At 38.3% G+C, this 144,179-nt stretch overlaps 4 protein-coding genes across 4 annotated transcripts in view; 1 reads left to right on the top strand and 3 right to left on the bottom strand.

Annotated features, from left to right (window-relative positions):
* The window catches only part of cxxc4 (CXXC finger 4), a 35,649-nt gene extending 5,734 nt beyond the window's left edge, over positions 1–29,915 (bottom strand). The window contains exons 1-2 of the mRNA XM_053502605.1: positions 29,608–29,915; positions 26,485–27,438 (exon numbers count right to left, since the gene is read on the bottom strand). Of these exons, the coding sequence (XP_053358580.1) occupies positions 26,485–27,303 (819 nt within the window). The 5' untranslated portion in view covers positions 27,304–27,438; positions 29,608–29,915. The remainder of the gene's footprint in view (positions 1–26,484; positions 27,439–29,607) is intronic.
* Positions 29,916–64,754: 34,839 nt separating this feature from the next.
* Positions 64,755–90,648, top strand: tet2 (tet methylcytosine dioxygenase 2). The gene is made up of 11 exons (XM_053501296.1): positions 64,755–65,841; position 68,239; positions 78,988–81,786; positions 81,948–82,038; positions 82,122–82,215; positions 82,320–82,528; positions 83,000–83,150; positions 83,249–83,338; positions 83,831–83,968; positions 84,608–84,965; positions 85,110–90,648. The coding sequence occupies exons 1-11, from the start codon at positions 65,716–65,718 to the stop codon at positions 86,510–86,512; spliced, it is 5,460 nt and encodes a 1,819-aa protein (XP_053357271.1). The 5' UTR covers positions 64,755–65,715; the 3' UTR covers positions 86,513–90,648.
* Positions 90,649–90,817: 169 nt separating this feature from the next.
* Positions 90,818–106,576, bottom strand: ppa2 (inorganic pyrophosphatase 2). Its single transcript, XM_053501295.1, has 12 exons — positions 106,350–106,576; positions 104,179–104,243; positions 100,416–100,460; positions 100,156–100,209; positions 99,852–99,971; positions 99,675–99,761; positions 98,313–98,439; positions 98,108–98,235; positions 93,598–93,683; positions 93,440–93,509; positions 91,917–91,956; positions 90,818–91,320 (listed from the first exon to the last, which is right to left on the bottom strand). Exons 1-12 carry the CDS (start codon positions 106,519–106,521, stop codon positions 91,292–91,294), a joined length of 1,023 nt encoding a protein of 340 aa, XP_053357270.1. The 5' UTR covers positions 106,522–106,576; the 3' UTR covers positions 90,818–91,291.
* Positions 106,577–114,688: 8,112 nt separating this feature from the next.
* On the bottom strand, positions 114,689–127,406 carry LOC128528826 (uncharacterized). Its single transcript, XM_053501977.1, has 4 exons — positions 127,169–127,406; positions 115,271–115,609; positions 115,067–115,158; positions 114,689–114,876 (listed from the first exon to the last, which is right to left on the bottom strand). The coding sequence occupies exons 1-4, from the start codon at positions 127,404–127,406 to the stop codon at positions 114,748–114,750; spliced, it is 798 nt and encodes a 265-aa protein (XP_053357952.1). The 3' UTR covers positions 114,689–114,747.
* Between the last annotated feature and the right edge of the window lie 16,773 nt (positions 127,407–144,179).

Below are 144,179 nucleotides of genomic sequence, written 5' to 3'. Positions count from 1 at the left end.
ATTGATCATTTTGATTCGTACATTTTTTTTTTACAGATTTCATACTAATTTTCCTAATTTTGCTTTGATTCTGTAACGCTGCTTCGCGAAAATGACCATTATTAAACACACTATACAAAATTGTGATTAATTGAATTGAATTCTAAATGATCACATTTATGAAATGTATGCACTCAGAATGCACTCAGCTGGACAGTTACCATTGACTAGTGTGTTATATAGTGTTTATAAATGATTTAGCTGTATTTCATATTGGCTGTCAATATTAAAGCTTTAATGCAAGTTGTGGGAGTGGTGGCTCAGGTGACCAAGATGCCTTGTTGGGTTTGCTACTGCCTAGCTACTGCATACAGTGCTGGCCTCATTCAGGAAATTTTAAATAATGTTTGTTAAATGTTAATGTTCGAAATATTAAAAAGATTGAAAAGGAACGATGTGGATTCTGTCCTGGTCGTGGTCAGAATCCACATTGTTCCTGCGTCAACAACAGACTAGCTTTTTACTCTTGTAGGAATCTTGAAGGGGGCTTGGTAATCCAGTCTACATGTGTTTTGTGGATTTGGAGAAGACATACTGTATGATCGGGTCCCCCAGGAATTTCTGTGGGAGGTACTGCGGGAGTATGGGGTGAGAGGGTCAGTGGAAAGTGGAAAGGAGTCAGTTCAGGTGGTTTGGGTATCTAGTAAAGATGCCACCAGGACGCCTCTCTAGGGAGGAATTCTTGGCACGTCCAGCTGGAAGGAGACCACAGGGCAGACCAAGAACTAGGTGGAGAGATTATATCTCCACACTGGCATGGAAACGCCACAGGGTCCCCTAGTCAGAGTTAGCTGAGGTGGCTGGAGAAACGGAACCTTGGGGTTCCCTGCTGGAACTGCTACCCCACTGATCCGATTTTGGATATGTGGTTAAAGATGGATGGATGGATATTATAAAGCTGCATAATCTATTTCCTTTAGGTTGTCATGTTTTTCTGTATTCAAACATTTAAAGTTTATAATGTAAGTAAATCTAATTATTTTTAATTATTTTGAAATTTTAAAACAGACTATGGCTGTGATTAATTAGATTAAAGTTTGAATCAATTGACAGCACTAAAATTACTATATTATGTCGCTTAATGTCGCCATGTTTTAATTTATTTCAAGGCCATGCCTTGATTATATACAAATAATATCCATAAACAAAATGCTTCACAATATTTAACACTAGTTCAATCATAAATTTAAACACACACTGAAGCAGCCTGTATTCTTAGACTCACTCCAGGCGATAAGGGCTGACCAGCGCTAAGAGAGCTGGGACTTGGCCAAAAAATCCAAGTAAAAAAAGTTCAGTGTGTGCTCTGAGCCCTAACTGATGTGTTACTGTATATATCGCCTGTCAGTCGATTCTGTTGGAATATTGGGGCGTCACTGAGTTCGATGCTGGACAGTGTAGTAATCCATCACAGGCACGCTGGGAGAGAAATCTCATCTCAGCACTGCAAGCCAAGGCCAAACCCCACACACACTCGCTCATCTATTGACTCCGCAGGTGATTACTTTAGCCTTGCAGCATCCTGAAACCACTGCAATCTAAAACATCCAGGGAACTGTAATGATTAGAAACGTTTATTTTCAATAAATTGACTTTCCCGTGTTGCTGAGGAGCATAGCAGGCGATGATGGAGCTGAGGTTTGAGCCTCATGCTTTAAAACACTGCATTGTTGCTGACAAAACCACACAGGAAATTCATCAAACTTGTCACCAATCCTTCTGCATGGCACTGCTCAAGCTTGAGCCCTAAAGCCTTTTCAGAGCACCAATTCAATCCATAGTCCTGCTTCCAGATTGATTTCCCTCCTCTAACACTCCTGGCTCCACTAATTATCTGCTCGTTAAGTCCCATTTAACAAGATGAGATGTTTGAAAGCAGGGGAAACTACAGCTACTGGGGTTTAGAGCAGCAGGTAACTTCAAATTTTCCCTAGTACCCTACTCAGTGCCATTATAATGCCCATTGAAGGCACCCTTGGGATCCCTGCTTACTGTCTTGTTAGATAATTCCTTGATTCCCTCTTTAATTCTCTTCCAGTTCCACTAAATGCCTTCTACATGCCTTCCCGCTTACTTGTCCAATGAATCCCCTTTTTGCCCTCTGAATCCTCCTCTAAAACCCCCTTAGTACCCAATGAATCCCCATTGTTGTCATATGAATCCCCCCTTTTGCTCTATGAATCTCTTTGTGTAATGCCCCTTAGTACCTTCTGAATGCCCCCTTTTGCTTTCTGAATCCCACGTAGTATCCTCTGAATCACACATTAGTGCCCTCGAAATCCTCATTAGTAATGTCTGAGTCCACCTTAGTGCCCTCTGACTCCCCTCTGAATCCCCCATTAGTGTCCTCTCAATACCACCCATTTTCTTCTGAATTCTCCCTTAGTGTCCTTCGTAGCCCCCCAGGTGCCCTTGGCATTCATGCCCTATTTTTCTACTCAGAAATTTTCAGCAGTTCTCCGACTGCCCTCTAAATTATTCCTTGATGGTTTCTAAGATTTCATGACGTCCTACCAATGACCTCCTTTTATCATTGGGACTCCTGACAACTGTCCTATTAAGTGCCCTTTCCATGCCTTCTTACTGTCCTTGGTATGTCTCAGTGGCCTCCCACTGAGGGATAATGGACTAGTGAACTAAAGAATTCAGTAGACAGAGCTGTGGGGGTGTCGTCTAGGGGCAGAAGGTAAAGCTAATTAACTTTATTATTTAGAAAATATTTCAGACTCCGTAGCATCAGTGGTGAGAAAAGCATGTTTAATCCCATCATTAATTGCTCCTGATGTGTACACACAATTTAAAGTCTCGTCTGAATGTCCAGAAATAATCGCAAAGTGGATTTTTACATAATAGTTATCCCTTACACAATACATAGAGAACATAATTAGTAAAATACTTTACTGCTTAACTATTAAACATCAAAATGCCTTCACCTGTCTGTATGTGGATTCTGAATGCCCTCTCATGCCCTGTTTTTTTCTCCTCTCCAAAAAATGTTTATTTTCACTAACAATTTGACCTTCTCTCAGAAAGTTGCGTCTAAACCTCCACTGAGACTCTCAGGACACGTTCTCACCCAGAACACGCCACATAACATACCAGACGCATCTCTGGAGGGGTTTTATTTCTTACCAGACCAGCTACCATCCTGGCACGTAATCCTGTACAGAAATACCATTAGCATAAATACATATGTAAATATATTATAATAAAGACTGTTGGCTGAACTTAACACTGATGGAAAAAAGCTTGCAGAAAAGTCTTCTACTTCAGTTTTACCTCTAGGAAGAAAAGTCCGGATACTAAAAAAAAAAAAGAAATGTGTTTCATGTCACCTAAAGCTTTTAATATATTTAAAAATATAAAAATTCCTGTTGTGATGAATTGATCACTAGGGGGAAGTAGAGCAGTCAGATGGATTCAAACAATACTTGCTAACAAAATACTGCTCTGAGCTAAACCTCACCTCTCACAGTATTAATGCTGCAGCGTTCCTATGTAAAGTTCGAGTCTAGGAAATTATGTCACATCACATACATAAGTCACATAATAGAAAATACCATACAAACCCCAAGGAATGTTTGTGTACATGTAAGAAGTTCACAGCAAATTAAAAAGAACTGAAACAAACAAAACTCTTCATTTTCATTAATATTTACCAGTGGAATAACAACATGCCTAGCTAGCAAATCAGCATCCTTGCTAATATATAAATAAAGGTGCATCTCTTAAAGCTTATATGCTACAATTAAAATCTGAAGAAGTGCCTAGATACATTGCTATCACTCTAACACTCACAGTTTTGACTCTTAACTGAGATTGGGCCTCTATAATGCCAGTAATGTCTTTTTGTCTATTTCATTCATTATGACATGGTTATCATGCTCCCCGCGACCCGACTTTGGATAAGCGGTTGAATATGGATGGATGGATTACCATGCTGTCCATCCAGTCCTGTTTAATGATGTCATCTCTTCAGAATCCTCATAAGGAATTCACATTTTCTCAGCTCTAAATTCACCCAACCCCTCACCGATACACACCCTCCCCCCCCTTTTTCCGCCATCCTCGGGGTATATGAGGTGGAAAAGGCTGACTACCTGCGGTGCGTTGGCGTAGCGTAGCACGCTAATCGAGCGCGGTGAGCAGATTGCCTGCTCTCTGAAATGTTAAATCAAAATGCAAAGCAACAGCAGCAGGCTCGCCTCGCTCCTCTCGACAGATTCCGCAGCATATGTGTGGGAGCTGGCGCTTTCTCGGGGGCCTAAATTGGAAGCGCTGATATTTTAAGGTAATAAGCAGCAGCACGAGCATTCAGCATGGTTCACGTCTGTCTGTGCGGAAACATGCATGCACATTCTGTTTAAACTGGATTTCTTCCTCTCTCTTGCCCGGGTGTGTCAATAAAGCTGGACGTGTTGTAATGTTGTGTTATTTCCACAGAGACTGGATTAAAGTTTGTATGAATGGAGTTAAAAATAAAAAAGAAGAACACTTTTTTCGCACTTTCCCTTTTACTTTACTGATAACCTAAACATCCAAAAGATTTTCTCTCCAGCGATTTTTATTTAAAAAAAAATTATATAAATACTCATGCTTATAGTTTCTTATTAGGTGCTGTAAGTGTAAGTATACTGTAAGTGCTAAATATCTAACATCCTTAAGTCTGGATGAAAACTTCAATCTTGTTGTAAGAGTTATGCATGGAAAGCAGGTCACATTTATTTTAGGTGGTTCTCCAAACACCCAGTGACACCAAAATCAGCAACAAATCAGAACCCATTCCTTCATCTGGAAAAGAAACATTTTTTCAACGGTTAGTTAAAAAAGACTAACCTAGCCAAAACATCATGCTAACTACAAGTATTTTACACATTATTGAATTTGAATCAGAACTTTGTGAGTGTTGGAAATCGTAGGGGGAACGTGAGTAAGGAATGCTTCGAAACTTGGTTTGTGTCGTGATATAGAACAAATCCTGGCCACCGAAAAAATTCCACCCTACTTTACTTTGTTCCATATGTGATATTTTTCTCCTGACTTTTCTGAATTTTCTCCACTAATTTAGTCCCAATTCCCACCCATCAATAGGACACTCCCTCATCACTACCCAAGCGGGCATAAGTGAAGGCTAGGGTAAAGACTAACCTCTTCAAACCACCGTTCCCTTCCATATTTCTCTGTAATGTCTGGTTGATCTGCTAAAAGATGGATGAAATATGATTGGGATTGATAATGCAGAGGTTTCTAGCAAATTGTTGCAGCATGATTTTCACAGAGACCTGGCTGGGTAGCACCATGCCCGATGCGGCTGTTGGGCTTACCAGCTTCACTGTGCACCGAGCTGACAGGATGGCAGACTCGGGTAGGAAGACCGGCGGGGGACATGGTAATGGACAGAGTCTGTTGTCCTGACATGGAATTTGTCCTCTACTGCTAATGAAGAACATTCTCGCAAATTTGAATCTGTGCTGTGTACATACCACCTGACGCTAATGCTAAACAAGCGCTAACAGTTACACAATGTTATAAACAATAGCCTGGCTGTGCATCTGGACAGTGTCTTTATAGCAGAGAGTGATTTTAATCATGCTGACTTGAAGATTGACCTTTACAAATTCCATTGCATCAAGAAATGCACAACCAGAGATAAGGTGTTGGATCTGGTATACATTAATGTACAGGTAAAGTACAGGTTTATCCCCACCTTGGCCTGTTTGACCATCTGTCACTTCTGCTTCATCCAAAGTATACCCCAAGGTATAAAACTGCTGGTCTCAATGTAAGGACTATAGGATCATGGCCTGATGATGCTATACCTAGGCTCCAGGACTGCTTCTCCTCCACAGACTGGGACATATTCAAGGACCACAAACCCATCGCACATGAGTTTTTAAATGGATACATCTCATCAGTCTTAGATTACGTTAATTACTGTGTGGACAATGTGACTTCCTGGAAGCAGGTGCGTGTGTCTTCCAGTAAGAAACCTTGGATGGCACACGAGGTCCAACTGTTGATTAGGGCTAGGCGTACAACACATTGTAGACATATACAGCATCAGGACTGCACTTAGGAGGGGCATAAAACAAAGGCCAAAATACAATATAAATTGCAGATTGAGGCCCATTTTTACAACTACACCAACTCCTGGCAGGTGATAACGTACTATAAGAAAACAACATCTTTCTCATTTAACAGAGAAGTTGAATAACTTTTATGCCTGCTTTGATAGGGGGCAACAGAGATCTACTATTGCCCCGCTCTCCCTCTAGTGATACTGCCCCAGTTCTGAGCAGTCACGTGGTAAGACAGTGTTTCCGTAACATGCATCTCAGGAAGGCTGCGGGACCTAATGGAATGCCGGGCTGAGTGGTCAAAGCTTGTGCAGATGAACTGGCGGAGGTCTTCAACACCATCTTTAATCTGTCGATGTCCACATCATGGGTGGCAGCAAGCTCCAAATAATCTACAATATCTCCCATTCCCCCCAAAAAATCAAACATTATATGTTTAAATGATTACAAACGGTTGCACTCACACCTATACCTGCAAAATGTTTGGAGAGGTTGGTGATTAGGCGCATCAAAAATGTCATACCACCCACACTGGACCAGTTTGCATACAGAGCAAACAGATTGACAAGGGATGCAGCACTTAGTCCCCGCCGGTCTTCCTACCTGAGTCTGCCGTCCTGTCAGCTTGGTGCACAGTGAAGCTGGTAAGCCCAACAGCCGCATCGGGGATGGTGCTACCCAACTGCAGTGATGCAGCACACACAATACACACACTCTACACTCTCCCACAGACACCTGTGACTGATGCGAGAGCACTAGAATGCTACCCATGTCTCCCTCTGTGAGAGCTCGGCCAATCAGCTCTCTGCAGGCCTTCTACAGCATAACCCAGGATTACAAGATGCGATCTCCAGATGTTAGGGCAAACTAGTTACCGCTGCACCTCTAAGGGCGCCGTCTTAATCCACAGGTTAAAGGTAGTTGTCTAATTAAAAACTATCGTATCGAGGGTGGACTGTATACGTTTCTTAGGGGATGTGTTCTCTGCGTAATGAATGGTAAATTCTAGAAATATTTAGTGTTTCTGGTTTGGTGTTAACATGGAGAGCTTTGAGCTGTCACTACTAAAACATCTCATAAAGGGTTAGGGTTGAGGGTGAAGTCTAGCTAAAATGGAAAAAATCAGATATCAATGCACTATACTAGTATGGTGAGGTTTATTAAGTGACATTAAATAAGATTATGTTAAAACTCAATTATACTTGCACGGAACCTCTCAAACACATACACCGTAAGAATACTCTGTATAATAGCGCATGGCTGTTGCTTTCGCCTTTGCATACTTTCCCATCTGCTCCAACACACTGCCCTTTCACCCCCACACCTGCACTATGTACGCCGTATTCTTTGCCGTAATAAACAACATCTCACTTAGACACTAATGAAGAAGAGATGTGCTCCTTAATAGGATGAAAAACTCCACAAACAACATGTGTCTTTAACCAGCATACAAACATCTTACAGATAATCAAGTAGGGTTACAGTTTAATCTCTGACTCTGCAAAGTGCTGACACTGGAGACTCCTTCCATAAATCACAAACAAATGTATCTTTACAGAAAATTTTGCACGTTATTCTCTTTACTCTGTTAGACAATGTGCTGTACACTTCACAGAACACACGGCTGTTACTATGGAAATAATCGAGCGAGCATATTAACATAAACCTGCACTACTGTTAATCTGCTGTAATAGGGAATTGATGAACACCTTTAGTATTTAGCTAGCTAAAGCGGAAATCACAGTCCAGTGGAAAACAGACTCTCAGAACAGTGCTTGGACTCTGTGCATCGCTGCAGATGGATCAGTTTAATAAAGATAAATCAGCACCACTTTATTATTATTAAGTTAGATTTTTACACAAACTTATACAGCAACAGCATGGGTCGATCATCACGAGGAGCATTTGTAAGCATTATCAAAAAACACAGCAATATTAAATTTAGCTAGTTTCTATGTTTGTCACAGTCTCTTCCATGGCCTCCAAGCTCGTGATGTGTTTTTTCCCAAACAGCATCTCTGTAACAACAAGATACCTTTTAACTTTCCAGCCGGAGCCGTTATCAATTATTTACACATGTCTGCTTAAAATTTAAAGTGCAGCACATTAGCGTTCCCCACACTGCACTTTCACACCTGAGACCAACCATAACACACGTTATTATTAATATTATTATAATAATAATACTTGTTAGTAGTAGTAGTATTAATAGTAGTTGTAATAATAATAATAATAATAATAAAAAACATTCATTAATCATGATCAAGATTAAATTATTCCTGATATTGATTTGTTGTCATATCACCAGCCCTAGCCCAAATGTTTTATTGGACTTGTGTTTTATTATTATTATTATTATTATTTATTTTTAAAAAAAGTATATAATTAATTATTATGTGATTTCAATACATTGAGGATGCGAAATTAAGAAGGAATTTTTGATCTCTCAAAAAGGTTAGCTGTGATGATGCCTTAAACTTATGCCGAAGAGTCGTTAGTAACCTTGCATGCGCCCACTGTCTTTCCAGTGCGCCGAGTATTGAAGACACAGGTCTTTGGGCCTGCTAATCGTTGCTTGCAACTACAGTGGATACAGTATTATTCAGAACCCCTTGAATTTTTCACCCTTTGTTATATTGCAGCCATTTGCTAATTTTTTTAACTAAATTTTTTTCCTCATTAATGCATACACATCACCCCATATTCACAGAAAAACACAGAATTGTTAAAAAAGAAAAACTGAAATATCACATGGGCCTAAGTATTCAGACCCTTTGCTGTGAAACTCATTTATTTAACTCAGGTGCTGCCCATTTCTTTTAATCATCCTTGACAGCGTTCTACACCTTCATTTAAGTCCAGCTGTGTTTGATTATACTGATTGGACTTGATTAGGAAAGCCACACACCTGTCTATATAAGACCTTACAGCTCACAATGCATGGCAGAGCAAATAAGAATCATGAGGTCAAAGGAACTGCCTGAAGAGCTCAGAGACAGAATTGTGGCAAGGCACAGATCTGGCCAAGATTACAAAAAAATTTCTGCTGAACTTAAGGCTCCTAAGAGCACAGTGACCTCCGTAATCCCTAAATGGAAGACGTTTGGGACGACCAGAACCCTTCCTAGTGCTGGCCATCTGGCCAAACTGAGCTATCAGGGGAGAAAAGCCTTGGTGAGAGATGTAAAGAAGAACCCAAAGACTCCAGAGATGCAGTCAGGAGATGGGAGAAAGCTGTAAAAAGTCAACCATCACTGCAGCCCTCCACCAGTCTGGGCTTTATGGCAGAGTGGCCCGACGGAAGACTCTCCTCAGTGCAAAACACATTAAAAAACACCTAAAGGACTCCAAGATGGTGAGAAATAAGATTCTCAGGACCTCAGACTGGGCCAAGGTTAACCTTCCAACAAGACAATGATCCTAAGCACACAGAGCTCCACAGCAACCTTTGTGACTGCTTTTGAATGGTCCCGCCAGAGCCCTGACTTAAAGCCAATTGAGCATTTCTTAAGAGACCTAAAAATTGCTGGCCACCAATGTTTACCATCCACCTGACTGAAGAGGACCTGCAAGGAGGAATTGCAGAGGATTTCCAAATCCAGGTGTAAAAAACTTTCCCAAAAAGACTCATGGCTGTATAAGATCAAAAGGGTGCTTCTACTAAATACTGAGCAAAGGGCTGAATACTTAGGCCCATGTGTTATTTTAGTTTTTCTTTTTTAATAAATCTGCAAAAATGTCAACAATTCTGTGTTTTCTGTCAATATGGGATGCTATGTGTACATTAATGAGGAAAATTAAAGAACAAATGATTTTAGCAGATGGCTGCAATATAACAAAGAGTGAACAATTTAAGGTGGTCTGAATACTTTTTTGTGGTTTTAGACCACAATAATTCATTAGTATGGCGTAGGCCCTACTTTTGTGGCCAAAACAGCAGAGATTTTCTTTAGAATGACAGATACAAGTCTTGCAACGTTTCCTTACTCGCTTTGCGAGCACCCCAAAGTGGCTCAAGAATATTTAGATCTGGTGACTGTGCAGGCCATGGGAAAACTTCATTTTCATGTTCATCAAACCATTCTGTCCCCGGTCTTGCTGTGTGTATTCGTGCATTATCATCCTGATACATGGCACCGCCTTCAGGATACAATGTTTGAACCACAGGATACAATGTTTGAACATGGTCCTCCAGAATGGTTTGGTAGTCCTTGGCAGTCACACCCATCTAGCACAAGTATTGAGCCTAAGGAATGCCATGATGTTACAGCGCAAACCATCACTGATTCATCCCCATGCCTCACTCTAGGCATGCAACAGTCTGGGTGGTACGCTTCTCTGGGGCTTCTCCACACCCGATGTGGAAAAGACATTGAAGGTGGACTCATCAACAATACATTTCACATTGTCCACAGCCCAAGATTTTCGCTGCTGGAACCATTGAATCTGACGTTTGGTATTGGCACGAGTGACCAAAGGTTTGGCTATAGCAGCGCAGCCATGTAAATTGACCCTGTGGCGCTCCTGACAAACAGTTTTGGTGGAAACATGAGCGTTAAGGTGCACATTTCATTCTGCAGTGAGTTGGGCAGCTGTGGTTTTATGTTTTTTAGATACATTCACATCCCTTTCAGACAGCTTCCTCTTGCATCGACAGTTACTCCTGTTGGATGTGGTTTGTTCTTCTTGGTAGTATGCTGACATTACCCTGGATACCGTGGCTCTTGATACATCACAAAGACTTGCTGTCTTGGTCACAGATGCGCCAGCGAGACGCGCACTAACAATTTGTCCTCTTTTGAACTCTGATATGTCACCCATAATGTGTGCATTACAGTACTTTAAGCAAAACTGTGCTATTACTCTGCTAATTAAACCTTCACACTCTGCCCTTACTGCTGGAATGTGCAATCAATGAATATTGATAACTTTTTTTTCAGCATCTAGGGCTTTTTGGGGGTCTTAACATGCTTGAAAATCTTAAAAATAAACACACAGGTTGGAATCTGCTACTATTAGGATGCTTGAGTGGCTGGGTCATGGGTGTGGCACGTATCTCATGCACACTAGCACGTATTGTATACATGCAAAACCTGGTGCACATTCATAGGTCATGGGCTCTACTCAACTCAAAATTGAGCATCACATTGAGTGACATCACCTTTAGTGAAATCATAGTGTGATGCTTTCTTTCTGGTGCGCCCTAGGGGTGGTGGTTCAAGGTGCTGGGGCCCGCTCATAGTTGCTTGCAACTATATTTTTATTTATCTGGGCTGTTTTGTAGGTATTCACATGCTCAAAGTCATGGAAGTTATCAGAACACAGGTTGGAATCTGCTGCCATTAGGATGTCTGAAAGGTATTGCACAGGGCCTTATCTTATAAATATTTTGCTGCATAGCTCATAAACACATGCACATATGCATGTGAAACTTGGTACACTACTAGATCTCATAGGGCTGAACAATTTTCACTGCATGCATGTCATGGATTCTGCTCAACTGGAAGTCAGTTATTTTGGGTGTTTTCAAAACACTCCCATGGAGTATGGAATTTGCCATACTCCTCCTAGGGAATTATATGATTACCACCAAACCAGGCTATATACCATATAGAGGCTATATAACCAGGCTAGATATTTTAAGTGGGTAATAACTGTCTTAGTTATATATAATTATCATTATATAGTTGTATGAGATATTATGTCATAATGGTAATTTTAACAAGCTCAATATGAGTGAGACCACGTTTTAGAAACATCACGAAAACTTATGCCTAAAATTGGCTAATTACTTTTTGAGTTATTAAGTGACATCATTTTATAGTGTAATGCTTTTTCCCAGCATCCGGGGCTTCCCAACATCCAATGTCTTAACAAGCTAAAAAAAAAAAACAGGTTTTAAACTTATGGCAAAAATTACTAATAAATTCCTTAGTTATATATAATACACATTGGGTGTGGTGGCTCAGTCGGTTAAGGCTGTGGGTTACTGGGTTACTGATCGGAAGGTCGGGGGTTCGAGCCCCAGCATTGCCAGGTTGACACTGTTGAGCCCTTGAGCAAGGCCCCTAACCCTATATGCCCCAGTAAAAATAACACAGTAAAAATAACATTCCTATCATTGTTTAATAGCATTTTTCTGATGCAGTAAGTAATTTAGTTTTCATACCCTAATAATTTTTTCTTTCACATCTCTCTCACACACACTCAAATAGCTTGGTTCCTGGCCGGGTTACGTGGCTGCTTCAGTGCACTACAGAAGTGTCCTGTGTGTAACTCACACCTCTGAGGTTAACAGATCTTTAACACAAAAACTCATCTCTAAACCTGAAAAAAGAATCAGGGATAGAAAATCCTAACTACTTGGCTAGTGAATGACGCAACATAAAAACATTCATGCTCTTAACTGAAGATGGCAAGTTTTACTCCAAATGATTCCTCTCAGGGGTAAGAGGTTACTCGCTCTCCCACATCAATCACAGCGACAATAGCTAATCATGGGTGTGGCTAAGTTCCCATTGGATAACATTTATCTCCAAGCATGTTAACGCCACCCCATGGCAGAGGTCCGTGAGCAGCAGCTTAAAAAAAAAATAATAAAAAGAATAAAGCATTGATATACCTGTGAGGATGATAAATTTGATAACGTTGTAAAGATCATCTGTCCAAGTACTGATCTGTAAAGCTAACATCTCATTTTATAATGTTAGCTATAATCTGCTGTTGTTCTTTATTTTTTGTTGAATTTAAAAGCACAATATAGTTTACTTAATGAACAATTTCATTTTTATGTTATTAATATTGGTCTTGAATCACGTTCCACATTGTGTGTGTGTGTATACAGTACATTTTAGAGTCATGTACTGTAGTTACATCAATCTGTCAGATGGTGGCGCTGCCTCTGTTTTTTGATAAACTCCGTCCCGGTGTGTAACTGACAGGCTCCTGTTTTAGATGTACTCCGCCCGTTTTATATAAAATCTGCCCCACGCCCATTTTGTGTGTGTGATTTCTGTAGTACATCCTCACTCCTCGTTTCTAAGTTACTGTTAAGAAAGTTTTTTTTGCTGTTTTTATATAATTTATATATGTTAGCTGTAATTAAAATAAAGGTGAAACAATATTTGTGCCTTTTTAATGCATTAAGAAACAAAAAGTTTATGCAACACTCTGGGGGGAAAAAACTAAACTAAAACAATTTTTTTTATTTGGGAAAGCTATATTATTTTTAAAGTTTTATTTGCAATTTATATTGCTTTGATTGAATCTGTGCGACTTTCAGTTTTTTTTCACACTCAGTCTCTGAGACGAGCGTTCTAGTCGTAGACTACAGCTTACAAGGGAGCAAGAGGGGAGAGGTGGTTTGTGTCTCGTCAGTGCCAGAGCCTGAGATTGGCATAATTAAGCAATCTCACGTGGCTCTGACAGGAGCTTAAGGTTGGCCTTTAGGTCTAAGACTCGTTATGCGACTCGGATATTTGTTTTTCTCTCCCTCTCCGTCTCAGATGTCGCTTAGATTAGCCTGCAAGTTTAGAGCGTGAATAAATCCACCAATCGGCACATCTGAGGCTGCCTGTCCCTCAGGCCTTTCTTTCGTTCCTTTTTTTTTTTTTATCGCCTTCACTCCCTCCTGTCTTTTTTCTCCTCGCTTTTCTCGTCTCCCCCGCTGAGATTGGCTGCTAGCATGCACCGTTATCTCCAGGGAAGCAAAGGTTGTGGTGGAAAAGGGAGGAGGAAGAGCGGGGCTGGAAGGCCACACATTCATCCTTATCTATTCTGAGCACACCTAAAACAAATTAGCGCTGCCCGTGGATGCTTATTCGGCTCCTCCGCTCTCATTAAAGCCACCGCTCTTGAAGGTCCTGCCACCAAGTATTTATTTATTTTAAAAAAAAGCTCATGGCTGTGAGAGCACTGTACAATGGCGGCGTGACCTTTTCATTACATCGTCCTCCCAGTGCGAACACAAAAGTGTCTAGCATCTCCCGCGTCACCCGTTCTCCCACCGCGCTTGCTAATTGTACACTGTTTTTCAGGGTCAGGAGATTTCTTATTCCCCCTTCCTCCCCTGTGCCTGGCAGCATCTCTCTGCCAATTGGATCACAAACAATTCCAATAGCGCTCTGTCAAGGCCACACTGTCATGTATTAGCAATGCAATTGTGCACACCATGAGCATTTTTTCTGGTTAATATGAATATCAGATTCAGCTCTGAGGATTTTATGTGAATTCAACATCTACCTCAAAATACATACTTTAATCCTCACTATGGTAGAGGTAGTGAGAATCAAATTAAGATGTAGAAAACTTGGGAACGTGGCTCAGATGTGCACAATTACAAGGGAGCAAACAAAGTCATCCAGAACATTTAAAAAAAAAACACCAACAGGACACAAACCTGAGATGCCAATGATTCAGACCCCCTTTGCCCTTCAAACCTGTAAGACTCATAATTGTGCCCCGCTTCTGGATCTTGTCGCATGGAGCCGCATGTGGCTTGAGTATGAAGATGGTATTGGTCTCAGCTGATGCAGGGAGCTGCTCTCTCATGAATTATGACTAGTCATTTAAGAGTTAGACACTCAAGATAATAATTTTTACCTGAGCCCCCAATAATAAAAGTGAACGCCAATTTAAACACCTCTCCTATTATACTGAACTTCCAGCCTCTTAACTCACACTCTGACTGCAGATCAATTGCTGCTATCTGATATCACCCAAATGAGCATGGGTTCCTTGTCTATCGCCCTAAAAGCTCATCAGGGACTGATTGACAATTATGATTAATAAATATTTTCTCACGCTTTACATAGTAACTTCTATAACAAACTTAACATAGTAATTTCCATAAAATTCCGTAATGCTGTTTTGGAAACAATGACCACTGTTAAAAGGGCTATATAAATAAAAACGGAAATTACAGAAACAGGGGCTAAGACCAAATAGAAACCAAAACAACATGAAGTGCCGTGTACTCGGACCATGCTTAGGTCTGCAGGATCAGTCAGAGGAGCTCAACTGGATGTCATGTTAATTACACCCGATGTAGTTCTGTACATACACTAAACCACTGGCCTCCACCTTTACTACGTACACACTTTACCTTTTTATACAGAGACACACACCTAATGAAAAGAACTGAATTTATATTCATGTCAAGATCTGACTGTCGGTTCTTTCTCTTCTCAAGGTCTAACAAACCAGTACACCTTTTAAACTATAGTACAGTTTTGCTTATTTTGTCTCTTTCCTCCAACTTTGTTTTCATACTGTGGAATATAATGCCAGCTTTACACTCCATGATGTGATGATAAATCATGACTAATCACTGTCAATGTGTGTATCAGGACAGGACATCTCTGATTAAAGATGTCTAAACCAGTTGTTGGTTAAGTTAGTTTGACTTAAAACTGTTACACAAGGCTTTACTTTTAAGATCTGTCATACAAAATACTGTCAATTATTCACAGGTGATCTCACAGCTGGAGCTACTCTGCGGTCGCTTCGTGACCCATTCTCACTCTCCTTGTATCATGAAGCAGTTTGTTATTCATTAACAATAAACATTATGCACAGTACTGACGCACAACGAGCTGCCATCATAGTCTTCGTTTTGAGCACTCGAGGATTTTTTTTGCAGTAATGTCCGTTGCCATGAAAACACTAAAGTGATAAATGTGTACTCTGTGTTAAGAAGCCATGCGGCTATCAGGATATTGTGAAACGTTCATGTTGGCTGTTTAAGTGTGTGTGCGTGTGTGTGCATGTGTGTGTTCCTGTGTGTGGGAGGTAAATGCAAATCAGGCCCTTGGAAAAAAAAAAGCACTGATTCTTTACCCTGACACACACACACACACACACACACAAATATAGAGATCATCTGTTTATTTGAGATGCTGCAAGTTTCAGTCTGGTTTCTCATATAATTAGTTTTTTTTATAAGTCACTGTACAGACCTATAAAAAAAGTTCTTTTAATCCTGATCATATTTCACCTTTAATAAATTAAGCCTTAATTAATTGCTGTATTTGCAACATAGTGTTTACACTTACTATAATATCTAAGGATTTATTAATGGATTATACTAAATTGAAACAACAAAAGAAATAAATCATTGTATTGCTGATTTAAAAAAAAAAGAGGTTTTATTCATTAGTTAGAAGATCACAGTTACAGCTTCACCTCTGACTGTTACACGGTGCTCACACTGGAGACTCTTTACACTCATGTTACTGAAACAAACATCTCCTTACTTTAAAATTTAAATTTTTTTTTTACTTTATAAATCTGACTGTACGTGTCCGTGTAAATGAGTCGTTACTAAGGAAACAATAACCAATTATAACACGGGACTCGGCAGCGGTGTGATAAGATAACAACAAAAAAGGAATTCCTATTCTAAGAAAAGTACTCTAAATTCTGATGCAGCTTTTAAACAATCCGTCAGCAAATAAGTAATGGTATTCATTATAGATGTTCTAATTGTTATTTAGGGCCACTAAAACCCAATAATGCCATCATTCATGTGTGTAATACAATTTGTAACTATTAGAAACCATTACAATACCAGACTATTACATATCATCAGAACCACATCAGACCTCATCAAAAACACACAAAAACCCAAGAGAAACAAATCAGAACCACATTGGAACTTAATATAAGCACACTGAAAATGAGAAACCACATAAGAACCCATCAAAAACTGATAGATCCACATTAGAACTAATGAGAAACACAACAGAACCATTTAGGACTGCTTCAGAACCGATAAGAACCAGATAAAAACTTTTCAAAAAAAAATATTATCAGAACTGAACTTCTGAAACCGAACTGAACACACTGGGAACCAGCAGAAATTGCTTTATATCTCATTATTAGGGTAGTGCCTTGGTAAACATTAACCAGCTGGCTAAGTACCAGTCATTAACGGGAAAGGAGTTTGTGGAAATAGTTAAAAGCTAAAAATAAGCTGATCAGTCTTAATTTTATCAGAAACAATTATTATTATTTTAGGTTGAAGCCCACAACACACTCTGCCTAACTTATTAATACAAAGAAATTACATTTTGTAAGGTTAAGTATCTTATGCGTTGTTTACACTCTCAGGTATCACTCTCAGGTTTACACTTTAGGTATTTTACATGCTCCTACCTCAGACTGCTGCAAATATGTTTTCTCTACTGACCTGTTTTATTTCATACTTTTCTGCGTGACAGTTTTGAAACATATAGGACAAACTAGTTTAAACCTTGTGCAGGAAGAATAAATATTAATTAATCTGGCCATTCATTTTTGCAGGTTTCATTTTCAGAACTCCTTTTTTGGGAGTAAGCCATGCTGTCGCACTTTAATGTGTGTTTCTTAAGGATTTTGATGGCTTGACGGCATTACAGTCGTTTCTGTGTCTTCCATGTGCTACTGTATGTACATAACTGCTCATAACTCCTACTAAACATTTTGGTTTCATTTATGGCAAAGGTCGAACTTCAGGCAAATAATCGGTTTATTAAATTCTGTCCAGCTATTTTTGTTTGATGCTATGACAAAAACTGGCAAAATCACTGATTCCAGGTCTTCCAATGCATAAAACATAAACATATAATTGAAATAACGAGTTCTGTTCAATGGATAGACAAAACCATTCTTTTTTTTATATAGATTTGTTTTTTTTAATGCTAGTATTATTTACTGAACATTAACTAGATATTAAAATAAAGCCATAAGAGCTCTTTTATGTGAAATAACCAGCTAGCTGTACATAATTGCTATTAACAAGCTAATTATTTATCTTTGGGTAAAACACACTGTGGATTGCCAGCTCTTTACGATGTAAGAGCTAGCTATCTATATTAAGTTAATAATGCATGGAAACAACAGCTGCTTGTTCTGAGTTCTTAGTTAGCTAGCAGGTAGATCACTAAGTTTATGTATTTCCTATTAAGTGACACAAGCTTATAATCATTTTTGTATCTCATATCCTCCCAATATCAAGTATAATGGCTAAGAATGCTAATGCTAACACTAGTCCGTGGATGTAAACATTAGCTGTTTGCTAATTCCGCCTAGAGGAGAGAGCGAGTCTGTGCGCATCACTCTAATTCAGCTCCCACTGTATTTTTTTTCTCACAACGGAATTAATTTCTCTTTAAAGAGCTGAGTGAAATGCAAATCAGAGTTTTACTCACAGCCTGAAATCGTAGAAGTGATTTACGCTAATACCCGCTTTAATTTAGCACGCTAATGCAGAACCCTGGAGGACTGACCTGTGTCTGTCCCTGATCTCTCTCTCACATACCACCCGTCTAACTCTCTGTCTGTCTACCTATCTGTCTTTCTTTCTGTTTCTTTATCTCTCTTTCTGTATTTCTTGCTCTCACTACCCGTCTCCCTCTCTCTGTCCCTCTCTGGCTGTCTCTCCCTGTCTTTCTCTTTGTCTGTTTCTATCTTTCTCTCTCTTTGGCTGTCTGTCTCTCCCTGTGACTCTGTCTCTCTGTCTGCCTCGCTGTCTGTCTGTGTTTTTGTCTTGTCTTGTCTTGTCTTTCCCTGTGTCTTTATCTGTCTGTCTTTCTGTCTGTCTTACTGACTATACCGAAATATTTAGCTCTATATTTAGATTTATAATATAATATTATATTATCTAATCGAATCTAATCTACAAAGATAAGTGTGTAAGGTGTAATTCACATCACCGATTTTTACACTGATAAGTGCGTTACTTAATCTTCGCTTAACTCAATAGCTTTAAAAAAAGTAAAACATAGCTATTACAGTTTATCATCAGTAAATGTTAGACAGGCCAGCCCACAACTACCTTGCTCAATGCGTAGCCACAGACTACAAGCGCCTCATCCCCTGTGAGCGAGACAGACTTTATCATGAAAATATTTGAGGTCCTATGTGTAAATGATAAGAGAGCTTCTGGATCAATCAAACAACTGGATCCATTTGTCCATGCTCCCTCGTTATCATAAAACCACTAATGCTAAATGACTAAACATAAACTGAGATCCATAAAATGCAGTGTAGTTAATTATTCCCAGATAGCACAAGTACGTCGCGGAGACATCTGCTAAAAAGCGTATCATCTGGTAAACGTCGCGTAAATTTTTTTATAGTCGTATTTTGATCATCTGTAGATCGCCTGTTTGAGCTGTTAAATGATACATCGTCTTTACATTTATACGACGTCTATACGACGTATCTTTATCATGCGAAATTTGCTGGTATGTGGACGGAAAATATATATATAACCAGAAGGTGGCGGTAGTGGCCGCCGTTAAACTCCAAGGAAGAAGAAGAAGAGTTTGTTGAGAAGAAAAACATTTGGCGGGCGTGTGGAAACGGTCAGCAGGAATTAATTTCCATCTTTCTAAATAGAAACAAAATACTGAACATAAATGTCACCTGCTGTTTAGCGATGTTTAGTCACGTTATTTTGTTTTAAGCTATTTCTTGTATTTTTAATCACACTTAAAATACAGACGGTTATATGCGCGTGCTTAATCTGCGGTTCGGTTCTGGTTTCGGTCTGTTCTCATGAGTAGTGAAGCGAGAGGAAAAAAGAATAAATATTGGTCATTTGCTAAATTAAGTATCATGAATTTTAATTGAATCTATCTCTATATTTTTTCACAGGAGTTTGTGACTGAAAAGTGTCCTGTCTGCATCTGACTTCAAGAGTTTCCTGACCAACCGTATCTAACGGTCATATTTAAAAGTCATAACGTACAGTTATAAAGTACAAAACGTTTCTGATAGTGTATAATGTTTTTTTCTATGATTAATATTTATTTGTGGTGTTTTATGTTTTGTACATCTTTTCAAATTGAGACCTCATTTGTAAGTTGCTGCTGGTGTAAAACAGTGTTTTTATTAAATATAAAATAAAAATCTTCGTTTTATCCCATTTGTCTTATGCTTCCTTCCTTCACAGAATTCTGTTGACCATGATTAATTATAATTAACCGAGGGTATTTAATTAAAATAATGGGGGGGGGTTAATAAAACGACGTCTATCCGACATGAATCAGACATTTGGCAGATGTATGAACATGTGACTAACATCGTCTAAAGAGCAGATCAGGGTTGTTTTAATTTATTTACGTCTTAAATACATAGGCTAAGCGTCGTTCTAACATCTGGCACAGCCGTCTCGGTGACATCTGCCAGATGAGCAAACGCCCTCTGCCAGACACCTGCTAGATGAAAAAGATGACGTCGCATAGATGTCCCCGCGACGTGTGTGTGCTATCTGGGATTATAACAGATAGTAGAGATGTGGTGAAAAACACAACACTGTCTCCAAAATTGCTATTTAAAATAATTTGCTCATTTTATAAATGTTTATTAAGCTGGTGAAATGTTGCAGTTTCTCTAAAATTCTGCAGGTGGCAAACTCCACACTGGTCACACATCTCAGCGACGTGTGATTGAAGAAAACTATTTGCTAAGTCTGTTTAGAACTGTATCAAAATCTAAAGATAAATGAACTATAATCGAGATATTTACAAAATTGTGGAACCTATAGAATCGCAATACAGAAAATCAACAATTGTACGGATATATACTATTGGGTCGCCGCTTGTGATTCCCATCTCTAACAGATAGTAAAAGATAAATAAAGGAGTGTTAAGTGATTATCTGAGCGTTTTTTATTTTTAATAATACTTTTTGTGTTCAGTTGCGTTTTCTCACTCATTTGAACATATGAGTGTTTTGTTCATTATTATCACAACGTGAAAACTATATATCAGTGTGCTTGTGTGTGTGTTTGAGTGTGTTGCTAATTCTCACTCCTCCTGTGTTGTTGCTCCTGCAGTGCATGGTGGGATATCGATCATCACAAGGCGGCGTCTGTAATTGGTTAAAATGGTCGAGTGCAGAGAGGGAAACCGCTTCCCAGCTCCGGCCTGGACACCGGCCAAAAACCTCAGCTTTTTTTCTCTAGCTGAATTCCAGTCTCAGCCTGACTTGCAGCAATTACTGCGTCTGAGCCAAAGTTACGCTCACACACACTCTCTCACACTCTCACACACACATGCAAACACACACACAGACACTCACACACACGCACCCTAATTACTGCCAATTAGACGAGGCGTGTAGGGAGAAAGGAGAAGCCGCAGGGACGTTCAGACTCGAGGGGGTGGGGAGGGCTAAAGGCGGGGGAATGGGCATGTATGAAAGGGGGGGTAACAGAGGGCGGATTCAAGGGCTTTAGATATGCTACTGGAGGGAAAAGGTTACTGAGGGAAATAATGAGAAATGATAAATGTCTCAGAAACACAATTAAGGTTCAGTGGCTGCAAATCTCCACCTGCTGCTGCTCATACTCACTTTATTAGTGGTGGGATAAGTAGTACTAGTAAAATAGCAGTATAATTAGGAGTTGTAGTAGTATTAGTAGTAGTTGTAGCTTTAATGGTTTATTCAGTATTCTGAGACATGATTGTACAACACAGTTTAGAACTAGCATTAGTATGTGTTGTTGACGGGAAGAATAATCATATAATGATTAATCAAAGAATTATCAATCGGCCTATGAAGATTGAAGATTCAGTTTTCCAAAAAAATTATAAAAAACTTCAGGGAAATATTGAAGGACTGGCAAAGTTTCATTAAATTTTAATGAATTAAATTTTTGTGTGATGGTGTAAAAAAAGCAGCTGCACATACATACAGAGATACAGACATTCGGATATACAGACATATGGACATACACAAAGAAATTTACACATACAGACTGGTTTCGTGTCCTCCAATTTATGAAATGTACCGACATCATTGAGCGAGTTCTGACCAATGTATAGACAAAAGTTTTTTTTTTATTTACACTCACCTAAAGGATTATTAGGAACACCTGTTCAATTTCTCATTAATGCAATTATCCAATCAACCAATCACATGGCAGTTGTTTCAATGCATTTAGGGGTGTGGTCCTGGTCAAGACAATCTCCTGAACTCCAAACTGAATGTCAGAATGGGAAAGAAAGGTGATTTAAGCAATTTTGAGCGTGGCATGATTGTTGGTGCCAGACGGGCCGGTCTGAGTATTTCACAATCTGCTCAGTTACTGGGATTTTCACGCACAACCATTTCTAAGGTTTACAAAGAATGGTGTGAAAAGGGAAAAACATCCAGTATGTGGCAGTCCTGTCCGCGGAAATGCCTTGTTGATGCTAGAGGTCTGAGGAGAATGGGCCGACTGATTCAAACTGATAGAAGAGCAACTTTGACTAAAATAACCACTCGTTACAACCGAGGTATACAGCAAAGCATTTGTGAAGCCACAACACGCACAACCTTGAGGCTACAACAGCAGAAGACCCCACCGGGTACCACTCATCTCCACTACAAATAGAAAAAAGAGGCTACAATTTGAAAATTTGACAGTTGAAAACTGGAAAAATGTTGCCTGGTCTGATGAGTCTCAATTTCTGTTGAGACATTCAAATGGTAGAGTCAGAATTAGGTGTAAACAGAATGAGAACATGGATCCATCATGCCTTGTTACCACTGTGCAGGCTGGTGGTGGTGGTGTAATTGTGTGGGGGATGTTTTCTTGACATACTTTAGGCCCCTTAGTGCCAATTGGGCATCAGTTAAATGCCATGGCCTACCTGAGCATTGTTTCTGACCATGTCCATCCCTTTATGACCACCATGATGGCTACTTCCAGCAGGATAATGCACCATGTCACAAAGCTCGAATCATTTTAAACATGACATGTTTTCTTGAACATGACAATGAGTTCACTGTACTGAAATGGCCCTCACAGTCACCAGATCTCAACCCAATAGAGCATCTTTGGGATGTGGTGGAACGGGAGCTTCGTGCCCTGGATGTGCATCCCACAAATCTCCATCAACTGCAAGATGCTATCCTATCAATATGGGCCAACATTTTTAAAGAATGCTTTCAGCACCTTGTTGAATCAATGCCACGTAGAATTAAGGCAGTTCTGAAGGCGAAAGGGGGTCAAACACTGTATTAGTACGGTGTTCCTAATAATCCTTTAGGTGAGTGTATATGCAAGATGGTAGAGTGAAAGCTTTTTTCCCAGTTAATGCGTGAATTTAAATATTTTAATGAATAATCACAAAGAAACGCACAATACAAGATGTGTCATCAAAAGTTAAATAAATAAATAAATGAGGGCTGTCAATATAACGTGTTAATGCATGTGAATAATATAGAAATTTACATGTGTTACTATTTTTTTATGCAAATTTTGACCCCAATGTCTTTCCATAATCATAGCGCAGTTACCCAACTGTATGGTATAATGGCATAGCTAATGCGAATAATAAGATGCCTTCAGGTGTGATGAACATTTTGGATAAAACCAAAGTTTTGTGCTCTAGCTACATTTAAAGGGGAACTATTTAAACAAGAATATATTAAATGTAAGACTCTGAAAAGACTTTAAGAGTGAGGGAGTTGGCAGAAACTAATATTATTGCACTTACTGGAGACCAACTGGACATGGATGTTTAAATGACAGCACTAAAATAAATATCATGTACAACCACAGACTGTGACCTTGGATCCTAACTTAGTGTTTATTGTAAACTCAGTGTTTATTATAAACTCTGTTTATTATTACACTATTTATCAAGGGTTTAAATCAAATTGTGCAGTTTTGAGTCCTTTTTTTCCCCCAAAAAAAGCATGATGTATTACAATCTGATAGTGAATATATTTCCGCATATGCTGGTTAAGTTTCAAAAAAAAAAATAGCAAACCCTTGCTTTGGTTGTGATTGTGCAGCAAGTCGAACAAAAAAGCAATGGCAGCTAAATAGATCAAGGAAAAATGTAGAGTCACAAAGATTGTTGAAGATCATGAGAAATGTGATAAACAATACAAACACTTCAGTTTACAGCATCATCAGCCTCGTCCTCTACCAGTTTCAACTTCACAACTCCATCAGTGTAGAGGAAACTGCAGCATTAACAGACTATAAACCTTCTGTTTCTGGGCCTCAACATTTTCTAAAACTGCACTGAACACATTTAGTTCACACACAGCAGCTGGTGATATACCCAGTCGATAAGTAGGCGTCACTGATCACATGACCACAAGAATTGATGCGACTGGCTCTTTATGGATATTTCACGCTTTGCAGTGCAATGCTGATGTTCATTGTGACATGTGGCTAAACACAAAGCATATATAAAAAGGATAAAAATAGAAATTCTTTCGTTGTAGACAACCATGTATCCGAGAAATATAATTAGCCAAAATGAGCAAAATCTAAACTTTTACTTACAACCTGAATTCCGTTAATCTTGGGATGTTTTTATTTTTTTATTTTAACTAAACTAAAAGACTCATTTAATGATGCCCCAAATGTTCTCTATTTTTAATTAAGCACCCAGACTCTTCTATTAGAAAGCCATGCTGTTGTAATAGCTGCAGTATGTGGTTTTGCATTGTGCTGCTGAAAGACACAAGGCCTTTTCTGAAATAGACGTCTAAAACCTTTATGGACCTTTCAGCATTGATAGTGCCTTTCAACACATGAAGGCTGTCTATACCGTATGCACTTATGCATCCCCATACCATCAGAGATGGTGGCTTTTCAACTGAATGTTGAAGACACGCCGAAAGGTCTCCCTCCTCTTTAGACCGGGGGACACAGCGTCCGTAATTTTCAACAAGAATGTCAAATTTGGACTCGTCTGACCATAGAACACTTTTCCACTTTAAAACAGTCCATTTTAACTGAGCTTTGGCCCACAGGACCGCGCTTCTGGACCATGTTCACATATGGATTCCTTTTTGCACGATAGAGGTTTAGTTGGCATCTGTAGATGACACAATTGTGTTTACCAACAGTGGTTTCTGGAAGTAATCCTGGGCTATTCAGTAATGTCAATAACAAATCATACCAATGAGTGACGCAGTGTTTTCTGAGAACGCGAAGACCACAGGCATTCAACAAAGGTCTTCGGTCATGTCCCTTATGCATATAGAGATTTCTCCAGTTTCTCTGAATCTTTTAATGATGTCATATACTGTAGATGATGGGATTTGCAAAGCCATTTCAATTTGACATTAAGGAATGTTGTTTTTAAAGTATTTCGCAATCTTTTCACGCACTCTCTAACAGATTGGAGACCCTCTGCCCATCTTTACTTCTGAGAGACTTTGCCTCCCTAAGACCTCCCTTTTATAAGCTAATCATGTTACAGACCTGATGCTAGATATTCTTCCAGCTGAATCTTTTCAAGAAAAAATATTCTTGCTTTTTCAGCCCTTGTTGCCCCTGTCCCAACTTTTTAGAGACCTGTAGCAGGCATTGAATTGAAATGAGACAAAATGGGTCATTTAGTTGATAAATGTGTAAACTTTCTTTATTTAAATATTTATTATGTTCTCTATGTTCTATTGTGAATAAAATAATGGCTCATTTGATTTGAAAGTCTTTTAGTTTTTATTTTATTCTAATTAAAAAAAAAACATCCCAACTTTTCTGGAATTAAAGTTGCAAAATATATAATTTTTGTAATTATGAAAGCCTAACTCCTAACTACATCAAAGTAAAGTAAAAGCATTACTGTTTTAACTAATAAATTATAAACATTTAAAGTTGCTATGTGGCATAAACCATAGTTAAAAGCTTTAAATACAATTTAATTTAATTCTTTTTTTATATTGATATTAATGCCCATACATACATTATTCCCTCTTTTTTTTCTTATCATAAATTAGGTGTAAAAACACTGAAACAGGTGGGAAATGTTTTATAAGGTCCAGAACCACGAGGAGAGAATGCACTTCCTCAAAGGTGGTTTATTCAAAACTACAGACACAGAAATGGTGCCTTTGGAAAAGGAGAAAAATAGAAAGAAATTCAAGGAGCCAGAATGCAGGATCTGAATGTGTTTCTGTTGGAACAGTCACACATGAGATTCATAATAACTTATTTTTTTAAATAATGTGACGTTTAATGTTCATTATTAGAGATGAGAACGTGTGAATTTTTAACCGTTATTTTAATTGCGTGGTGGAATAGATTTTGAGCTTTCAATTCAATTCAATTCACTTTAAATTGAATTTAAAGTGAATTGAATTTGTTTAGCGCTTTTAACAATGTTCACTGTCACAGTGCAGCTTTAAAGAATCAAAGGAAAATTATAAAATCAGAAATATAATGATTTCATAATTATATAAATAATGCACCGAAATACAAAGCCACGACATTTTTACTGAACAAAAGATATTATCAGTTCAAACTCTTACTTGTTCCAGTTATGATGGACAAAATGACTGAACTTTGCGTTTACATTAAACTCCTTAAAGCGTTTTGTAAGAATCCCACTCATTAAAATAATGATAATTTCGAGAGTTTTTGTCTCACCTCGAGTGACGAGCCTGGTTTCTTCTTCAGCTCCTCACATTTGCGGAATTTGCAGATCTGATGTCCGGTCTTACGGTTCCGGCAGCTGCTACAGACGCCACAGTTAATGAGCCGCCTGCAGGGGGTGCACACTCCACAGCGCTTCCTCTTTTTCTTTGCAGCATTTACGCCTGATGCAGAAGAGGAAATGTGATTACTGTGATTATTATTATGTTGCTGGCACTCTGCCAGATTGGCAATCTGAAATGCGCTGTCTGTGACAGCAGAGGCAGAGGCTGGAGAGTGCAACGCCGTCATGACTATGACCCCAGGGGGTAAAGAGATGCCCCCCAGAGCAGGCAGGGCAGAGAACGCCGGGTTCATTATATCTGCTTCAGAAGCACTGCTGCACTTCAGCTTGTTGATGCAGTCCCCTGCTAACGGCCTGCAATGCTCCGGCGATAATGTGGACAGAAAGTTACCGTTTGCCATCTGCAGCGTGTCAGGTTTCCCGGGCCGCTGGGACGAATCACTCCTGGTTCTGTTGGGGTGGATCGGTGCCGATTTGCGTCCCCAGAGCACAGCATTGTCACAGTTCCACGGCGAAACGCCGATTCGCGCACTAGGGAAAATGGGCGTAGTGATGCGAGCGATCTTGGCGCTCTGTGGAAACGCACCATTGGTTTTGTAAAAGTTTGCAAAAGAGCGGTAACGTTCAATTTCTGCGTTGTAATCCAAGAGCTGGTTTAATCCGGCTTCTTGAAGGGCGTCCTTTTGTAAAAGAGAGACATCTGTGTTAGCGCCGCTCTCGATGCACAGCGCACTGTTTATGTTCGACATGACCGCTTGCTCTGATTAGCGCTGTGGCAGAGATGTCAAGCGGGTATGGGGTCTGTCCTTGTTCAACCACAAACTCCTCCGAGACTATTGCGTCAGCATCCTGCGATTATTCCACTGCGATTATTCCCCTGCACACTGAAACAAGAACACAACATTACACATTTGCCAAAAAGCCTCGCACGATTTTAATCGCAGTAAAACAACTTCAATATTCTGATGGGTTTTAAAGGGACAGCTAGCAACTGCAGGCTACAATAACAACTACAACAACCACAACCGCCATGAAGGCTGAAAACAAAAACCACATTTTTTACACATTTGCTGAAAAGATTTAACCTTTAAACACAAGTTAAAACATGAAAAAATAAAAGTGACTTGGTTTATCCTCGACATTAGTGTTTATCTCGAGGTCATGTGATTATGATAGATTTTTTTAAAAGCTAAAAACACAGAAAGAGAAGTTAATTTAGCAAAACAACAATGTTTAGAGTTTTATCACTTAAATGTTTTCCTTGTTCATCACTAATAGGTGACCCGTCTTTCTGTTTGTGGAATAAGTTTTTGGTTTTCATGATAAAAACAGTAAAAACACGGCTTGGAAGTTATTGTGACAACATTTAACTTAGTGTCAGATTGAGATCTGTAAAGTGATCCTGTGATTATATTTCCGTTATTATATTATAATCACGTGATGCTAAATGTTATTATCAGGTACGTGAGCTGCTACTGCGCTAAATCTGCACAGGTCTTCATGTGTGATCTGTCTCAGCTTATCCATTTTTCATTCAGCCAAAGAGCCTCAGATCCTTCCATCATCTGTGTGTGTGTGTGTGTGTGTGTATGTGTGTGCGCGTGATGGAGATGGAGGAAGTGTGGATTTCATCCCACTCCCCTCCCCCTTCCCCTCTCCGGCTGCATCTCATTTCCACCGATAAAAGCGCATTAAACACATTTCCCCCCGCTTACGTTACCTTCCTCCGGCTGCTCGTGCTTTTTAATTAACCGAGCTACGGCGTCACGAATCGCTTCCGTGCTCAGGGCAACGAGCAATAAACACGCGCACACAGACACAGCATGTTGGGTGGGCTCAGAAGTCTGCTTTTTTTTAGTACTTCATAATAATAATAATAAATTCAGTGATTATCTACAACATTACTGCATTACACTCACACCACGAGAGAGACAGCACAAGAGAGAAACAACAGAGGTAAAAGAGAGAGAATGTAAGTGAGAAAGAGAGGGAGAAAACATAGGACAAGGAGAGAGCACCGAAGAGAGACAACATAGATGAGAAGACAGCATACAGTAAGTGATAGAGAGACAGCATAGAAGACGAAAACACAACACAGGACAGAGCACAGAAGAGAGACAGTGCAAAAGAGAGAACGGGAGAGAGAGAGAGAGAGAGCACAGGACAGAGACAACATAGATGAGACAGACAACATAAGTGATAAAGAGACACCAACACAAAAGAGAAAGAGACATGACAGAGTGAGGAAGAGAAGGACAAAAGTAACAAACAACGTAGACAGAGACACAGAAACGGAGAGAGACAGAAAAACAAGAGAGTGACAGGAAGGAGAGACAATAGGAATGAGAGAGACAGAGAGAGGGATGTATAGAACAAGACAACTCTAAAGAGAGAAGGAAAAAATGAAGGGAGATGCAGAGAGAGAGGCATAAAGGAGGGAAAGTAACAGAAATGTCAGAAGAACATTAGATAATAAGGAAATTGGAATATTTTCCAATTAGATAGAGGTGGAGAAAAGAGAGAGAATGTTAAAAAATCTATGAATGTAGTGTTAGAGAGGAAAAGTGAAGCTGTTCCTCAGTGAGAAGTGTAACAGATGTTTCAGGGTCCTGTGGAGAACTGCTTCATACAGCTGAGGGAGAACCTTCACCTGACCCAGGCCAAAGTCCTTTAGGAGGGGAAGTAGATAGATAGGAAGGTAGATAGACAGATAGATAGATAGATAGATAGATAGATAGATAGATAGATAGATAGAAAAGCGAGCCCAATCAGTGGTTTAAACACTTTCAGACCTCTCTCTCTCTCTCTCTCTCACACACACACACACACCACCACCATCAACAACAAAAACAACAATAAGTTTAATATAAACCTGAGTCATGTGACAAAGATCAAAGACAAACTCCAAGAAAAAGAGAGAGAGAAAGAGAGAGGGAGAGCAGGGTCATTGACAGTCAGATAAAGTAAATTCAACACAAGAGGGAGAAAGAAAAGAACCAGAAACAAGAAAAAAGAGGTGTTATACTAAATAAGAGAGCACGGGCATCACTTACCTACCGAGGTTTGTGTGTGCGTGTGTGTGTGTGTGTGTGTGTGTGAGAGAGAGAGAGAGAGAGTCCAGTCTCCTGTTAGCAGCTCATGATGGACAGATGATGGAGAAGAGCTCAGGACAGAAGCTCCATCCTCCCACTCTGAAACAGCGATTACACACAAAATGAGGGGGAAAAAAAAGAATAAACTGCGGGAAGCGAACCGGAAACGCACGGGAGAATAATAAAGAACTATGGCGGCGTGAGCTCGTGCCTGTCTGCCTGCCGCGCGCGCAGCCGTGAATAAAAAGCGGCACAACAGAGAGGAGGTGTGTGTGTGTGTGTGTGTGAGAGAGAGAGAGAGAGAGAGAGAGAGAGATCGAGATCGTTGCGCGTGGAGTCGGAGAAGCTGCGATGCGGACACCTACTGATCACCCGCCGTAACTCTCTCTCTCTCTCACACACGCGCGCGCGCTCTTAAAAAAAAACCGTCTCTTCTCTCTTGCTAGTTTATCACACGTAGTCCTTCAGAGATTATCCTCACAAGACTAAAGTTAATTTTAAACTTTAGCTAGTTGGGTCGTATTACTAGCAGTAGTTAATGTAGTTAAGACCACACCACTGCTCGGAGTTACAGATGGACACTAGTTACTCGGGCACTGGTCCGAGGACACATGACCCCAAGGTCAGCAAAAGGAACTGTGACAAAACACGGAGGTGGACTGTGTGACATTATCTGGCTTCTCTGATATTTGTGTGTTCAGCACAAGACAATCTTATCCTCTGAAGTACATGTCCAGAGATGTTACAGTAGAAGAGGCAAGCAACTTACCTGTACCTTTTTCTTATTTTAGTTTATTTGTGGACCACAAACCAACTGAGTGCATATTGCCACCTACTGTATTGGAGCGTGTAAAAATGCAATTATACTCAGGTACAGAACAACATTACTAATGTGAAGACTGAAAAAAAAGGGAATTTGCAAATCTGTGAAAACATGAATTAGACATGAAATAAACACATCAAAGCTTTTTATACTAAATACTATTTTATATAAATAAATAAATACTATGAAAACAAATATAATGGTTTTGTTTAAAATTTTTCAAAAGAATCCATGAGCATATTAAACTACAAGACCTTTTTTTCATGAACGCAGTAAAGCATTTTAAAAAAGTTTTCAATAATTGATCAGGACCTCCAGAAGCATTTCCAGGAACTTTTTTATGCATACAGAAATGTTTAAAGACCATTTGAAACAATTTTGAAAGATAAGTTTTTAGGAACCGACAAACATTTTCAAGATCCCAGCAGATATCTTTTTGGACCCTAGGCCTCTCTGACCATAGACAACCAGCATTCATAAAAATTATCTTGATTGGACTATGGAGTAACGGAAATCGTTAATGTGGTCCAAAATTGTGATTAGTCCAAATTCAGTGTATTTCAGAGCGATGGGCATATCAATGTATGTTGCATTTGCAGCTATGCAACTAGCAAGAACACCAGGGGGCCCAATCCCAAACACTTCTGTCCACAATGAGTAATGGAGCATGAATGGATCTATGATTAATAGTGAAAATAGGGCATTTCCACACATCATGATGAGAACAAAGTTCAAACTAAATAGATGTGTGACCATAAGAAACTACTAGTTAGTGAGACTCATCAAGAAAAAAAATCCACTTAAATTTGCCAGGGAGCATAAAGATTGTACTTTAGAGCAATGCAAAAACGTCATGTGGTTTAATGAGTCCAGATTGAGCCTATGCACTGTATAGTGCATAGTGGCCACTGTACAGTACAATCCTCTGGAGGCAGGGTTATGGACTAGGGTCGCTTCAGTTGCTCAGGTCCAGGGTTTACCAACATTATGTCACAATAAAATTAAGTCAGCTGTTACTGAATACTATACTATATATTTACTAAATGGCCAGGTTTTCACATTTGTGGAGTTTTTCTTAATCAGGCAGGCTTCATTTAGGCATTTGGTAGGCGCCCTTATTCAGAGCAACTTGCATTTGTATTTTATTACACATGTTAGCAGGTAAGGGCCTTGCTTAAGGGCCCAACTTTGGCAGTTGTGGCATTTAAACCTGGAACCTTCTGAACTGTAGTCCAGTACCTTTACCACAGACCCATTATCTTGCACAATGCTCTATAAACCAAAGCCAATGCTCTGTCATGTTTTTTTTTTATTGTTATGTTATTTATTTAAATATACCCATTTGCCTGGTTAATCTCATCTACTAAGCCGTCAACAGAGATAATAAAACTTATTGAGGAACCTTTTGATATTCCATTGAGCTTTTTTAAAAAAAGGCAGAAATGTTGATCAAGAATTTAAAAGCTCATTGGGACTCTAGGAACTTTTTCAAAAACCCAGAATCTACATGGATTTTTTTTTAATCTACATGGGTTGTTATTTCTTTCCTTATGTGTCCCTTAAGGGGCTTAATAAATCTTCTCTTATTATACACTGCATAAGAGAGAAAAAAAGAGAATGTAAAAGAGACAGACATATAGACTAGATGGTCAGATGAAATAAAGAGAGACCGTTTATGGTGAATCAATCCTGGGCTGTTTATTTAAAAGCATGCCTCATTTAATTTTTCTGTTCTACTCACACACTTTGCACATCAGCTGCTAGCCCATCCATGCTTTCTCTGTCTGGCCCTGTCGTGCTGTAATAATTAGTCAGTGTGTACACACTTTCTTCCAAAATCTCACTCTTTCTCTCTCTCTATCTCTCTTTTTCTCTGTTGATGCATTTCATTAGAAAATACAGAAATGTGGTGAAAACGTTTGGAGCCCGTTTTTCAGATTTGTTTTACATAGACCCTGGGAGCATAGGGCTCTGGAAACATACAGTCAAGTTAGTAGTTCATACCCAATCTTTTAAGTCTATGTTTTTGTGTAAAACATAATCAAAACATCTGATTGTGGCAGGTTTCAATATTAGGCAAATACAACTTCAGAACAACAACAACATATAACTTTTTTACCTTGCCATTATATGTAAAGCCAAAATGAAAAAAAAAAAAAACAATGATCAATGCTCAGATTTAATAATTAACAGACCTTACACTGTTAATGGGTATTTTATCTTTAGTGCCAGTGTTAATACCAAAGAAGACATACAAACAAACAATCAAACAATCCCAAACTTGTATTATACAAAAAATAAACACTACAGTGCATCAGATATTAATATTTTTATTATTTAGATGGATGTATGGAATGTCTTAATTCAGAATTATTGTATTTGTGTGCATGTGGGGGTGCAGGAGAAATTTATCTGCCTCACCAGTTCCAGTTAAACAGTCCCAGAGCGTGATAATTGAGAATGGCTTGTTCTGTAAAGTTGTCCCATGGTGAAAAATCCGAAAAATCCTTAGCAAGACAGATTTACAATAACTCAAAAAATGCTGTCTAAACCAGTGTGCTGGAACACCATTTAGTGTTGTCCTCTCCCTGGTATCCTGCTGCCTTTGGAGGCGCAGTCTTGCATTAGTTATCGGGGGACCATTAGCTGGTATTTCTGTGTATTAGGGCACTTTGTGATATAACACCCCCTGGTGGTATTCAAAGGAGATCTTCTGGTCTTGTGCCTTCCTATGGTGATCTCCAGTGAGCAAGTGAGCGATCATACTGTTGTTCTGTTGAGCTTGTGATATTTTGTATAAATCACAGGGTATGTGGGAGGAAAACATGGTGTTTGATATAACTGAACCGACAATTACAGGGTGCTACACCGACTTTCAGTGGTAGATGTTCTTGGGACAGGGCTGGGTTTTGAAGGGCTTGTTTTATGGAGTCCATGCTGCTCTGGCATTCACCATTCCATTCCTATTTTACTCTTTTCAGCAAAATTGGGAATAAACCTGTACCGGCTTGCAAGACCGTGGAAACGTTGCAGGGCATTAAAATCTTGAGGTGGAGAATATTCGGCCATTGCCTGGGTCTTTTCAGGGTCTAAGTAATTCCTCTCTGTGAGATGATGTGTACCAGAAACTTTAGCTGTCGTATGTAAAAATTACACTTTTTTATGTTCAAGTAAAGGTTGGCTGGGGTGAGTCTTTATAGCCTCGCATTTAGATATTTAGTGTGCTACTCCATGGTGTCTGAGTAAATGATAATGTCATCGATATAAATAAAGCAACATTTTCCCCTCAGGCCAGCCAGTTCCTTCTCCATGAGCCTCGGGAATGTGGCAGCTGCATTTCTAAGCACATATGGCATGGATGGGAACTAATAAAGGCCCTTATTGGTGATGAAGGCTGTTTTTTCATGGCTCTTCTCCTCCATTTCCACCTGCCAGTAATGAGATTGCAAATCCAATGTGCTAAACCAAGAGGCAATCTTCCAGAGATTATAAGATGTCATGTATCAGCAGCATTGGATATGCATCTGGTTTGGGTTTCAGGACGAGGAACACAGGGGATGACCATGGCAAGCAGGAGGGCTCAATGATATTGTCTTGGAGCACCTGGTCAACCTGATCCTCAATAATATTTTTTTTTAATGGCAAAACTCTGTAAGCTTTGAATTTGAATGATGTGTTATCTAATAATGATATTTTGTGTCTCTCCAGTGACGTTTTCCCCAAGAAGTTGAGGCCAGGGAGCCATTAACTTCTGTAACTCCTCCAGATTGTCTGTATCCCATTATGTCATGCTTTCAGTAGGCAAGTTGATTGGGTTGTGGTAGATCTAAGGTTGGTGGTAAGGCAAAATAAAGGTTTGATGTGGCAGGGGGGTGGGTGTTAAACGTGACCGCTTTTGTAGATGTGTAACCTTCTTTTGTTTTAGGCCATATCTTCCATCTCTGAAGTCTAAGACTGCCCCTGTGGCACTCAAGAAGTCAAGCCCAGTTACAAGTAGGAATGCCAGGTAATTGTCCTTCATAACATGGGTATCGACCTGCATTCTATGTTGTGCCACTTTTAGCTGCGCTACAATGTGGGCAATAATAAGTACCCCTATGATTCAATAGCTTGTATATCCACAAGCAATAACTTGATGTATTTTTCTTGTATGACTTTACTGTATCAGTCTCTCACATTGTTTTGGTCCATTCTAAAACATTGCTTCAGTTAATTCAGGTTTTTAAACATTTGCTTATGCACATCCCTCTTAAAGGTCCTGTCACAGCATTTCAACTGGGTTGAGGACTGGACCTTGACTAGGCCATTCTAAAACCTGATTGTTTTTTTTTATTATTATTCTAATTGTCCTGTTGGGAACCAGTGTTCCCTGGTGATTTAATAACAGAGAGCAGGGTTATTTTAGTCTGAAGAAGTGCTGGGACCAGTATATTAAAAGTCGGACTTAAGTCCACAAACAAAATCCTTACATAAGTCCCTGATTTGTCTAGATGTTGTAGGATAAAGTGCAGTCCCATGTTGACTGCATCATCCACAGGCCTGTTTGTTGGTCTGTGAATGATGCTCTATAAAAAACTGCAGGGGGTCCGGTAAGAGTCCACCAATGTCCTTTATGGCCATTAAGAACGCACGTTTCGAAAAAAGGGATCCTACGAAGCTGGGAAAATGCCCTTCATTACCTGTAGGGGCAGTCTTGTTTCAGTCTGAAGTATTGTGTGTCTACTGAAGCTGAAAATGTCTCTCTAAGAGAGATAGGCGCCTATTGACAGCAAGTGACAGAGCTTATAAAATTGTCATAATTGTTGATACTTCTTTAAATGCGCTTTCTCCATTCAGTATTATTATTATTATTATTAGTAGTAGTAGTAGTAGTGCTCTGAATTTATTATTATTATTCTTATTATTATTTTAACGCACCCGCGCGTTTGTGCAAAAACATGAAGTACAACAAAGAATACAAAATTGTATGATAGGTTAGCCTAAAACATTATTGTTTTATTGTGTTTATGCGCTTTAAATATACACTAAACAACAAACACTGCCTTGTACCTGGCCATTAATAAAAATTAATATTTAGGCATAAAAAAGATGCTATAAAATTCATCTAAAATTAATTCATCTGCTTGTATAAACCCGCTAATTGCATTTACACTTAACAAAACGCAGCAACAAAAGAATGATGAATGCATGCGATTTATCTCCAGAAAAACAACAAACACAAATATATAGGCTACTCGATGGATAAATTCTGGCTTTTCCAACCAGCCAGAATATATATAGAGAGAAATAATATAAATAAAGCATAATACAACATTCCATATAGTAAACAAAAAGAAAAGTATCAAATCCAATAATTAAGTCTGATTTAATTGCTATCATTAATCATTTTTTTAAATTTGTTTTAAGCAGAGGCATCCGCTCTGTCTTTTTAATTCATCTTGAACTCCCCTACAGTATTTGCCAACAGCGCACACAGTTTTATATATTCATACCTATCGTGAATAAAAGGTGAGAAGAGATTCCGCAGAAACTTCAGACACATATTTCTTATTCACTGCTGAAGGAGTTAAATATGCTTATACTGTTGATACGTAGGTTACATTTTAAAAGTACAATCGCAAGTAAATTACAAACTGCATGTAATGTTGTAACAGTATTAAACACAAATATATGATATGGTAGTATATGCAATAAAAAAGATATTTACACATGAGTGCTCAAATGTAAAGCGAACAAAATTATTGTGTTAATTTATTGTGTATATTTAACTTCATCCAGCCGTTTAAGTTATATGAAAAATAACGCGCCTACCAGCCCACTATTATTTTCTTTTCAAATTTAAAGATGCCCGCATGTGTGTGCAAAAAGACGAAGTACAACAAAAAATACAAAAGTGAATAATCTTCAATAAAGTTAGCCCAATACAATATTGTTTCTAATGCTGAAGCAAACATGATTTTGTTTTAGTCTATTCGCTGAATAAAACGCTCCGACACCCACAGAACCCCAGTTACTGTAATCCCCCTTCTCACCTTTCATTCACGATAGGTGTAAAGTTATCAAACCGGTTTCGCTGATGGGGGAATTCACGGAATTGAGGGGTTTAAAACGATTTAACAAGACCGAGCAGACCTACATCAAAGGTAAGAGGAATTACAATAACTGAGCGCGCTGTCGCGTTGTATAAACTGTACAACACAAGTTTATCAGCCTTTTGATAAAAACGCTGCATTTTGTAAAGTGAGAATACTTTACAAAAGAAGAACAGCTTTATTTCAGTCATGAATTCACAATCACATCACATTCCAGCTATTATTTTCAGCCGTGGTTAAATAATGAATGAAATAATTAATCAATGCTGGAAGCAAACAACAAAAAACATGACGATTATTATTATAAAAAGCTTGAAGCACTTCGTGTTCATAAAATAATATTTACTTAATATGATAATTTACATATATAATGTTTATTCATGTCTTCTAATAACTTCGACACATTTTTACATTTTAAATAAGATATGTTGGCATATTCACACATCAGGACATTGGCATAGTTAATACTATCAGATAGCCTACTATTAGGAAATTAAATTAACTTCAAGACAACTTAAAGGGATTGTCATGTCTTTCATCGTTTTGTCCCTGTTAAGACATTACAAAAACTATATAAGAAACTTATTAGGAATTTTAAAGCACGATTTTCGGCATGTTAGTTCATTATTATGAAAATAATATAAAGCACATATACACACATTCATCATGAAAGATCTGTTGTAATACAAAATAAAATTTATGTTTGCTTTAGCATTGGAAAAAATATTGTTTTAGGTTCACTTATTATACACAATTCTTCATTGAACTTGGACTGGCTTTTAGATAAAGTGCTACCACGCGCCATCTGGCGGATATTCAGTGAAGCGCAACACATTTATTTAAATTCCCAAATGTTGCTTGCGGCAGGTCACGACACGCCGCGCGCCAAATTGTGGCATCTCGCGGAAAAACGCGCATTCTTAATGGCCAAATCTGTAGGAAGGTCAGCACAGGATTTTAGACAGGCTGGTGTAACAGCATCTGGGCATGGAGCTTTCATTTTCTTCTGTTTCTGAAAGATCTGATAAATATCCTCTAACAAACCTCTAGTGTAGAAGAAGGTGGGGGTTGCCAGAGGTGTTAATGGTTCTGTAGAGAGATTTTCAGGCCAGACGTGTGTGTGTGTATGTGTGTGTGTGTGTGTGTGTGTGTGTGTGTGTGTGTGTGAAAACAGGAGTTTCTACTGTAGAACCCATGCAGTAGAACTCACGTAGGTCATCAACTAGTTGTTGATTCGCTACCAAGTTAGTGTTGACGTCTTGTAGTTAGTCATACCTTTCAGCCTTTCCACACTAAAGCACTGTTGATTGCAGAAAACTGGTTTTCCAGCTTTTCAGAGTGGCTTCTTTCAGCCACTCTGTTCTCCATGTCCTGAATTGTGCTTTGATTTGTCATTGTTCGAAAACACCTCAGCCGGTACAATTGAAACAGATCTGCTTTGCTTAACTAGTCAATCTAATTAGTCTTTACTACAGACTTAGTAGATTTAGGTTTTTGCCTGTAGTTCAGGAGAAGATGAACCAGGCAGTGGTAAGTCCTCAACCTTCTCTAGGGATTGAACAATATGAATCCTTCATTGTGGTGTAGCAGTAGTCCAAAATATTTTGTGTCTGGTTGGGCATGTCATGTTTGGGTAGTTCATGTGTAAGGTTTTATTTTATTTAAGTCACAGAGTTGTTGCTCTGTGTCTGTGATTTGATCAGCAAGCTGTTTACACACATGTGAAGGGATGTAAACACTTACCAGAATGAATGAGGTAAACTCCCGCAGCAAATAAAACGCCTTACAGTTGATAAAGAGCACTTCTAGATCGGGACAGCACATCTTCTTCATCGCTTTTGGATCTGTACACCACATCACCTTACATTAATGTAAAAGAATGTCTTGCCGCCTCGTGATTTTCCCAGTGATTCTGTGTCATGATCAGCTCTAAAAGGCTGGAAGCCCATCCAATGTAACATGAAGGTTTCCATGAAAAACAGAGCAGCAAAGAGTTCAAAAAGTCCCTATTTATCTGGGAGAGCATAAGTAGTTCATCAGTCTTATTGGGTAGAGAGCAGAAATACAATGTTTCATCTGCATAAATATACAGTACAAACTACATCCCAGATAGCACTAATTTGTTGGCCCAATGTCGGCAAAATTTTGGTAACCTTTCGCCAGTGCTCCGACATCGGCCCAACATTTGGCCAAAGACAGTGCATATGGTTAAGCCTGTGTTGACATCAGTGGTTGGCTAACTCCATTTTGTCCGTTAGCCCACTGTTGGCCTATTGGTGGGGCCAAATATAGGTTGTCCCAATGCTGGTTCAGAAAATAATGGCAAGATTGAAAATTGGAAATTAAATTATATTGATTTAGCTTTGTACAGTAGGCTGTCTCAGTGAAGCCATCACATCAGGAGCTCATATAAGGGTTGGTTACCTATCTAGTACATAAATATCATTGAAAGAACTATAAATCTAACTCAGTGGATGTTTTCTAAATGATACATGTTAAATTCATTGTGCTTTGTGCTCAACTGTGTACACTGTCAAAAAGGTCACTAGATGGTGCTAAATGCTCGAGAGGAACCTAAAACAGCCAGGTGCTGCTGATAAATTCCTAAAACCAAGCTAAACACAAGCTAAGGGATGTGTTAGTAATGATGCCTATGATGCTACATAAAGACTACACATACAATTTTAATCACATAGAGTTAGCGTCACCAAGTTGCTAGCTAGATAAAAATACTTTTGCATTGAATTCTTAGGCTGGATTTACCAAGATGTTTCCTATGCTGTCCTACGCCATCTCTCACAGCTAGCTAGACATTACTTTCTCTGCTTTTATGCAAGGTATTATTTCTCTCAGATGCAAACATGACCACGGTCTGAGATGGATCATTATCAAGTTTGAAGAGCGACAATTCTGTTCTTGCTGTTGTGGAACTGTGACATTCCCATCTGCAGGATGGAAGAGCTCTATCAGGTTGAAATGCTTTAATAATTAGGGAATGTTGCAAAACAGTTATAAAAATATCATTAATGAAAGCATGGCAAAAGGTTTGGTGATGATCATGATCATGATAAAAGTATGATATTACCAGACATGTGAGTTGGTGAAGAAGACCTAATGTTATTGAGAAGCCGTGTGTATGTTTGTGTGTGTGTCATCTAGTGGGCTGTACTTCAGTGATATAATGAGAATACTCTGCATCCTTTTTTTTTTTTCCAGTGGAGCAGCAATTAATTGCGAGGGCGATGATGGCGGGTCATTACCACTTGGTTCCTCCAGGAGCGCCGCAGGGCGCAGCGGACACACACACACACACACGCACACTCTCTCTTTGTGAGGCGAGGATGGCTTCGGCTTTTCAATTAGCAGATGGAAATTGCACTTCCGACTCCCCGCTTGGCCCTCCTCCTCTTTGCCTTGAATTTTCAGTGCATGTAAACCTTCTGACATCTAGGGATTATAGCAGCTCTGCTCCTTATTAATGTGACTTTAACCTCCACTGCCATCTTCACAGATTTATTGCAGCTCCTGTGGATGATAATGCATATCAACACTGCATGCAATATTGTAGACCAGATCCAGGGCTGATCTCTTAATGCTGAGGACGTTTAAACTGAATGACTTATATTTATAATGTTTAAAGGAAACTGTTTTATATGACAACAATAATACCATGTGTCACATAAGTATTAGAAATTAATATATGCTGTTATAATGCAATACAGGCTTAAATTTACAAAATGTTTGTATTTTAATTTGCATTTATTCTAATTTATTTGATCTCCAGTGTCTGGTTTTGCTTTATTTTTTAATAAATTAAGTGAGGAATATACCTTATCAGTCTCGTCTTTATTATAACTATCTAGAATCAGCCTATTTATGCTTTTTACTAGCTTTCATTCCTGTTTCGATCACATTATACAGCCCTGAGATCTGATCTGGCTTTCTTTGTGTTGAATTTCACCTCAGTTGCATCCCAATCCAGTAGACAGATTGCCCCCTTGTGGCCAAATATAAATTACAGTATAAATTAGGTGTGTGGCAGCGTATAAAATAAATGCAAAATAGTAAAAAAAAAATAGTGTAAGAAATAATATAAAGCGTGTATGAAATGATTAAAAAGGTTAACAGTGTGTTCATTAATATAAAATTAAAAATAGAGGAAAGACTGTGTAAATTAGCTTGAGTAGTGTGAAATAGTGTAAAATAAAACTTAAAAGTAATCTTGGCAACAGTATTAAACTAATATAAAATATAAATGATGTGTAATGTAATAAAAATAGAATTGTGATGTAAAGTAGTGGTGTATGAAAATACTTGGTATTTTTATGTATTGTGTAAAATAATGAAAACAGTACATGCAAAATGATATAAATAGTTTCGCCAAAACAATATAAAATAGTACACAAGGAAGTTTTAATACATTTACATTTACCTCTCTCTCTCTCTCTCTCTCTCTCTCTCTCTCTCTACTTCTTTCTTTCTCTCAATATATCTCACAATATATGAATAGAATTATGTTTATTGTTTGGTTCAAGAGATATCCCAGATAGCACACCGCTGAAGGGCCAACTTTGAGCCAACGGCAGTGCCTATGTTGGTCCAATGTCATTTTGTCTGGTGACCCAACCCATTGGTGGGTTTAGTAGATAATGACAAGGTTGTTCCAATATTGGTTCAGTAGATAATGGCAGAGTTGGCTCAATGTTGGCACAACATTGTTTCAATACTTTCGCCACCAGCTTGGTCACTGTAGCTCAGCTGTTATTTAACATCATCTTCATCATCAACATTACAGTATCTTTGGAGAATTGTGACTCTTATCTGTGTAAATACATAAAATAATTTGAGCATTGTAAACTAAAATGTTCTTTGAAATATTCCTCTCCAACCAGCAAAATGATAAAAAAAAAATCATTTTCCGCATTTGGTTAAACTCAGTTCAACAACAGTTTTACAGCACACATTTTCCCCAGATGAAACAAAGTAAATATAGCAATTTAAACAGTAAATAATCTAGCAAAATTGTCAAATATGTTTTCCATTTAGATATAATTTATGATAACCTAGTGGAACTTTGGATTGTGAGCATAATTCATTCCAGAAGCGTGCTTGAATATAACAACACTCGTTTATCAAGCGAATTTAGAAATAATGGAAGCTCTGACAATTAATTCTATAACCCAAAAATATTCGTATAAAATAGCACAAATTAACCTGCACTGGTGATTGGGTGATACATGCCTGCCTAACCATACTGCCTGTGATTTGCAAGTCAGGAAACTGGAACTCAAAACTTCAGAAAGTCTCTTTAATAATCTAATTAATATTGAATTATACAATACTAACTACATAGCCAGAACTGGTCTGAAGCTGGGAGAATAAGGAGGGTTTAAATATTAGAACCCCAAATCTAAAGCACCCATTGTTAATGAAACTATCACTGATGAAGAGTTTCATTTATCGTTAACAGAAATGTGGATTGAACAGAATAAGTAGGGAGCATTAAATACATCAGCCTCAGAGATGTAGAGGAGGCCTAACCTCCTAACTGGTAGAGGAGGAGGTGTCACAGTTATTTATAATAATAATCTGACTATCATACAAAAACTTGGACACAAATTTAATGCATTTAAATTCGATTTCTGTCATGGATGGCACTAGGAAGAACACATGGATCCTAGAGCAGAGAGAGAGCAAGATCAGGGAAGAGAGATGAACAGCCAGTAGAGGGCATCTCGGTCTGAAAGACACACAAAGTCTCGTTGTTGGAGGAGAGCACACAAAAACTTAACGTCAGTGAATCCAATAAAAGTGTGAATCCAGAAGCATACAATCTCGTCGTCAAAACCGTGAGCAGAGTTTAAAGCCAGTAAATCTAATTTTGAGTTAAATCCAGGAGCATACAGTCTCATGGTCAAAAAGTAAGCAAAGTTCAAAGCCAGCAAATCCGATAGAGTGCAAGATCTGTAGTGCAAAGACAAAGAAAAAAAAAAAAAAAATAAGTGAGATCATAACCAAAAGACAGTGGCAAAAATGTAAGAATAATTGCATAAGCGGCACAATATTCTGGCAACAGGTGTTTTGCAGCGCCTTAAGTTAGGAGAGGTGATTACCCCAAAGAGGCAACAGGTGAGTTCGAGCCATGTCTGAGGCATCAAAAAAACAAGAGGCGGCACAGAGCTGTAACAGGAGTGATCCAGATTACAGGGGTGTTAGTGTTGTGAGCGTGATCTGGCGTGCTGTGACAGTTCCCCTTCCCCATATGAATGTCACTGTTTATTCTAGATGGGGCATCGGGGTTAAGTCTGTGGTACTCTGTGATCAGGGACTTGTCAAGAATGAACCTGGCAGGTATCCAGCTTTTCTTCTCAGGTCCATCCCCCTCCAAGCCCCCTATTGTAGGTCGCATCCCTGGCAGCGGGATCCAAGGAGCTTGCAGACCATGAATGCTTTGCCCCCTCAATGAGATGAGGGGGGGCTGGGGTGAAGGGGACAATGGACAGAAGACCAGTCATTGGATCTGGCGCACATGAAAGGTGGACTTGATACGGCGCATGGAAAATGGAAAAAAAGCTTAACGGACCAAGGGTTGATGACATGGGAAATGGAGAAGGGGCCAATGTACCTGGGGGACAATTTTAACATGGTCTTGAGTGTTATGTTGCATTACTCCGTGACCTACATGGTATCTGGGAGCTGAAGAGTGGTGGCGGTTGGCCTAGTGTTGAAAGATATTCACGAGCGCAACATTTTGCAGCAACGGACAAATGCTTGGGCCGACAGTACCACTGTACCACTTCTTTTTTCTTGAGCGGGGAACAGAGGTGGTTGGTATCCCAAGCTGCATTGGAAGGGATTGGAATGGTGACATTCCGGTGGAAGATGTGGGAAGCGATGTGGCATATTCTACACATGGAATAAATTTGTTTTATGAGGCGGCCTCCCACAATGGCCTCTGTAGAGCTGTCACGAACCTGCACAACCAACCCAGCACGTCCAGGTCATAACTCCACCAAAGGTCTTCCACAATCCCTGAGTTAATTACCTGAGCGCACCTGCTACTAATCCGGCATTTCACCCTCGGCTTTAAAAGGACGCCGAAAGCTCCACTCATTGCCGATGTATCTTACTCGCGTGCCTATTGTCCCGTTTCCATAGTGATTTGTCTTAGTGCTTCAATTCTGTGTTTCGACCTTGCCCGTTTTCTGGATTCTGTCTTGTGTCTAGCCCTTTGGAATATCCTTCAGTGTTTTTTCGCCTACGTGTATGACCTCGCAAGCCTACTGGACCTCGGATAGAGTACTCACGTCTTGGATTTCTTCTCCCCCTCGCTGCTGGAACTCTGGATACCGAACCCTGCCTGGTAAAAACGACTCTTCTTGTCCCTCGCTTCACTTTCTCCGCGAACTCGGCTTTTCATCTGGCGACACGAGCACTTCCGTGTTCGCGGATCTCAGGAGAGCGCTCGCGCTGCGCGCCGGACCTCCGCGCTCATCAAGAGAATCACACTGCTGCTTTTCGCCTTGCATCCTCTGCTTGTTTAACGCTATTAAAAGCGAGACACGCTCGCAAAGAGTAGAGAAAGACCCGAGACAATTCAGCGATCTACTTCCGGGATTGTGGAGATTCCCCGCGTCATAGCCCCGCCTTCTCTCTCGTCATTAGGGGCTTCCCCAGGTCCTCAGTCACTAAGCACACACACACACACACACACGCACCTCCTCCCTTCTCCACTCTTAGTGCTCTGATATCCTAAACTTCTCTGGATTCTAATAAAATCTCATAAGAAAGAACTGTCTGCTATTGGGTTCACTCCTATTCATCCCCGCCTGTGACAGTATACATCGGCCATGACGAACCCAGCGGACTTAGAGCAGTTAAGGCAAGCACTCTCACAACAGGGGGCGCTGCTGGGCTCTCACCAACAAAGCATCCAGGAGGTGACACACACTCTCTCTTCCATCACCACTCAACTTCAGCAACTCTTAACTAACCCTCCTCCGGCCCCGACGCAAATCCCACGTCATGAACCCCGACTTCCAAACCCACAACCATATAACGGTGAGCCCGGAACGTGTCGTTCCTTTCTTTCCCAATGCTCATTGTTGTTGGAGCTCCAGACGTCCCTCTTCCCTACTGAACGCTCTAGAGTGGCTTATGTGATCACGCTCCTCACCGACCGAGCTCGCGAATGGGGGACTGCGGTTTGGGATGCTAACGATCCATGCTGCTCCTCTTTCAAATCATTCACGGAGGAGATGAGAAGGGTATTTGACCGCTCCCACTCGGGCAGAGAGGCAGCCAGACATCTGCTGGAGCTCCATCAAGGTTCTCGTTCTACATACGATTATGCCATTGAGTTCCGTACTCTGGCGGCTTCTGCTAACTGGGACACCCAAGCACTTTATGATGCCTTCCTTCATGGTCTATCCGAGGATGTTAAGGACCATCTGATCAGCCAGGAACTCCCCAGTGATCTAAATGGTCTCATGGACTTAGCAGGACGGGTAGACGCACGTCTAGCACAGAGACGCCGTCATCGAGCCCCTCGACCTACCTCTGAGTCCAGACTTTCAGCTTCACCCTTACGTCCCTCCAACTCTGTCTCATCGCCAAGCTTCAGGTCAGACCCAGAACCCATGCAAGTGGGCCGAGCCCAGATCTCTCCAGAGGAACGTCAGCGGAGAATCCAATCCGGTTCCTGTCTTTATTGTGGCCAGATTGGTCACTATCGTCTCCAGTGCCCGTTAAAAGCAAAGCCCCTCCGGTGAACCTAGGGGCTCTGGAGGGGCCCACCACTAACCATTTCCCTAGCCCACGTCCCCTCCTCCCAGCCATTATCGTAGTACAAGGCAGGTTTCACACGATCTCAGCTTTAATTGACTCTGGATCTGATCAGAACTTAATTTCCGCCTCAAAAGTTCAGGAACTTAATCTCCCAACACAAACTCTGGAGAACCCATTAGCTGTTCTGGCCCTCGATGGGACCCGTCTGCCAGTTATCACCCAGCGTACGGCCCCGATAACCCTACAGATTTCTGGTAACCACACTGAGGAGACCTCCTTCCTGGTCATGAGGAACGCCCACTCCTCTCTGGTTCTCGGACGCCCCTGGTTGACTCGTCATAACCCCCGCATCGACTGGGCCAAGAACATCATTCAAGAATGGAGCCCTTCGTGTCTTTCATCCTGTCTCAGGTCAGCTCACGTTTCCCCACTTACGTCCTCCAACAAAGAAGAGTTCCCTGACCTCTCAGCCATCCCTCCTGACTATGCCGACCTCAAGCAGGTCTTTAGCAAATCACGGGCTCTCTCTCTGCCACCTCACAGACCTTACGACTGTGCCATTGACCTCCTCCCGGGTTCTATGCCACCACGGGGAAGGTTGTATTCACTTTCATTACATGAGAGGGAGGCCATGGACAGGTATATAACAGAATCTTTGGCCGCAGGGATCATTCGACCGTCCTCATCCCCCGCCGGGGCGGGATTTTTCTTTGTGGCTAAAAAAGACAAGACGCTCCGTCCGTGCATTGATTACCGAGGACTAAACGAAGTAACCATCAAGAATCGCTATCCTCTTCCCCTAATGTCAACGGCCTTCGATCTCCTGCAGGGAGCTAATACTTTCACTAAACTTGATCTCCGTAATGCCTACCACCTTGTCAGGATTAAGGAGGGAGATGAGTGGAAAACAGCCTTTAACACCCCATCGGGCCATTATGAATATTTGGTCGTACCGTTTGGTCTAGCCAATGCCCCAGCCGTGTTTCAGTCCCTGGTCAACGATGTTCTTAGAGATTTTCTAAACATCTTTGTCTTTGTATATCTCGACGACATCTTGATTTTTTCTCGCTCCTTGGAAGAACACAAGAAACACGTACGCCAGGTATTACAGAGACTTCTAGAAAATCAGCTGTTTGTTAAAGCGGAGAAGTGTGAGTTTCACCGTCAGACAATCTCCTTTTTAGGGTTCATAATCACTCCGTCTAAGATCCAGATGGACCCAGCTAAGGTGAAAGCAGTGACTGACTGGCCGAAACCATCCACCCGAAAGGATCTCCAACGCTTTCTTGGCTTCGCCAACTTTTACCGCCGATTCATCAAGAACTACAGCACCATAGCAGGTCCACTCATCACTCTCACCTCCACTAAGACCCCTTTTCAGTGGTCCAAACAGACAGAGGAGTCATTCTCTAGATTAAAGAATCTGTTCACTTCAGCACCCATTCTCACACAGCCAGACCCTGCTCTCCAGTTTGTTTTAGAAGTAGATGCCTCAGATTCCGGGGTGGGAGCTGTCCTATCTCAGAGAGCTCGATCAGATGGCAAACTGCATCCTTGCTGTTTTTTCTCTCGTCGTCTCTCAGTCACAGAAAGGAACTATGGGATTGGTGATCGGGAGTTACTAGCAATAAAGCTGGCGCTAGAAGAATGGAGACACTGGCTCGAGGGTTCCGAGATCCCTTTTCTCATCTGGACGGATCATAAAAACCTTGAATATCTCAGATCAGCCAAGCGCCTTAACGCTCGTCAAGCCAGATGGTCCTTATTTTTCTCCCGCTTCGACTTCTCCCTATCCTTCCGGCCAGGAAGCAAGAACACCAAACCCGATGCTCTCTCCCGTCAGTTTGTCTCGATCACAGACGACACCCCTATCTGCACCATCCTGCCGCCACAATGTATTATTGGAGCTACCTCCCTCAACATTGAGGCCCAAGTTAAGCAGGCATTGGAACAGGTACCCGATTCCCCAAAGGCACCCCTGGGTAGACTCTTTGTACCACCAGTAGCTCGCCCCCAAGTCCTGGAATGGGGGCATAGCTCACGCCTAGCCTGCCATCCTGGCGCAGCTCGCACCCTCTCCCTGATCCAACAACGCTTCTGGTGGCCCTCTGTCAGAGACGACACCCGCCGGTTTGTGGCCGCCTGCGATATCTGTGTTCGCAACAAGACCAGCAACAAACCACCAGCAGGCCTCCTCAGACCACTTCCAGTGCCCCATAGACCTTGGTCCCACATCGCCTTAGATTTCGTCACGGGACTCCCAGAGTCTGAGGGTTATAATTGTATTTTGACCATTGTCGACCGCTTCTCCAAGGCTGTCCACTTTGTTCCCCTGGTTAAACTCCCCTCCGCCAAGGAAACAGCTGAATTACTCATCCAACACGTATTTCGCCTTCATGGCATCCCTGTAGATATCGTCTCAGATCGCGGACCCCAGTTCTCTGCCCAGTTCTGGACGGCATTCTGTAAATTACTGGGAGCCACTCCCAGCCTGTCATCTGGCTACCATCCTGAGACTAATGGCCAGACCGAAAGAGCCAATCAGGACCTTGAGACAGCAATTCGGTGCATGACGTCCAAAGACCCACGCTCCTGGAGCCGAATGTTACCATGGGTCGAGTATGCACACAATTCTCTACCCACAGCAGCTACAGGCCTCTCCCCTTTCCAGTGTTGTCTAGGCTACCAGCCTCCCTTATTTCCATCCCAAGAGGAGGAGGTGGCAGTTCCCTCTGCCCAGACTTTCATGCGTCGTTGCAAGAGGACCTGGCTACGAGCGAGAGCTAAGCTTCGAGATTCAATATCTCAGTTCAAGCATCAGGCTGATCGCCGCCGTTCCACAGCCCCTACCTACCGCGTTGGACAGAGAGTCATGCTCGCCACTCGCAACATCCCCATCAAGACACTCTCCCGCAAGATCGCTCCCAGGTTCATTGGGCCATTCACTATAGTCAAGATCATCAACCCCTGCGCAGTCAGACTGCTCCTACCGTCCACTATGCGACGCATCAACCCTTCATTTTATGTCTCCCAGATAAGACCCATAGTATCATGCCCACTAAGTCCGCCCGCCCGCCCTCCTCCTCCCCCACAGCTCATTGACGGTAGTGATGCATTCACGGTTCGCAGGCTCTTGAAAGCACGGCGCCGAGGTAAGGGGCTCCAATACCTCGTGGATTGGGAGGGTTATGGTCCTGAGGAAAGGAGTTGGATACCATCTAGGTTCATCTTAGACCCCTCACTCATCACTGACTTCCACCAACAACATCCGGGAGAGCCATCTCTGACGCCAGGTGGCGTCCGTAGGAGGGGGGGTACTGTCACGAACCTGCACAACCAACCCAGCACGTCCAGGTCATAACTCCACCAAAGGTCTTCCACAATCCCTGAGTTAATTACCTGAGCGCACCTGCTACTAATCCGGCATTTCACCCTCGGCTTTAAAAGGACGCCGAAAGCTCCACTCATTGCCGATGTATCTTACTCGCGTGCCTATTGTCCCGTTTCCATAGTGATTTGTCTTAGTGCTTCAATTCTGTGTTTCGACCTTGCCCGTTTTCTGGATTCTGTCTTGTGTCTAGCCCTTTGGAATATCCTTCAGTGTTTTTTCGCCTACGTGTATGACCTCGCAAGCCTACTGGACCTCGGATAGAGTACTCACGTCTTGGATTTCTTCTCCCCCTCGCTGCTGGAACTCTGGATACCGAACCCTGCCTGGTAAAAACGACTCTTCTTGTCCCTCGCTTCACTTTCTCCGCGAACTCGGCTTTTCATCTGGCGACACGAGCACTTCCGTGTTCGCGGATCTCAGGAGAGCGCTCGCGCTGCGCGCCGGACCTCCGCGCTCATCAAGAGAATCACACTGCTGCTTTTCGCCTTGCATCCTCTGCTTGTTTAACGCTATTAAAAGCGAGACACGCTCGCAAAGAGTAGAGAAAGACCCGAGACAATTCAGCGATCTACTTCCGGGATTGTGGAGATTCCCCGCGTCATAGCCCCGCCTTCTCTCTCGTCATTAGGGGCTTCCCCAGGTCCTCAGTCACTAAGCACACACACACACACACACACGCACCTCCTCCCTTCTCCACTCTTAGTGCTCTGATATCCTAAACTTCTCTGGATTCTAATAAAATCTCATAAGAAAGAACTGTCTGCTATTGGGTTCACTCCTATTCATCCCCGCCTGTGACAAGAGCACAACATCTGACACCAAGAGTTCAGCCATTTCTTTAGCAGATGGGAGTTTGGGAGTGGGATTAAATGAGCAGACTTGGAGAATCGATCAACCACTGTCATGATGCAAGTGTTATTGTCTAAGGTTGGTAGCCCCATGACAAAATCCAGGGAGATGTGCAACCAAGGGCGATGAGGAATAGGAAGGGGTCTGAAGAGGCCTTTGCATGAAGCTACAAAACCCTTAACGTCCTCCTTAATGGTTGGCCACCAGAAGTGTTGCTCAATGAGAATGCGGCGTATCTCTGGATGGCGTGCCAATCTAGAGCTGTGGGCCCAGTCTAATACAGATGAGCGGAGAGGAGTTGGGATGAAGAGTCATTTGGGGGGGATGTTACTTGGGCCCGGTTCCTGTTTAAGTGCCTGTAGCACCAGGTTCTCTATCTCTAGATGAGTAGGAGCCACGAGACAGTTCAGAGGATGAATACTTTCTTGAGGGGAGGGAGTCCAAAGGGGGAGAGAACTGATGAGAGAGGGCATCAGGCATGGTGTTCTTGGTCCAGGCGATAGGACAATGTGAAGTTAATTAAGTCTCCTGGCTGACCTTAGATATTCTAGGTTTCTGTGGTCTGTCCAGACCAATAAGGATTGTTCTGCCCCCTCCAGCTAGTGTCTCCACTTCTGAAGTGAAGCTTGGTTTACAGTCCCCAATGCCATAATTACATTCAGGCGGGAAGAGTCAGTGAGAGAGGAAAGAACAGGGGTGGAGTTGATTATCCTTGGAGAATTTTTGGGAGAGGACTGCGCCAATACCTGGGTCCTGGGGAAATACCTGCTCTAGCACCCATTATCCCAAATCCACCCGTTCACTTCATATTCACAGGGAAAGTAAATATGAAGGCAGAGGGCTTGTCAGCCAATGAATTCCACTAAAACAATAATTTTATGGATGTTGCTGCTGCAACAGAATTATAGTTCTGGATGAAGCATCCATAAAAGTTGGCGTTGACGTTCAATAGGTTTGAGGAATCCTCATGCAGAGAAGGCGGGGGCATAAAGACAGACAGGAAGCACATTACTCTCTTTTTGACCCCATCGATGTGAGGATTGTGCAATTGTAACCATGGAAGACAAGCGGGGCATCAAGCGAGAGCTCTTAACGATCAAGACGGAGATAAGTGGTTTCCTGAGTATTGCAGGGGTACTAAGCTGGAATGAGAGTGATCCAGATTACTTACGGATCAGTTCCTTTTGTGGCCGTGATCTGGCAAGTTTTGACAATTTCGGCTAATTATTGTTTACAGACTTTAGGGCCGTACTCTGAATTTCTTTGCATATCTGTGGATTTTGTCTTATACCTGGTCATTTCTGTAGACAAAACATCAATTGCTGGAGACTTTAACATTAATTTTCTGCCCCTCTGAGAACAGCATTTATGTCCATTCTGGACTCAGTTGTAGTAAATCAGTGTGTAGCAGGACTCTCTCATGGGGCTGGTCACACTTGCTTGTTGTCCGCTAAGAAGTCAGGAAGCGCAATAAGCGGACTGTTGTATTGGCACAGGAACCCTTTTATCAGATCATAATATCTTAAACCCTGTTAAAATAGCTCTTCACTCAGCAGTGTGAATGTACAAAAGTCTTTAAAATTAGCAGTTATTAAACTACTAATTAAGATACATTACTTAGATCCCTGTCAGCTGTCCAACTACAGGACGATATTAAAACTCCTCTTTATTTCCAAGATCTTAGAAAAAGTATTAGCACAGCAGCTTTGTTTATACCTACATAGACATAACATACACAAATTGTATCAGTCAAGTTTTAGGCCTCATCAAAGTATAGATACAGCATTAGTTAAAGTAGTAAATGACCTGTTATTGGCCTCTGATCAAGGTTGTGTCTCTTTGCTTGTGATACTTGACTTTAGTGCAGCTTTTGACATCACTGATTATAGTATTTTTCCTTACATATTAAAAAAGATTTTAGATTTAAATGGGGACTTTTCTGCATGCTTTAAAGTAAAGTTTGGTGTTCCACAGGGTTCAATGTTAGGGCAATTGCTATTTTCTCTATTTTCACATGCTCTCTCTGGGCAACATAATTTATAAGCATGGTATTAGTTACCACTGTAATGCTAATGACACGCAGTTATATGTGTCAGCAATGGCAGTTAAAAAAAAATGCGTAATACAGTTGAGCAACGTGTGAAGGACATTAGACACTGAATGCTAATTAACTTCCTTCCGCTTAATCCTAGCAAGACAAAAGTACTGGTACTAGGACCACAGGCAGCTAGAAGTAAGTTCCTGATCACACAGTAACTCTGGATGGCCATTCTATTTCATCAAGTGCATTAGTAAAAGATCTTGGTATGATTATAGATTCCAATCATTTGAAGCTCATGTAGGTAATATTAGCAGGATAGCATTTTTTTTCATCTTAGAAATATTGCCAAGATAAGAAATATATTCTCACAAAATGATGCAGAAAAATTAGTTCATGCTTTTATTACCTGTAGGTTGCAATATAGTAACACCTTACTGGCATAAACAAGCTTCAGTTCGTCCAGACTGCAGCCCCAAGAGTCTTTGCTAGAACCAGATGATATGAACATATCACCCCTATCTTATCCACACTGCATTGGCTCTTAGTAAAATTTTACATTGATTTTAAAATACCACTATTGACCTATAAAGGACGCAGGCTTGTCAATACTATGTTTTATGAAAACTACAGTATGGGGAAAGGTTTTTCTTAAAAAAAAACAAAATAGCCTTATGATGAAATAGCCTTAAAAATGTATGCTTGGGACTCAGACACAGTCTCAGTGTTTAGGTCTAGGCTAAAAACCTATTAATTTAACCAAGCTTCTTTGTGAATAGATTTGTTTTAGGTGAAAGTGCAGATCTGGAGAACTCATGGAGTATTATGGTGAACTGCTATGTTTGGATGCTGTCTTCCCCACTCTTAGAGTGTAGACTCTTGAGTCTGGTTCCTCTCAAGGTTTCTTCCTATTGCCATCTAAGGGAGTTTTTCCTTGCGACTGTTACCCTCAGCTTGCTCATTAGGGGTAATATGATCCTTTTGATTCAAACATATTTTCTCCCACATTTCATACTTATTTCACCACACCCCATTTCTCTTCACAATACCCCATAATCCTCTAGGGAAATTAAGTTGGGAATTAGGTTGCGAAAGTGTGCTAGTACAATCAAACACAGGGATACCATGGTCCTTTAACCTGGTATTAATACTTTTGGCAATGTGCGCATGTGCCAAGTCTTGATGGATCTGATTTAATGGAAGTAAAATTTATTTACAACATAGTTGTAGACCAACAGACCAAAGTGCTGTTCAATCATAAAATAGCTGTAATCAATACAAAAAAAAAAAAATAATCAATACAATTTTATTTATATAGTACTTTTAACAATCATCATTGTCTCAAAGCAGCTTCACAAAATTAAAATGAAATTATGGAAATGTGTATGAGTAAAAAAAATGTGTATAAATTATAATTTAAAGCATTAAAGCGTAATAAATTAAAATATCATGAAAAACTTGATTTATTTCAGTAATGTGGTGTAAAAAAAAATCTTCAGCTCTTCCGCATTGTTGGGTCTATTGTCCCACATCTTTCTCTTCACAATACCCCATAATCCCCTAGGGAAATTAGGTTGGGAATTAGGTTGGGAAAGTTTGCTAGTACAATCAAACACAAAGATACCATGGTCCTTTAACCTGGTATTAATACTTTTGGCAATGTGCGCATGTGCCAAGTCTTGTTGGATCTGATTTGATGGAAGTCAAATTTATTTTTAAAGCAAATTTAACACAACATAGTTGACCAAAGTGCTGTTCAATCCTAAAATAGCTGTAAACATAAAACATAAATAAATTCAATACAATTTTATTTATATAACACTTTTAACAATCACCATTGTCTCTAAGCAGCTTCACAAAATTAAAATGAAATTATGGAAATGTGTATAATTGAAAATTTTTTTTATAAATCATATTGATCTAATTGTTCCTGATGAGCAAGCCAAGGACAACAGTGGCAAGGAAAAACTTCTATTAAATTGGTAATAGACAAAAACCTTGAGGAGATCCAGACTTAACAGGGAACCCATCCTCAATTTGGTGATATCCGATAGCAGAAATACTGTGTGTTAGGCAGCTGGAAGTTCAATAGGTTGGAGGTTCAGCACCAGGAAGCAAAGGATAAGTCAGGCAGGTGCAGCGGTCAGAGGAAGTCTGGATCACTGGAAGCTCAGGAGCAGGATGTGTAGCACCAAGCAGAATCCAGTTAGAGGTAATCATTCTCAAGTCTCAGGATCCTTGCAGGGGATGGCCTCTGTCTACTGAAGCTGGCACAATCTCCAGATACCTCAGGATGAATAGAAAATGAAAGAACAGGTGGAAAAGAATTAACTGCCGTTCATGATATTAGTAGCATTAGATGAGAGTGTGCATTTAGATGTACTGGAGTACGAGGTTATGGGATGAATTATGTGTATGCCAGGCTAAAGAGATATGGCTTAGTCCTTTTACTTTGAGAATAACATTTTGTATGTCAAAGATAATGTTCATTGTAAATGGTTAGTGGTACCCTCCAGCTGCCGCTTCCTTGCACACACCATTCCATGGTCAGGACATCTAGCTCATCAAAGTCATTGTTCATTTAAAGTCAGTTCACGTTTCTTTTGGCCATCAGTGTACACTGACGTTAAGAAATATTGGACCACATGCCCAGTCTGCCAGAAAACTAGTGCTGTACTTCGGCCTAACCGAGCTTCTTTCCATCCCTTACCAGTTCTCTCAACTCTCTGTGGGTCTATTAGAGAAGAGCAGCTCTGGCTACCAATTTATACTAGTAGTTTGTGACTATGCAACCAGATTTCCTGAAGCATTCCCTCTGAGGTCCATCACCACCCTTAAAGTCATTACCGCACTGGTGCAGCTATTCTCCAGGGTAGGCATCCCAGATGAAATTAAAACAGACCAAGGCACCAATTTTACATCAGCACCAGCAGCTGGGGATCAGAGCAATCAAAACCAGCCCCCATATTTTACTGGCATTATACCGGACAGTTCTCCATACAGATCTACAAAATGGTATCAATCGGACAGGTAGGATCTAAAGCATTTCAATGCCTGTCCCTAAAAATTTTGTAAGTGATTTATAAGAATATTATGATCTATAGTGTTGAATGCAGCACTAAGATCAAGTAAGACGAGTATTGAGATGAAGCCTTGTTCTGAAGACTAAAAACAAGTCATTTGTGATTTTAACTAGTGCAGTTTCTGTACTATGATGGGGCTTGAAACCTGACTAAAATTATTTAAAGATATCTTTTTCTAGTAAGAATGCGCATATTTGAGTTGACACCACTTTTTCCAATATTTTTTATATAAACGGAAGCTCTGTAATTGGTTATTTAATTACGGTCTAGGTTAGGTTTGTTAAGAAGAGGCTTAATAACTGCCAACTTGAGAGATTTAGGGACCAATATTTAAAGTTAGTCTTCACTGTACTTCTGTACTGTGTCTTCACATAAACCGTAATGGAATACTCTGCAGATATCTTACGTTTTGTTAGTCTAGCCACTGTGAATAAGAACCTGGGATTCTTTTGGTTCATTGTTATCATCTTGATGCTCAACCCAGCAGCTTTTAAAGCATGTCCATAGCTGGACATACTGTCTTTATATGCAATTCTAAAAGCTTCTAATTTTGTTTTTCTCCACTTTTGCTAGAGGTTACAGGTTGCTTTCTTGGGGGGGGGGGGTGAGTATACCTGTTGAACCTTGGTACAGGTGTTTTTTTCTCTCACCTTTTTTTTAATCTAATGGGGCAACAGTGTCTAGTGTGCTTGTAAAATAAGTGCCTATGCTGTTAGTCATTTTCAATATTTCTACCACGTGGATAATGAGGGGAGAAACAGCTAATCTGTTCTATAGGTAGAGTGTACACTAAAAGGTGATGGTCTATAATGTCCTAATTTTGGAGTAAAACCTCTATATTATCTATTTTTATCAATCTAGTATATGATTAAAACAATGAGTTGGTCTATTTATGTTCTGTTTAACACCAAAGGAATTTAGTAAATCCAGTCCTAGGGTGTCATTTGCATCGTCTACATGAATGTTGAAGTCTCCTACAATCAACACTTTGTCAGAGTTAATCAACAGATCTAACAGATCTCATCCTTTAAGAAAATCAGCATAGAGCCCCGGGGGTCTATACACAGTGGCCAGAGCATGATTTAGTCGGAATTTATTATGTATGTCAGTGAGTGTAACATTAAGAATGAAAATTTCGAAGGATCCTGGCTCCTCTTTTTTGGGTAATAGTGAGTAAATCGTTATAGATAGTTGCAACACCACCTCCATGACCAGTTTGACGGGGCTCATGCTTATAAAAATATCCTGACGGTGAAGACTCATCTGGACCAATATGTTCATTTGTTTTAAGCCAGGTTTGAGTAAGGCAGAGTTTGTCAAGAGAATAATCTGAGATAATTTTATTAAAAATACTGTAAGTGCTTTAGGTGCAAAGAATCCAATATTGAGAAGTTCGAATTTAAAAAGTAGATTTTGGTTACATATTTGCCCTTTTTCTGGTTTTCTGGTCATTTCGATTATTTTGAGAGATTTTTTGTTCTTAATTGTTTTTAATTCTTTGTTCTAACTATTCGGGGAACAGACACAGTTTCTATAAGATAAGCTATGTGTGCACTTGTATCAGTGTGGTGAGTTTTAACATGGCTACTATAATTGAAGTTTAAGGTATGATCTTCAAAAAAGTAGCCCTGGACTTCCTGGCCCGCAGCAACCCACCAAATCCCACTTTAAAATACATTGGCTAATTAATGTGGAGATTATTTTTTAACACCACTTTATTTTATTTTTATTATTATATTTAAGCAAATTATTTGAAGTATCACTAAGATAACAGAGGAAAGAACATTAAGACAAACAACATATAAAACTATAAAAGACTATTTTAGCTAGTCAGGGGGTATCATCTGGATCCAGCCTTGTTGTCTCTGACCGTAATGTTAAAGCTGTCAGAGCCTGCAGAACTGTAACTTCCTCATGCCAAAGGTACTGTATAATCTGTTCATTAGAAGCATTTCACAGCATCTACCTCTACCTCTTTTTTCTTCTTTTCATAAAACTTCTCCACCCTTTTTATCCATGAAAATTATTATTTATTTTCTTAGAGAAATTCTCTATATCGCCAAAGGATCCATATTTCTCCCTCTTTAAATTAGAAGTGAAAAGGGGCGTGTTTCAGAACACGTATGGAATAGACCAAACTATGGAGGGAGGGCAATACATTCGCATGCACACAAATATGCTCTTTGTTGGTGGCGCCCGTGCGATCGACGAACTTATTCACCTGCGTAGAAAAGCGATGCAATATTATGGTTTCCGTAATTTTTTTTTTTTACATATTTGCATTCTTAGTGGGCCGGCCCACATTAGCCAGCGGCCCACCGGGAAAACTCCCGGTGCTCCAGATGGCCAGTCCGCCACTGGTGCGTAGTGTCCTAGAAATGTTGTCCGAGAGTACTGCTGCTGAAACTCTGCTAGAGCGCAGGCCATCAGTGTGGTAGAGCCTAGGACACTCCCAGAAAACATTCCAGTTATCAACAAAAGGTAATTTCTGAGGTTGACAAGGCGAATAGTCTACTAAACCTTTCAATTCCTCGCTGAAATGTGGGAAGCAGTCCTAATACGATGATCTTTGTTGAAGCCGAAGTGCCACATACCTTCTCAACCAGGCTCCTGAAGTCCTTCTGCCTCAGCCTGGTATCATTTGTGCCAGCATGGAGGACCACAGCTCCGATGTTCTCTTTCAGGGCTGTGGGCATCTGAGCAGTGACATCAAGAACATGAGCACCAGGTGAACAGCAAGTGCGCACCTTTCCTTTAGCCGTGGCAGCACGGACGTAGTAGTTGTAATAATAATAATGATAATAATAATAATAATAATAAAAATTATTATTATTATTATTATTATTATTATTATTATAATTCAATTATATTTGGAGTATTAAACTGTTATCTAGCAGTGAAAAGCAGAATAATGTAATCTTGCTAAATTATGTTGATTATTTTCCTATATAAAAGAGACCTTCAAGTTAATTTATTTGTTACTGAAGGGTACATTGTATGTTAAATCTTTCCATAGCTACATGTAATGTTCTCTAAATAAGTTAGTTCCAGTTCTTACGTATGTTATAGCAACTAAGAAGACTTAGCAAAACAATAAATACATCATTTTTTTTTTCTAAAAAATGCAGCATGTCATGTGACTAAGAAACCATAAAGTAGTGTAATCTCCTCTGTTTTAAAGATTACAATTACAGCTTTACCTTTGACTCTTACACAGCACTAAAACTGAAGACTCCTTCCTCTGATTTTACTCAAACACATTTTTGTAATCTGTTTATTATTAGTGTACTTACTGTATCTCATTAGTGTATGAGTTGTTACTATGGAAATAGTAATGTATTAAGAGAATTAATATAAACCTGTGTTACTGTCAGAGCTGCAGTTATAAAGAAATAATCAATACCTTCTGACCAATCAGGAGAAATAATTTAACAGTTGTGATAAATAAAATATAATAACAATATTATATATAGGTGGCCACTTTTTAATAATTAAATATGAGTACATTGTTATTTTTATATTCATACATTACTGTTATTTAAGCAAAGTTGTTAAAATAGGAGCTAAATATTTTATAAATAAAGTATTATTTAATTAATTAAAATTTTTTAAGTTGAACCTTTAAATACATCACTCATTCACTTACTCACTTTTTTTTTGTCTTTTTTGTACTCCAAAATGTTGACACACATGACCTTTGACTTTTCTGGTCATCTTGATTAACTCAGTTTCTGATTACTGACAGCTGACTGAATATTTTTTTCACTCCCTTCTTTTTTCCCCAAAACAAAGAGTTTATAGAACACAGAGGGTAGCGGGGTCATCACCCCTCAGCTTAGGTTAAACACTAACCCTCCTGCCTTTTATCTCTCTCTCTCTCTCTCTCTCTCTCTCTCTCGCTTTCTTTATCTCTCCCTGTTTCCTAGGGCTGAAATCTCCTGCAGCTGTGATGTAAAGGAGTTTAGAATGATCTCCACACCATGTGACATCATCATTTTTCTTGGCTTTAGACAATCAACAGAGTGTTATTATAATTAAATATTTTTAAAAAATCAGCTTTGTTCATCTTTATACAGAAATCTTTGTGTTTCGTGCTGGTATTCTTTCATCCTCCGAGCTGAGGATGCACAAAGAAAATGTTTAGTGTTTCTGTTCACATGTAGAAAATAGAATGAATCAGATTTACAGATTACATGTGCTGGATAATCTGACTGTTGATCTTAAATCCAAGTTTATATAATGACATTTGTGTAAACACACTCGCTTCAGTCTGATCAATTCTCAGGAACTGTTTCAGAACATCATACAGAAAACTTTTGACAAAGTTTAGACCTCAACCCAATTAAAATGCTGTGGTGGGAAAGCTGTATATAAGCGAATGCCCCAAAACCTTAATGAACTGAAACAATGTTGAAAAGAAGAATGGGCCTAAACAATTTAAAAGACTGATAAAATCATACAGGAAACCATTACTTCAAGTTGTTGCTGCTAAAGGTGGATCTACAAGCTATTAAATCATGGGGTTCTTAATATTGCCTGTAGTTTATTTTTTCTTTTTACCTTAATTTATATATGCCAGGGTAAATAATGGCACTATAAAAGAAGTTATATGTTGTCGTTCGTCTAACTTGTATTTGCATAATACTGAGATCTGCTATGATTCGATGATTTTTATTATGTTTTTGCACAAAATCATCTACCCATCGATCTGCCCATACATTCATACTTCAACCCACTCATTTATCTATAAATCAACCAAATCATACATCCATCACAGGAGCATTTAAATACATCCTGGGATTTTGTATATTACAATAGGTTTTTTCAAACTCTCCTATAATCAATGAATAAACCTATTCAATGATCAATAAATAAAACCATTTATATACACATATGAACACTTAAATGTAGATGTTAGAGATACATTCTATAGATTCGATCTCTAGGGGTCACAAATCTATAAAACCATACACAAAGAATTCTACACCTTTACTGAATTTATTAACCTTCTATGGGGATGTATTATTTAATTTAGTATTAATTATTATTAATGTTATTAATTACGTATTTATGTATTTGTATTTTACTGTAAAACCCGTGTCCAAAAAAGAAGGGGGGGCAAAACAAAAATGGAAATAAAAGAAGAAGAGGAGAGATATATACAGTATTTCTAAAAATGTATATATATATATATATATATATATATATATATATATATATATATATATATATACATTCCTAAAATAACAAAAAAAAGAAGAAAACAGAAAAAGATATTTATCCAACATTTGTATCCAGCCAATCAGATTGCATGATATAAAATCTTATTCAGCATGTTAGTTTAATTACCATGATCTTTTTCAGCATATATTTTTTATTTACAGTTTATAATAATAATAATAATAATAATAATAATAATATATTATTTAAATGCTAAATAAATTAAATAACTATGTTAAAAAAATTTTTTACGCAGTTCTCTCAGTTTTTTTTTTTAGTTATTTGCTAATAACATTCATTCTAGCACTTCTCCTGCTAACTGATCTTTACCATGCTAGTCACTCACACACTGACTGATCCTGTTCTGATATGGTTATTTGTTTATTTCTTTATTAACACAGTCCCTCTGTGATGCTAATTGCTTTTAAAAGGGTGGTTAGCAGTGTGTATTGGGTAAACTCAAGATCAGGGGAAGGAGAAGTTTATCTGATCTCACTCACTATCTGATGCTGTAACTGTTAGCTCTCTAATGAGCCTCAATCAGGCGGAGAGGGGGAGGTGTGTGTGTGTTTTGTTAAATGAAGGTGGAAGTGTGAGAAGCAACAGATTACATCATCACATCTCACCTCATGAGTGAAAGGATTTCACACCTTCACTGGCAGTCAGGAGGATTACAGCTAACGCTGTAAATAGGGGGTCCTTTTAACCCTTTATAGGTCATAAGTAGTTTTTTTTTAATTAATGTGAAATTTCAGGAGCAAATGTAGTGGGGGTAAAATATGGGTGATGTTCTCATATCTTCTGGTTAGAGATTAACTGAAGATGATAAAAGCATGAACTATTTTTTTCTGCATCATTCTTTATCTTGGCAATATTTCTGAGATGAAATAATGCTGTCCTGCTAATATTATTAACATGAGCTTCACATGAAAGATTTGCTTCTATTATCACACTAATATTTTCTACTGGTGTACATGATGCAACAGAAAGGCTATCAATGGTTATTTTATCAAATCCATCTTTGAGACACATACCTATACCTATAGCTATACCTATGTCCTATAGGCATAACAGTGGAAACTATTACTACGCTTATGAATTACGTTGTTCCAAGGAAGCATGTAAAGGAAAAAAAGCAGTGAGCCCAAAAACGAACCCTGTAGAACACCAAACTCTACTTGAGAACATGCAGAATAGTCATCATTTAAATCTACAAACTGATAACCATCAGTCAAAGCCAGGAGAGGTCCGTTCCCTTAATTACAACTTTATTTTCTAATCAATGAATGAAAATGTATAATCAAATGGTGTAATAAACTACACTAAAGTCAAGTAAAACAAATAAGAGACGCAACCCTGATCAGAGGTCAGTAGGAGGTCATTCACTACTTTTACAAGCACTGTCTCTGTGCTGTGTTGAGGCCTAAATTCTCACTGATATATTTTGTGTATGCTATCCCTATTTAGATATGAACATTCTTGCTGTGCTGCTACCTTTTCTAGGATCTTAGAGATAATGGGGAGGCCTTTAGTTGGACAGTTGATAGCAGTCAAGGTTAGCTTTCTTAATTAGTGGTTTAATAACAATTTTAAAGATTTTGAAACATCCCAACTGCTGAGTGAAAAGTTAACTGTTTTTAACATGTGTTCTGTTATTGCTGCTATGATTCGTTTGAGAATCACTCTGAGATTAGTTCAGTCTAATAGTAATTCAGGCTACAACAAACTCAGTGTAAGACTAACTCACTCTCAGATTAGCCCAGTCTAAAATTAACGTAATCTAAGACTAACTCAGGTAAATGATTATATTAGTTTTGGCATTGGCATGTGTTTAGTATTAATTCTCTGTGTGTGTTTTTGTCTCTTCTGAGGTTCCTGAGGTACAGTCTGTCACTCTGCGTGCATTCGCTTAGGGTGGAGTCTCCTTAACACTCCACAGCAGCCTGGGGCACTTTTTTTTCAGACAAGAACCACCTGTTCTTCTGGTGGGGGCATGGGGTGAGTGAGCATGGGGTAGGGTCAAATGGGAGGAGGGGCACTGCTGATGCTTACTCTTACTATATATCGAAGACAATTTCAAGTATTTAAGCAAATTCTAACATATAAACTTCAGGTTCAGTACCATTCAGTTTAAGTGACCTGTAACTTTAGATAAAAATGATTTAGTTTTTTACAACTTGATACTGTGAGTTTAATCTAGCAACACACATTACTGTCTAATAAAGAACACTATTTTATGTTACTTAGACTGGAGTGCACTAGTAATTTAGGTCACTCAAACTGGAATGCATTACTTTACATCAGTCAAGCTGGTGTGCACTACCTTAGGTCACTTAGACAGAAGTTCACTACTTTACATTACTTAAGCTGGAGTGCACTACTTTACGGCAACCAGACTGGAGTGCACTACTTTACATCATTCAAACTGGAGTGCAAAACTTTAGTTCACCTAGACTGGAGTGCACTACTTCAGGTTACTCAGACTGGAGTGCCCTCCTTTATGTCACTCAGACTGGAGTGCATTACTTTACATCACTCAGACTGGAGTGCACTACTTTACATCACTCAGACCTGAGTGCACTCTACATCACTCAGCCTGGAGTGTACTACTTTATGTCACTCAAGATGAAGTGCACTTGTTTCAGTACATTCTTACAAAACCCATATTTACATTATTGTTAGAGATTTCTCCATGTTTTTGCCCCTGATCTCTGTGCTCGTTTTCCTCACACAGCCCAGAGAGAAAGAAAGAGAGAGAAGCAGATGTGAGTGAAACCTGAGTGTATTTTTCATAATCAGTTCCACATGTGAGTCTTGCTCTCAGGAAAACTCGGTTTGTCTTCAGACGAGCCATCTCTGGAGCTCGAGTCCACTCTGACCACTTGCACCATTTCATTTTCTCAATGTTTTAAATCACTTTATTTATTTAGAAGTTATTTCTGCACGTCTTTGAGGTTTAACTAAAATGGGAAACAGTTTGCATTTTTAAGCTTTTATGGTACTAGTTCTGTAAAATCCCACACTGCACCAGGATAATTACTACAGCAGGAAACAGACATCACAGCACACATTCTCAGGAACATTTGGACATTTTTAAGCAGGAGTACAATGCATGAGTAAAAAAAACTCTTCCATATGTCAAATCTCCACATCTAAACACATCCACGTACATGGGGCATTACTGGATTTGTATCATTTTATTTATTTATTAATAAATTAATAAATTAATCTGACATGAACATGAGTGGAGCCTTCTGAAGTGCTCCCACTTACTACTGAAGTGAAGCTAAAACTGGCAGAAGGCAGGCCTGATGATGCTGTAAACTGGGCTTTTGTATTGTTCATAACATTTCTCTTGATCTTCAAAAATCTTAGTAATTAAAATTGTAATTAATCTTTTGTAAAACCAAAATCTACACTTTATTCCTTGATCTAATTTGCTGCCACTGCCACTGTTTGTCTTACTACACAATCCCAATCAAAGCATGAGCTAAATCACAATCAAAGCATTATATTAAACCTCAACCAATATATTTTGATACTAAATCACATAATTAAATAACCATAAACACAACTGCTGGCTGATCCTGTAGTTGTATCCATTTGGGACAAAGCTATAGTTATAGCATTTTGAAAAATTATGAAAAAGTCACAGATATTAGAAAATCATTTCATCTCATCATCATCTTCTATAGCACATATCCTGACAAGGATAAGACTTTGTGCCCAAGGTAGGGTACACCCTAGACAGGGTGCCAATCCACCTTAGGGCACATATACATACACACACACTACCGGCAGTTTGGTAATGCAAGTCAACCTGATCTGCATGTATTTGGACTGTGGGATGAAACCGAAGTACCGATAGGAAACCAAACAAGCAGAGGGAGAACTTGCGAACCGAACACAGCTCTGATGTGTTCATGAACACCCATGTGCCCAAAAGAAATCATGCACAAAATATTCTCTATCACTTTACTTACTGCTTTATTTGCAAAAATAACTTGTTTTTCACAAAACTGTAAAAATTAAGTTACTATATATCATTCTGCAGTTAAACTGCTGATATACTTCATATAGTTTAAAACAAAAGATCAGCACAGTGTTATTGTTGTTGTCACTGGTTTGTCATTAATTTTTTATTTTTTTTGTAATGATTCTTAAAACATTAGATTTTTTTTTATTGCAGATTTATTACTCAGTGATTAAGTTTGATTAAGAAAAATCAGTGCTTTGTTTTGTTTTGTTCTTTTGTCCCTAAAAATTTTTTTCAGTAATTTTGCCAAAAATCGAAATATCAAAATAAACAAAATAGTATTTTAAGTAAGTAATCTATAATCTCCAACAAGATTTACTCAGTTTCATTCTCTATTATTTGAAGTACAGCAGAGAGTGGCGAAGAGCCTCGTCATAATGGCATAAAAACCCTATGCCAACTAGTGGCTTGGCAGTGTGATTGCAGAGTTACAGACACACCACTGTACAAGTATAAATGCTTACAGTGCCATATGCCACTAGTGTAGACTTGATGCATAAATCAGGCCTAATACTGAGGCTTATATCATAATCCTTTTTAAGGCCAATTTTTTTTTAAATTATTCTGTGTCTGATCTGTAAAGGGAAATACAACCAATAACCAGTGTGTTTATTTAATGTGCCAGTTCTGTAGCCAGACAGTTTTTCTGTCTCTCTTTCTTTCTCTCTTTGTTATTTATGCCTGTGTATAATTTTATTACAGTCTGTTTCATTGCAGTGTTTCTGGTTTGGGTTAAACGAAGCAGTGGTTTGTTTCATTTGTGTGTATGAGTTAATATTTCTTTGATGCAAAGCATTTGCAGTTGAAATGGTTGTCTTTATTAACTATCATAAAGTTTAGTTTTGTTTTTACAAACGAGAGCCATGTTTCAGTTCCCATGAATGTTTAATACAGAACTCATATAGGAAGAGGAAGATAAAACAAAAGTTTTAAAAGATAAAATGGATGAGAGAGGAAATGAAACGAGTCCTCCACCTGACGCTTGCATTTTAAAGTGACTTCCTGTTTAATCACGTGTCTCGGACAGCGGAATCCCCCGGAACCGGTCTTAGAAAACGAGATGAAGGCGCACGGTTGGAAATTTTGAAATGCACTATTGTGAAGTGGTGGGAGGAGTCATGCTTAGTAGTAGGATAATAGGGACAAAGAAAGAGAGCGAGCGAAATAGACACAAAGAGGGAGAAGGAGAGAGACAGACAGACGGAGCAAGGGACAGATAGTGTTCTCTCTCATACTGAGTCACTCCCATTTCCTGACTGCAGTTGGGGGATGGTGTGTGTGTGTGTGTGTGTGTAAGTCAAACTTTGTGTGCTTTTTTCTGTCTGAGGTCAGCACTAAGGGATTCCCCCTCCTCCGCCAAGCCGTACAATCCACTCCAGTGCTTCCATTCAGCCTAAGTAGTGTGCACTATTGTGTACGGCTAAAAAAAAAAGAGGGAGGGTGCGAGGGAAGAGGGAAGGAGAGAGAAGAAACTCGGCCCTTTGTGTGCTGTAGGTTCAGCCGAGATAGAGTGAGAGAGATACTTCTGCTGTTTCTAGCTGCAAATCTTTACCCCTTACACCCTGACGCACACTTTAAACATTTACACACACACACACACACTCACCAACCTTTACGCATATGCTGGTTCACGAGTGCAGGCGTGGACGACAAACTCTGGGTTGGGTACACGAGTGTGTACATCTGAGCTGTGTATGTGTGTGTGTGTGTGCGTGAGTGTGTGTGATGAGAGCGGACGTCATAGCGGCCCATGAATATTGATGCGGAGGACCGTCTTTTTCATCGAGGACAGAAGGAAGCAAGATGGCGGCTCTTTAGGACCTGGTTAGGATCTAGAACGTTTTCACGGCACACGGAGGGAGCGAGGAGAACGAAGGTAAGAAAGAAGACATGTCGCTTCATAGGTTCCTTTAGGTTTCCTCCTCACGGCTGACAGCTGTCTCAAGCCGAGAACTGGGAGGAGATCAGATAAGGTTTTAACCAACATGGCTGACATTTCGCTCTGTGTGTCCAAGTCTTAGTATTTTCTGCTCTTTTTCTCTCTCTCTCTCTCTCTCTCTCTCTCTCTCATTCACACACGCACACACACACACACACACTCATACACACACACAATTACTAAGCTGGCTCTTTTTCTTTGTAGACACTCCTCTGCTTTAGGAATGTGTGTGTGTGTGTGTGTGTGTGTGTGTGTGTGTGTGTGTGTGTGTGTGTGTGTGCGTGTCTAGTGTGTGACCTTTGAAAGGCTGCTGCCGAGCTTTTATTTACTAAACACACTCCTGAAGCTAAAGCGTTAAATCCAGTCTAAACACAGGCAGGTTTATTTGGTGCTGTCCGTATACAGGCGGCAGAGTGTTTATTACCACTCTATGTAGTGTTTATAACACCTTTAGGCTGATCTATTGTGCTGCACTTGTGTTTATAAAGGATCTCATGTACAGAATTAAACCATATTTACACAAAATGCTCCAGTGTGAGTGTGTGTGTGTGTGTGTGCATGTGTGTTGTTGTTGTTGTGTATGTCCTGAATCTTGGAATGTGGAATGACAGGAAAAGCACAAAGAGGAAAAGGAGGGAAACATATAGAGACTGCAGAGGAAAATGAATGTAGACCCATGAAACCCTACTCCAGTTCGCCATTAGCCAAGGAGGGGTTGAAAATAGAGCTGTGTGTGTGTGTGTGTGTGTGTACAGTCATATTACATGTAAAAAAACAACTCTTCAAAACAAACGCAATTCTTTAGAAATGCACTAAGTAATGTATTAGTGTAGTCAAAGTGTATTAATTCGCTAAGTGGAGTATTTATAATGTAATACTGCACCATGTAGTGTATTTATATTGTAGTAGTGCACAATGTAATGTATTAGTGTAATCACAGTGCATTAATCAGCTATGTAGTGTATTTATAGTGTAGTAGCGCATTATGTAATACATTTGTAGCTTAGTAGTGCAATATGTAGTGTATTAGTGTAGTCATGGTGTTTATAAACAGACATTTATAGTATAATAATGTAGTGTATTTTGTGTATTGGAGATTACATGTGTGTGTGCATGTGTATTTAACATAGGTCTGAACTGCAGCGCTTGTTTGTCTTTTCTGCCATGTCTATGCTAAAATGATCCGTTAGCATTTGCATATTAGCATTTGAATATTAATGAGCTGTTGGGATACAAAAGGTTTTCTCGCTGGTGGATTAAGCTTTGTGTATTCCACCACTGTGCTTTACACTGACACCCTAATGAGATGTCATTACTGCTAATGCTAAGATAACCTGCCATATCACACTGCAGCTTCATTGAGCTATGGCTAATGCTAACACTAGTAAAATGCAAAAAATTGTGTAACAGTCGGAGCATATAATAGTATAATAATATATGTACTGTAATATATATATATATATATCATATAATATACTGTAAAAATTATATATATATATATATATATATATAAAAAGAGAGATTGAGAAATGGCTTAACCTTATGGTCTTCTATAAAAAGTAAAACAAAACCAAAATGTCCTGGGTAAATATAAACCCATACAAAAGTCCCCAAAATTTGTGACACTTGTAAATGTTTGTGCGTGTGTGTCCTTATCTCATGTAATGATAAGATACCAGTTCACAGCAGCATCGCTATTTCGTAATGTTCGTGTTTGTTGTGTGTACAGCTTTTACATGCATGGAGCTACTATAAAAATTTTTTACACCCGTATATTCTGTCTATTAAGTAAAATATACATAGTAGTGTGGTGTATGGAATATAGAATGTGTATTTAAAAAAATGCAGTGTACAAAAAATTTAGATGTGTATGGACTATTTAAAATGTAGCTTCAGCCAGAATAGTGTATTGAATAATATACTGTTAGAAAATAGTAAACATAATGGAATACTGTAGATTAATATATACCTACTGAAATGTAAGGAACACTGTAGTTTATGGATTATTGTTGTATAGGAAATAACTAATAATTAATTAATAATTAAAATAAGAAATTAACTTATTTCTGCTTAGCCACTATGTAAACACAACCATTGCATATCCATGGCCAGTGGCGGATGGGTGAACGTAGTGGTTTCGCACAGTCTATGATGATGTCTGAGATACACTTTTCTTAGATGTTAACATTCTCAGACTTGTCCATTTATTGTAAAATTGCAAAGTTATTGGAAAATGCTTTCTTGCAGGCAGGATCCAGTAGATTCTGCTTCCAATCCAACTTTGCCACTGGATATGTGTTTTCATTTGGTATTATAGTCAGAGTTGTAACACAGGGTAGGCAAGATACTGACCCGATATGCAGTCTGACCCTCTCATTACACTGACATAATTTAGTGAGGATCAAAGGCAGGAGTTGTTTAGGATGTAATTCAGTACTGCAGGAACCTTGATAACTGGATTTCACCACATAAACTGGTATTTTCGGGGATGCTAGAAGTGGCTGTTTCCTACATTGAGGTTGCTGGTTGTGGCACATGAGTTGCAGTCCTTTGTTCATAATCTCCCCCATGATCAAAAATGCCCATCCTTCCTTCCAATCCCAGTCCAAACCAATGTCGGCATTGAAATCGCTGGATAATTACTTTGATTTGTGAATTTTTTGCAGATTATTTTTGAAAATAGAAATAATCTTTAATCAGGTCATGGATAATCCGGCATGGTGTATAGACATTGACATTTTGGGTTCTGATGGTGAGCACTGTGATGCCAGTGGTAGTGATTGGTTGAATGACCATAGCTCCAGATCTGGGGAGTTATAGTTCAGATAGTGTTGTGGTTAACATTTTGCATCTTAACAGGTCCTTGGTGATGGTTTCCTTTTGACATATATGATGACCAATTTTTGTCATAGATTTGAGTTATTGTCATTTTCCGCATAGGAATTTAGTTTTTTGACCAGTAGCCCACTTTTCACTAACACACTGGTGAGTTCCCAGTCAGGTGCCTTAGATGTGGTAGCATGCGGTTAGTCATTAAACTTTAATTTAATTTAATTTTCATTGGTTTCATGCCTGGCTTTCTAAGTTACCCAGTTGGTCTCAGAGTGACCACCCACTTCCTTTTTCAGAACAGCCTCCTAAGCTACAGGTATTGACAGGGTTACCGCAGAAGTAGTCAAAAGCCAGAGGATATACCGTACTCATCGACTCCACCTAATTCTTCAGATGATCTGGCAAACCAAACAAGTTCCCTTTTTTGGAAGACGTTAATCACCTGTGCCAAAACACAAGAAAAGCAACACTTGTTAATAAAAGGAATTACCATGAAATTAGCCTGCTATCCATTATTGGCAAAATTGTGACAAAAATCATACAGTCAATATATCGCAAGCAAAACAGCCAGGAGGAACAGGCAGGTGTGTTGGAGGACAGAATTCGGTGTGGGACTGTCAAACACCAGGGAAAGGTGAACTATACTGTAATCTCTATTTCTGAGAAATCTCATGTTTGTCAATTCAGTAATGGTTTAGCAGGTGTGTTGGGGGATGCCCATGGATTTGGTGTTTACAATTACAATCCCAGAATTTCAATTTAGATTTCTAAATCTAAATTTGAAATTTAGCCCTGGCCAAGAAAAGCTGTCTCTGAGCTGGGCAAGAGCAGCCATTGGTAAGTCTAATGTGCACAAAAATTGTTACACGCATACACACACAAACCACACTTACAATTATACACAGTTGTAAATATATCTATTTGAAGTTCATTCTGTTGATTATGAATCAGATCTTATACACACTTTCCTAAACACGCACACACTTTACTCAAAATGAGTCAGTGAATCAGAGTGTTTCCTTGAAGATGTTTTACTGAATCAGGAAATGTAACTGTCACCCATACACAGGGGAATACTCCCTTCATCACCTCCTGTCTGTCACACTTCCAACATGTCTCACTCCCTGCATGCCTCACCCCATTTGTCTCACCCCCTATCTTTTTTATTCCCTATATATCTCACTTTCTGAAAATATCACACCCTGCCTGCCTCACTTCTTACATGTCTCACTCCCCACATCTTACTCCCTGGCTGTCTTACTTCCCAAATCTCACATACTGCCTTTCTCACTCCCTGAATGTCTCCCTCGCAGCATGTCTCACTACATGCCTCAATCCTATATGTCACTCCTTGCTTTTCTCACTCCCTGTCTGTCTCACTCTCTATCTGCTCTAGGGTACATTTCTAAAACTCCTTGCAAAAGTGCAGTGAACATTCAGTATGTGTGTGCATGTGTGTGTGAGATTGAATTATGAGACATTGTATACGTAAAAAAAAAAAAAAAGGCACGGTGGTGTAGTGATTAGCACTGTCGCCTTGCACCTCCAGGGTCCGGGTTTGATTCCCGGCCAGGCTCGATTCCCATCTCTGTTGGCATGAAGTTTGCATCTTCTCCCCGTGCTTGGTGGGTTTATTCCGGGTACTCCAGTTTTCTTGAACATTCCAACGACATGTACAGTAGATTAGGATAATTGGCGTTCCCAAATTGCCCGTAGTGAGTGTATGAGTGTGTGTTTGTCTGTGTGCCCTGCGATGGATTGGCACCCTGTCCAGGGTGTATCCTGCCTTGTGCCCCAAGTCTCCTGGGATAGGCTCCAGGCTCCCTGCGACCCTGAATACAGGATTAAGTGGTAATGACGATGAGTCAGTGAGTGAGTGAGTGTGTGTAAAAGAGTCAAAATTCAGGCTGGACTTGTTAAACAGGAAGTAGACTGCAGATAGAGGAAGTGAGGTAACAGCTAAGTTGTTCAGCAGGTTATTGCTCTTCAGTAGTTTTGTGTCTGTGTTTTTCTTTACCTCATGTAAACCAATGGCTTATTGGTTCTCTCTTGTTCGCATGTTGCATTACTGGTTGTGTTTTCCTGAGCGTTAAGAACATTTTATACCGAAAACACCAGGGCACAAGCTTTCCTCCATGTGCACTCCTTCACTGGTTTATCAACTGTAAAGTTCTGTAAGCGTTATAGATGTGACTTAGTGCAGGATCTAAACACATCCTGTTGGTCATCAGGTCTGAAGTTTACTTTGACACTCTGAGATGTTCATGACTTTCACCAGCTCTGAGTTTTAACTCTACAGACTGAAACATCACCAACACACAGCACAGAGACAGTGCTGCAGCACAAAAACACTAAGAAAATGCTTATGTTTTATTTTCAGTTCCAGCACTGTGTGTTTGATGGACACAGCAGTCAGACAGAAACTTCTGAATGATAATGAGATATTGATAAAAAAAAGAATCTTATATATCTTATGGTCTTATAGCCTACAAATGCTCTCAAAACAGGAACTTACAGAAGCTTGTTGTCATGGAAACTATGATGCAAAGTAAGGACAAACTCAGAAGCTGGAAATTATTTGGGACATAAATGCAAATGCAGCATATACACAGAATGCAAATCCCAGAATTATTCCACACAAAGCCATGCAAATGCAACATATACACAGAGATATGTAATAGCCTGAGAAGGAAGAAAAAAAACACTGCAGAAGTTACATTAGGATTAGGGGTTTGATTATTACAGGTTTAGGAAACAGCCGCTGCACATTCCTCGGATCAAATAACAGAACGGAGACCTAAAACCTGTAGAAACTGCACTCAGTGCAGCAGTTAGAACGGAACCCATGGCTGTGCCATAAATATGATTTAGTCCCCTCTTGGCTGTGCCCCATACTGTATACTTCTATAGAATGTTATATCCAGTAGACCAACTGCCATAATAACTAGGAAAACTAGCCACATGGGTACTGTGAGTGTGTTCCAAACTGAATATTACAGCAGGTTCAAAAACAGGGTGTGTGGATTGGGACAGAGCCACAGGTGAACCTCATTGCGATAATTAAATGCTTAGTAAGTTAGCTGCTAGAGCACCTTGTTCTAAATCTTATACTCTCCAGACTGGTTCCTATTTAAACCATATATTTAGTGTGTGTGTTTCGCATTCTATATTACATTCAGCCTCTCATGATGCGGTGGTCTTTGAGCACACCATGTTATCTGATCATGGCAACGACCCCCACACACAAACAATCCATTTCCCCTCTGTCCCATCCCCCTACTTCCTCCTTCCTCCTTCACTGCAGCTGCTATATAAAGTGTCCTTGACTAAGCAAGTGCACAACTTACTGGCGCTACAGTTGCCATGGTAACCATTTTATTCACAAATGCCCATCTGGTCCAGTCATTAAAAGGCCAAAAAGAAAGAAAGAAAGAGGAAAGCAAGAGTGAGAAAGAGATAATCAGGAGGAGCGAACTGGATGTGTGTTCATCCTTTGATCAATAGAGAAATGGAAATAAACAGAAGGACAGTGTGGCACTCAGCCAATCAGAACACACCGTACTGCACTCAAGCAATCAGAGCACACGTTATTGCTCTCAGGCAATCAGAACACACCACACTGGTCTCAGCCAATCAGAACACAGTATACTTCTTTTAGTCAGTCAGAAAAAGTTTTGTCTCTTTAAATATATCAAACTAAAGCAAGTCTGGTGTGGAAAATAAGCTTTAAGAGGCCATTAAGAAGAGGGAGTATGAGATATCTCGTTTAAAGATTGCCTAGATTTGGTCAGATTAATCTAGCAACCCTGGGTTATATGTTATGTGTCCTGATTTTCTGTAGAAGGGCTAAGGGTTACTGTGTCTTTTCACTGTCAGTATAAAACCTAACTAAATATTAAACCTTACTAAATCATTAGCCTAGCCTAGCCTATGCGTAGCATCTGCGTTTCCATAACGACAGATATAACCTGACTTTAGCCACTTGACCTGAGAACAGGACACATAGTGATATGTTCACATGAAACTGTTTCACATGAAACTTGCATTCCTGCTAACTATTAACGTAAGATGTGCCGCACGTTGTTCTGTTGCTCATAGCTGCAGGCCAAGGTGTGTTATCACCTCAACACACACATACACACACTCAGCTGCTGCCTGAAGGAAATGAACACTTGAGATCTTTCAGGAGCCAAACAACAGCTCATAAGGAAATTTATGGATCACACGTGCCCACATGCACACACACACACAGAGACACACGTCCTGTAGCTTAAGATTGTCCACCATATTTGAACAGCAGCTGCTGTGGTGTGTGTTGTTTTTACCACACACACACGCACACACACTGTATTATAAACACCAACAAAGATTCGTGTTGTCACAAGGTTTGTGTGTGTCAGCTGATTTGCTATACACTCAGAGAGATATTTGTCTGGGTGGTGTGTGTGTGTGTGTGTGTGTTGCTTTGCACCACTTGGCTGCAACTAAACCCTGGAGTAGAGTGTTACAGCTAGTGATAGTTGTGTAGGACGTTCTGAATGAGTTTGTATATTAAAATAGCTCTCTCCCTCACACACATACACAGACGACACACACAGATATAGAATATATACTGTGTATATATATATATATATATATATATATATATATATATATATATATATATACAACCTGAGCTCTGCGTTTTCGAAAGCACATGTACAACATAGGGTAGTAGTGCTAATGATGTCATCATGAACAGCAGCAGTTGTTAGTAAGAGTCACCGGCACACTGGGTCACATGAATGTGATGTCATTATTTGGTGTGATTTAGTATGGTTATGAAGCACAGAAATAATCAGCAGAGAGCAACGTTTTTGACAGAGGTTAACTTCCAATCACTAATCTCTCTGTGTGTGTTATACCCATAATGCACTGTATACAATAAGATTTAATGCTGTAGAAACATGTATGTGTGTGTGTGTAAGAGAGAGAGAGAGAGAGAGATTGTGTACATGTTGTTTGTGGAGTTACATTCAGTGTAAAAAAACTTCCCATTTAATATTCTCTACTACTCATACATATTAATCATCATAGTCCAGAAAGGAAATGAGGTCAGCATCAGAACCAATGATCAGCTGGAACCAATTTCACACACCTTAGTCTGGAGTGTGTTAATGTCTCCGCAGCTGCTTTGTTCCCTTGATAAAGTGCGCACTCTTCATACTCTTCATAGTAGATCCCTTTATACACACCCCTCATATAGACACATTCCAGACTAAACTTTGTGGATGTTTTGCTCTGATCTATTCTGGACATCACGTAGGTTTATCCTTTTTAACAACAAATACCTTCTTAACAGGCAAAATCATGGACAGATCAAGAGCATACATAATATGTAAGTCCTCAGTTTAACAGGACTTACCTGGGGAACAAGACACATCTGTCAGGCACATGTTTAAGTATTTTTAATCACTTGATCACAAATGGATGTGTTCAAACAAATAGTGCTGTGTTCTGAATGTTTAGCACATCTATAATAAAAATATTTTGTTCTCAAACACAACTATTTATAGAGAACACAAACACAAATCCTGGCCTTTGCTCCAATACTTTTGGACTGTCTATCAAACACACCTGCCTTAATATAATATTACAGATATCTAACATAAACTGACATACTGAAGTCAAACTAAAGAAATACTACGGTCTTCTATTTGCTTCATCTTTAAGTAAATATACATTACACACACACACACACACACACACACACACACACACACACACACACAGGATCAGGGGTGGAATTTTATCACTGACAACTACACATGATACACAACTACACAACTACACTACACCACTACACATAACAAAACTATTTACTATAATGCACTCTCACTCAGCAGTAATATACTGTGTAGACATTCTACAACAATATTGTATAAAACTTAACAGCCAGTATTAACAGCCATTTATCCAATAAATTTAATATTCACTTAAGTTAATACTGCACCTGTAGATATATTGGCATTATTATCATGAATTAGCATTACTATCACTGCTGTACTGGAGTGTATTTACTTATTGTTTAGTTGTTGTTTTTTTTAACCAAATTCCGTGCTTAATTTAGAAAAAAGTAAAAAAAAAAAAAAATAAACACATGAAATACATGGTATACACGGTGCATACCTCAAAATAGGGGAACAAAATATATACATAATACTTTCAAATTGAATGACACAATATTGATTGAAATATAAATTAACTAGTGAATGCCTGATGAAAAACATAAGAAAAAATGTCACCAGTCAACCAGGTGCAATAATAATGACTAAGTTACTGATGCAGACTCTCTGTACAACAACCAGCCATAACGTTATGACCACTGACAGGTAAAGTAAATAGCACTGATGATTAATTCTAATTCTTAACTGGTTACAGTATAATGGACACCAAGTCTCACCCATGCGGGCAGGGACCAAAGGCCAGTCTGCAGCCAACGCAGCACAAATCACTGAATAAAGTCGCTGGCTGTGAAAGTCACCAGAAAGGCACCAGAACATCCAGTGCACCTCAGCCCACTACGCACAGGGCCAACAACAGGCAAAGGATGTGCTGGACAAACAAATTTAATCCACCTCGCAACCTACAGCACTCAACATATGAGATGTTATGGCCAGGCACTATAACATCCCGTAGAGGCCCTGCAGAGCCACCCTCATGTGTATATAAAGACAGCACAAGTTAGGGTTAGTGAAAAAGTCACATGATTAATTTTAAACACCAATTAAAGGAAAGGACATAAGCTCTGCTCATGTTGAGCCAGTTACTCATCAAAAGTACAAAATCAGGGTGTGTGTGTGTTTGTGACTGCTGCAGCACTTAAGTATTAATACCCCTATCATTATAGCTGCACTATGTTTAATAAAGAAATATGTGATGTTGTGAGTCTGTTAATCCAGCTGTAAAGTCTGTGTGTGTGCATGCTAATCAGCACTAGCACCTTTCAGATGTTAGCCACAGCGTAAGGGTTTCTCTGCCAACAGAAACACATGAAGTAGATCACATTTATTAACATCTGCAGTTAGGTTTATGTTTAAACCCTGGTGTGTGTTGTGTTCCAATATCATCAGGAAGGAAAGCTAATGAGCAACAGCTTTAAAAACTACTATGCTTGCCCTGTGTGCCACAAACATGGGCTATGAGCAGAAAAAAAGTGCACATCTAACTTTTTACAGCAATGCAATTAGTAATATCACTCACACTACGAAATGCAACCGAATTAACCACCAATGATTTACAACACTTTGAATATATTCTGTACTGTAAAGTTCCACAGGCAAAATTATTTTCTCTGTTTTGTGTGGAATCATTAAGAATAATAGATAATCAGTCTACAACCCCCCCGAGCAGAAATGATTTAACATAGTATTTACCATTAATTGGGAGTGTATATTGGCCTGATGTTCATAGAAACCAACTGAGTAGCAAATAATATTAACTATTTTATTTATAATAATAATACATACATGCTTTACAACTTTTACAAATATCTAACAAGTTTACATGTTCAAGAAGCTTATACAGATATACTATAGAATGAGAAAATAATATCCCAGGGATGTTCCAAGTCAAACCAGAAATTTCAACAATACTCAGGCTATTCCTGTGTTAACTGTTTGTAATCAAGCATATAAAGGACAAAACTATGATACTGAGTGGTTGAGAATTTCTGGCTAGTTCACTCCTTGCATAAGACGGCAGCCCGTGAATGAAGTTCTCTTGACCGGTAGTGAATGTTAAGCTAAAGTAAAAATACAGTGCAACACCAATGCAGCAAGCTAACCATTTTGCCTAGCTACAGTAGCATTAATGTTATGTCTACAGCATTAGGTTGCTGAAATTGTGTATTTAGCCAAGCTAGTCAGCACAATATTCCTGATGGTCGTCATACAGAAAGAAGAGAGATGCTATAATGACGACAGATTACCAGGCCTACCCTCGGGAGCTTTAATTATTTTGCAGATATCATAGATGTGGCGTAATTCACTAATCATGTTTATGTGTGTCATAGTAAAATCAATGCCATTGCTAGATGATTTATTCATAACTGCTTTTAGTAGTGCACAGAAATAAAGGGAGAAAGGAGTGAGCACACACATACACCTTCTAGGCTTTCTCTTTCACACTTGTCTCTTTGTTCCAGATTCTACATTTAAGCTAAGTGAAATGTTATGAATCCAACTCTAGGACCTTTTACCGCAAAAGTCCAGCATTAATCAACTTAAATATATTCTAATAAATGCTTAGATTAATTATTCATCATTTCCCAAACCAACCATATCACCTTTGTTGAACATTTTCAATTGTAGTGTTAAAAAAAAAAACAAATAAAAAAAGTCACATTCTAACAGGACTTGCTGCAATTTCTGGGAAACGAAGATATAAAAGCAATTGACATTTACAGAAGCACAGTATGGTGATGAGACTCGAAAAGTAAAGCAATTAAATGTGGCAAACATTTTAACACATTACAGGACCTCGGCTGGGAGTTATCTACATCTCTCGTACTGTATAATCCTGACCTCACTTAAAGCCATTTCCACATGTATAGACATATATACTTCTGATCTCACGGAGATTGCACTAACTTAATTTTCATTTCTTATTAGCAATGTGGTTTTTACACTTTAATTTACAATTTATATCGCCGTAATGACGGAAACTATGTACCTAGATTTGTGTCAAAAAGATGATGATCACAAGTAAAAGGAATAAACATCATATACATAATTGCATTACAGTCTGCATCCATACTGGTTGATTTTAAACCCTCTTACAGACTCCAATTTTACTGTTATACCTGTCTATATACTGTATATTTCCTATTTTAACCCAGAAAAATAAGGCAAATCAATGCTTGATAAATGTGTTTACAATTCCTTATGACAGTGAATGATATTTCACTGTCATAAGGACAAGTCTAAGGCCAGTGCAAACTTTCTCTCTTAAATGCCTGGCAGTGATTACAGCCTAAGTATCAAGATACTGATTAATGTTAGTCAAATCTGATTTTTTACTCTAATGTGACAAAAATCTAATTTTTGAGAGATGTCTGAATGCACAAATCTGATGTTTTTCAGATCAGATCTAAGTCACTTTTGAATGTGGTCCTAGATGACAGACATCATTAGCTAGCGCCAGAAATACAGGGATTTCACTACAGTGCTGGCAACAGCTATTAAAAAAGTCTCTCATCTAAAGTGAGACATCTGGCTTTCTTCCTTCGTCTAGAGCTGAACAAATACAGCCAACTAACTACTCACCACCCTCCAAAGCAAAGCCCCAAGCATATTTCTGCTAAAATCACATTCATTCAATGAAATGAATGAGCCGTCACATGAACTCGTTACAGGTTTAACCCAGAGGCAGATACAGAAAGCAAAGATGTATCAATGTAAGAGTAGATGCATTTACATTAGAGTAAGGTAAAAGTTACTTGTAATTATGAATGTGAACGGCAAATCCGACCTGACCAAAAAATCTGAATAAAAAATATGTCTTGTAATAGGAACAAACAGCCAGAATTGCAAACCAAAAATGAGGAGTGAAACTAAAGTAAAGTAAAGAGTAAAGTTTTTTACTGCAAAAAAAAAAAAAACTACGAGTACTCTTTTGTTTCTGTTCAGTCTTTTTGATACAAATGTAATTCCATATGAAACAAAGGGACCAGACTTTTATTTGAGGCATCATGTTGAGCGGTGGATTAAAGAAAAATAAATAGCTAAATATAAGTGATATATAGTGTATATAAATATACTAGTAGCATAACATTTTTAAACATCAAAGTGCACATCTCAAACCACATGATCTTTTATATTCTCAAAAACCCCACACCATCTGTTCTAACATGACTTCCTGATCAGGTGGTTAATCTCCGTGTTTCTGAAAATGCTGAGTGTCATGCCAAGAATGTGGTCTGAACCTTTTATTTTTCACTTTAGAGATCCTTTAAAGGCCTTCATAAGGTTCTTTAAATTGGCTTTTCTTAAGAGGGAGAGAAAAGGTGTGTGTATGTGTGTAAGAGCGAGCGAGAGAGAGAGAGAGAGAGTGAGAGAAAGAGGGGTAGACAGAGAGAAGCATGTTTCTTAAGCAATAGGGCCATGTGGCTTTTAGAGGGCAATGTGCCATGTTCTCTTTACTGATAAAAACACAAGCACATGGATTAGGTGATGACAGATGAGTGGGTCTTGACTTGTTTTATTTTTGCAGAAAGCAGAGAACACAGCCTCGTGAATGGACTCAGAAACGGCCAGATGGAAACAGGACAAGCCAGACATGAGACGGAAGAAAGTCTGATACACAAACAGCTTAGTGCCAACCACCAGGTACCTACAAAGCTGCAGAATGGGAAACAGCCACCAAGCCCTCAGCAATTTAATGGGGATGACAGCTGGAGTAATTTTAATCCAATGAAACGACACCGGGATGACTGTTCTAGTCCAGTCACCGTGTATGATCAGGGCCTGTATAAGATAAATGGTGAGGGGAGGCAAGCACTAAATGAACACTCATTAGTGGCCCTTCACGAGCCCAAAAAGCTTTGTGTTAATTTGGAGACAACTGGTTCATGGGAAAAGAAAGAGGCAGATACAGAACAATGTTTAGACACAAACTCTATGCTAAACAAAACTGTACAAGACAGGGAAAACTGCAATTATCCCAATGGTGACATCTTCTCATTATCAAGGAATAAGCAGATGCCAATACCTAATGGTGCTACCGTAACTCCACCTTCGGTGGAAAGTCCCGCTGGTGGTCATTTAGAAAAACCTCAGTCTCAATATTACCCAAACCACACGTCCATAACACAAGACACCAGCAGTCTACATGGGCAGGTGATTTCTTCACCTTCAGTTACCTCAGGTTTTCCTATTTTGAGTCAGACATCTGCCTCTGAGCCACTTGCCAGGACACCACCAGAAGTGCATGGAAGCAATGGCTATGATTCAGAGTTCATGGTGAATGGGTACTGTGGACATTTTGGAGCAGAGCAGCCGCATAGGCCTTCGCCTTACCCTCTAACTGACCTCCCAGCTTTGAAAAATCAAGTGCAAAATGATTTGGGAAAAGGGCCAGGAATTTCTACAACAGTGAGTATAAGTGATGGTTCAGAAGCTCTAAATGGTAGGGAGTGCTTTCACAGCAACACAGAGGGTTTAAACATGTTCTCCAAGTCCAGGCAGGATCTCAGTCAGGAGTCTTACCCAGTTCCAGTACAGGCCGAAGTTGCTGGCAGATTCAGTTCGTTCAAGAACTCAGGCACTGATCAGGAGCTCAGGACTCTTACAGGCCAGCAGCACTTACAATATGGCATGCAACAGCACCAGTCAGATGTTTCCTGTACAGCTGATGCCCGCCCCCAGGGCACTGGAGTCTCTGCTCCGCCTCCTGCAGAAAATCAGGCAGCTCCAAATAATCAGTGTAATGAGTTAGAAAACAAACTGGCTCTCCCAGAACAGAGAGTCAATGTGGATTCTGACACTCAGATTGGTTGGATCGATTTGAACTCAACTCCAACTTCAACTTCACGGCATCAAGACAACCAGGCGCACATATGGAAAGGTTTCCTTCCAAATGAGAACTCAGCCAGAGAGAGCCAGGGTGACCTGCTCAATTCTGACACCTCACATATCTTTCAGATGCAGCCAGGTTTTCCCGAACAGTTAGAGTCTCACATGCAAAACAGCTACAAGCTTCCAGCACAACCTCACTCTAATGCTGTCACAGAGTGCCAGACTCGACCTAAAAATCCTTCTGATATGCACACCCAGCCCAACATGCAGCTTAACAATGTACAGCCCCAACAGCATGCAAACGAGCATTGTTTCCCCTTAATCCAACAAGAGCAATTATGCAAAAATGATCAAAACCAAGAGCAGGTACTACCTCCTGACTCTGTGCATCAGCGACTTTCACAATCCCACCAGCAATATGAAGCCCACCAGCAGCAAGCCAGCATGATTAATGATGCACAGGGTTCCAAAATGGTGCCACAGCTACAGAACCCCTCTCAGGGTCAGGTGAATTCCCAACCCCAAAACAGACACACAATGGAAGTCTACACACAGGCAGAAATATCACCTCTAACATACAGGCAACCTAATGCTACAAGTAATATGCAGAATGGATCCAATCCATCTGTACAGCCAATGGTCTCCTTTTCTGATCAGCCTCGCCCCAACTCTCAGCCTTCACCCAATGACATGAAATCTGTGTTTGGCTATGGTGGTGGAGCAGAGAGGCCAGAGAGAGAACATAATCCATGTCTCAGTGCCCATGATTCCCAGCAGCTTGTCAACTGTCACTTACAACGTGGACAAATGCAACTTCAGCAACCAAATATAAATCATGGTAGGCAAATATCTGCCCAGATGTTTCCCAAAACAGAATCACGGGACTCTTGTTTCCAATTTCAGAGAGGATCCATACCAAGCCCAGGTTCACAAGGGGACTTCCATAGACATGCAGCACTGCGAATGCATCTTTTACAAAAGCAGGAAAGACCAAACTGTCCCCAGAGCCCCATCATAATTAGACCTGACCTGCAACTTAAGTGTGAGAATAGCTCAAGATTTGAGGCCCCACTCCAAATGCCACCCCCTCAAATGCTGCATCAGGATCGAGACATGACTAGAAGCATGCTACCAACAGTAAAACAGGAAAGGATCTCTTCGACCTGCTCGCAAATCCAGCATAAAAGCATCCTGGCAACCATGGAGCAGCAGTTACAACAATACAAGCCTTCCTCTGTGTTTGAGAGGAGGTCTTTAGCCATCAAGTCCCCTAATAAGATGAAAATAGAGATGTCTGGCAGCCTGGCAGTGATTTCTACAAATATTGAAAAAAGTAGTGGGGACCAATGTAAACCTCCTCCTTCCACTCCCAAAAAAGAGCCAGGACTGCAGTGTTTTTTGGATTCACCCATGAAATTGCTGGATACCCCTATAAAAAACCTGCTGGATACACCCATTAAGACTCAATATGAGATTCCTTCATGTCATTGTGTTGGTAAGGTCTAACTTCTTGTGTTTAAAGCAACACACAATATATCATATAACATAACATAGCATAACACATTTTTATGTTCATTTTATGTTTACATAATTTTAAATACATCATAAAAGCAATCAACTACCAATACTATAATTTTTTTATGCTGTTCTTTTTAGAACAAATCAGTGAAAAGGATGAAGGCCCATATTACACTCATCTGGGAGCATCTCCAAATGTCAAGGGTATAAGAGAAATAATGGAAAAAAGGTAAGATCTCCTCTCTTCTTCTCTTCAACAAAATGGCATGTTATTTTGACTGGTAATTTTAAAAACACTTGTAAATTTTTAAGGTCTGGCCTGACTGGTGGTGCTATTAGAATTGAGAAAGTGGTGTACACAGGAAAGGAGGGAAAAAGCACACAGGGTTGCCCCATTGCTAAATGGGTAAGTTGTGTATTGGCTTCTTTTGTGGAAGGTGCATAAACTTTATCACATTCCTATAGACCTAGCACAATTCATTATTTTCTATTTATTAAAATGGCATGCAGGTATTTCGTCGAGCCAATGTGGATGAGAAGCTCCTGGTGCTAGTACGAGAGCGAACCGGTCACACTTGTGAAACATCATGCATTGTGGTAGCAATGGTAATTTGGGAGGGAATACCAGCAAGCCTGGCTGACCGTCTCTACACAGAGCTTAGTGATACACTAACAAACCATGGCACCTTGACCAATCGCAGATGTGCACATAATGAAGAGTAAGCACATTTTTATTATGTAAACCATAAAACATTTGGTTCCTGTAATGTTCCTCCTGAATCTCTACTTTAATAAACATTAGTTTCTCATTTAAAGTCAGTCACGATAGCATTCGAATTAGAAATTCTCACACTGCAGAAAGGTAGCCTTCTAGGAGGAGGATTGGGAATTATCACATTAAAATTAAAATGAAAGCTAATCTGTAATTATTGTCTTATAGTCCTATAGTTTTTTAATCTCATTAACATCCATAACTCTCATTCTGTTAACTTGCACTGTTAACAGGACTTTGTGCAGGTTAACTTGCACAAAGTCCTGCTTTGACTTGAATGCCCCTGGTATAATGCAGTAATCCAGACTGTTTCTTAAATTAATCTACTAGTTTATTTAAAGTGTTTTTCTTGTTTCAAGTATCACTGCATGCAAGTATTGCTAAAGCATCTTATTGTACTATGCAACATCTTTAACAGGAGGACATGCGCATGTCAGGGGCGAGACCCTGATGCCTGTGGGGCTTCATTCTCCTTCGGTTGCTCCTGGAGCATGTACTATAATGGCTGCAAGTTTGCCAGAAGTAAAATCCCAAGGAAATTCAAATTGCTTGGTGATGATCCCAAAGAGGTATGAAAAATCCTTCTATCCAATAAGACTTAGATTCTCAGTGGACAATATTTTTAAACAGTTGTGAAATTATCAAGCATAATTTTGTTATTTAACAGGAAGAGAAACTGGAGAGGGATTTCCAGGCCCTTGCAACTTTAATTGCTCCAGTGTATAAGAAGATGGCACCTGACGCTTATGGCAACCAGGTACACATTTTAACTGAACAAATATTAATTTTAGCATGGTGTGAAAGTGCTGTGGTTCCCAACAAATTTTGAGGTGTTTGAGGAGTCTTACACCACTTTCCATGAAGGTCAAATCATCATTTCATCATATGTTATTCAGTGATGTAAACAACAGGGTTAGAAAAGTGCTTTCCTTAATTCCTGTTGCTACTAGATTTGAGGGTCTATCTCAGTAAGTTTATGTTGCTTTAACAGAACCAACAGCCACAGACATGCTTTCCTAATCAAAATAATTACAGTGGATTCAGATTAGATGTTAGAATCAGCACCGTCACTCTGGTAATTCAACCTGGTTCTGTGATTCGAGGAATATAGATACATTAGGTTTGTACACCACAGAATGATAATGTTGGCAATGATGGTAAATAATTGCTTAAACAAAGCATTGGAGCAATTATTATAAATTCATGTAATGTCTAGTAATGATCTTTATGTATTTTTATTTTGCCCAAGGTGGAGCATGAAAATAGAGCTACAGACTGCCGCTTGGGCCTCAAAGAAGGCCGTCCATTTTCTGGAGTTACAGCATGTCTAGACTTCTGTGCCCATGCTCACAGGGATCTTCATAACATGGCAGGAGGTAGTACTGTGGTAAGTTGAGTGGATTCTGGATATCTGAAGCATTTTCTTCAAAATAATTAAATTTTAGGCCTCCAGTGTGTAGTTTTAAAGTGCTTGCAACTCATCCGGAGATCGCGAATTCGATTCCGGGGTGATGCTGTAACCTCTCGCAGATAAAGGGCCTAGAGAGAGCTGATTGGCCAAGCTGGCTCAGAAGGGAGGGATGAGTACTTTGTGTTCTCACATTAATTACAGCTCTATAGCCAATTAGGGGTGTCTGTGAGCTCACACATGCGGAAGTAGCGCTGTACCCCAAGTGTATTACGACCCCTCAGCGAGGCATAAGCGAGCAGTTCGAAAAGTTGTGGTAAGCTGGCGTCATGAGGTTCGAAGGAAACACGTGATAGTCTTCGGTCCTCCCAAATAAGTGGTAGTAGTAGCCTTATTGTGGGAGCGCCCAAGTGATGGGGTAAATTGGATTGGACTAAATTAGGAAGAAAATTGGGGGGAAATCCCCCCCCCCCAAAAAATAAATAAATAAATATTTCATTGTATTATTCATTCTAAATGTGAAATCTAACTGAACTCAGGATTGTATTGAACTTCACATTTTACTAAAATTCATATATTAAGAGTGCAGTCTCAGTGCTCACTTTCTTCCCATTTTAGGTCTGTACGTTAACAAAAGAGGACAATCGTGAGATTGGAAAGATCCCTGATGATGAGCAGCTGCATGTTCTACCATTGTACAAGGCTGCATCCACTGATGAGTTTGGTAGCGCTGAAGCCCAGCTGGAGAAAACAAGAACTGGAGCCATCCAGGTGCTTAGCACTTTTCGGCGGCAGGTTCGTATGCTAGCAGAACCAGCCAAGTCCTGCCGGCAAAGGAAATTAGAAGGCAAGAAAGGTGGAGCAAACAAACCCTCTCACCTCAGCACATCAAACCCCAAAACAGAAAGCACCCAACAAGCAAAGCAACAGAAACAAAGCCCTTGTGACAATGTGGGCCAGAACATACTAACAGCAGGTACAGTTAGATAAAAGTATTTAATTTTATTTAATCGTACACACAGTTTGTAAGTCTGTACATTACAAATTATTGTATGTGTGATATACAGATCATAAAGTTTTACGAATACCTTTATTTATTTATTATTTATTTTTACTACAGTTACACATCTGAGTCACATGGGTGCATCCGTTCTGCCTGGTCAGAACCCTCTAGCTGCCCAGAACCAGCTTCAACAACAGAACCAGCAATCACAGCAAAGCACTCCTCTGCCTTTCTCCAGCCCAACATCCTCTGCTAACTACCAAAGGCACCCTAACACCCCAGGGTCCTTTGCTAGCACTTCCAAACCACCGAATATGTTTTTTCAATCTCCCAGCTCAGCCAGCCCTTATCATTCCCCTTTACCAGTCCCAAATACCTACATGAATGGGTCAAATCCACCAAGGTCTTACCCTGGGGCACTAACTCCCAACAACCTTTATCCAGGTTACCAATGTAATGGGGCTATTCCCATGGACACCTACCACCCTTTCATATATTCAAATCCAAAGCATATAGACTTGTACAGACAGCAAAGACCATCTCTTTACCCTGACCAACAACTCAACCCTCAGCAGCACTATGGCATGAATTTTCCATCACAGTATGGCGAGTCAGGCCTACATGTTAATGGATATAGCAACTGCAACATGAGACCAAACATGCACCCTATAGGACATTATCCAGGATACAGTACAAATGGGGGACCAAATGCCCAGTTCCTGAATGCTATCTCTAGGCCACCTCCAGCTCACTCAAGTCTGGACTATGCAGCTACAAATAAATGTAGTCAATTTGGTAGATACCCTAATCCCCACTTGACCCAGAATCATTTGTTCCCCCAAAATATAGACCCCCGAAGTACACAAACATCAGAGATGAGCCTCCATCGGGCGAACATTTTTCCCCAGGTGCTTCCTTCTGTAAGCAGGGAGGGCATAAACCCCAGCCAAACACAAGGCGTGAGTCTACCTAACGGAAACACCCCACCCTCTATGGTCAAGCAAGAGCCAGGAATTGCAATGCCTGTACCTCAAACGGAGGAGGATGCATGGTCAGACAATGAGCACAATTTTCTGGATCCAGAAATTGGTGGTATAGCAGTAGCACCCAGCCATGGCTCAATTCTCATTGAGTGTGCAAGGCGTGAGTTGCATGCAACCACACCACTCAAGAAGCCTGATCGCACCCACCCTACCCGAATCTCCCTTGTCTTCTACCAGCACAAGAATCTGAATGAGGCAAAGCATGGGCTAGCATTATGGGAGGCCAAGATGGCAGAAAAAGCACGGGAAAAGGAGGAGGATGCCGAGAAGCATGGCATGGATGGGACACCCAGCAAGAGTGGTGGCAAGAGGGTAAAGAAAGAACATCCAGAACCTTCTGAGCCTACAACACCATCATACAGACGTTTTGTTCAGATGCTCGCTGAAAATTCACTATCCTGCACCACCAACACTTACGTCAGCTCAGCTCCCTATGCCTTTACTAGGGTCACTGGGCCATACAGCCACTTCCTGTAGGGATCTGCTTAGGTTTACATCATCCTCAGACAGGGGAACAAAAAAATGTCAGAATTGTGAAATGGTGCTAAAATAATGCTTCTCAGACCTCGGTGCCACTGTCTGCATCAACTCAGAGACCTATAGAAGATTCTGTGAGGCAAGTGAAGCTAGATCCACACTATCGGGAAAATGCTAAATATACAGTAGATCAAAAGGATGAGCTTTAGTGGTTGACCCTCATAAAAAAGTATTTATTTATTGCAATGTTACTCGCACTGTTCTTCTTCTTTGGTGCTTTAGAACATCCAGATGTCCATTACTGGAAATATCTTTAATGGCTTTAATTTGATAGTTTTGACAAGGTAAAATCATGGTGTAAAACACTGATTTGGTGGCTAATCATGTTCAAGGTGCTAAATTGAGTTTGAATATACACTTTTGGTTTAAAAATAGTTTTAGCATGTTACTTCTCAAGTACTAAGCAATTATTTTCATGATCGGTAGCATTTTGTTTATTCTTTTTTTGGTTAGTGTTTTTAAAGCACTTTTAATTACAGGGGTATGATGGGTTCACCCTCTGGCAATTATTTTCAGGATTTCGTTCAATTTTGGAAATCAAGAAAATCATGCAAAATTATTATTATTATTATTATTATTAATACTTTTCTACATTTTGTGAGAGCATATTCACCAGGAGCTTTTATGCTTTCATAGTCCATGTGTTTTATATTGAGCCATTGTCAACATGGATTTTTGTAACTGTAATTATTTTTTAAACAAATCACAAGAATAGGTGGAGGAATCCTGTTACACAAATATCTGCTATGAATTTCAGAAACATATGCATCGGGTTTGGGTCTTCTTACCTCCCCCCCTCCCCCCGCAGTTTCATTATGCCCTTATTGAACAGGGTTAGTGCTACCTTTTGGTTATTTCTAAGGCAGCTGGCTTGCTGTAAAGGGGATCGTTTATTAACTGTAATCTAGATTTGTACAGTAAATTAATTCCTCTCTTTTCTAAAATATTTTAGATTTTAGTACTGTAAAAGAGAGTTAAATTTCCTCTGGGTTTTTTTTTTTTTAAATGGTGCTACGTATAGGCCTGCTACATTATAAACCTATAATGTGAGAATCTCTTGGTGGTGAGAAGGTTTATGAATGACATACAGAACCTATTTGTCATATACCTCAAAATATTTTTGGCAATAGGATGACTATACCAAGGTGTCTTCATTTTGTTTCCCTTTTTTTTTTTTCTTCTGTATTGGAAACAACAAATTTCACAAACTTTAGGTCAGTTTTGCTCACTTACTTTCATCACACTTTAATCTACTGGAACAGTGGTTCTTAGCTCCGGTCCTTGAGAACAACCTTCCCTTCACTGTTTAGTGTTTTCTCAGCTTGGGGTAAACCGCATTAACTGATCAGCTAATTAACTCCTTAATTGAAGTCGGTTTGATAGAGCAGGAAAAAAAACACTAAAATGTCCAGGACAGGTGGCTCTCCAGAAGCAGGGTTGAGAACCACTGTGCTAGAAAGTGTTACTTGAACTTCAAACTTCAAAATTCTATACATAAATAAAAGAAAATCAGGGATATTTTAGCTTTCACACATCACCTGTGTCGTCATCTGTCTTTCAGGGATTTATTTTTTGCATCTTGAATCCCATGTATATATTTACACACACACACCTAACGTTTTATCAAAATGAAAAAATAATCATTTTTTGTTGTTGTTGTTGTACTTGCGTTATAGAGGATAGTTTTTAGAAATATAATAATATGCACAGAGTTGACAAAAGGGAAAGTATGTCTTGGCCAAATATGTTTTTAATTTTTTTTAAATATTTTCTCCCCTTGAATTTCACATAAAAATGCACATCCTAGGTGCATGTGTACAGGTAAAATGTTGAAAATGTATTTATAACCACTGGACATTTACTTTAAATGCATTTTATCTCTGTCTGAGTTAAATATGAACAGAACATAAAGCATTTCTGAAAGCACTTCAAATATTTTTCAGAAACAAATGAATTCAAATCATTAATTAAAATGGGAAAAACAAGTTTACTGTAAGTAAAAAAACAGATCTATTAACAATGTGTCGTCAATACAAAAAGCACAATTGTTTTTGGAGTTTTTAATTCAAACCCGGTTACTTCATCATATGGTTTACGTACCCTTAAGCAGTAGGCAGATTCAACCCTTTCAGTCACAAATACAGTAATTATTAACTTTAATAACACAAACTGAAACTATGTGTTTTTTAATTAATAAAGATCCAGGTAGAAATGATGTATAAGCATTAGACTGTGGAAAAATTATAAATACAAACATTATAACTGGGAATGATTATTCAATTTACACAAACACATGACAGGTCACATGTGAAGTCAGACTACTTTACAGTTTTGTTTTCAAATCAATTTTACTGAAATACACCCAGGTTTTTTCTGTTTTAATTAGCTGCAGCATTTTTTGTCCCCATAACTTGATTCGATCCACGAAATTCATGACGGCATGCAGGATGTACAGTTGGGTCCAAAAGTATGACTGCATTGCTTGTTTGTTTGTTTTTTTAAACTGCAAATAAAGATAAATAAAAATAAAAAAAATGACAAAGAATCTTTTCTAAAATATACTGAATATTAAATATTCAGAATGTCTAGATACCTTATTAAATAAAAGCAAATATTGAGCATTATAACAGCTTTATATAAAAAAAATGTCTAATCTCTTCAACTGAGGCATAAGATTAGACAATGCTCAGATGGATTTGATTAGTGACAGAATAATTATCAATTATAATTGATGATCAGCAAATTTCCTGCGGTAGACTATTAAAAATGACAATTTTAATTGCTAAAAAATCCTAAAATACGCCACACTGCATCTTCTCTTCTTTCTTCTCTTACCAAGTAACTACTGTGTAGCGAAAATAAGTCTGTGTAAAACATCTAACTATGCATACTCGCAGCAGGGTTGTGTATAGCTAACAGGGGAAAGCAATTTGTTTCGTGAAGTGTACTGTGCAGTAAAATCGATATTATATATATGGTCTAAAATGAATCATCATCAGGTTTTATACGAATATAGTGAGATATAATATCCATGCAAGCTCAAATGCACATCATTAAAGCAAAAATAAAAGGTATGAAATACTCTTACATTTAACTTGTCGCTGATATCATGTGGAAAGGAAAACAAACACAAAAAAATTTAAAAAACAAATCATATTCTTGATTGCTCTCAGACTTTTGGATCCCACATCTTTTATCACAATCATTATTTATTCTTTATTTTAGTTAAATGTGGTACAACTAAATTCTACCTACTCTATACAAGTCATTTGTATTATTTCATCCGCAATACAAATGACATGAGCACAGAGAAAGCACTAACCTATAGATCAAAAAACATTCTTTGTTTACGAATCGCGAATAAGGCTGAAAGGGTTGAATTTGACTCAGATCTTACATTAGATATTACATCATAACAAAAACAGCTTGATGTTTAATGGTTAATACAGTATATAATAATATAAGGCTCCCAAACTTACGAGCGGATGAGATATAGGGGTAGTATCCATAGTAACCATACAGTGTGTTGAATACTGTCACACACTACTTGTTGCAGGGGGGTTCTGCATAAAACCTTTTAACCTATTTCTCCAAGCAGAAGACTGAGAAAAATCTGCAGTATCTGATGAATAGTTTTTGTAAATAAATTGGATTTTTGAGTGTACAGAATCCAGCCTGATTAACAATAGGATTCAAATGGTGGAATGTTAATTAGGCAGCTGATTAGCGGGTGAAAAGCATAGCCATACTTGAAGAAATACTTGTTTTGTGTGGAGTCAACTTTACTTGAAGGACTTTCAGACTTTCTGGTTTGCAGAGTGCGTGCTACTATAGCATGTTCTTTTCTTTATTTTTTTATTTAGACACTAAATGGTTAATTTTTAAAAACATCTCTGTCTCTGTCCTGTTTCTTAAAAGTTTGGTATGCTTAAAAATTAAGGATGGGTATAAATACTGTAAGTATTGTAATGTACGGAAGTACTGAATGCAGTTCATTTGAAAGCTGTTTATTATATCATTCCTGATATTTCTGAGACGTGGGTGTTTTTAAATAAAATTTATATTTATTTCATGCATTTCAATTATTGTGCTGTCTTCTTTTTAAATTGTATAACAATTGTACCAGCTGTTAAAACTGGTATTTGCCTTTAAAAGACCATTTTACCAGTTATTTGTTTCAACTTTTCCAATCTACAAATAAATAGATAATTAAATAAATGCATTTAAATGAAACAACAGTATTAGTATATTTATGGCATATTTATTTTTACAAAAATTAAAAGTTACACCCCAAGTTACACCCATTTAATACATTTAATGAGCTTGAAAACATTGCTTTCTTTTAAAATCCCATTTCTTTGAAATAAACAAAAACAAAGCAAAACTTAACCCAACACACAATCTAGTTACACAAAAGTGCTCACATTGACATGTGGTTCTGTCTGGTGTCACTTATTAAAACCAGTAATACATGATATTTATACACCAAACCAAACTTCCTTATATATTATTATAATTATTAATATCTGAAGTGATGCAGATTGTGTGTGTGTGTATATATACATATACACTCGAAGAAACAGACCTAAATAGCTTACAAAATTAAGCTTATATAATTGTTGGGTGAAAGGGAAAATGGAAACATTTCCACCTCGTAAAGAAATACAGGTGTGTCAGTGTTTTAAACAAAATTAGGGATTGAGCTCACACCTTTCAGGATCACTGGGACAGGAAATGCCATTTATCCACTGTGTAAGAAACATTTACAAGTAGTTACATATTTTATAGAAAAAGACAAATAAATATATACATGAATACAGTACTTTGCAAAAGTCTTGAGCTTTATTTTCTATTTAATTAAATAATATGATATAAGAAATGGAAATAAATGTTTTGTGATAAGCTGAAAAGTGCATAAAGTGACAATTAAAAAATTGGTAACAACCTTAGCAGCAACATTATTTGTCTTCTCGTCCGTTCCAACCACTTAGCATTCAGCATCACCGGTATACTAATCACATGCCAGGTCAGCTGTCATCATCTGCACCTGTTTGTCACTAGTTTATGGCTTCAGTTAGCTGTTTTTAAGCTTAAATGATTCATTGGTCACTGTGCAGCCTAACAAACAAAAACATACATCTGAAACTGCTCAGGTACAGGAATTGGACAAAACAAATGAGACAATAAAAGTCTTTTAGGAAGCCTGGATAACTATTCTCCAAGACTACATTACAAATACAAGAAAGTCTGGTCTTTGAAAGCAAACTATGAAAAAATAAGGCTCAATAACTTTGCACAGTACTGTATATATGCATATTAATAGACAAACAAGAGAATCTTGTACCTTCTGGAGGAAGTGGTAAAGCCTTTCCATACTCTGGAGCCTGAAACCACAACACAATACCTCACTGTTATTCAAAGTTCCAATTTTTGTAAAATTTATATATGTGAGCTACAATGATTAACTTTTACAGTAAAAAACTAATATCCTGCTACTATATGGCATTATATTTAGGCCTATTTTCATATTTAGCAACTTTTGCATACACATTATATTTTACCTCGCTCATATTAAATAAATTTTTTTTTTTTTCACTTGTGCCAACTCTCTTTCGCAAAGTCACTTTATGCTTGAAGTCATACCAGGGAAATCCCCAGGCATTGTTGAAACTCCTCCAAACTTGTACTAGAACTAAATCACTAACTTTGATTATACCTATTATACTATATAACAACATACTTTAGTTCATTAAAATGTGTAATTTTTTTAAATAATCAAGTAGTAAGTTTTAAACTGATATATTGATATAACTGACATCAAGTGTGTAGTCAGTATAATTGGAAAACCACTATAACCAGAGTTGGGTGCACAAGGAAATACCTACAGTGCTTCTTGAAATTATATCGTATTCTGGTAGGTATGATAAGTCATGGTTGGTACAGTAGTATGTCAATTTATCTAACCATCAGGATTTTTAAAAAAAATCCAAGACAAATTGCAAAAAAAAAAAAAAAAATCCAAGACAAATTGCATTGTGACCTGTTAGTTTCAGAAACAATTAATGGGGTTTGGCGAGGTAACCATGGATGCTATTCCCATTCAGGAATACCCATACCTGTACCCATGCAGAGTGTTACGTTGATGTTTGTCTTCCATAGATGCCTACTGCAACTGTTACATTGAGTGAGGACACCACCTACTGTTACTGTCAGTAAGGAACGTAGGAGACAGGCTCACAGTATAAAATAGATTTTGATAAATGTTATATTTATATATAATATAAATATATATAGTTATATTATATATAGTTATATTTAGTAAAGAATGTCTGTGACATGGCTGTGACAGAACTACCTGTGCAAACACCAACCGGTCAAACTGAAATTCTGTTTCATATATATATAGATTATAACAAACTCATGCTTTAATTGTGTAGTGTAATTGTGTAGCAAGTCACTGTAAAATACAATGGAACCTTGAGTCACGAACATAATTTGTTCCTAAGTTCTGGTCATAACCAGATTTGGTCATTTCTGGGTTGTGTTCCGAGGAGAGGTTTGTTAAAAAAGATGGGGAATGGATTTGTTCGTACTTCAGGGCGTTAATGAACAGTTCATGAGGTTCCACTGTAACTAGAAAAAGGAAAGAAAGTTCCTTTAATGTTTTGTAACACTTTCTTACCTTGATGGAATGTTGGGAAATTTACCTTCCCACTGACAGCTAATTATGTCATAATAACATAATTAGCTATAATCACACACTTAGCTATAAAGGTATCAGCTATAATCTCACACATTTATTTATCAGCTACAATCTTGCTATAAATCACACATGCTAAGCGCTATATAAAAACACAAATTACTCACAGCTTTTACCACTGCAGCAGCATCGACATCACTGCATTGAAACGGGCTGTCACACACTGATGAGTTCTGACTGAATGAACGTAAAGGAAATGATTTTACAACAGTAAAATAATTATTTTAGCTTATGATTAAGTCTGTGATGCTGTGATGAGACTCACCACATGATCTCTCCACACTTTATCTGTTTCTGCACCAGAGCTTTCCAATAAGTGTGTGTCGATTTAATCACCTCTATAGCAAAGTCCTGTAGTGCGCATGCATGCACACACACACACACACACGCACACACACACACACACACACACACACACACAGAGGTAATAATTACCCATTTACATCATTTGTTACCAATCTATCAATCATTTGATATATATGAAATACTGCGTATTTTATATTTTATCAAATATATTTGATGTCAATTAAATGTTAAATATTTTATATATTTAAAAATATCAGATTTTTATCAGATTTGCTGAATCTGGGGGGTGATTAGCCACCGGCAGCGGGGCTCAAACTGGGACCCCGAGATCCAAAAATCAACAATCCAGAGCTTTAGCCACCTGAGCCACCACTTCCACCTTCCATTTATTGTATTCTTGTAAAAATTAAGGTAACTCAAGCATACAACTTTGGTTTTATTGAAACCTTTTACTGTTCCTTTTTTTCCTTATTACTAAACCTTCTACAGTGGAACCTCGGATTACGAGCATATTTCGTTCCGGAAGTGGGCTCGTCTTCCAAAACACTCCTAAACCAAATTAAATTTTCCCATAAGAAATAATGGAAACTTAAATTATTTGTTCTAGAGCCTAAAAAAAGAAAATACATAAAAATAATTAATACAAAATATAAAGTAAAAATAAAACAAATTAACCTGCACATTTACTTTCAAAAAAGTAAACAATAAATTCTGGCAGATAAGTGTGTCCGTTTGTGCACACAGGCGCTGTGTGTGTGAGGCTAGAGTAAGTGGAGACTCTTGCTTTCAGCCCCTCCTGTCTCCGCCTTCTCATCTTACACGTAAAACTTTCTCCTCTCGTTTAAACACACACATTAACGGAAAGACTGTTGTTCTCTCCTAAATTATTAAAGCTTTTCCGCTTCATTTTAATGTTGCTTGCGACAGCGTAACAACCTGTTAATTCATGCCCTTATACTGATGAGATGGACAAACTTGTTGATGCCCGTTCTTTTATTTGCTGCATTGTCAGGTGGATCCTGCACTTAAATCCAAAAAAAAAAAAAAAAAACTACTGAAGAACAAAACTCTATATCCTAGCTTACATGCCGCATTCGCGTTCACACACACACACACACACACACACACACACACACACACACACACACACACACACACAGACAGGACTGCATTATCCACAATGCATCTCCCACACTGGACTACACTTCCGTAAACAGCGGTCATAAATCAACGTCTCTCTCCCGCTACACTGTTTTATCTAAAAACTAGCAGTAAACATCGCTAATAACACCCGTGTGAGAGCAAAATAACAATCACTGCTGTAAAGTAAAACAAACAAACAAATGAAACAGCACCTTACCTATGAAAAGGTCTGCGACAGAGCAGAGTTTCTTTTATAAGAAACAGTACATGCGCTGTACACATGCGCTTCCAAACACAAAATAAAATATGTTTTACACACACACGGGGTCACAGTGTTATAGAAAACAGTACGCTAGTGATGCGGGGGTCATCTGGTAACCCGCGGGTCGGGTTGGGGCGGGTAAAGAAATTGTCACTTTATTTGCCGAGCGGGTTGGGGCGGTCATTAAAAACAAAATTAAATTAAAAAAAAATCCATGTATGTTGTGTGCAATTCCCTATAACCTATATTAAATATTTGGGAATATCTATTTTTATATTTGATTAAGTTCTTTGATAAGGTTACGTCATGATTACGTCAAGTAACACAGGTTGCACAGCGAACGTAAAAACGCTAAATTAACATTTCCGTGTGATAAATAAAATTAAAAAAAAGTCAGTGTTTATTTAGCATAGGCTGTAAACGCTAAATTAGAAATACCTGCCCTGCCCTATACAAATCTAAAATAAAAAATTGTTTAGCCTAGATTACAAACGCTGCTTTGTAAATGTTTAAAATGTGTATCATTATCTTGTTATTAATATGACCTGATTTATCGTTCATATTCATAATCATAAGTTTTTGCCAGTTTACACGGTGATGTTTCCAAGCACTTTCAGACTGAAATAAAGGCTGTTTTTATTTGAATTACAATGCCTGGTATGTCTATTTAATGGTCGCGGGTGCAGGGCGGGGCGGGTTGTAAAAATAGATACAGTGGTGCGGGGCGGGCCGAATAATTTCATAAAAGCGGGACCCGCGGGTTGGAAAAATACCCGACCCGCGCAACACTAGTACACGCGTGCACGGATGTTGATTATACCAGTAAGAGACAAGCAGTAAGACCCAGCAGGGGAGACAATTCCGCAGCGCAAGAGAGAAAAACCGTTGGCTTAGTTGTAATCACGTGACGCTCGGGGTCAAAACAAGAAGCGTATGCGTGAAACAAGATACTCAGTGCTCGTAAATCAAGACTCGTTTTTCAAGTCAAAATTTATTAAAAATCTTTGCTCGGCCTGAGGAACACTCGTAGACCGAGGTTCCACTGTATTTTGAAATTTAAATTTGATTTACTAGCATTTTATAATGAAACTTGCCATTTAACACAGCTTAGGATGTTTGGAAATTTGGAAATCACATTGAATGATTTTTTTAACAATTTATTTGTGAATTACTGTGTCAAATAAGTATTTGATCACTTGCTTATTAGACAGATTTCTGACCCTCAAAGGCCAGTTTTTTTGCTTTTAAATAGGCCATATGCTTCTTACGGAGCCACTCCTTGGTTTTCCTGGCTATGCGCTTTGGGTCATTGTTATGTTGGAAGACCCAACCACGACCCATCTTTAATGCTCTGACTGAGAAAAGGAGGTTTTTGCCCAATATGTCACAATACATAGCCCAGTCCATCCTCTCCTTATTACAGTGCAGCCGTCCTATCCCCTGTGCAGAAAATCACCCCCAGAGCATGATGCTTCCAGCCCCAGGACTTTCTCCCATGACTCCGCTGGATCATCCCGATCATCACTGGCAAACTTCAGAGGGGCCTGGACATGGGCTGACTTAAGCAGGGGAACCTTCTTTGCAATGCCATGATTTTAAACCGTCTTAGTGTATTACTGATAGTAGTCTTGGAAACGGTGGTCCCAGCTCTCTTCACGGCATTGACCAGCTTCTCCCGTGTAGTTCTGGGCTAATCCTTCACCATTCTTAGCATCATTGATACCCCATGTATCTACTTAGACTTTGGCTGATTGTGGGGTGCACAGGTGTCTTTATGACGGCTAACAACCTCAAACAGGTGCAACTAAATTAGAATCATGAGCAGAGTGTAGCTGGACAATTTAAAAGCAAAATAACAGGTCTTTGAGGGTCAGAAATCTGGCTGATAAGCAAGTGATCAAATACTTATTTGACACAGTAATTCACAAATTAATAGTTTTTAAAAAAATCATACAATGTGATTTCCGGATTTTTTCTTTTTAGATTCTGTCTCTCACAGTAGAAATGCACCAATGCTAAAAATTGTAGACCCCTCCATGATTTCTAAGTAAGAGAACTTGCAAAATCACAGGGTGATCAAATACTTATTGACCTATATATATATATATATATATATATATATATATATATATATATATATACACACACACACACACACACACAGTATATAGCAATGCATTAAAATTTTTACATTAATCACGTGGTAACACGTTGATACTGACAGCCCTAGTTAAAATCTATTTTTCTTAATTAATTTAAATTAATAACCTGCTTTAGTGTGATACTGAGACTTTATGTGAATGGTATCTTATATTCATAAAACCAAGAAAAATTATTTTACTAAGATCTCTTACCAAAACAAACTGTTTAATAACCAAAATTACATGAATTAAATTTTCCCACTTTTTCACCTGTCCGATCTTACACCATAAAGGTGGGCAGACTAATCATTACCGTTTCACCTATACGAGCTGACATCCCAAATCACCAAGAGCACCATGTTAATAAAAAGTTACATAACTTGATTAGTGGTGTGATTCTGTTAGTATTGTGATTTAAAAAAAAAAAAAAAATCCTATATTTTTCTTCATATTTTGGTATAATTTTAAACAAGATGCTGTACAGCCTACCAACGCGTGAATAGTCCACCAACTGCAGGATTATAGCAGAACTGCAACATTTACCACCTTATACTTGAATGCAAACCACTATATAAATAAAACAATTCACTGATGATATATAAATTGTCATGCAAAAGAATCATTATACATCACTGAAAATTTTATTTGTCTCTGTCTCTAACAAGCATGCGCAGTATTTTTAAGTGCATCAGTTTTTGGTTTGGTAAGATATGAATTAAAAATCCTTTTATTTTAAATCCTTATCCTTTTATTTATGGTTAAGCTTGACCTTTGAATTGACATGTCCTGTTATTATTATTAATATTGCGATTTTTAAAGATGCATATTGAGATTGAATACAGAATGTTTAATAGTTACATATCGCAATCGTATTTATTAAGGATATTTATGCAACTAATTGCGCAGCATTAATATTAATGTACCTTGTCTTTAAACTGTGCATTAAAGCCGAACTGGTTCTCCTGTTTCCCATCAGGTATTTTATATTTTCTAAACCAATCCACTGTTGCCTCCAGATGACCGGGTCTGTTTATACGAACGTCTTCAATACCTGAAAATTAAGCAGTGAATTAAATAATGGCACCCTGTGCTGAGTGAGGTTATTATACTGTAAGTGTTTTAACTTACTGTTAAGTTTATTAGCGTCAGGATCGGCCGTGTTGATGGCAATAACTTTCCAGTCAGTCTCGCCTTCATCAATCAGAGCCAGTATTCCGAGCACTTTTACCTGTATCACCTGACCAGAGATGCACACCTAAAAACATACATGCACTTTTAAAACTGGAAGAGTTTGCCAGAAATAGAAGTAGACCTTTAGCTAGCAAACTACTGCACACTTTAAATTTTAATAGATTCTAGAAGAAATAATTAAAATCATCTCAAGTTTATTTCTATTCAAAAACGTAGTAGCATGTGAGCAGAGTGATACCCCACGCCATGGGGACTTTAAAAATGAGCTCGCTATGCCATCATCGCACCGGCCAGAGCACACTGTGCTAAGAACTGCTGTTTCACCTGTGTAAGCTCACTTCACAAAGGTGAGTAAAGCGAGTACCACCCTTTCACATGTCTAAGCTCACTTCATGAAGTCGGGCAGACTGAATAGTGCGCCCTACAGTACTAATGAAATAAACTAACTGTCGGTTATGGCATGGATGAAAGTAAGTCTGTATGGTCTGCAGTACTGTGGAGAGAGCAGCTGTTACCAAATCCCACATTTAAAACCAGTCATAGAAGCACTTTCAGCAAGAAAACACATCTGGTAATGTTATGCGATCTAAAACAACATGCTGTCTCCTTAGTGATCACTTTTAAGTCTTCCCGAATCGCCTCAGAAACGTCAGTGTTCATGGCTAACACCTGCCAACTAGCTTCTAACACGAAGCTTAATCATAAAAATCCCTCTCTAACCCCTGATGGGCATTACCTGGTGTGCAGAACAAGGAATTGTACACTCTACATTGCACACTAGCTTTCCATTTAACACTATTGGGGATTCAACCACAGAATTCGGAGTTAACAGAGCTGATATTCTAACAAGAAATATAAAGTAAAAATCGTAAGGGTCTCAGGATTGTCCACCACCCCCATGATTAATTAACCCCCATGAAGGAAAATAACTGGTTAAATAAAGTACAACAGCATGTCCCTGACTGTGATAATGCTACAATAAAATCTATTGGACATTTTTTCTAAAAAACGTAAAAGAGCATACCTAACATCAATTAAATATGTTTACTATCAAATGGGGTCTTTCAGTACTGATCAATTAAATGGTTTATCACATTAAAATAACTAAACCCAAAGCAGGTAAAAAGAAACATCATGCAATCCTAGGCAATACTATGTTATGACCCATAATAAGAATACAAATTAATACAAAAGAGTAATCTAACACAAGTAGCTTTGTTTAGCTTTTAGTTTTCCATGCTAATACACTTTAATGACCAACATAAGGCGGTTATTGTTAGTATTGTTATTATAACTAACCCGGGTGCCGATGTCACACACGTCTACTGGGTCATTGTCTCCACAACAGTTGGTGTCCTTATCCATATGACTGGGATCCTCCCAGGTCTGCTCCAACCCAAAATAAAAGCCATAATCAGTGTTATGAAAACAAATTTATAGCCCTGTACAGTGACATACTGTAAATTGTAAACACACCTGAGGCAGAGCACCGTAGTTCCAGATGTAACCTTTATGTGGGAAGACGTTAGCCACATATCGCAATTTGCCTTTCTTCATGTCCTGTTTAATGGGGTTCAAAGCTTCCTTTGTGGCGATCTGCAACCAAAAAGTGTTTACACCACCCAACCAAATATCTACACTAAAGGATCATTTGCGCAGCGCCTCATAGGATTTTAAAAAAACACATATAGGCATCATGTACATAGCTAACTAAACATTGACATTTACAGTTTCTGCATTTTGTCTGTAATTAAGATGAACCCCACACACACCCACACACCTCCATCTTGGCATTTGACCAGCGAGGAACCTCCACAACCATATTGAACAGAATCTGAAAAAAGGTTAACAAAATAATGAAACATACATCAGCAGACATCTGTAATTATCATGCAGTAGTATTTTTGCCAATTACAATGTGGTTGTAAACACAGGCTATGGAGTGTGAATTTCTTTCTTTAATTTTAAGTCATGGAAGATTAAAATCACCAGATTGAGCAGTTTTCACTTATTCAGAGGCGTCTGAAAGAAAACAATCACCTCACTGTCAGAGCATTTCTGTCTTTTCCTTGGTACACTGTTCTCCTGGAATATGAAAGTAAATACATTACGTTTTAAGAATTATGAAAAAAACAACATTGCATGTTCAATGACAGTGTTTTGTTAGTTACTAATTAAAAAATAATATGACTCTTACTAGTTACTTTTATGTGAACGTAATATATTACTATTACTTATTATTTTTCTATAACAATAATATGTGATAATTACTAGATATTATCTAAAGTAACATGTTACTCTTCCCTTACTTTTACATAAGGGTGATTCCATCTCAAATGAACCAGTGGAAGAGAAATTTTCCACCATCACCTCTCAGATTTTGCTGATTTTTACCAATTGTTGATATTGCCATGAACATAAAAAACCCCAATTTTTTTGTCCCAAGTCCCACTCGTTAAAAAATGGCAGCCATCTTAATTTTAAACCTTAAAGTGCTTTAAGACATGCCACGCCCCTTTTTGAAATCCTCTTTTCCTAGATAACTCACTTGCTGTATGTCATATGGAGATGAAACTGGGTATATTTATGTAGATTCAGATTCCGTAATCAGAATTTGGCTATCTCCTGTGGTTATGGAGATATTTCTGAAAAAACATTTTTTTGGGGTACCCCTTTTCGACCCCCCAGAACCCAAGGTCTGCATGTATATACGTTACTCAAAAAAATAGGAGTTACTTCACATCACCTTATCTTGAAAATAAATAAAAACCAGAGGTGTGTTATGCCCTGTTTTATAGAAATCATCAAAAATGAATTGTCCAGGTTTTGCAAATGTTTTACGATTTGATACACATTTTATATACAGAGAATGTACATGGATCTACACAATAGGCCTTATCTACCAGTAAATGTGTCATTTTATGGTGGTACATGTAAGATACATGTATCCATGTCAAACAGTATCCTGTAAAAAAAATTGGGGTTTTTTATTTTCATGCCAATACCAACAATTGGTGAAAAAATCAGCAAAATCTGTGATCATGTGGTGGAACCCACTGGTTGATTTGAGATGGAATCACCCATGGGTGATTCCATCTCAAATGAACCAGTGGAAGAGAAATTTTCCACCATCACCTCTCAGATTTTGCTGATTTTTTTCACCAATTGTTGATATTGCCATGAAAATAAAACCCCCCAATTTTTTTGTCCCAACTCCCACTCGTTAAAAAATGGCAGCCATCTTAATTTTTGGCCTCAAAGTGCTTTAAGACATGCCACGCCCCTTTTTGAAATCCTCTTTTCCTAGATAACTTACTTGCTGTATGTCATATGGAGGTGAAACTGGGTATATTTATGTAATTTTTTTATGTAGATTCAGATTCTGTAATCAGAATTTGGCTATCTCCTGTGGTTATGGAGATATTTCTGAAAAACCATCTTTTGGGGGTACCCCTTTTCGACCCCCCAGAACCCAAGGTCTGCATGTATATACGTTACTCAAAAAAATAGGAGTTACTTCACATCACCTTATCTTGAAAATAAATAAAAACCAGAGGTGTGTTATGCCCTGTTTTATAGAAATCATCAAAAATGAATTGTCCAGGTTTTGCAAATGTTTTACGATTTGATACACATTTTATATACAGAGAATGTACATGGATCTACACAATAGGCCTTATCTACCAGTAAATGTGTTATTTTATGGTGGTACATGTAAGATACATGTATCACTGTCAAACAGTATCCTGTAACTGAACAATTCAGGTTCATACTGATCAGAAAGTTGAATCATCTCCAACCAACTCCATGAGTGACCTCGCACTCAAGGAACTTGATGATTGCATCATCTTTTTCTTCGTACTAATTGAGTGTGTTTCATTTATGTTAATTCTTTTACTGAATCTTTCCAATGTAGTTTGTTGTCTTAATCACAATCTGATTACAAAGACTTGATGGCAAAACTTGTCTGTTCTTTGGATTCTCGTGACTATGTTGCACAGGCGTGAGCAGTGGCCCCCAATCAAAAGTATCTGATTATCTTAATTAGGGAATGGCAATATGGCCAAAAAATATTTATCATGATATATATTTGAACATTTGCGATAACGATATAATTGACGATATGATTGACACGAGACAAAATACTTTACAATTCCAAAACTTTATTAGTGCAAAAAAAAAAAACATCAACTTATTTTCTATTAACTAGCAGCTGTTTGTATGTGCATTAAAGCTATATAAAATTTTAACAGTGCAAATGCAAATTCCTTGCTGACAATTTAACCAAAAGGCAGTTCCAGTGGAAATGGGCTGACATATCCTGAGCATAACCATGTATAATATACACAAAACTTAAAAAGAGTTGCTTTGCAACATAAAACTGCAGTGTGGTAAATAAATAGGTCAAATAATAAAACTCAAAACTCTTGAGTAAAAACAAAACAAGCAAACAAAAAACATGGATAAATTATGCTACGGCTTATGGAAGTTTTACACGTACTTTAACAGCTTTGTTGTACTCAAACAAGTGCTTCTGCTTTAAATTATAAAAAAGGTTTGTGGTGTTTCCTCCCTTCGCCACGACGACCCGCTTGCTTGTTATGTTCTACAAAAAATTGTGCTTTGTTGGGTATCTGACGGGCGAAAACCAAACCAGTTCCACACTACTGAAGTTGCACCATTTTTACAAACCAATTCTGGTTCATCAACGATCCGCTTTCGCCCTTCTCATTCTCCGCGGCCGCCATGCTTTTTCCCAGCCCTAATCTTGATGGTATATTTGAAAATGCTGATTTGGACCCAGATGACACTGTTCAGTTCAAGCACTGGAATCATGAAAGCCATGGCAAAATTTCTGACATGTCTTTGTGTCTGATTTTATTATGAGACTTTGTGAAAAATGTGACTCCTGCACAGCTCATCACTATACAGCCAAGGCCCAAGCTGTTTATTTAAAAGAACTCCAAGAGAAACAGTCTTTGACTAGATATGCATTACAGAAGAATTTAAGGTTACTTTTACTTTGAAAGGAGAAGTATTCTACAGATATTGCAGTACATTTCTGTGTGTCAAATCATAAAATGTTGCAAAACCTGGACAATTCATTTTTGATGATTTCTATAAAACAAGGCATAACACAACTCTGGTTTTTATTTATTTTCAAGATAAGGTGATGTGAAGTAACCCCTATTTTTTTGAGTGACATATATACATGCAGACCTTGGGTTCTGGGGGGGTCAAAAAGGGGTACCCCCAAAAAATGGTTTTTCAGAAATCTCCATAACCACAAGAGATAGCCAAATTCTGATTGCAGAATCTGAATCTACATGAAAAATTACATAAATATACCCAGTTTCATCTCCATATGACATACAGCAAGTAAGTTATCTAGAAAAAGAGGATTTCAAAAAGGGGCATGGCACGTCTCGAAGCGCGTCGAGGCCAAAAATCAAAATGGCTGCCATTTTTTAACGAGCGGGAGTTGGGACAAAAAAATTGGGGGGTTTTATTTTCATGCCAATACCAACAATTGGTGAAAAAATCAGCAAAATCTGTGATCATGTGGTGGAACCCACTGGTTGATTTGAGATGGAATCACCCGAATGTATAAGAATCAGATCATTAATAACAACTTATGACTTGCAACTGAGAGCTGCTGTTATAAAACATTAATCAACACATTCTATAACACTTAGAATTCAGCGGCAGTTTTGGGGGAAAAAAAGATAATTAAGTCAGTCATTTGACATTTTCGAGATTAGCAGTAATAGTGAATTTTACATTACCGTCAGGCCAAACCCACCTGGTGATCAACTGCATAGAGGGGGATGTCGTGGAACGGAGAAATGTATTTTCCTTTTGAGGTTTCTGTTGAATAACAAGGAAAGATACACAACTGCTTTTTATCCAGTAAAGAGTGAAGAGTTATTCAGGTTGAACATTGAATGGAAGTTCTACTTCAAAGCCAAAAGAGGATTCACAGCCATCCATTCAAACAAACAAACAAACAAACAAACAAACAAACAGAACATCCACTAAAAGTCACTGTGTATGTTGTACATTCCTAAGACGTTATTCGGGGAGGTTCCCTGGATGTCCGCGAGACCTTTGGAGGATTGAATGTAAACAATCTAAAGAACGTTTTGTTTTATTTAGAACCAAAAATATTCAGTACCTGTCAAAAGTTCACCTTCACAACTTCAAATTTAATGTTTTTTGGAGAACATATGACAGATTACCGTAGTGTCTTATATACTATCGGGGGATCTCCTGGATATATAGTACTGTATATATCCCGAAGTATGTGTCTTTTAAGAGTGTGTTGCAATGAAAAGAGAAGGGAAGAAAGTTTGTCTGTGTTTGTGTGTGCACGCATGTATGCAGACTGTGTGTGAGGCAGAGAGAGAATTTATGGATGCACAGTTAGATGCATTGTAAGAAACAAATATAGTTACGGTGCCCTGTGTCATTTACATTTTACCAGGTTAAAAGCTTGAGCTGTACGCTTGATTTATCCGTAACACATTAATCTCGAATTATGACGTGAACCTCCTTGCTTAATTGTGCACTATTTTGGATATGCTATTGCTTGAAAATGTCAATTTAGATCTAGATGACAGTATAATATAAACAGCTGAGTGTTCAACTGCATATACACTGCTATAAATTTCATCCATCACTTTCTAACCAATCCTTTTGCTTTCTCTCTTCTGATGATTTTCAGCTTTCTCTTTCTGCACAATGTATTGTTGTATGATATATAGCGATATGACCCAGCACCTAAAATACTTTTAGTATTACTTTACATTTCCTAGTAACAGCGAAGATGCAGCTTTGAAACAATGACGTAGTCGACAATGTCGGAAATGTGCCGTAAGCTCTCACACAACTGGTGCTAATTTCACCATTTTGCGTCTAGGCCATTTAAAATAAAAAAATATATATATTAATTTTTTTTTTTTTAAAACACCCACAATAATATGTAGCTTAACTTACGGTGTTGTATAAAGTGACATCACACTGTTTCCTAGGAGCAGTCCCACTTCCCGCTGAAAGTAAAAGTAGGAAGCTTCGTAACCAACTTTTATGACCTACTTTATCTACAATTTTTTTTTCTAAAACAATTTTGAGTGTGTTTTTTAGGAGTGATTGGTAACACGGGCCCTGATTTGTAACACTACACTGAAACTATCCTAAAGATGTCCCCAAGGACCTAAAGATGTTGCACAAAGAACGTTCACATGGGGACCAAAGCACATTTTTTTTTTACACAATACTTACTTGTTAGGTGTTTTATGCAACAGTTTCCTATTTCATCCTAATAGTTACAAACTTTTAAATACTAAAGATACTGTCCTGAAATGTTTACATTTGCTCATCATATTGCAATATCTTATTTTTGCACTTTAAGTCAGATTATAAATTTGTACTGTTCTGTACTTTATGTTATCCAGGGTTTTAAGTATAATTTCTAGTCCTGTGCAGTTCTGTGTTGTTTAATGTAACACCTTGGTCCTTTAGGAAAGTCGCTTGGTTCACTCTGTGCTGTGTCTGTGTATAAAAGTAGGCGCCGTATAGGTTTATATGAAAGTTCACTCATCCACACAAATATGAAACACTTGCATACACATATATGAAACAGTTATACAAGTTTGTGTACATGAGTGGCGTTTTATTTTATCCCTGTATGACACCGATCATATACACCGATGTATTGTGTATACTGTTACGGTCCTTAGGGTGAAACATTTAACTGCGCACGCGCGGAAATATATCCGAACGACTCTAGCACGGGCAATGCAGAATGCATTGTACACATAAACAATTTGTTTAATTTAAATAAAAAGGGCGCTCTTTTAGATTTTAAGAGCCATATGGAAACATTTTGTTTATTTCGAGTTTGACTTGTGTAACACCTAACCCACAGGTGTATTAAACCTTAGCTAGCGGCTAGCCTGAGGTAACTTAACTTACTGAAATAGATCCGGTGGTCGGGAGAGTTCGGTCGGCCTCTCTCTTCTGTCATGTAATGAAACATTTTTCTGTGAAAAGCAACTCTGGAGAAGCTCTCCCCGATGTGTGGAGTGTGCTGTGGAAGGAATGGTCGACAGCAACCCGCAGCCGACCGGAAGAGCAAGCGCATCATGTTAGCTTTAGCTCAGGGGCGCTCAGATCCTCATGCTTCTTCTGCGGGAACGCCTCTACCGCCAACCGACCTCTGGCTCCATCTCCTGGGCCACACTGCCACCACCTGGCAGGCCGCTTGCTCTTGCTCTTTCTCTCTCTCTCTCTCTCTCTCTCACACACACACACACACACACACACCTAGAAATCAGCTAAGCTATAGTTATGCTTCAGTATCACTTTACAGTAATATCACATTATCTTTATTAGGCATTTTCGAAATATAATCTGATTATAATCTCATTATCTCAAATTACCATTTATTAATAAATGATTGAAGGTTTACCTAAAGTTGCCAACTCCAGGAAATAGAAATAAGAGATTAATGTATCTATAAGTTATTGGAGACTGATTTGCCTGACTGCACAGCTTTAAGTTCTGTTTCCTCTGGAGCTGTGGCACTTGATCTTACCCCTTGGACAGTGGTTTCAGTGTGTATGACGAACTGGCACAACTCCCCCAAAAAATCTGTTATGACATGAAGCACTGGATATTAAGACTAACAGACGTAACATCAGCCACTTTAACAAACATAAGTTTTATACTTGCGTATTTTACCTTAAAAAAATAATATTATAAAGAGATAACAGCTACAAACCTTTGTTTTTGTTTCTCTCCTTCCTTTCTTAAAAATGTGACCATAATTGATTTGACTTTTATTCTTTTTTCCTTTATTCAGTTTTTTTTTATTCGACCAGCATCTGAACATTACACATTTCCAATTAATAGTCAATATTACATTTAACCATTCCCCCTCTGGGTGTGTAGATCCGGTTATATATTATTCTTTTTTTATATAATTCTTTTTATTTTTGTGCAAATCTCTTTTAATTCGCAAATAAGGGAAGAATGAAATATGCCTGTGTAATGGTACAGCACAGTGTTATAGATGATCTGTTGTTTATTTGGTGGCTTTCCGTAGTGTGATTTTCAATATGTGTGATTTTACTAAATTAATTGTGATTTTACTAAATTAATTGTGTTTTTTTTTTTTTCCTGCCTGTACTTCTGATTGAGAGACCTTTCCAGTCAGTCCCCTGTCTCTCTGTAGAATTGGGGTAACACGAAGGTTAATTACCTCACAAGGGAATGCACAAATGAGTGATAGAAAACCAATTACTAATTAAAATACTGTTATTATCATTCTCTACTTCTTTATTTCTTTTCCCCTACGCACTCAGTACTGTCCCCTCGGCAAAACCCTGCCCTAGGTCGTGATTCCCGACCAATGATAAGGGGGAGACCATGACAAACAGGCTGAGATAAACAAGGGTTTCCTTCCATCAGCTGACTGACTGTGTTTCATACAAATCACCCTGTCTAATTGGTCATATTTATCTATGTGTATTTCACTTTGATACTCAAAAATACAAAACAGTGCCTCATATAGATTCAATACGGAACAAGCCTAATGTATTTTAAACTATAACTATCTCTCTCTCTCTTTCTTGTGTGTGTACTTAAATTAGATTTTGTCTCAGCTCACATGTCGTTGACATAGAGCGTGTCTAAACCCCTTATCCTGTCTGAAGATGGTGAAACGTTCCAGATTGACCTCAGTAATCAGGAACAGTTTTATCTAACAAGGTATTGGTTACTGGCCTTTTTGAAGGATACGTATTTGCATCCATAGTAGATATCAACTTTATGATAAAGGGAATGGACATTTGAGATGATTATTAATGGAAGATTGGGACTGAAATGTCGCTTCCTTAATCTAGCACTGATGCCCTTTGCCATAGTTGGAGCAGTTCTGTCTGGGTGTCAGTGAGTACACTGTTAGTGTGCAGCAATGTCCAGCTAAATTAGCTATAAAGCTAATATATTTTTTTCAGTACAATCATGACCAACAGAGAGAGACCGTTAGACAAGCCATACAAAGCAAAAATTAAACTTTAGACAGCCTTCACACAGACATAACCAACCGAAGTGCAAGCAGTGTCATCACAGCTTTAAAAACAACATGAGTACAAATTACATTTTATATGACTTTTAAGTCAGACTGTTATAATAAGGCTGTGTATGGAACTTTAATACTTTTATGGTACTGACCGAATTACTCCAATACTATTGAATATCAAAAAAACATCATTCAGTATCAGTTTTAATACCTAATGAGTAAATCTCATCAATGTTGGTGAGCCAGCAAGCATGCTGACTACAAAGCTTAGAGTCAGGGCTCAACTACAGTGTGTGTCACATAGTAGAAATGTATGCAGCCTGCATCTTTTGATTGAAGTAGGCGTGGCGGATTGTAAAATACTAGCAGTTCACTCAGATACTGCAGTGTGAGACCATTTAATGCTTTACTGTATATGTCCAAAGTAGAGCCGAACGCTATGGAACACCAAACTTCACTTTACAACATGCAGTATAGTCACCATTTAAATTTACAAACTGAGAATGATCAGTCAAATAGGATCTGAGCAAGGAGAGGGCCATTTCCTTAATTCCTACTACATTTGCCAATCTGTAAAGGAGAATACAAATACATACAGTAAATACATTTATGTCATAAATTAAACAAAGATAAAAACCAGAAAACATTATTTTTGCACTCTGCAAAAGTTTGGGCACCCTTAGAGTTCCAGAGTCTTAGATTCTTTTTACAAGGTTTCAGACATTAATCAGCTCGTTAGATCTGATGCATGGCAACAGCTGTCAATTAAAAAAATCAACAAAATATGTTATTTATAAAGCTGATCAGCATATTTTTAGCTTAAAACATTTAACTATGTCTAAAAACCATTAATGATGGTTACCAACACTATTACAGACATACAGAAATTCTCCAATATGTGAAAAATAATATAATTAAAAGAGAGTTCTGACCAATGTAAAAACAAAAACCTTTTAACCCTTTAACCTAACAAAACCTTTTATTTTTTATAGTACACAGTAGATTGGAATATTTATTATGTAATAATATTTTTGTACACAGTGTTACCTGTTGTTTCAACAAATACCCCGGTAAGAAGTTGGGCCAACAATACAATATTCAACATTTATCTAGGTGGGGATTTTACAGTGTACTGACTTGGTTCACAGATGCGCCTCATCTGACCATGGTTAACTTTGACATACCCAAATATTGCACTTGCTTTTCCATCCCTCATTTCCCCTTCTTCAAAACTGAGTGACTGCTTGCGTTTTGTTTTTGATCACTTACTGTAATTGAACAGCATTTTTTTTCCTTCACCTCCTGACTCCTGGGGTCTGTGCTCTTTTAAAAGCCTTACAGTCAGCAAAACTGTCTCTCCATTTTATCGTCTATTATAATATTATCAGCACATGATACAATATAGACAGACAGGACTTCGCTGTCCCAACAGACAACATGACGACATTAATGAGGCACCTGAATGTATGAAATAAATTTAAGAGAAGAAAATTGCTCAATGCTCGACTGCAAGTAGAAAAAACCCACAGCAATCTTTCTCTAATTATTAAATTTTACATAACCTTAAAAAATGTACTTAAAATTTTCCCTCTCTTTCTCTTTAGTCAGGCTAGTAAAAAAGCTTTTTCAAGTTTGTTCAAGCTCTTGTAAAGTGTGAACATGCACAATCCTGTTAAGCAACAGCTATGACTTGCGGTAAATGTGTTTGTTTTTTATGTTGTTAAATGGATTTCAATGGAAAAAAAAAGTTGTTTAAACATAAAACTAAATGAGGTTAATCGCATTGTGGCAAATTTATATTTGCCATAATCTTACTCACTCATCTTCTATACCGTTTGATCCTGTATTCAGGGTCGCGGGGACCTGGAGCCTATCCCATGAGGCTTAGGGCACGAGGCAGGGTACACCCTGGACAGGGTTATTTGGCATAATATGTAATATAATTTTCCTTTTGTTAAAGTGGATCGTTCAGAAACCGGTTACTTGCGGTCACTTATTTATGTCCAATATTCGATGTGATTTTAGCAAAAATCTGTATTGGGTTTTGCAGTAGAGGATGGTAAGCATTTAATCAGCCATATGCATTAAGATATGCATCAGAATACAAGGTACCTCGATTTAGCTATTTTACCTGCTGTTGCTAGCACTGCTATAATATCCCTGTGCACATGACTAGGGATATGGACATATGTTCAATTTAGGACCACAACATACAAAGGTGTCGTTATAAAAAAGTTATAATTCTAGGAAAGCTTTAAACACTATACTCCTTGTTTTAAAGTAATGGCTGCAGTAGGACACCTTAAATTTATTTATCAACAATCCTAATGTAAATCATGTCTATTTTAATGAACAGTATGTGATCATGTGCAATAATATACACACGTGCACTCACTTACGCATATACATACATACACATACACTCACATATACACAGCACACAGAATACATATGGACAGTGCCACAGGGCAGGATTACTCTCTCTGACAAACTCAGTGGCACTCATATTTGATTTACAATAGAACATAACTGAGATTTTTTTTTTATTTTATGCAGAAAATGAGCTAATTTTAAAATGGGTGCCTGCTTCAGGTTGGGACTGGGCCAAGTTTACTATGATGTAGCATCTGCTCTATTTTTCAAAACAGTTTCAAGACATCTGGGCATTGAGGTTATGAGTTCTGAAGTTTTGGTGTTGAAATTTGATTCCATTCTTGCCCGATATAGGTGTTTGTCGTCTTTGATATATTTTGGGGTAAATTATAGGCCAAATGTTTTTTATAGTTAAAAGATCTGGACCGCTGTCAAGCCAATTCTGCACCTGAACTCTTTTACTATGAAGCCATGCCTTGCACTGCCTGAGCCTCCTGAGCTTGGCCCTGTCTCAACCCGATACTGCACCCTCTCCGCCTTATATAGCTGCATTCTCTGGTGTCAAGAACATGCTGCTGTCTCTGGCAGGATTGAAGAGTAGTGCAGCACTTCTATCACTTGGCTTTGGAAACATCATGTTTGACACGGCACCAGCGTTTGAGGAGCTTGAGGCACTGTTCTGTCTCCTGGGTTTGAGGACTTTGTGTTTGCTCCGCCTCCCCATTTGAGAATTTCATGCTTGCTTTGCCACTTTTAATTGAGAATTCTATCTATGTTCTGCCTCTTGATTTTAAGAACCGTATGTTTCTATTGCCTCTTTTTTTTTGGTTTGGGTAATGTCAGGAATAACCCCTTGAGGGGTTCCTCGTGCCCAGAGACTCTGATCGTTGTTGGAGTTCATTTCCCACAATGCACCTCTGTATTTTTTGAGTAGCTTGTTTGGTCTGGTGTACATACGTATAGACCTTGAGTTTAGTCATTATTTGTCTCGCATCTGACTTTATTCTGGTTACCTCTTTTGATCTGTGTTTTACTGTGTTATTTTGACCTGCACTCAAAAAAATGAACATGGCTACCTGTTACATGTACTTAAATGTAATATGTGTTTTGTACATAATAATTTTATGTTTCCAAGATGAACATGAATAAATTATGTTGTATTTACATGAAATTCAACAACTTAACATGTATTAGATTTAATCATGTTGAGATAAACCAAAGAGATCTTGTCACTGTGAAAACCGGAAATAGCAAAACCAGAAATATCGCGAGAAGAGAACACAGCGTGTTGAGAAGACAAACGTTTGGCGGGCGTGTGGAAAAGGTAAGCAGGAATTAATTCCCATCTTTCTAAATAGAAACTAAATACGGAACATAAATGACACCTGCTGTTTAGCGATGTTTCGTCACGTTATTTTGGTTTAAGCTATTTCTTGTATTTTTAATCACACTTAAAATACAGACGGTTATATGCGCATGCTTAATCTGCTGTTCGGTTCTGGTTTCGGTCTGTTCTCATGAGTTGTGAAGCGAGAGGAAGAAAGTATAAATATTGTTCATTTGCTAAATTAAGTATCATAAATTTTAATTGAATATCTCTCTGTATTTTTTCACAGGGGTTTGTGAGTGAAAGTGTCCTGTCTGCATCTGACTTCAGGAGTTACCTGACCAACCGTCTCTAACGGTCATATTTAAAAGTCATAACGTACAGTTATAAAGTACAAAATGTTTCTGTTGGTGTTTAATTGTTTTTCTATGATTAATACTTATTTGTGGTGTTTTATGTTTTGTACATCTTTTTAAATTGAGACCTCATTTGTAAGTTGCTGCTGGTGTAAAATAAAAATCTCTGTTTTATCCCGTTTGTCTTATGCTTCCTTCCTTCACAGAATTCTGTTGACCAGGGCTTAAATTTAAATTTACTTGAGTTGGATCAACTTAATTTACAACTGAAAAATGTGTTGTACCAACGCTATTCATTTATGTTAAAAGTATTAAATTATGTTGGACGCAGCTGTAGTAAATAAGTTAAATGAACCTAATAAAATTAATTTGACTGAACCTAAGAACATTAAGTTGGGCCAACAAAATTGCTTAATGCTGAAAGAAAGCTATTAAATCAGGTGGAAATTCTTTCCATAATTTATTTATGTTTATTCAACAAGTTATTTTTTTGAGTGTGTTCTTGGGCCCCTGTTTCTGTTAAGTTTGATTTGTTTTATGTATTGTTTACCAAATCCATACCTTTTGCAATTATTCCTTGCCTGCATCCTTCCACCTAAATTCTGTGATATTTCTGCCTTCCAGACTAATCTGAACCAGCCTGATGTCATACTTCTTGTTGGAGTTCTCATCCACTTAAGCAGTTTCATAATGATGGCTTATGGCAGCAATCTCTTGAAAAGTTTAAGTTGTTTATGAACAGTTTCTTACCCAAGTTCTTATCATTGTTATCATTGAACCTTTGGGAGTTTTTCCATTAATACTATCACCTCCATGTCACTCCTTAGGTATAAACCTTTTTACTTTATACTAGATGTTTATTCATGTAAAGGTACTTTACCAAAAATATTTCTTGTTAAAACATTATTCAAACAACTCACTCTCACACTTATTGTCTATACTGCTTTATCCTATATAGAGGGTACCAGGTGGCCTGAAGTCAAACCTGGCCAGGAATCAAACCCAGACCCAAGTGTTTCAAGGCGACAGTGCAAACCACTAAGCCACTGTGCCACATATACAAACAACATTTAATAGAATTAATTAATAAGATGCATTTACCCATGTGTAAGCATTGATTAAGTGTCATTTCTCATCGCTAGTGTCATGACTTGGTTCATGGGTCATGGATCTAGACTGTACGCTACTCTCTCTGAGGATTTACTAGTTACCATATGTTTGCTGCCTGTTTCTTAGATCTTGTCTCTCATATTCACATCTTAGATCATCTGTTTCTGGATATACCTCTATGCATGACTTTGTGTGTGTTCAATAACTCTGTGTTCAATAAATCAAAGACTTTCTATATAGCTCAGAAGATCTTTTCCTTGCAGCCCATTTTCAGGTGTTTGAAACCCTGCCTACTGTACATCATTGACTAACTTACTGTTACAGGTAATTTCCGGTTCAACCCAGGATGTCATCTGCTGCACATAGAATCACCATAGTTCTTTATTGCCCGCTAATTGCTGCTAATTTTACTGTTCAATGAATTCTTTAAACTTCTCTGCCTGTCTGAGCCTGCTGTTGTGTTGAGTCACCAGTCATGTTCCATCCATGACGGTATGGCTTGGCTTGGTTGTGTTACTGGGTAGATCCACAATCCAAAATTGTCTCTACATATGAGTAGTACTATTTTCGTTTAACTTTTGCCCCCGTTTACCTGTTCTCATGTCTGAAAGATTTTTGCAAATTTTATAAAAGACCTTAATCACAAATAATAGAGTGTTGTACCAAATTATGCTCTTTCTCTTTTAAGTACATATGGGTCTACATATGCCTGCGGGAATTAAAGCGATAAATGTTAACACTCCTTCACCAAATTGATTTAATAATCATGAGGTTATAGAATTATATTAAAAAATTAACAAAAAACTTTGTTTTATTTTCTTTATTTATCATGTTTCATAATACACTGACATACTATTGTTTTGCTTGATTAAATGACTGCTATATGATTCTGTAACAACACTGATGCTTCATGGTGATGGTGAAATCTTTAGTCCTATTTTTTAAAGCAGCAAATGCAAAAAGCACAAACTTAGTCCTCAAGCTGCCCAAATTTACCACCCCTATTCTATAAAATTCTCTATATTTGTAATTTAAACCAGAAAAACATTTAAACACAATCCCCTAATCACAAATTTTATATCATCTAGTACTAAAAGCAGGACAGTCCAGCCCCAAGATCACTCACACCCCTGGTGCTTTTCTCAATGCAGTTTTATTTTCTTTATCCTTGTGAAACACCACTCCATCTGGTTGCTCTCTCCAATTCACAGTGATGTTACCAGTTCCATTATCCTCCAGTTTCTGTTGCATCTGAAGAACAGAGCATGACTTTATTTACTAAATAATGTTTCTTGTAAGATTTGTGAAAAATGCTTCACAAGATATAATATGATTACAGTACAGTCTGTGATTACAGCCAGTTTGTGTGGCAGTTTGATGAAGACTCAGAGTCTGGTGGTAATGAGGAGGTAACTGTACACTAAGTGAAAATGAGACCCACCTTCTCCAGGATGGCTGCCATTACCGCAGGATCATTCAAATCCTGGCTGGACTTGACCTTCAATCTCATGAGCTGCTGTTGTTTTGGGTATACTGGAGGCAGAAATGCATAAATACAAAGGAACACATTAACACTATTATAATAACACTTAGTTAAAAAAACTTAATTAGCATAAATATAAGAATTGATTTAATTTAAACTCACAGTAACAGAAAAAAGGCATAACAGTGTATGAGCACTGTTCTTCATCAGCCAGAAGACCATATAAATAGCCACAACCTTTATTCTTCAAGTAATCATCACTGTTTCCAGCCCACCAGTCAATGAAAGACACATCAGTAGTCTGGTCTGACCATCTCCAGCGTTCTCTGTTCAGGCCAAACCAAACAGTAACCCCAAACAGAAATCCCCCTACAATTGAGTTTTCTGTTGCATTTCTTCCACTGGCGAGATCTGTGTAATACTGCCTACAATAGCTCTGAGCATCATCCCATGTTTTTATCTGATAGATTAAAATGTAGTTGGCAGTAGCATTCTCCCTGTCTGTAAGAATCAAGAAACACATGATTAGAATACTACTAGGTAGGTATCATCAAGTCATATTAACCCTGTGCATTGAAGGAAAATCATCACGATTAGAATGTGACCACTGAATTTCTCATTAAAGAGCAAAAGTGAAAATGAAGCAAGGAATTGTATGCATTATGACAATGGTACACAACAAAAAAAAAAACCTCATATTTTTACTTAAATTTTCCTTTTGAAAAAAAAAAAACCTACATACATATCTGTGTAAATTACAGACATTATTTGTAAATTTATTAAGTTGACTTATTTTAAGTATTATTTCAATACTGAAATTATTTTCCTATTTTTAACAGTTTTTTAACTGCATTTTATCTGTTTTTGTTAATTATGTACAACTTTATGTAAAATTACAATAATAAATTGGATTTAAAATTAAACTCATTAGATAAAGGTGATGTCTATACTAAAAATGTAATGTTTTTCTTTTGAATTTTGAGGTAAATTTTGACATTTAGATAAACATGGACATTTTTTTTCATGACTTTTTAAAAGGAAGTGGCACTGGTAAGGCAGCAAATGCCTCTCACTTATATGTAGGCAATAGTATCTGCTTCATGAATGCCCTTATGGTGTCCTTGGGATGCGTGTGGTGGTTGGGGACAGTTCCACTTTTTCGGGAAGACGGGCCTGGCCTCTGCTGATGCTGTGAGCTGTTCTCTGAGGACTTGTGACTGCAGTCGCTCGATGGTTCAGGAGTTTCCTACAGTCTACCTGAGCCTCCAATAACAAATTGCACTCCATATTAGCTAAAACACATCTCCTGTTATCCTGAGCTTCCAGCCTCTTAACATACAGTATGACTGCAGATCAATCCTTGTTATCCGTTATCACCCAAATGAGGATGAGTTCCCTGTTGAGTCTGGTTTCTTCTTAAGGTTTCTTCCTATTGCCATCTCACTGTTGCCGTTGTCCTCGGCTTGCTCATCAAGGACAATCTTATCATTTTGATTCATATACATACACAATTCATACAAACTCACATACAAAATATACATACAAAATAATCTTTTAATTGTGTAACGCTGCTTTGTGACAATGTCAAAATTGTTAAAATTGCTATACAAATAATATTATTTAACTAAATATTTTAATTGTATGAAGGAAAATATGGTGTTATTTTTGCATTAAAAAATTCTGATTACCTGTTTCTGATTGGCTGATCAGCAGCTGGAGACAGGGAAATTCTAATTAGCACTTTCTGATTTCTCTCGCGTTTACTATCACAGCCAATCAAAAGCTGGAGGAGCAATCATCTCCTGATCACCTGTTTCTGATTGGCTCATTTGAATAAGTGCGCAAATGAGGGTGGGATTTGAGCATTTGATTTACAGTTAATTGCTCAGTTATCAAACATACAGGTAACGTGTTATGAACCAGCTAATGGAAAACAAGCATGCTTCAAATGTTTAGCACGCACAGAGGTGGTTTGCAACCAGTAAACGGTTACTGCGAAATTCAAAGGGGTGAAGACATGCTGCTAAGCTACAGATGAGAAGGACATCGGACTGAGTCTCTAAATGACTGCTGATACTAAAATGTCATAGTTTTTCAGTGTGAAAAAATACTTGCAAGCGATGATGATGATAGTAAGAGATTTTTTATTGTTATTTTAATTAATATTATTGCTAAAATTGTTGTTGCTGTAAACAAAGCCTTGTTTATTAAGGCTGCCACGTAAGTCTGTCGCAAATATCAGGCGGATCTCAGGTACCATTAACAATACTCTGCCATATTAACGCTGCTGCAGTGATTCACCTTAAACCTATAATGGTAAAGGAGTCAGATGAACAGGGAGGATTTCTGAGCTCTTTAAGAGCATCATCGTTAAGAATTTTGAGAGAGAGTCAGCCACTTTGTTCCTAACTACTGTAGGGTTTTTAACTCCGGGTTAGAGGTGAATCAAATCTTTAACGATTCGGGTTAATTTGATTAAACTGAATAAAATTTATAGCATACACTTAATCATCTATCCGTCCAGCGTTTGTCACGATTTAGTGTATCTTACCAATTTGTTTATCATGCGGCCGACGATGATAATACAAAATCTGGTATTTACCATTTATAACCAAAGTGACGTAAGATGTGAGCAAATGTTTAAACTTTAAAATACATGACCAAGACAACAGTTCTTTATAAAGAAACAAGGATTTACTGAACAAATCTAAAGTACGATACATGAAACTACGCTACTTAAACACACACACCCACACGTATACAGTTTAGATGGCGCCAGTGAGGTCGGCTGCCGTCACGACTGCTCCGACCACCTTTTCTTTGTTTTTTATGTTAGTTTTTTAGCGTTTTAAAACCGGCAAAATTACCACCATTGAGTACATTAGTTATGATAGAGACACCCTTGTTTCTATTGGTATACAATGTACTCACAATTCGACGTTTTTAACTCCGGATCCGAGCTGGCCGAGTGAGATTCTGAGGGAGAAGAAAGGACGCAAAGCGGCGGCCACGAGGGAAACGAGTCGGCATCAGGAACAGGCTGAGAGCCCGTGCACACCGCACACCACTGCCCAGCATCCTGCTCGCCAACGTCCAGTCACTGGAAAACAAGCTCGATGACCTCAGGGCCAGGATAAAGTTCCAGAGAGACATTCAGGACTGCAATCTCCTCTGCTTCACCGAGACATGGCTGAACCCAGCGGTGCCGGACCACGCCATCCAGCCGGCCGTGTTTTTTTCGGTTCACCACATGGACAGGACATGGGACTCGGGGAAGTCAAGGGGAGGTGGCGTTTGTTTCATGGTAAACAGCAGCTGGTGCAACAGCGCGAGCGTTGTTCCTCTCACACGCTCCTGCACTCCAAACCTGGAACTACTGTCCATCATGTGTCATCCTTTTTATCTACCTACTGTAGGGAGTTTACATCGGTCATAATCAGCGCCGTTTATATATTCCACCACAAGCGGACACGGACACTGCCTTATGCGAGCTGACACAACACCGGGACACTGCGCTTATTGTGGCGGGGGACTTTAATAGTGCCAACCTCAAACGCCCAGCGCCGAACTTTCATCAACACATCACCTGCCCCACCAGGGGGGAAAGGACACTAGATCATTGTTATACAACGGTCAAGGACGGCTACAAGGCACAATCTCACCCTCCGTTTGGTAAATCCGACCACGCCGCCATCTTCCTCATGCCAAAATACAAACAAAGGCTGAAACAGGAAGTTCCGGTTCAGAGGGAGGTCGCGCGCTGGACGGACCAATCGGTGGCCGCGTTACAGGACGCACTCGATGACGCAGACTGGGACATGTTCAGGAACAGCTCCAATGACGTCAGCGTGTTTACGGGAAGCGGTTGTGGGATTTATCGGGAAACTAGCGGATGATACCGTGGAGAAAAAGACTATTAGAACGTTTCCCAACCAGAAGCCGTGGGTGGATAAAACCATCCGCGACGCTCTGAGATCTTGCACCGCTGCCTACAACATGGGACTTGCGTTGGGGGACATGAAACCGTACAAGGCAGCGTCGTATAACATCCAGAAGGCAGTAAAAGAGGCGAAGCAGCGCTACGGGAGGAACCTAGAGTCACAGCTCCAACAGAGTGACTCTAGGAGCTGTGGCAGGGACTAAGGACAATTACGGACTATAAAACACCAACAACTGGTATGACGAACGCGGACGTGACTCTGGCAGATGAGCTGAACACCTTCTATGCTCGCATCGAGGCTGCAGCTAAAGACGCTAGCGATGCTAATGCTAGCGGCGCTTTGTATTTGCTCTAGTGCCATACTTTAACTGATTATCATTCTACGTGTCCCTAAAACATTGTAGGTTCTTTGTTCTGGGGCCAAAAGGTAAAGCAGGAAACGCATTTCGGGGAAACTGGCTTCTTCCACATTTACGGGGGCTGCTTTCTGACTAACTGTACACTGTTTGAGTGTGGATGTGTAACTGCTTCTCTCTTATTCAAGGAAGTTGCTTTGCAGATTTACACCATCTGAGTTGGAGACACGAAACCGTTTCTTTCCAAATTTGCTTATCGTGAATTGTCCTTCCTCGTTCAATGGCTTGCTGATTTCCAGCATTTGAGGACCATTTGACCAGGTCACGTTTTCAGCTGCTTTACACCACCAAGAGATATCAGCATGGCGCGTTTTGCTGGAAGGTGACAGATTCACGGCTCCCTTTGAGATGGCCTGCTACAGTAGTCCCTACACTGCAGTATAAGTATTTCTGTCTGACACTATTGGCAAGACAGGATTGGAGAAGAATAATTTCACATTAACAGCTGCTTCTACTCTGTACTGTATTTGTACTTTTAAATGACTCATTCAATTCAATAAATAAATGTTCAGTCAGAATAAATTTATATTCGTTTTAAATATTTTCACATATATAAAATACAGTATATGCACTGACTGACACTTCTTATTCTAATTCCAAAGATATTATAAAGCCAAGGAGAAAGTTGTTACCTGGAAAAAGTAAGTGAATACAAATACCACATGTTGCTGATTAGATTTTATATACAGGTGGGCCATTTATATGGATACACCTTAATAAAATGGGAATGGGTGGTGATATTAAGCAGTTATTAGCAGTTTGCTAACTGTAGCATGGGAGATGGGTGGTCTCATAGAGTGTCTTGCATTTAAATCTGCTGCAATGACCCGGTAACTGCGTGCACCAGACATCAACACACAATTTCTATCTGCTCCTTACGTGTCATTAGTATGTAAACTGCTAATAACTGCTTTATAAGTGGTCAGAAACTTGTAAATAACTCATGAAAGAATAAAGTTACGCCATTGTTTTCTTGTGAAATTCCCAGTAAGTTTGATGTGTCACATGACCCTCTTCCTATTGAAAAAACAAAAGTGGGATCCAAAATGGCCGACTTCAAAATGGCCACCATGGTCACCAGCCATCTTGAAAAGTTTTCCCCCCTTACATATACTAATGTGTCACAAACAGAAAGTTAATATCACCAACCATTTCCATTTTATTAAGGTGTATCCATATAAATGGCCCACCCTTTACTTCAGAAAAAAACACAGTTTTTTCTTTACTGTCAAACATTAAACCAGGGTGAACTTTTTCTTTTTTAGATCAATAAATATTAACATATTTTTTGCATTTGTTTAATGTCAGAATCAAGCTAGGGAGAATTTTACTTATTTTATTTTATTTATTATTATTACTTTCATCAGTAAAAAATGTACATACTCTTCCTTAGTACTTGGTAGACTTGCCCCAAAACTGTTTAACTGGGGAGAACATTTTGGGTATCCTTCCACAAGCTTTCTACAATAGTTTACTAGATTTTTGGGCCACTTCTCTTGACAGAATTGGTGTAACTGGATCAGGATTGTTGGTCTTCTTGCTCACACTTGCTTTTTCAGTGCCACCCAAATTTTCTACGGAATTGGGATCAGGGCTTTGTGATGGCCACTCTAATACCTTGACTTTGTTGTCCTTAAGCCACTTTGTAACTAATTTGAAGGTATGCTTTGGGTCATTGTCCATTTGGCTCATTTGTGCCCAATGTGCCAAAACTTTCTTTCTGATGTCTTTAGATGTTGCTTTAATATATACAAGATTTTTTTTTGTCCCATGTGCAGTTGCAAACTGTATTCTGGCTTTTTTGTGATGGTTTTGAAGTAATGGCTTCTTTCTCCCAAAATAATATTTCAGCTCATGGTGGTACAGGACTCCTTTTACTGTGGACACTGTCTTACCAGTTTCAGCACAGTCTTTTGCTGTTGTCCTGGGGTTGATTCGCTGATCCACCAAAAAATATTCCTCTCTGGCATTTCGAATCAGTCTTCTTCCTGAGCCGTATGATGGTTGTACATTCCCATGTTTTTTATACTTGCATATTATTATCTGAACAGATGAATGTGGGACCTTCAGGCATCTGGAAATTGCACCTAAGGATGAGCTACACTTGTGAAGGACTGCAATTTTTTTCCTAATGACTTGGTTGATTTCTCTTGATTTTCCATGATGTCAAAGAAAGAGGTTCTGTGTTTAAGGTGTGTCTTTATATCAGTGGCGGCTAATAGCTTTTGAAACAGGGGAAGCTCATATTAGGCCTTCATTATAATTTTTTTTATTATAATTAAATTTTTTTATCATAAAAAAATCACCTGCAAATCCGTATGGGACTGACTGGAATCTCTGTAGCGCTGATGTATACTTAAGACAGTGGTTCTCAAACTGTGGGGAATACAGACATGACAGGTGGGGCGCAATGAACGGGAGGGAATTAGTGGAAAATAATAGGAAAGTACCTATTCTAATTCATGCTTTTCTTTATTGATTTATTTAATCTTTATTTTCTTAATCGGACCCTCGAAACTAAATAATGACACACAAAGAAATGGATCATTAATACAAATAAATTAAAATAACATCAAAGAAAAAGTGGAACCATAGTGCAACAATAACGGTTTAACGTTGGCATGTTAATTGCAGAGGAACAATATATAAGGAAACATTCGGTATTATATATGTCATTTCATTTATTCCCATGTGTATGCTGATATTTCTGTATTTTTGTTAATATTTTATCAGGCAGTACTAGTCTGGCATTTCTCGTTTCCAGTGTAGCAACAAAGTTGCTTTTTGATCCTTCAGGCGCTGAACAGAAGGGAAGATCAATATCGTTCTACACTTTTTGTTGCTGTGCGGCATTTTGCGATGATCCCTAAATCATTCGTTGCGCCGTAGAGAATAATGGTGTTTATGCTTTTAAACATGTATAATTTAAGGCGAATGTAGCTTAAAGACAGTGTAGAGAGGAAATATATATATGTGGGTATCTTATTTGCGGGGTTATTTACACAGCTATTGAATTCGGAGATGCGAATATCAAACTAACTTTACCGCGGACACAAACAGGTGTTATGCGCTAAAATGCCCCCCTGCCACGGATTGCCCCCCTGCATAATCTCTATCAAATATTATATTAGGACATGCGTTCAAATGTTTATTATTATCGAATATTTTATTACTATTATAATTAACCCTAGGCACGTGACACTCGTCGAGACGATTAATACAAATCCCCAAAAATGATTATTTTATGGCACATTTATTTTGCAGGGGTTTGTCAATGTACAAATAACAAATTATTTATCACAAATTACACTAAATAAATTGTGTTTGTGGTGAAAAAATTACAGGAAATGATTTTTATTATAAAATAAGCAATATAAAAATATACATGTGGTATATGAAAAAATATATAATTTATATATTTTCCCCCTATACAACCTTTTTTTATATATTGCTTACTTTATAATTAAATTCATTTGTTATAATTTGTAATTTGTAAACCATAAACCTATGAATTTAGGTGGGCAATCCGTGGCCTAGGTCGGGGGAATTTTAGACCATAACACAGTAGCGTACTGTATGTAGTGAGCATAATAACATCAATGGATACATTTGTTACATGGACCACAAAAAAGCAGGTGATTCAGCATCATCAGCCTAATCAACCAAAAATCCAGCCGAAAGGAAAACATGATGAAGCCTATGTTGCGCTTGGATTCATGGTGGGGATGGTGAGGGCAGAGGAGAGACCTGTGTGTGTTTTGTGTCATAAACCGCTGGCAGCAGACAGCATGAGACAAAGTAGGAAGACACCTAGAGACAACACACCCCAGTCACGTTAATAAGCCACTTAACTTTTTTGAAAGAAAGCTCTAGATAAGTGACAAAGTAAGACTGTTATAACAATTGCACATGTATTTTATCTGTTTTGAACTTGGTGTTATTTGATCTTACTGGTTTAGAAATTGATTTTTCGAATAAATAGTACACTTGGCCGTTTTCGTTATCATTTTGTTGACAAGTGGGGCTTGAAAATTCGCCCACCCCCTTAAGTGGGGAATGACAGAAAATGTTTGAGAACCACTGACTTAAGACATGCTGTCAATCAAAAAAGAGGTTCCTCCCTTTAAACAGCTCCTCCAATCATCATGCAGCAGCCCAGCGTCCTGGCCCGCCCACTGCTCCATTCACTCCCAGAGAAGCTGAGCTTCCCTGGAAGTGACGATTTTGGTACATTTATCCAATTACCGTCCAGCTTTTCTGCAGTGAAAAAAGCCCATCTGTGCTGCCCATAGAGCTCCAGTGAATCTGGGCTTTAGGAGGGTTTAATCTGTTTGAAAATCGCGTCAAACAATCTACAATAACTACCTGATTCTGAACGAGCACTTTTATAAAAACCAATATAAGTACGACAGTACATATATAAGCATTTATTTTCTGACATAGTAGAGGAAGCGGAGCTTCCCTTGTAGTCTTAGAGCAGCCGGCACTGCTTTATATGCACCCACAGATGTGCCACCAATTAACTCAAATGGAATCAATTAACCTATCAAAACTTCTTAATTTCAAAATGGAATCATCTAGGGTTTTATTTTTCTTTAAAGACGCAATAAACTTAATGTATTTATACTTCTGACTTTAATAAAAGTGATTAAAAAAATACATAAAAATTCTCCCTAGCTCGATTCTGACATTGAAGAAACACAAAAAATATAAAAATATTTATTGATCTAAAACAAAAAAAGTTTACTCTGATTTAATGTTTGACAGTAAACATAAAAAAATTTTGTGTGGTTTTTTTTTGTGTGTTTTTTTTTATGTGTATGTAAATATCTGGTTTCACCTATATATTGAAACATGGGAGAGGAGACATCCAGTCTGTCACTATCAAGTATGGACTGCAATATACTGTAAGACTACTTTGTGGTTTTTAATGGTGATTTAAAAAAGAACTCTTTCAACCTTGGATTTTTTTGGGTCCAATTTTTTACTGTGTAAAAATGTTTATAGTCTCACTTTGTGAGCCTGTCAGTTGTGAAAATAAGTTGTTTACACTGATGCACAAGCTTGTTCTTTTGAATTACACTGCACAGCCATTTTGTGAATGCTGTTTGAATGTTTAACTGTTACAGCTCAAAAGTCTATATATTTTTTTATTGAAGGATTATACTTTAATTCTAGAAAAACTGTTTATTTTTTTATTGTATTTTGTATTATACTTGCACTATACTGTGTCAGTTTTTTCAGGTTATTTTACAAATGTTATTATCATCTTGTGTTTGTGTTAACACTCTACTGAACAGGAAACTACATTGGGATTTATTAAAATTTGTAAAATAACAGGATTTCTTTTCTAAACTTTACAAGTGTTGTTGCTTTATTTGAATTGTAAAATAACAGTGTTTTGCTGCTAAACCTCTATTGATGTTGCTTTATTGAAGGTGTTTAATCTTATTCATTTTACAAAAAACTGTAAAATAACAGATTCACTACTAAACTTCTAGTGCTGTAGCTTTAATAAGGGGGTTTATTCGTATACAATTAGGAAAAATCCTTAAAATACTATTTTTTACCTACTAAACTTCTAGTGCTGTTAGATTAATTAAGATGTTTAATCATATAAACTTAAGAAAAAATCTGTAAAATAACAGTGTTTCTAAGCAAAATATTACATAATTTCTGCAAATGTAATGTTTTTCTACATAATATGAATGATAGTTTTTTTCCCCTTAATTTTATGTTTTTTATTTTGGAGCGTTGCTGTCATTTATTTGACCACTGGTGCCTTAGTGGTAAAGCTTCTTGCCTGCCATGCAGATAGTTTGAGTTTGATAACCAATGTGGCAATGCTTAAGAAGCAGTTATGCTTCTCACTATACTACCTGACCATATTATGTGTATAGACTTATTTACTTCTAGTCCTGTTAGAGCAATCCTCATGATTTTTTATAATGCACATTGATGTCAACTGACAATGTTTACATCATAATTTAACTACCACTATCTAATTTGCTGACCATGATATTACTGGGCTTGCCTGCCCAGTCATCTAACCTGACTTAAACCTTATAGAGACTCTATGAGCTATTGTCAAGAGGAAGATGAGAAACGCATAACCCAACAATACAGACTATACAATACAGCAGGCTGCTATTAAAGCAAACTGATCTCCAGTAGTGTCTCTGCAGTGCCACAGGCCGATTGCCCCAATTCCATGCAAAAATTTTTTTGGAGCGTTGCTCCAGTATAGGAAAAGAAAAGAAAAAGAGAAAAGAAAACTGAAAAGAAAAGAAAAAAGAAAAGAAAAGAAAGAGAAAAGAAAACTGAATAAAAAAGAAAAGAAAAAGAGAAAAGAAAAGAGCAAAGAAAAGTAAGAGAAAAAAAAACTGAAAAGAGAAGAAAAAGAGAAAAGAAAACTGAAAAGAAAAGAAAGAGAAAAGAAAAAACTGAAAAGAAAAGAAAAAGAGAAAAGAAAAGAGCAAAGAAAAGAAAGAGAAAAGAAAACTGAAAAGAAAAGAAAAAGATAAAAGAAAACTGAAAAGAAAAGAAAGAGAAAAGAAAACTGAAAAGAAAAGAAAGAGAAAAGAAAACTGAAAAGAAAAGAAAGAGAAAAGAAAACTGAAAAGAGAAAAGAAAGAACTAAAGGTCAATAAGAAGAAGTAACCCTGTCTGGAGGGGACAGGGGATTCAGTTATATACTTTAGGTTTGCTCTTTGTTCTGTTTAATTAATAATCCCACGTAATCTCCGAACGGGAGAAGCCTCCTGTCAGTGTGCACAATCACTCCCACCGCTCACATACACAACTTTCCCTCCGAAGCTCTGCATCAGGGCTCTATAAAAAGAAAAGCCGGGCGCGCTAGCGCAACGCGCTATCCCGCCACACCATAACAGAATGTCCGCACCAAGAGCCCGCGGACATGGAGAGAATTCAACACATAGTAACAGGGCAGGCAGGAGTGATTGGAAAACATGAACATGCTCTAACCTCCTTAATTTCAGAGATACGTGGGATATCAGAGCGCATTAAACAGATCCAAATACAGCTTAGTGCGCATAGTACTTCCGGGTCTCCACCCTCTCCTTTAATCTTTATTTAAAACTATATTCTCCATTACCCATGCTGATCAAAATCTTATTTGTCCATTGGCTTCGTTATTATAAACTGTGTCCATAGCAATCTGCTAGCTGGTTTATAGTAAGACATTTAAATTATTTATGTTGTTTTATGTGGTTCATTGAATCTTTAAAAGCGATAACCAAGATTATCATAAATTGTTTTGTTTTGCCATTCTGGTGTTTTTGTGGCAGTATAGGTGTAATCAGAGTTAAATTAGACTATACGGTTACATTTTCTTTCTTAGTATAGGTCAGACACCAGAGTGTGATGCAGCCACATTGGCATAAGCACTTCAGAAACCTTAACTGAATGTTTTTTATGTTTTTTAAAAAAAACTTAAGTTAGATCAGTGATTTACACTGGAAGAAAAAAATCCTAGATGTGCTAAGGAAGAAAGAAAGAAAGAAAGAAAGAAAGAAAGAAAGAAAGAAAGAAATGTAAAATATTCTTATCCTAACCAAAGTTGTCACATTTTCATATGTAAATCGCTAAGATTCTAAAAACAGAATAAAAAGTGCTATCTAATTTAGTGGTGGTATTACAAACTTGTTTAGTATATAATATACTATAATATAAACTTTTACTCACCATCAAAGCACACAAAATATAACGGCCAGTTACATGGTGCATCATGCCATTTCCCCAGATATATAAAAACGCAAAACTCATCTCCATACAAATTGTCAGGCTGCGTGTAATACCAGGCTGTAAAATTTAGTGTCTCAATTCCGAAGGACCAGTACCAGTTGTTGACGTTAATGTACAGTCCAATCCAAGCATTAGCAAAGAATAGTTGTGTCTGTGCTACCTTCTGAAGTTGGGTCATTTCATCTTTGTTGGTAATAGTAGCCAGGTCAGTATAATTGGCTCGGCAGTAAGTCTGAGCAGCATTCCATGTTAATCCCTGCTTAATCAGAAAGTACTGACGGGTGACAGACAGGACGAGGGGAAGGACCCCTGTGGACCAGGTTTTTAAAGTTTAGATTATGATATTTTGTTTTCTATAAATGTAAAACAATGCATGTACAATCACGGAAGGAAAGTATATTCCACACTAATTCTATGTTTTTATTTATCACATCATGTACTGTATAGTATCTTACCTGTGAAAAGCAGGAGTGCGAACAGCTTGTGATTCATCACTAACATTTTGGTTCTCACTAAGAAATAATAAATGAGAATAATATCTTACTGACAGAGCAGCATCAATTTATATAAGTTCCACTTTACTAAACAAGAAAACACAAAACGTTTCTTTTGTGTGTTGAACAATAATTTACAAAAATAAAGGTACAAAGAAAATCGCTGGCACTTCTGTGCCTAAAACGTATTTGTCCATCTGTGAAAAAATTCTTTTGATTATGGCTGGAGCTACATTAAAATGTCTTGCTGGTTAAAGCATCATTCTCACACAAATAAAAAAATTTTATTTGAACATTTTCTGCACCACAAAATGATTGCATAACATACATTATTAGCAGAAAAAAGCCAAGATTTTGGAGCCAAGGTTTAATTTATTATTATTTATTTAAATAATTAAAAATACCTAGCTATTCATGCTAAATAAACCATTTAAAAAATTGACAAAACATATTCTAGTACAAGTTCTAGTATTTCATACACTAAGCTGTCTATTTGTGTTATATCGGGCAGGATGACTTGTAAGTATTTACCTGTTTCTGAGAACTCCTAAAATGGGAAAAAAGGAGATGGAAATCACTATCAATCCCACCTAGATGGATGGATAGTAGACTGGAGCATGAAACAAGGCCTGCTGGCCACCTTTCAAAATTCATAGAAAAGTTCATGGCTAAAATATTCCCTGTCAGCCTACAAGCTTTTCTGAAGCTTTGTAGAAATAATAAAACTCAACATGTACTGTAGCACGGCCATGGAGCAAAAGATCTGTTCACAAATTGCATCTTCATCTTCTTGAAGTACTTTTGGAAACTCAACTAAAATGCATGTGGTTTGGTAGGATTTTTTAAATCCTTATAGTCAAAAGCTGATTAGTGGTATTTTATAATTTATTTACATATTTATTACAAGACCTTGCTACATAAGAAATGATCTAAGGCATGATGCAACACCCTTTAACATCCATGTAAAATGGCCAAGTAAATTACTTATCAGAATAGCAAAACAACTTTGCACCCTCTTGCTTAAAAATGTAATGACTTTATACACTCTTTGTTTGACAAGGACGTTGCCATTGCCATATACTGTGTTTGGGGTAACAAAGTAAGATGTGGTAGACAGAGTAAGATGAAAAAAAAATAGTCTGTTCAAATGTTCAAATTTGATTTAAAAGTTTATTTATATTGTATTGTATATACAGTCAAGGGAAGAAGAACATACACCCTCTTCTACCTGGATAATAAATGTAAAATAAATTTGTTGGGTCTTCACTAACAACAATGTAATGTTGTTAAATAAACAACATCTTGTCAAATAAACCAGATCTAACTGTCGTTAAATAAAACGTTGTGATGTTACCACATTTGTGTATTTTACCCTTTAACGTTAACAAAAGTTATTTTAATTTGCCTTAATTTATATTATTGCTCACTGGGTTGTTTTGTTTTTTTTTGTCACTGATCCTCTGCCCAGGTTTGACTATGATTCTGCTTGCTTTGTTGAATATTTTATTTCTAAGAGACTTTTGTTAAACTTTAAAAACTGCATTTGCGTCCTGTTCCAGCCTCAGAGCAAGTTTTGGATTGCTTTAATAATAAACTTCCAGCATATGAATTTCCACCCCACCTTCAAGTTCTGTTTGTTAGTTCGAAAGAGATAAAAGGTTGTAAAGCATTATCTTGGTTGAAATAGGAGCATGAAACTGCATGTTCTGCACTTCTACAGCAGCCTGCAACCTTCTATTGAAATTTCAGCTCTCTTCAATGTTAATGCAACAAAAATCTTATATAAGCTTAACTGTATAGCAAAATTACAAACACTATTGCTTATATTCATTGATTGCTTATATTAAGTTTCTGCTTAAACAGTTGCACTTGGACTATATACCACACAGTTATATAGAAGAAATTATTTTTTACTTCACTCTCATTAGAGACAAATGTAGCCTATACATTTTAAAAGGTTATTTGAAATCTACAGATTTTTGTAAAGACGCATTGTCAATATATTCATTGTAATACACACTATACAAATAAAATTAAATATTGTTTTACAGTTAACATTTGACATAAGCAGCTTCCAAGTCTTTTTTTTCCACAAGAAATACATTAGAAAACTTATCCCAAGGTAAGTATCATGTATAAAACAACTTAATTTAATAGTTGACAGGAAGCAGCTTATGTACCAGAAAAGAAATTACCTGAAGATGATCACTGTTCTTCTGAAAGCTCTTTCTAGTGTCTTACAGCCTGAACTGGCCAGTTGTGCTCCAAAAGGCTAGATGTCTAATGCAAACCACTTGTGCATATTTGCCTATTTATAAACAAGATTACTGAAACTCAAAGTGGATGGAAATTGCTATTGTTCCCACCCAGGCAAATGGACAGGAGACTGCAGCCTGCAACTGATAAAATAAAGTTTGTTTTTGGTATCCAGTTGAGGAAATAAAGATTTAGAAGATTACTTTAGTTAAATTTAAATAATAAAAAATATTGGAATTCTTAAAAAATGTTCAATGTGCTTTCGAGGCCAGTAAAGTACATAGGCAAAACAGTCCTAGTCAGGCCAAGTCAGCCTCTTACAAAATTACACAAGTTATTGTTTTGTGGGAAAAATCTAAATATATTTAAAACTATAGATCTTGGAATTAGATTAAAGGTTTTATTTTTTATTTGCGGGCACTGGTTATTGGTCTTTGGAATTCCATGTTTTTAAATATTTAATATGTGACTTCCGACAATCTTCCTGTTTTTTTTTTTTTTTTTTGTTTTTTTATAATCCCCTTATTGGTGTAACATTAGTGGAATTTACACTTAAAACAGAAAATTTACAATAAATCAGAAATGTTTCAATGTTTAATATTTTACTTTTTATTATTTTGAATCCTAAAACTGTAGACTATCCTGTTCTGTTAAACTTCATCTTTAGGCATGATGCACCACAATTCAGCCTTTATGCAAAGTGCCTAAGCACTTACTTATTAGACTAACAAACATTTCCATGTTTGCATTCTTTTGCTTGACAATAGTCACTTTATACATTTTTTGTACATTGTACACTCTTTATACACCCTTAGGAGAACTACACTCAAAAAACAGTTTTTTTTTTTTTTGTTTGTTCAACTTCAGAAATTTAAACGAGCAGATATGACACAAATATTGATTACAATCGTTTGGGCTTAATTGAATTTAATTTAGTCAACACAATTTAGAAAGAAATAGGTTTACAAATAGTTTTTCTAGTTGAAGCAAATTTAAACATTTTTCGTTGGTCTTAACCGGATGTACGTCATCAGCGAGAGAAGAATTGTGTAATAATAGCTAGAGTTTGTTTAATTTAGTGGTTCTCAAACATTTTCTGTCATTCCCCACTTAAGAGGGTGGGTGAATTTTCAAGCCCCACTTGTCAACAAAATGATAACGAAAACGGCCTGGTGTACTTTTTATTGAAATATCAATTTCTAAACCAATAAGTGTCTTCCTACTTTGTTGGGTCTCATGCTGTCTGCTGCCAGTGGTTTAAGACACAAAACACACACAGGTCTCTCCTCTGCCCCACCATCCTCACCATAAATCCAAGCGCAACATAGGCATCATAATGTTTTCCTTTTGGCTGGCTTTTTGGTTGATTAGGCTGATAGTGCTGAATCACCTGCTTTCTTGTGGTCCATGTAACAAATGTATCGATTGACATTATTATGACCACTACATACAGTACGCTACTGAACAGGTGGTGTTATGCTCTAAAATCACCCCCTCCCCCTATTTCTTTCTAATAATAAATTAGAACATAAATTCAAAGGTTTATGGTTTACAAATTAAAAATAATAACAAATGAATTTAATTATAAAATAAGCAATAAAAAATGTTGTATAGGGGAAAAATATATAAATTATAATTTTTTTCATATACAAAATGTATATTTTTATATTGCTTATTTTATAATAAAATTCGTTTCCTGTAAATTTTCACCACAAACAATATTTATTTAGTGTAATTTGTGATAAATAATTTGTTATTTGTACATTGACAAACCTCTGCAAAATAAATGTGCCATAAAATAATTATTTTGGGGCATTTGTATTAATCGTCTCGACGGCTGTCACATGCCTAGATTTAATTATAATAGTAATAATATATTTAATAATAATAAACCTTTGACTGTTCTTATATAATATTTGATAGAGATTATGTAGGGGCAATCCGTGGCAGGGGGGCATTTTAGCGCATAACACCTTTTTGCGCTAAAAGTTAGTTTAATATTCGCATCTCTGAATTCAATAGCTGCGTAAATAAACTTGCAAATAAGATACCCACACATATTTTCTCTCTACATTGTCTTTAAGCTACATCCGCCTTAAATTATACATGTTTAAAAGCATAAACACCATTATTCTCTACGGCGCAACGAATGATTTAGGGATCATCCCGAAACGCCGCACTCCAACAAAAAGCGTAGAACGATATTAATCTTCCCTTCTGTTCAGCGCCTGAAAAATCAAAAAGCAACTTTTGTTACCACACTAGAAACTAGAAATGGCAGAATAATACTGCTTGATAAAATATTAATGTTTAACCAAAATACAGTAACATCAGCATACACATTGATATAAATTTAATTAAATACATAATACCGAATGTTTCCTTATATATTGTTCCTCTGCAATTAACATGCCGACGTTAAACCGTTATTGTTGCACTATGGTTCAACTTTTTCTCTGATGTTATTTTAATTTACTTGTATTAATGATCCATTTCTTTGCGTGTGATTGTTTAGTTTAGAGTGTCCGATCTTTATTGTCAATAAAGAAAAGCATGAATTAGAATAGGTACTTTCTTATTATTTTCCACTAATTCCCTCGCGTTTATTGCGCCCCACCTGTCATGTCTGTATTCCCCACTAGGCGCGCCCCACACTTTGAGAACCACTGGTTTAATTAAAGTTGACGTTAGGTTTTAGGTTGCAGCTATTAAAGTTTAATCATCCATTTTTGTTGTCATCATTTTAACTAACAGCATAAAATAGCATGGTGAATTACAATGTGTAATGGAAGGACATAAAACCCTATCAATATTTTCAATACTATGAATTAATGAACGAACCAGGGTTGTAACCACCATGCCCCGATAATTAGAAATGGCCAAATTGTTTCCTTAATTTTAAACATTTACTATGCTTTGCATTCAGCTTTTGTTGAGATAATTAAAAGTTAAGACATATTTTTACATTCGAGGTCTCCCTCAACCGTACGTATTGTCATGGCATGCGCCTGTAATAGGTCTGGGTCTGGTCTGGTTGTTTTGTATGAAGGTCAAAAGATGGTCATGAATCTCATGTGAAACTGGCTAAGCAAACAAATTAACCATGCTATTATCGCTCCTTGTTCCTCTCCGTAGGCTCCCTAGGTAGGTGGCATCCCTTCTGCATGTATTCGAAGGGGCGGGGCCACTTATTCTGGCCGGCTGGTGATAATTAACATTAATATGATCTTGGGCTTGCTTCACATTATAAAAGCAGGGCGTGGAGTATAGTCCAGGGTCCGGGAAGAACGTAATGAAAGATTGGCATGCAATTAGGGCGATGTGATGTGCCCCAGGACCTTTTAAAAGGCTCACAGATCCCAGCCGGAAAAGCCGCCCAGCCAACGGACATCAGCGAGGACTAACGTCTGAGGCCACGCCCAGAGAGAGCTGGGAGGGGCCAGGCCAGCCATTGACAGTGGGAGAGGAACCGTTTTGGGAGCTTGCAGGAGCGCTGCCTCTGCTTGCTCCGTTCTGCCACTCTGTCCACTGCTGGGCACTGCCCCTGGACCTGCACTTGCACCTTTCACTCCATTCCTTCCTTTTCTTTCCATCCTCTCTCCTTTAACCCTTTCCTTCCTAATTTTTCCTAAGTAAATAATCCTTTTCTTTTTAAGACCTTGCCTCGTGTCTGTGCTTCATGGTGCCGCCCAAGCACATAGGGTCGAACCCATTCCAATATCTTATCGCTCATCTATGTCAAACAAACAAACAAAAATAATAATAAATAAATAAATAAAACAGCCAGTAGATTAGGCACCACCTGTTGAGTTAGTGCATTCATTGGCAGCCTTTCCACTCTTGGACTTATTTCAAATAGCCTCGGACCCCGAGTTGCAAGGACATTATCATAATGCGATTTCATTGTTGGGCCAGTGTTAAGAACTAATCTCATTTGGATCGCAATACTAAGTTATTTCAGTCATTGTGTGCTGAAACAGGTTTAAAACGTATTTTTAAAACTGGCCTGTAGCCTGATTTCAAAACATGAATATGAGCTGTGGTGTCTACTGGTCTCTGCAAGGTAAAACCGTAAGATTCCTCAAATTGTTTGCATGCGTAATCTATCAACCAACATTAATGTTATTACGGTGTCAAGAAGATTAATTGAACGAAATGATTTTGATTAAATGGACAACATGTGCCCTGTCCTAACTAATCTGTACCACATACCTTTTTTTTTGTACAGAAATGATATGCCGTTCAAAAGCTTTTCATATATGGAACGATCTGTGTTTAAATAGTTACAAACCAAGTTTCATAATCATGTCAATACATTAGCAGGAAGGCTGGTAAAACTGAAAAAAAAAAATCTATTCCTCACACTTCTTTAGGTGTCAAAAAAGTACACATTTAAGGAGTAATGAGACAGTCCAGTGTGTATTTATTGGTTGTAGTTTTGAGACAAATATATACTCAGCAAAACAAGAAACGTCCCTTTTTCAGGACTGTGTATTTCAACAATAATGTTGTAAAAATCCAAATAACTTTACTGATCTTTATTGTAAAGGGTTTAAACAATGTTTTCCATGTATGTTCAATTAACTATAATCAATTTATTAACATGCACCTGTTGAATGGTCGTTAAGACCTTAACAGCTTACAGAAAGTGAGCATTTAAGGTCACAGTTCTAAAATCGCAGGACACTAAAGAGACTTGTTTACCGACTGTGAAAAACACCCAAAGAAAGATGCCCAGGGTCCCTGCTCATCTGCGTGAACATGCATTAGGCATGCTGCAGGGAGGCATGAGGACTGCTGATGTGGCTAGGGCAATAAATTGCCATGTCTGCACTGTAAGACGCCTAAGACAGCGCTACAGGGAGACAGGAAGGACAACTGATCATCCTCGCAGTGGAAGACCACGTGTAACAACACCTGCACAGGATCGGTACATCCGAATATCACACCTGCGTGACAGGTACAGGATGGCCACAACAACTGCCCGAGTCACACCAGGAACACACAATCCCTCCATCAGTGCTCAGACTGTCCACAGTAGGCAGTCCATGAGGAGGAGATGCACTGCAGTACTTCAAACAGGTGGTGGCCTCACCAGATACTGACTGGTACTTTTGATTTTGAGCATCCCGTCATTTAGGGACACATTGTGAAACATTTTTAGTTTATGTCTTATGGTGTTGACTCTTTTAGTGTTCATACAAATATTTACACATTAAGTTTGCTGAAAGTTAAAACAGTTTTTTTGGCTGAGTATATATGCAACTTTTCTGTCTCACAAGAAAAGAAAGCATAATTCACATTCAAACATTTCAAGCCAGGCATAGTTAAAACTGCAAGAGATTTTAATGACTTGCAAGAGCTTGGTTTGGAGGATGACGACATGTAGTGTAGGTGAAACAGTCAGTTATCATCACAGCAGTGATTCTGTAGAATAAGACTTTCAAAAATAATTGAGAATAATTTTGTTGTAGCACTATTAAAATTAGAGCATGTAAGTCAAGTGCCAGCTACTGTAGCTGTGTAACCTTACTTAGCAGTGCTTTGGAAAAATGATACAGTATGAAAAAATTTGGGAACCATTGAGTTCTGTTACCTCTCATTTAAAATTTGTACATAGAGGACATAGGAACATAGAGTCTTTGTCTCTCAGTTTGGTTACATCCTCAAAAGGGCTCTTCCGTTTGGAATATACAGTGGTGTGTGGTCCTGATTTCTTATTCTTTTGCATGTTTGTCACACAAAATGTTTCTGATCATCAAACACATTCAACTATTAGTCAAAGATAACACAAGTAAACACAAAATGCAGTTTTTAAATGATGGTTTTTATTATTTAGGGAGAAAAAAAATCCAAACCTACATGGCCCTGTGTGAAAAAGTAATTGCCCCCTGAACCTAATAACTGGTTGGGCCACCCTTAGCAGCAATAACTGCAATCAAGCGTTTGCGATAAATGTGATTTTGCTTGCAATGAGTCTTTTACAGCGCTCTGGAAGAATTTTGGCCCACTCATCTCAGCAGAATTGTTGTAATTCAGCTTTATTTGAGGGTTTTCTAGCATGAACCGCCTTTTTAAGGTCATGCCACAACATCTCAATAGGATTCAGGTCAGGACTTTGACTAGGCCACTCCAAAGTCTTCAGCCATTCAGAGGTGGATTTGCTGGTGTGTTTTGGGTCATTGTCATGCTGCAGCACCCAAGATCGCTTCAGTTTGAGTTGACGAACAGATGGCCGGACATTCTCCTTCAGGATTTTTTGGTAGACAGTATAATTCATGGTTCCATCCATCACAGCAAGCCTTCCAGGTCCTGAAGCAGCAAAACAACCCCAGACCATCACACTACCACCACCACATTTTACTGTTGGTATGATGTTCTTTTTCTGAAATGCTGTGTTACTTTTACGCCAGATGTAACGGGACACGCACCTTCCAAAAAGTTCAACTTTTGTCTCGTCGGTCCACAAGGTATTTTCCCAAAAGTCTTGGCAATCATTGAGATGTTTTTTAGCAAAATTGAGACGAGCCTTAACACTAGAAGCGCCGCGCCAGTGTCACCTACTAATAACGCGGTTCAGCGGTCATTTGACCGCCTATTGTTTTGAATGGGAAGCTGTTGCTGACACACAATGATCACTAGATGGCGCTTTCACCAAGAGCAAATAGTTTAGCTCCAAGATAAGCTTGCACTTGGACAATGCGCCATTCATTCCCGCGTTGATAATCAGCGGTATCTTTTTTCATATTCAACTGCGAAAACCTACTACAGAGTCTCTAAGGGGACAAAGGAAAAGGGGAAAAACGGCAGAAAAAAAACAAGTCATGTTTTGCATTATAACCCAAAGTTTTTGGCATGACATTTTTTTTGTCATTTTTTCTCCTCCTTCGTCCATCTAGGGGCTTCGTACTATAACAAAAAGGAAAGCTCTACTTAATTTTATATTGTATGGAGAAAATTTATTCGTTTTTTCATTCTATTTGAAACTTCTGAACGTCTCGGGTGGAGCAGGAGCAGCAATTTAGTTCTGAACTCGCTTCCGTGAAATTATCGCTAAAACAATATTAAATTTGAATAAATCAGATCTACCACAGCAGATAATAAACTATGCTATGTCATAACCGAAGCAAACACCACGATTATGCCTCGTTTCGTTCGACGGGAACGTGGTTCACTTGGCCGCGATGTATTATAAACCTGCGGAATGTTTCACTGTTTATGCCCACATAAGATTCATGTAATAAAAGCGAGTGAAATGTGGAAGTGGCCACTCAATGAGAACTAAATCAAAGATTTCGGTAACTACACTGAGTGTATAGTGACACTAAACAGCTGAACAACTTTATTGTTTACCTCTGAGAAAAAAAAGCTGTATTTTGTTTGTTTATATTTAGAATTTTTATAACAGTACAAGCAGACACACACACACACACACACCTTCCCGGAGCCCTTGGTAAACATCCAATCACCGTCGGTATGCAAATGAGTCAAGACGTAGCCTAATGTGGTGTCGTGTCGGATTTCAGCGGTCACGGAGTGGAAAGACTTTGAAGCAGTTGCAGCATTTTTTCAGCTACAACAAGCACAACGATGAGTCCACGTTGTTTCACTGTTTATGACATAGTGACACTAAACAGCTGAACAACTTCACTTTTTTGAGAAAAATAGCTGTATTTTGTTTGTTTATATGTAGAATTTTTATAAGAGTACAAGAGTAAAAGAAAGTAACAGCTTGGCCTGTGTACACTCTTAACCCGAATTAGTTGACTTTACTAGAAATTTGCGTGGAAACCCGTTGCACTAATCAAGATTAGTTTTTACAAATCTAAAACTAAACGGGTTAAGCTTTATAAACATTAAAATGTTAGTGGGTGCAGTAGACAAATCAGGTTTGCATTAGTAGTCTTTACTAAAAACTATTAGTTCACACTATTTTTTTTGGTGTACAATTTATATTAAAAAATCTTATTGAATATTAATTCTAAGTATTGATGTCATATTACATAATGCCTTATAATTAAGAAATACTAGTTAAAGAAATAAACTTACCACATTCTAATGTTTTTATTGCTTATAAAAACAGGCAGTACAGTGTATTCATCCATGTATGAACTTGTCATACAAAAGACAAGTAAAATTTTTTGACATGCAATTCTTGTTTGCTAGTCAACAACTGTACAAATTGCTTATAGTAACATGAACACATAGTATTCAACAATATGCCATATCCCTCTGAATGACTGAACATGCATTAAAACTAGATAGCCTTTGGCAAGTCTTTAATGCTTTCCATCACAACTTCTCCCTCGATGACAATCTTAAATGAGGCTGGATTGAGATGCAGAGAGGATGGAGCTCAACAAGAAGGATTCCAAGGTCAAGGTTTTGGAACACATAATCATCAGCAGAGTCCTAACAAAACACATTCAAGACATTAGTCATTAAATAGCTATTAATTATGTTAAACAAATAGTCTGACACATGCAAACTAATGTATGAATTGGTTATGACTGCTTTTTCAACTCTTCATTAAAAGGGTTAGTAAAAATAACACAACATTATTCCAATTTTCGATAAGTTAACAGCTATATAAAAAATCACTAATGCAAAACTTAAAGTAGCAAAAAATACACATGCTAGCATTAACCACATGGAAAGCACATGTAAGTTACATGCATGGACTCTTAACGTTACATGCATGAGTGCGAACCAGAAGAAAAAAATAACAAAGTTAACGAAATAAACACGTTGCAGCTAAACTGTGAGCATACAAAAACACTCTGGATAATGTTACAATATATGAAATGACAAAAATGGCTGAATTAAAAGTTAACGTTATATCTAAACCGACAGGGGGAAAAAAGCGTCTATCTGCACATTAACACTTCGTCATCTTTTTAGAGTTCAACATCGGTCCATATTTTGGGTTAGCACTTTTTTTTCAGAAAGATATCTGCAGATAATACTCTTTATAAACTCACCGATTCACGTTGTTTTCAAAAATTAACCGTTGGCTCGTCAACCCTTCTCTTGAGTATGAAGGTAAAACAGTAGCAAAACCCGAGAGCTTGCAAATTCGAATGTGAGAACTTGTAAAATGAATATTTGTATTTGTAAGTTGAAATTTGTACTCACAGCTCTGATGTGAAAAGCTGCATCTATCGATTTGCACACCTGTGTTTTGAATTCGAAGTTGCAGATTAACAGGCACAATTGTGTACTACACATTTATCTTTGCGCTTTACTTCAGTTTCGCTGTACAACCACAAGTCGGCACTCACAACCTCTCAGATCTGGCAGTACAACCTCAAATCCCAGCGCTCTGACTTTTGCTACTCATTTTGCAATATTGCTGTAGCAAAACTCACTTGTGCACTTGTAAACGCGGGGGCGGGGCTGGGGTGGAAATGAAGTCATTTTATTGGTCAATGCCTCACTAATGAACAACGCCAGCCACAATGCAAACATTTGTATGCATATGTATCAGCTATTTTGTTTTTAAACGCTTGGAATTTTTTTTTTTATTAACTATCATTAGTTTTACTGAATTTTATATACCAGTAAAAGCGCAGCAATGTCGTTTAATTGGTTGGCATAGACGACCACCACCACCGAAACGGCGCAAGCTGCTCTGTGTAGTCTGTGACGTCATCGCGCACAAAACGTCCCACTTCATTGGCTGGCTCCAACCAATTAAATGTTCATTGGTGAGGCATTGACCAATAAAATGACTTCATTTCCACCCCAGCCCCGCCCCCGCGTTTACAAGTGCACAAGTGAGTTTTGCTACAGGAATGCATGTTGCCCCTATATTTTGTGCTTCCATTCCAAGTGAAGAGATATTTGACCGACAGCCTAGAAACAAAAGAACTGTAGGTGTGATCACAACCCCCTCCGAACGACCGTGCCATCAATCACTGACCACCTCAGAAGTTCCCTCCAATGTATGCTGATGTTTTGCAAGTATTTTTAGCACCATTCAAAGGCTTACAATTCGTTTAACCTAAGTAAATGAATATAGTCAAATTTACTGTTTTCTACTATAAGATTATAAACCAATATAAACCAAATCTAAGCTAAACGTTACATTTTAAGTTAGAAGTCCTTGGAATCTTGGACTCTTGAATATATATATATATATATATGATCAGTTCTATGGCCCATCTGCTTAAAATGTAATGTAAATGTAAACTGAAAATTTAGTTTTTTTTTAGTATTCATAAGACAACCTTTGAGTTTTGTAAATATTCTAGTTACAGTGTGATAAGTCTTACTTTAGGTTCAACGTTTTTGAGAATTAGAACATCCAGCTAAGATAAATGTTATGTCGTTGCTTAATAAAATAGAATCTGAATTAAGGATATTTCATTTTATTTTGTTCTATTTATTTATGTTTCACTGTTTATGACATAGTGACACTAAACATCTGAACAATTATCAATTTATGAAAAACTAATTATCAATGTATGGGTTCTGAGCCCAATGCATCAGGCAGTTTCAACTGATAATGGCGAAAAAAACTGCCTGAAACAATTTCCTACTACAACAGCACTAAAGTTGGCGTTGATGTTATGGATCAAATGGCTCGGCTGTATTCAGTAAAGGCAGACACCCGGCGCTGGCCTGTGGCTGTGTTTTACAACCTCCTTGACCTGGCAGCAATTAATGCACATATTCTATATAAACAGTGCATGAATGTGACCATAAGCAGGAGGAGATTTATTCTGGAGTTGGTAAAGGAGCTATGTGCGCAACAGAAAACGGAAAAGGCAGCAGGGGCAATGGCAATGGTATGCAAGCGACCTTTACCTGAAACTTCTTCTCCACCTGCGAAAAAGAGGCAGTGTCAAATTGGCAGATGTGCAGGGAACAAAACCTCTTATATCTGCCAGACCTGTAAGCGGCTTGTCTAACAAAACTTATGTCATCTGCTAGTAATCTAAACTCAATGAATTGTAAGCCTTTGAATGGTGCTAAAAAAACTTGAAAAACATCAGCATACATTGGAGGGAACTTCTGAGGTGGTCAGTGATTGATGGCACGGTCGTTCGGAGGGGGTTGTGATCACACCTACAGTTCTTTTGTTTCTAGGCTGTTGGTCAAATATCTCTTCACTTGGAATGGGAGCACAAAATATAGGGGCAACATGCAAGAGATTTCAGCATCTCGACGCACAGTAAACCAAGCTGTTTATAAAGTATGTTTTTTCATTTTGTAATCTTCCTCGTGTTTACCTTGTACTGTACAATGTATATTAATTTTTTAAAGAATTGCTGTAAATAAAACACATATGCAGTTGATTTACCAGAAAGGACGTTTTTCTGTTTTTTGTGTGCTAAACTAAACTTCAGGGTCAAGTAATACCGATTTTATTTAATATATATATGTGTGTGTATGTGTGTGTGTGTATAATAGTAATAGTTTGACACAAAAATGTGGGGAAAGATTAAGAAACACCCTGAAGCGGAATCTGAACGAAACAATGCTGATAAGTTCAAGCTTATATCTTATATATAAACTAATATTAAGATTAATATATAAACTGGTCCACTCCGCTTTTTTAATATATAAATTTTAGGAATATATAAACATGTGCAGACATATATTTGAGGGTGCGCTGCCCCTCTTGCCCTGCGTAGAGCCGGCCTCGATTACACACACACACACACATATCACACACACACACATATATACATATATACACACACATATGAGCTGAAACTCATGATCAATGGTGTTGGGGTACTTATGTAGTGATAATTAGTTTCAGCCAAATCATTAAAACTAACAATAGACTATGGCACTCTCTTGAGAGGGGATCCAAAGGTGTTATTCATTTATTTATTCTCTACAAGGGCGCTAACTACACAGGCCAAGCTGTTACATTCTTGTAAATTCTACATATAAACAACGTGGACTCATCGTTGTGCTTGTTGTAGCTGAAAAAATGCTGCAACTGCTTCAAAGTCTTTCCACTCCGTGACCGCTGAAATCCGACACGACACCAGGTTAGGCTACGTCTTGACTCATTTGCATACCGACGGTGATTGGATGTTTACCAAGGGCTCAGGGAAGGTGTGTGTGTGTGTGTGTGTGTGTCTGCTTGTACTGTTATAAAAATTCTAAATATAAACAAACAAAATACAGCTTTTTTTCTCAGAGGTAAACGATAAAGTTGTTCAGCTGTTTAGTGTCACTATACACTCAGTGTAGTTACCGAAATCTTTGATTTAGTTCTCATTGAGTGGCCACTTCCACATTTCACTCGCTTATATTACATGAATCTTATGTGGGCATAAACAGTGAAACATTCCGAGGTTTATAATACACCGCGGCCAAGTGAACCACGTTCCCGTCGAACGAAACGAGGCATAATCGTGGTGTTTGCTTCGGTTATGACATAGCATAGTTTATTATCTGCTGTGGTAGATCTGATTTATTCAAACACATTAATAAAGCTTTATATTCTCAGGATGGGTCATTGCATTGCAACAGAAATTTTTAAACAGAATGAACAAACTAATGAATTTTCTCGAAACGTTATAAAATAAAGTAAAGCTAAATCCTTTAAATCTCCTTATAAAATATTGCTGATTATCAACGCCAGAATGAATGGCGAATTGTCAATATTTCACGGATATATATATATAAAATAAACTGCATATATGGAATGAAACCTGAGATAGTTACATATACACACTGAATGACGCATAGATAGTTGGCGCGATTCCTTGCGCCATCTGCTGAGAGAAATGAGAATTGCAGGTTGAAAAAGGCAGGAAACGGCATGACTGGCGCGCAGCTGTCAGCGATTTCACGTAAATAAGAGCAAAATAGCTTTATACTGGCTTTTACTGGTGCGATTTTGAAAATGTAAGCATACAGGGTGATTAAGCTCACAGAACTAGGAAAAGTCATGAAAGGAGGGTCCTGGAATTTGATAGAGTGAGAAGTATTTTTTTTTTTTACCCCCTTGCGGTCAAATGACCGCTGCTCGGCGATTCTAGTGTTAATGTTCTTTTTGCTTAAAAGTGGTTTGCGCCTTGGAAATCTGCCATGCAGGCCGTTTTTGCCCAGTCTCTTTCTTATGGTGGAGTCGTGAACACTGACCTTAATTAAGGCAAGTGAGGCCTGCAGTTCTTTAGATGTTGTCCTGTGGTCTTTTGTGGCCTCTCGGATGAGTTGTCTCTGCGCTCTTGGAGTAATTTTGGTCGGCCGGCCACTCCTGGGAAGGTTCACCACTGTTCCATGTTTTTGCCATTTGTGGATAATGGCTCTCACTGTGGTTCGCTGGAGTCCCAAAGCTTTAGAAATGGCTTTATAACCTTTAACAGACTGATAGATCTCAATTACTTTTGTTCTCATTTGTTCTGCTCTTGCTCTTCTTTAGTAAAATAAAAAAGGTTAAAAAAAACCTAGGTTTTTAGAGGGTGAACGAAAGGATTTACTGTTTTAATGTCCAGCTTTAAATATTTAATTAAAATAAGTAACTTTTTCTTAAACTGATCTGTTTACAGTACGTTTCTCATTCTCAAATATTTAAAAAAAATCTTAAACGCATTTTAAAAATAAAATTGGTAAGCTTTTCTTATCGTAACACATTTGTATATTGTATACAAAATTAGACATTTGCCACAAAAATGTGTGTAGTTGACATTATATGACAAAATTAAATGCAGTTAATATGGCAATATTTTATTTATTATGCATGGTGAAATTAAATGTAGTTAAATCTGACCAGAATTTTTCTATTAGGCATGGCAAAACTTTATCAAGTTGAAATGACCAATTAAATTTTGTAGAAGATCTATCTGTCTATTGTTATTATTAAAGAAAAAGGCACAAACAGCAGCTCAAGGGCTTGTAAAAACATTTTTATTTTTAATGGTAAAAATGACAATTTTGGAGTCAGTGGTCCGAGCACAACATAATAATCTTTGTATGATAAAATGAGTCGTGGCATGAATCTACACGAAGGGCTTCAGTTTCAAATAATCATTCAATAACATGATAATAATAATCAAAAGTAAAATAATATTGTTCCTTTTGCTGTTTATGTCCACCATTTAATAACTATTTAACTATCAATAATTAAAGCTGCTCACATCGTGCGCGCTTTCACTTTAAAAAAATGCGGTGTTTAATCAAATATATGTCGCCTCTCTTAATGAAACAAAGCTGCTCGTGTCGGCTCATATCGG

Source organism: Clarias gariepinus, chromosome 8, assembly GCF_024256425.1.
Source record: "Clarias gariepinus isolate MV-2021 ecotype Netherlands chromosome 8, CGAR_prim_01v2, whole genome shotgun sequence".
In the NCBI taxonomy this organism is placed as follows: domain Eukaryota; kingdom Metazoa; phylum Chordata; class Actinopteri; order Siluriformes; family Clariidae; genus Clarias; species Clarias gariepinus.
Note: the sequence above shows the minus strand (reverse complement) of the source record. Positions and strands in the feature narration are given on the sequence as shown.

What these genes read in the sequence shown, in the direction of transcription:
- tet2 (XM_053501296.1), top strand. Translation starts at nt 65,716, where the DNA reads ATGAATATTGATGCGGAGGACCGTCTTTTTCATCGAGGACAGAAGGAA. An exon ending in TCCTTCATGTCATTGTGTTG is followed by an intron (nt 81,787 to 81,947) that starts GTAAGGTCTAAC and finishes TGTTCTTTTTAG; the next exon opens with AACAAATCAGTGAAAAGGAT. An exon ending in CTGACGCTTATGGCAACCAG is followed by an intron (nt 83,339 to 83,830) that starts GTACACATTTTA and finishes ATTTTGCCCAAG; the next exon opens with GTGGAGCATGAAAATAGAGC.
- ppa2 (XM_053501295.1), bottom strand. Translation starts at nt 106,521, where the DNA reads ATGATGCGCTTGCTCTTCCGGTCGGCTGCGGGTTGCTGTCGACCATTC. An exon ending in ACTACGGTGCTCTGCCTCAG is followed by an intron (nt 99,762 to 99,851) that starts GTGTGTTTACAA and finishes GGGTTGGAGCAG; the next exon opens with ACCTGGGAGGATCCCAGTCA. An exon ending in TGTGTGACATCGGCACCCGG is followed by an intron (nt 98,440 to 99,674) that starts GTTAGTTATAAT and finishes GTATGTTTTTAG; the next exon opens with GTGTGCATCTCTGGTCAGGT.
- LOC128528826 (XM_053501977.1), bottom strand. Translation starts at nt 127,406, where the DNA reads ATGACCCAACTTCAGAAGGTAGCACAGACACAACTATTCTTTGCTAAT. An exon ending in ATATTTTGTGTGCTTTGATG is followed by an intron (nt 115,610 to 127,168) that starts GTGAGTAAAAGT and finishes TGATTCTTACAG; the next exon opens with ACAGGGAGAATGCTACTGCC. An exon ending in TGGCAGCCATCCTGGAGAAG is followed by an intron (nt 114,877 to 115,066) that starts GTGGGTCTCATT and finishes TCTGTTCTTCAG; the next exon opens with ATGCAACAGAAACTGGAGGA.